Source organism: Nicotiana sylvestris, chromosome 5, assembly GCF_000393655.2.
Source record: "Nicotiana sylvestris chromosome 5, ASM39365v2, whole genome shotgun sequence".
Classification (NCBI taxonomy): Eukaryota; Viridiplantae; Streptophyta; class Magnoliopsida; order Solanales; family Solanaceae; genus Nicotiana; species Nicotiana sylvestris.
This window is the reverse complement of record NC_091061.1, coordinates 101727084-101871262: the sequence shown is the minus strand read 5'-3', so window position 1 is coordinate 101871262 and position 144179 is coordinate 101727084. Positions and strand designations below refer to the sequence as shown.

Genomic DNA, 144179 nt, shown 5'->3' with positions numbered 1-144179 from the left:
ACCTCCGAGAATTCCTCAACGACCGGGCCAAAAATCAGTTATGGGAGAGAGAGGCGACCAACAAGTACGAAACAAATGAGCCACAACATGTCATCCATATGATCTTGGGAAGCATCGATGCTCCACAAGAACCCATGATCAGAAAAATAAAAATATCCATCACCAGAGAAAAGCGAACTCGAGGTTACATACCTGAGGATGCTCTCACATTCAGTGATGAGGACATCGAGACCTTGTCTCAGCCTCATAACGACCCACTGGTAATCTCTTTCCTTGTAAATATATTTCAAATTAAACATGTACTTGGGGATCAAGGTAGCTCGGCCAATCCTGACAAAGGATGGGATAAAACCATCTACGGGGAGAAGCATACATCAAAAGAAATGTTCGATGTGCATGATGTGGCACCGACACCAATACCTCCACCACCGAAAGAGCCAAAGGATAAGCAAACAATAAAATAACGATAACAAGTTGCATTCTCGGCTACGCCCGACTAAACAAAATGAAGGACCATACCGAGTCCTCATAACAAGCAGTTGAATCACATCGAGGCCCAAAGCATCGTCAGCACTACGGTATGGTCGTCTCCCCTTTTTTAGTTACATTTTATACTAACATGAATGCAGCTATCTGATTGAACCGCCGATCGAAGCAACTGAAGCACTTTTCAACTCGAAGGCCTTAGGTTCCAAAAGCGTACGTTGCACTCTTTTCCTTCGACCGGGTTTTTATCCCAAGAAAGGTTTTACCGGCAAGGTTCTTAACGAGGAAACATATATATTCTACCTAAGAAAAATTCAACAAGTATTCAAGGATTCCTATGCAATCAACCTCAAATACTGGGGGGGCATCCCCCCGGAAGGTCACTTACTCGGAGAAGCCAAGATGCGCTAAATGGAGTCTCGATAGGAAAATGATGTATCAGGCCAAACGGTCGAACGAACCGTGCCCTTATAAAAGAACCGAGCCCCTAACAACAAAAGCATGTATACTTGTACCAAGTAATCAAAGAATACTTTCCAAAGCATTTCGCGTTTCAAGAAAGCCCGATATTTTCACAAAATGACCTCAGAGCCAAAAAATGTCCCGAGCACTTGGGGACTGGCGTCAACAAATCGAAATAATACGACCCCTGGTCGGAGTTTCAAACTCATAAGCCCTCAATGAGGCAGCATCAAGATCACAAAACAGCTCCAAAGCCAAAATGTCCCAAACACTCGGGGACTGGCGTCGAAAACTCAAGGCCACATGACCTCCGGGTCGGAAACTCTGGAATCGTAAGCCCCCAATGAGGCAATACCAAGTTTACAAGTAATGGCTCCCGATCCAAGAAACTCTTGATGACTCGGGGACTGACGCCAATCACCACCCCCATCGACTTATCAAAACCCGAGGCCATAAGACCACACGTGGGCAACCTTGGTCTCGTAAGGACTATATAAGGCAACATCAAAATCTGTAAGACCTAAAGTAAGGCATGAACCATACTTGTACCAAGTAATCAAACTGTAAGACCTCAAAGGCATGTAAAATTTGTAAGACCTTACAAAAGGCATAATCCCGATCATAAAGTTAAGGCTATATATCGAACTTGTAAGACCCCTAAAAAGGTATACCCTCGATATAGATGCCGAAACTACTTCACTCGGTGACTAAAAGATTCCGGCAAAACACAATGACTACGGTCACAAGGCGGTACCAGCCAAACTAACGCGACTCGAGGGCGCCCGACCGTCGCTATAAAATCACAGGCCTTCAATTACTTCGAAAAGAACCGGTTAAACAGGCTACCCTTGACTTAGGCAAAAGAGCTTCGACCATGTCAGCTCCAAATTATAGGCTTTGAGATACTCAACCACTGAGCCAAACCTCCTAAGGTGCTCGATCATCGCCACATAATGGCTCACAATCGAGGTTTTTATTAAACCGTCGAAGATCCAGGAAAACACAACTTCAAAAGACCTTAACGAGGGAAAAATAAAGTCTACTAGAGGTTGTACCGACCCAATGCGTAAGAGCCACTATCGCCAGCCCATACTAGAGGTTGTACCGACCCAATGCGTAACAACCACTGTCGCCAGCCCATACTAGAGGTCGTACCGACCCAATGCATAAGAGACACTGTCGCCAGCCCATACTAGAGGTCGTACCGACCCAATGCGTAAGAGCCACTATCGCTAACCCATATAAAAGGTTGTACCGACCAAACGCTTAAGAACCTAAGGCCAGCTTTAAATTCGAAAACTTGAGGGTCAAATGAGCTCAAGTCGAACCCCGACTCGGATACTGAACCCAAAACAATTAACTAAAAATGCCTAAGAGCTCAAAATGCCGGCTTATACTAAAAAGTCGTACTGACTGATAGTAGCCTATATTATACGATGTATATGTTATTTATGCTCTAAGTTAACTATGCTTTATTGATGTTTTAAGTGCTAAAATAACAAAATTCTCTAATTGAGATTTTTATGCTTTACAGAACTACTCCGAGTTAGGAGGAGAATATAGAGTGTTTTGGGGTCAAATATGTAGATACAAGGCCAATTGAGAAGAGCCCGAATGAAAACGAGCAAGAAAAGGTGAAGAAAAACTGGACAACAGCCCACCGCGACCGCAGTGGGACCACAACTGGAACGCGGTGAACAAAGGCAGAAGATAGAATGTTTGCAAACAACCGCGGTCGTGCCGCGACCGCGGTAGATCTGGAGGAAGCTAAGAAGTTTTAGGACCAAAGTGTAAATCGTAGAAAACTTATCCTAACCCTATATAAACTCAACAAACTTGCCCAAGTCAAGGTTAAGCTTGTTTTTAGACTGAATTGGAGGCAAGAACAAGTGTGAGAAAATCAAGACACCATTAGAGTTTTTCAATCTTCTTCTTGTTATCATTATTTGCGAATTATGAATGATTTTATGGTTTTATCTTGCTTTAATATGAGTATCTAAACATTTAATCTAGGGTTGATGGAACCAATTGTTAGATGAAGTTTTGACTCAATTTTGTTATAATCGAGCCGGGTTTATTATATGATTGTTCAACTATATTTTGTATGGTGATTAATTGAATGGGCCCTTGATTAATCATGTCTAATTACCTTGTGTTGCTTGAGAAAGAATACTAGGTTAGATTGCCGTTGAACAACACCACTTTTGGGTAATTGAAGAGATTCATTACTTGAACTTAAAAGTGGGGTTAAAGATAACGAAACTTTGGTGGAATAATTCAGAGCTGCATAAATTATCAGCTAGAGTAGTTCGAGAGAATGCTCTAGTAAATTATCATAGTTGATCAAGAGATAATTGCGGTAACCCATAGCTCATAATCCTCATAGAGTATTACGGCGAGATTATAGCAAAAGAGTTAAGAAGTAAACTAGCAATTGGGGAAATCAATACCCTAGATCTTTTTACCATTGAATTATCTTTGATTTGGATATTGTAGTTTTAATATCATTTTGATTTAGTTAAACAAAACCCAATACTTGTTTACAAAAATCTTGCATCTGGAAATTGTGTGAGCTTGTAATAGCATCACCAAGAGTTGTAGTAGATAGGTTAGTTCCCTGAGGATTCGACTCCAAACTTGAAAACCGGATTATATTTGCAACGACCGCTTTATCTTTTATAAGGCATAGTTGGACGTGATCACCGACCAAACACGTAAGAGCCTATGGGCCAGCCCAACGAGCCACATGGCTGTACTATAAACCTAAGGGTTCTATCCGAAAACCAGTTCACCTGGCTAATAACTCACAAACATCAAAGCAAAGGAAAGTGTATGAAAAATGAAACTGCAAGGCTTCCTTTTATACATATATGAGAAAAAAATACAAGACCCCATTTACAGTGTCCCTTAAGAGCATTATGCACAAATTTAGAAAAGAAAGGCCTGATATGCATCCCCCTCGGGGACTATGGCCCGACGATCTCCTTCTCACTATCTTCGACATCGGACAGAAGGAACTTGGCATCATATTCATCCACCTTAGCCTGCTCTATCTCTTTCGAGAGATCGAAGCCCCTGGCATAGATCTCCTCGAGGGTTTCCCTCCGAGATTTACACCTAACATACTCGTTGAACCTACCCTCCCAGTTGAGGGCCCCTCTCAGCTCAACTCGAACATCGGTAGCATCTTGCAAATAGACGGCCACTTTTCTATCAGCCTTGGTTCTGATCCCTTCGGCTTCAGCCCGAGCATCTACATCCTCGGCCTTCACCTTAGAAGCTCGGACTCGAGCCCCGCAATCATGCTCGTTTGGACCAAACTGTTGGCACGAGCATTCCGAAATTGCACTTCAAGGGCGGAAGCCTTGGCCAAAACATCCTTCTTGGCCGCAACTTGGGCATCTGCCTGAGCTTTTAGCTCATTACACTCTCGTTTAACCCGGTCAACTTTACCCTAGAGTCGTTCCAGCTCCTCTATTTTATTCTTCAATTGGAATATCAGAATATTAATCTCTGAAGTAGAAGGGGGAGCATACATCGACACGAAATAAAGGTTACTAGTCTTTCGAGATAGCTTTCGTAGTTCCGACTTCGGTCCGCCTCGTACCACAGGTGGTTGAACTCATCTCCCCTCTTCTTACAAAGAAGCTTGAGGGGTTTCTCCCCATCCAAAGCTTTCTGCAACCTGGCTTCATGACTAAGCAGCTCGGACTTGAGCTTGTCAAAAGCCTGCAGAAGGCGAGCTCAATAAGAAGAGGGAGAGGGTTTGTGCCGACTACAAAAACTAACCATGGAATTAAGCTGCTGAACTTTGTCGAAAGTCGATCACAAATTTACTGGCTTGGCCTCATCGGTCTCAGTAAAATTGCCCCCGATGGGAGCGCGACCACCCCATGCCCCACTCGATTCGCTCGGACCTTGGCCTCGAAGTACCTTCAATGGGAATATGAGATGACGATGAGAAGGAAACTATTTTTCCAAAAATAGAGGATTCGAAGGCTGCAAGATCAACCGATATATCTCTTTTGACTCTCCGAGCAGGACTCGCGTCACTATAAACATCCTCGCCCTTCGGAGCTTCCTTATGTTTGTTATCAAACCTCGGTATCGAGGTCGGTAATCTTTCCTCCTCCTCAAGAGGACACGTTCTCATCTCGGAAAAACCTCTAACACCTGCGGCGATAAAGTTAGTACACTAAAAAGAAAGTATCTTTCTGAGGAAATAAGCCACTAAGCACCTGCCATGATTCTTTGCCTTCCATCTCTCCTTGGACAGGTCTCGCCATTTGCACTTATCATAAGTCAAACAAGTTGCCAGCTTACGAGACCATTCAGCCAGGTCAGGAACCTCGGCCGGCATCTAAGGAATTGTCGAATAAAATAAAATGAAAAACATCTTTACGGAGCCCGCCTCCACTATGGACAAAGCGATAAAAACACAAGTGTACCACTTACGTGTGAAATTCCATTTCTCAAGAAATGGCAGAAACTCTCCGGGGATAATATCGACTGTCCGTGCCAGAACAAATTGACTTATCCACCCTCGGTCCTCTTTCTCCTCATCGTTAACGGCAAGGGATAAGGTGGATCGACATCGTATAGTAATCAAGCCTCGGTGATACAAAGGCCGATATAGCCTAATGAGATGACTAAGGGTGAATTCGAGCCCGACCCTATCCACAAAATACCTTATCATCAGCACTATCTTCGAAAGGGATGGGTGAGCCAGCGCCAAGGTGACCTGATACCTTCTACAAAATTCAAGCACAACCCTGTCAAGAGGGCCCAACGTAAAGTGGTACGTATACACATTCAAAAACCCCTTGACATGGGCCGTAATGCTTTCCTCCGGGGAAAGTACCTGCAGCACCACCTCTCTCCCTCATCCGCAGTCTTTTTTGACTGCCTCGAAATGCTCCTCCCCTATTGAGGAAATAAATCTCAATGCATGTTCTCGATGGCCTAATCAGTTCCAAGCCTACACTACTATAAAGTGGTGAGAGCGGTCGATGCAGCTTTTACCCGAGAAGGTCGGGATCGAATCCACAGGGAGCTAAAATGTTTGGGATTTGGATTTCTATCTAAACTAGCAGTGCGTAGTGCTCTTAAGTATACTTCCAATCATATTTATTTGTTTATTACTTCTAATTTTATGCTAATGATATGCGAAATTATACTAAGTATGAATGCTTGCAAGTTTTTCTAAATGGTTAAAGAGGCACTAGGGAAGTGACTTTCTCCTAGGTGATACTTGACAGGTTCTAAAGCCTAAGGCAAAGTTGTTATGTTGGGGATTGCAATGTAGCCAATGCACGAAACTACTCACTCTATACCTCTCGGTAGCTTGAGTGACTTTGTCCTAATTGACTTTCTCAAGACCAATTGGGTGTCAAAATTGTGCAAGCAATATAGGCTCAAGTCGAGTATTACTATCTCTAGGTTTAACCCTTTAATTGGGGCTATCAATCTCTTGAATACACCCCAATTCCTTATTGGACTGATTTTCCTAGACTCAAGCTCTCTTTCTTAAGAAGAGCCCAAGTCAAAAAGGCACAAATTAGTGTTTGCAAACACTAATTCAACATGGAAAACACAAATCAGTCTAAATATCAACCACCCATAAACATTTAAGCCCTAAAACAAAAGACCCATCAAATACCCACACTAGGTTGAGCCACAACCCTAGCTAAAGGGTCTAGCTACTCATAATAATGGAAGAAATCAAATATTTAGATGAAGAGTAACCCACATAATATGATTACAAGCTAAGATTTGAAGATTCAATGATAAGCTAGCCACAAATTACTCAAAATACACTAAAACCGTCGTTCACGTGCTCTACTCAGATAAAGATACCCTAAAATGTGAAAAAGAAGTATTTATACAAGGCCGAATTTTCTGGATAAAAATACCCCTAACGGAGGTACCACGGATCGCGAAAAATGCACCGCGGCCGCGGTGAGGCTTTTTAGCTTCATTTCTAAGTCTCTGAATCCGGCCACCGCGGATTGCATAAAATGCACTACGGACCGCGATGGCTTCCAACTTCCAAACTCCCAGCTCTTTGAATCCCCTCTCCACGGACTGCATAAAATGGATTGCGGCCACGATGAGGCTACTGCGGCCACGAAGAATCTACCGCGGACCGCAGTGCTTGAGCTTCCAAAATTGCATCTCTCTAATCTTTTCCACCGCAGACCGCAACAAATGCATTGCGGTCGCGGTGGGGCTATTGTTGCTGCGGTGGATTTATTGTTGTAGAAGTGCTTTGACTTGTTCTTGGTACTTGAGCAAATTTCACTCTTTTTTGAGCTGGTTTTGACTTCCTCGTCACTTTTTGACCAAACACTACAAACAAGCACAACATGTAAGCTTTCGGGATTACTTGTATACATTTTTAGTCCAAAACTCAAGCAAAAAGGAATATAAAATAGACTAGAATCCCTAGTTATCATGTCCCAGAACATTGGGAGGTTTCTCCAGCGTAAAGTCTCTCCTCGAGACAAAGCCCCTCGAGGTTAGCTCACCGTACATCGGCGGTGTACCACCATCCGGGTGCGAAGCAGAGGCAGAACTCTTTTCTCCTTGATGGATGGATTTCAATGTAGAATCCATGACTACAGTAAGATAGAAAGAGGAAGATGAAAATTTGGGCGAAGGCTTTGAGTTGAAATGACAAGAGAACTAGCACAAAGAATAAAGGTTCTAAGAGAGGGATAACTATTCAGAGTAGCAGAATCCTCAGTTAAGAGATGAGCAAATGCATATATAGGGGCGAGCGGTGAGTGTCCACCTATCCTGAAGACTAATTAATTCCGACCATGTCAGCACCACCTTTTTGGGAGATGTGCCGGTATGACCACCCCGATCGCTTCACGACCGTATCGCATAAATAATGCTATCACACAATGCCCGGTAGATGTTGAGACCCCGAGGATTTCTACTATTAGAAGCATCAACCCCAAAGAAGCTATAACCCTAATCTCGAAATGGCGCCCGATTTGGAGGGTCTCAATTGTCCCAAATATGGACTCCGAAGAGCCTACATCAAAATTCAACAGGCTAACTCTACATAAGCAACGAAAATAAACTTGAGGAATTGAAGCAGAAGAATTCTCTTTCATCGCCAAAAATATATTTACAAGGGGCGCCTTTACAAGAATATTCCCCCAAAAAGTTCATACATAAAAAGAAAAAAGAGAAGGAAAGGCGACATAGGTCTACTCTTCATCGTTGTTTCTCTCTGAACCATTTTCGGGATCCTCGTCCAAAGTGACCAAGAGTGCCTATTCTTCCTCCAAATCTCGGGCCTCCTCGATTTCAGCTGAGAGATCAACACCTTTAACACTGGTTTCCTCTAGGGCTTGCCTCCTTGCCTTGGCATGTGCATAAGTGACAGTCCGAGCTAACTTTTGCTCAACCATCTCCGATATCTCTCGGGCTAGTTTATTCGCAGTGGCAACATCTTTCAGGTACGTAGCGACATTCTCTTCAACCTTGGACTTGGCCACGGATAGTGCAGTATCCTCTTCTCGGGCATTTCGGAGAAGATACTTGGCCGATGTCAACTCCGAGTCCATGACCTCATTTCGCCTCCTCAACTCGAGGATCTCTTGCTCATAGCAGCAACTTCATCCCAAAGTTGCCCCGCAAGAGCATCCTTCTGCCCGATCTGCAAAGGAAAAGATAAGTCGGTAAGCATCAAATTGTGAGGGTGACAAGTGAGTTTATGAACACAAAATTACCTGCTCGGCAAGGCCAGCCTTTTCTCGGAGCACTCTCTCCAAATTCGCCTGAAGCTCGCTTAATTCATCCCCTTTTCGGGCATAGGAAGCCTCTAACTCCTTCATCCCTAAGGTGAGACCTTCGATCTCCTTCCTATGCTCGTCTCATAGCTTAGAGATAGTGTGGTCATACATTTTCTTGGCCTACAACAAAGCAAAGGAGTCAGAAAAATAGGGAGAAATACTTAAAGCTCTAAAAATATGCACGTAAAGGTTATCACCTGCTGATAAAGCCTCTCCGCATCCTCGATAGCATCGGGAGCGTCGAGATCAATGCCTTCACCAACACTATCGAGGAAGTTGTCAAGCTCATATCCCCCTTCAAGAGGGCCCCCCACGTTGGTAACCTTTGGGTCCTGCGCATCCCTGAATTCCCTGGGCGGGAATTGAGGACCCAAATTAAGGCCACCAAGGGTGTCGATATCACCAAGGGGCAAATTCTGTCCTCGAAAAGCTCTGGGCCCGGATCCTTTGGAACCGCCAGCAGCGGTCTCCTCAACAGGAATTGCACCATGACCGACCAGGGCTCAGGGACCGTGTCTGCACCCTCCTTGAGGGTCTTCGTAGCACGGGATCGACCTGAATCAACCGTTCCCAATTCAGCAGCCTTTGGCCTAGACGTTTGCAGGACATCCTCGCCCGACCTTGTCCTTTTTACCAAACAATACTCATCATTATCGTCGTCTTCATCCCCGGTACTGGGAGTTGCTTCAGAAGTTAAAGCCGAGGTCCTGGCAGCGGATTGAGGTCTGCGCAGCTTAGGTTTCTTTGCCACAAAGGACTCAACGGCCGCCTCTTTCTTCCTCTTCTTGCCCTTATCAGGCTTCGGAGCCTCTTCCTCGCCATCGGAAGGCGGTATCATTAGCACTCATTCGCCAAGGCCTGCGCAAGCATAGTAATCAAAATTTATCAGTACGGGGGAAATGAGAAGAAATATCATAACATGATAGAGGCGGCAAGAAGGAGCTCACCATGATTCTTTTCCACCCACCGCGTTTTAGCCAACTCAGGCCAAGAACGCTCGGGATAGGAGAACGAGGCATTTAATCCCCTAATCCACCCCAAAAGGCCCGGAACAGATTCGGGATACCAAAGGGCAGCTGTGTGAGGGGGAAAGTTAGTTTTTTAGGAAGAAGGTAAGAAGACAATAAAGCATGCTCAAAAGCACTTACGTTTCATGTTCCACTCCTTCGGGAACGGCATCTATTCAGCCGGAATAATGTCCGAGGTCTTCACTCGGACAAATCGGCTCATCCTCCACCGATCTTTATGCTCATCGATACTCGAGAAAAAGGGTTTCGAAGATCAAGGGTAAAGCTTGATCAAGCCTCAAAAAAGATGGGGGTTGTACCGCCTGATCAAATGATCAAGGGTAAAAGTCGTATCCTTGACTTTGCTGGAAAAGTAGCGAAGCATGTAAACAATTCTCCAGAAAGAGGGGTAAATTTGGCCAAATGTCACCCGGTATTTACAGTAGAAGTCAAGAATGTTCGGGTCTATAGCCGGATAAGAAGGGTTCGAGGAGTCGATAGGGCCCAAGGTGAACAAGTATATGTATATATAAAGAAAATCGACCTTATGGTCCGTTATGCTCTCGTTAGGGCTAGGGATCTCAACCAGCATATTCTTCCCCCATTGGCAGTCAGCCTGCACTCTGTCTATATCCTTCACAATGCTAATGAACCGGGACACGTGTTTGCATCGACTCGGCGTAGATGAAGGTCTCTCGATGGAAAAATCCTTCATACTATCAAAGTCGGTGGTGTACATTGTTCGACGGTAGGAGCCACTTTGGGCTTACCCTTGGATTTATTCTTGGATATTCGAGACGAAGAGGCAGCTTCGTCTATCTGAGGCACCATCTTAGAGGTTCTGGCCATGGCAACTAAAAATTTTCTTTTCCTCGAGAAGGAGGGCAAGAAACAAAGAGCAAAGGAAAAAAGTGTGTAGGGGAAGATAGATTTGGCTCTGAAAGCTTGAAGAATCACTAAAGTGCGAGTCACTAAGCAATTGGGGTATTTATAGAAGCTGTATGGGCAGTAGAGCACCCAATAGCGGTTCGTAGGTTCTTCTATTGTCTTGCTGACAGTGACCCTTGCATGCCGTTGAATTACAACATTTAATGCCCTGACTGGCTGACGTCACGACGAGTGCAAAAGTTCAAAACCGTTTCCTATCATCTTATTCTAAGAAATGCGGGGACTATCTGTATATGGTAAAATCTGAGGGACCGATTTTATGATCATTTCGGGACTCCAAAGATGCACCTCTTAAAGCCCGAGGAAGGGCTCGAAGTACGATCTCGTAGAGTCTCTAAAATGCTTGGCTTAGAGATAATACGGGTTGACGGTGGTCATAGAAAAATATTGAGTTCCCTAGAAACTTGATGGGAGTTGGCAGGTTGGCATGCGCCCATACCGAGGCATTAAATAGCTGTATCAATCTCATATCTTTATAATAAATGCACTTGTACCATACTAGGATTCCCCTCATATATAAAGGGGATCCTTGTCATTTTGTAGACATCTGTTGCTCAATATTGAATACACAAGAACATTCTCTCTACTCTCTAACATATTCTCTTGATCTCACTACTTGCATTTATTACTTATATTCATCACGTTCCATTTATTGTTCTTCATTTATTGCTTATTATTGTCCATAAAGAGTCACTATTGATTCTATCATAACTATTAATCCACCCTCGATAGCTCCCATCCGAGCATCAGACTCGACCCCGATGTGATGACCCAAAAGGTCATCACTTATTTTAGAAATAAATTCTGCGTTTCAAGGCCTTAAAAAACCTCTTTCAGCATTACTTCGATTTGCATGCGTAGTCCGGGCGCGTAGCCGGAAAGCCAATATGTGAAAATATGTGAAAATGATGAATTTTGACTTTAAAATAAATTTAAGTTGACTTCGGTCAACACTTTGGGTAAACGGACCCGGACCCATGATTTGACGGTCCCGGAGGGTCCGTAGGAAAATATGGGACTTGAGCGTATGCCCGGAATCGAATTCTGAGGTCCCAAGCCCAAGAAATGATTTTTTTTAAAGAAAATTGTTTTCTGGAATATTTATGAGTTTTTGAAAATGAAATGTGTTTAAAATTTGATGGTATCGGGCCCGTATTCTGGTTTCAGAGTCCGGTACAAGTCTTATATGTAGATTAAGTCGAGTTTGTGAAATTTGGTAAGAAACGGACTTGAAATGACGTGAATCGGACCGTATTTGAGAAAATTGGAAAAATTGAAGTTCTTAAGTGATTTCATGATTTTGATGTTAAATTCATAGTTGTTGATGTTATTTTGGCAATTTGATCGCACGAGTAAGTCCATAGGGTGTTTTTGAGGTAGTGTACATGTTTAGTTTGGAGCCTCGAGGGCTTGGGTGAGTTTCAGATAGGCGTCGGAGTGTTTTTTGACTTAGAAAATATGGTTTTCTGTTGTTTGCTGGTGTCCAGTTCTTTTGTACTATGCGATCGCATAGTAAGCTTCGCGATCGCATAGTGTAATTTTAGGTGTAAGCACGTGATTTTTGCCAAATATGAGAATTACTCCCAAAAAATCCAAAAATAAAATGACTTTTCTTTGGTGTGCAATTTTGTGATATTTTGAATAATTATTTGTATTTGTCTGTGCGTGTTTATTTGCTAAATTAATAAAAAATACAAAAATATGTCGCATTTTGCATGTAGAATTTAATTCTACAATTGTTAGTAATTAAATTTGTTTTACAAAAATTAAAAATTACAAAAATAGGCATCGTTTGCATTTTTAGCATTTAATATCCAAATATACAATTTTATGCTTAATTATTACTTAATTGTGCGTTAATTGTTATTGGGAGTTAATTTGCGCTTTTATAACTTAATTTAGTTCTTAATAATAAGTTAAGTATTTTTATAATTTAGTTTTAGAGAAATAAAAGAAGAAAAGAGAGCAAAAATAAAGAAAGTCGGAATTGGGCCTCTTCTTCGATTTCAAGCCACAGGCCCAAAAAATGACCCAATCTTCCCAAACGACCCAGCCCATTTCGAACTGTGTCGACCCAGTCCAGTACCAACAACCCAACTCCCCCTCTTCATTTTCATTTTTTCATTTTTTACAAAACAAAAAACAAAACAAAAACAAAAACAAAGAAGAAGAAAACCCTAACACTAACTCACCCGCCCCCATCCCCTCTCTTCTTCTTCATCTTCCCCAAAGCTCCAAACCTTCCAACCATGGTTGCCCCTCTCTCATTCCCTTCATCCCCACGCCACGCACACACAACCATGTCGACAACACACACACACACAACCACGGCGACGTAACACATACACATCCGCAGCTTCACCAACATGAACGACCATCCATGTTCGATTCCTCCATTGTCACTTCTGCTGAATCGTCTGCTTCTTCTACTGCTGCTGCACGTCGAGCAGTTGGTTCGAAGCCACTCCGTCGCCACTGCCTCGTCGTCAACCAAGCAGACCACGTTGCTGCTTCTCCGTCGCAGCTGCTGCCCGCGTTCGCCACTGACGCAACCATTTTTGCTCCTTCACCTGTTGCTCGCAAACACTGCTGCCTCTTCGCCATGACCAGCACTGTTGATAACGTTTTTGTTACTGTGCTGCTGCCATGATAACGCCGCTGCTACTGCTTTAACTTTCTTTTGCTGCTGCTCGCGTTTCATGGCCAGCTACGAGCTGCTTCTACTTCTTCTTCGTCTTCGTCGTCATTTGTTCGAGCTTTGGTCGAGGCTCGGACAGATTTGTTTACAATCAAAGTTCGTCGTTGATTTATCTCCGGTTAGTTATTTTTTTTGAGTTTTATTTTTGTCCATATTTTTGTTTGATATTTTCCGGATCCAAAATCGTTAAAGAATTCAATTCTTGTTTTGTTCGTTGTTCATCGTTGAAATCATTTTTCAAGTTTGTACATGTTCATGTGCTTTGTTAAATTTATTTTCAGATTTCAAAATAGAAGTTTAATTAGTTGTTTTCATATTCATTTCATGTTTGTATTATTGTTTAAGTGAATATTTGTTAGTTTGATGTTTGTTAGATTCAAATTGAAATTCAATTAACTATTTCTTCAATTTGTTTCATGTGTTTATGTATTGTTAGAAATTGTTAATATTGTTAAGTTCAAGCTTAAGTTCATAATTGTTTATTCGTCGATCTTGTTATTTGTCTAAAAAGAATTTAGTTGTGTTAAAGGAAATATATTGATTTAATCGTTTTAATCCGTCATGTTTGTTGTGTTAAAATAGATTCATTCATGTTCATACTTTGTTTGGATGATCTTGAATCCGAATTTTGTATAGTTTGATTTCTTGTTTATCATTTATGATTATTTCTTGAATTTGTCTCATAATCTTGTTTAAGTTTAATATAGGAATTGTTTGTTGTAATGTTGTTAGAGTAGTTGATTTTAAGTTCAATATTATTGAATTTAGAAATCTAAATATACTTGTTTGTTGTTGTTGTTGAATCCGAAAATAGGATTGTTTGTTGCTAAAATATTGTTCAATCAAATTTTAGTTGTTCTTTGTTGTTCAATTTGTGTTCATGTGATTTGTTGTTGAAATGTTGAAGAAATCATGTTCATGTGATTTGTTGTTGAAATGTTGAAGAAATCATGTTCATGAAATTTGTTGTTTGAACATTGTTAGAAATTAATCATATTGTCTATATTTTGGTTAAGTTTGATTAATTGATGTGTTATAACTGATGGGTAGTTTGGTAATTTATAGTACTTTTGGGGGTAAAATAGTAATTTGCAATAGGGTCGGAGGGGTAGTTTAGGAATTGTACATTTTGTAATTGTTTATATGAAGCATGGGAGACAAAATGTAATGGGGTGGGTTGTGATATAGTTATTTAATATAAAGGGGGACAAGACAAAATTTACTGGAGGGAATCTTGTATTATTTTATGTTAGGCATGGGGTACAAAATATAATGGGGTGGTGTGATATGTTTATTTAATGTAATGGGGATGAGTGGGAAGATAATGGGTTGGGTAGAGAAAAAGTATTGATTCTAATTAATTGAAAGATTTATGGGATGGGTTATAAGAAGTCTTGAAGACAAACAAGAGAAAAACACACAGATAGAGAGAAAAAAACGGACAAAGAATAGAAGAGAGAAAAAAAAGGGCTGAACATTTAAGAGAGAAAAATTCCGAAAAATATTTAAGCTTTCAAAATAAAAATAAAAACTAAAAAATCTTCTGCTTTCTTTCTTTGTTTGAAATTAGTATCAATGGTTGTTGTTTCATGCAAAGCTTAAAGCTTTTGTTTTTGAGATTACTACTCCACCGGTCTGTTACTGGGTTGTTACTGTTGCTGGGCAGTTGTTGTTGTTGTACTGTTATTACTGCTGCTGATTCTCATCTTCATTTTCTTTTGCTTCCAATATCAGGTACATATCTGTAAATTCATGTCATGAAAAGCTTCAACATGACAAATTAATGAAGTTCGGGAATTATAATTCTGTTTTCCATTCGTGCAAGTTCATTAGTTTAAAATTTGGTTTTGTTTCAGTTGATTAATATAGTAGTACGTTTGACGTAATGAATATAAGATAATTGTTACATCTTAAAGTTCGTATAAGTGTTGTAATAATATCACCTATTTCGGAATTTTCATTAAGTGAAGTCATGATTGAATTATCAAGGTAGGGAACATAGCATAAAATGGGCCATTAATTACATCCCGTAATATTGTTAGCTAAATGTAAAGTAGAATGAAAGTATCAAGAAATTGCATTATTAGTATATTTTGTAAAAAATCTGATTTTGGTTTAGATTGATATAAGTTGTATGTTCATATATGGCATGATGATGAGTATATATATAATCATATGTAGAAGGTGAGTTGATATAGCTCGTTACGATGTTAGAATGTTATGAACGGTTCAGACGTACAACTATGTTGCATGTAATGCAATTTTATTAAACCGATTTGTATAATAATTTTTTTTATCAACTTGATGCATATCTACCATCGTAAACAAATTAACCAAACGATTACAACTTTGGATTAAAAACAAGTAATGTAGAAGGTGATTAGGTTTATAGATTATAACATTTTAAAAAATATAAAAAATAGTATTCGCCTCAAATAGAATAATGAAAATTCTTGGAAAATATCATTTCCTTTCTTACATCAATTCTTTCCCAATGTTTATACGTAATTCGCACGTTGTTTATTTGGGTAGGCAAATAATGTATTCACTACAAATGGTAGTATTAATCACGCGTTGTTTATTTTTTACTCTTTAAACTCAAATGGTTTTTTGAGGAATATAATTCCCACGCAAAAATATAATTTGCGGTCAACACTTAATGAATTGTGAATTCTTTTCAAGGAATTTAGAGGCATCTCAAATAGTGATTTCTCATGACTTTCACATAAAAATGTATGGATGTAATAAACAATTTGTGGAAAATTTATACTACCATCAAGAATATCTTGTGTGATTAGGGATACGTTCGCGTGACCTGATTATATTTCTAAAGGCAATTCGGATTATGCGTTCGCGCAACTTCGAGCAAACATTTAATAAAAAGGGGGTTCTTCGGAGAATATCAAATTAATTTCATATAACCCGAGATGTGCAGTTCACTATTTAATCATACAAGAGCGACAGACGTTCTTAATTTTATTTTAAGCACAATATCGAACTTAAGTCTATTTTATAATTAAAAAAAATTCGAAAAAAAAATAATTATTATATTATCAATATCATTGTGTATACGTACGCGTGACACGATTTTTTACGTTAAAAAATATATAATATATAAAACGGATACACGTATGCGTGATTCGATTCGAAGAAGGATCTTTAATTATAAACAATCTAAACAGAAGCGATAACAAAATCATGCAATAAAAAATGTAAAATCGAGATAATTAAGCCAAGAATAAAAACAGTTAAGCGACCGTGCTAGAACCACGGAATTCGGAAATGCCTAACACCTTCTTCCGGATTAACAGAATTCCTTACTCAGGATTTCTGGTTCGCAGAATAATAAACAGAGTCATATTTTCCTCGATTCAGGGATTAAAATTGTGACTTGGGACGCCTTAAAATTCCCAAGTGGCGACTCTGAAACAAACAAACAAATCCTGTTTCGACTGTCCTTTAATTGGAAAAAACTCCCTACGCACCCCCGCGGGGGTGGAAAAAGGAGGTGTGACATTAGGGGGGCCCTGCTGGGGAGTGAATATTAACCCAGAACCACTGGTTCAGGGTTCAAGAATTCGAGCTTAAAATAACTGTTATAGTTGGCTTTATTTATTATCTGATATATGCCTAATGTGCTAAATGATGCTTTTACCGCTTTAATATTATTTGAATTGTGTATATAAAACTGCTACGAAACCCTTCTTCTTTCTGAGTCTTCTAAATTTATGGTGTACACGTGCGCGTGGCCCACCTTTCTGTTAGAAGTCATACCAAATAAGACGAAGTTGGGACAAGTAACTAGGCCGGGCAGACTTTCGTGCTCCCGGTACGTTGCCCCCATTTCGGCTCAAGCTGTCCACTTGGGTAAGCCAGGGCTAGAACAATATGCCTCAGGTTTTTTTTCACTTAGAATAACTCAGCTTCATGCCGGATCCCTAGTAGGAACGTTTGTTTGCATCACGTGCATTTGACTTTGGAGGCTCAACACAGGGGTTGGGTCTGTCTAGGACAGGTGTACCAAAAATGAAAATGACCATCCTGATGCATCTTACTTGCTGCTACTTGCGCATTTATTTGATCTGGGTTTGTGTGTTGACTAACTTTTGAATATCAGGAATGATATTTTGAATTTGAAAAAAAAAATAGCGGTTAGGGAATTGATTGTTTATTTTTGAAAAAAAAACCAATGCCCAAATACTGTCAAAACTCTGCCGAAATTTTGAGAAAATGAAAAAAAAATGTTTATTAGTTTGTTTTAATAAAAGCAAAGAAAAATAGAAAAAAAAAAAGAAAAGTCGTTGTTCTGTCTTGTTTTTTTTTCAAAAAAAAATAGAAAAAATATATAGTTTGTCTTGCCATGAAAATGAAAATAAAAAAGAGTCTTATTTTTTAAAAATGTTTTTTTTTGTTATTTATTCGTTTATGAAAATGCAAAAAAAAAAAAAAAAAAAAAAAGTTTTTCATTATTTGTAACAAATATATATATATATATATATATATATATATATATATATATATATATATATATATATATATAAGTCCAAAAAGTTTTTCTTTATTTCCAAAATATATATGTATATCTTTATTAGTTGCAAAAAATATTTGTCTTGCCAAAAGTCTAGAAAAGTTTTTTTTAGACCCCCAATTTTCAAAACAAAAAATCCAAAAATATTTTCCATTATTGACTTCTTTAGAAAGTTTTTTTTAAAATTATTTTAAAAAAATAATAAAATAAAAAATCCGAGAATATTTTGATTCTTCTTTCAAAATTAAAAAGAAAATTCAAAATTCAAAAAAAAAAATTTAGAAGCATTTCTTTGATTAAAGGTAAAATTCCGAAAAATATTTTCTTTTTTCTATAGAATAAGAAAAAAAAAAACAAATGAAAATTCTGAAAAAATATCTTAGAAGTCTTTCTTTTAAAAAGAAAATAAAAAAAACTTCCTTTCTTCTTTTAAAGTAGTTCTTTCACAAATTCAAAAAAAAAACAAAAAAGAAGTTAGTTCATTTACTTATTCTTGATCTGCCCGAACTACGCGGGTTTGATTCTTACCGGATGTGAGATACGTAGGCAACCCTCATCGGGTCCAACCCCCTTTTTGCTAAAATAGCCAAAAATATAAATAAATAAATAAAACGTGTCAAAATTTTAATTTTGTCATAAATAAGTCGGGCAGTGTTCAGCTTCCCCTTTTGCTAAAATAGCCAAAAATCAATAAATAAATAAAAAACGTGTCAAAATTTTAATTTTGTCATAAATAAGTCGGGTGGTGTCCAACCCCCCCCCCCCCTTTGCTAAAAAATAGCAACAAAAAAAAATATATCAAATTTTAATTTTGTCATAAAGAAGTCGGGTGATGCTGTTTTATCAAGACATAGCCGAATGTTCCCGAAAGGGACGCCGGAAGGCTGACTTTGCATAAACATCCACCTTTGGGTCATTTTTTTTTAAAGATTTGGTCCAGTTGACCCACACAGCCTTAAAAATCTTCGTCCCCGAGGCGTTGAAAGGTCGTGTTTGCAATGTTGAGTTTTCTATTTTTGAAAAATGATAAAAAGAGTCATAAATAAGTTAGGTGGTGTTGTTTTGTCAAAAATAGCCGAATGTTCCCGAAAGGGACACCGGAAGGCTGACTTCGCATAAACAGCCACTTTTTAGGTCATGTATAGGATTTTGGTCCAGTCGACCCACACGGCCTTAAAAATCTTCGTCCCCGAAGCGCTGAAGGGCCATGTTTGCAACACCCGGTTTTTATTGTAATTTTTTTAAAAAAAAAAACAAAAAACAAAGAGTCAACGGTCAGGTGAATACCGTTTAGATTTTTGGTCAAAATAAGTCGAGCCAACTTCGGCCGCGTCTTAAACCGTTCTTGCCGAAATAGCCTCAGAGTATCTTTCAGTTGTCGAAAGGCTATTTTCGTAAAAGAACGGACAAGTGTGTAAAGTGTCATAAAATAATCCTCTCCGGCCTCAAAATTTGGAAGGGGTCACATTTGCAAAAATAACCGTTTGGTTGCATTTGTCAAACGGAGAAAGGAAGCTGGCCGTTTGTTTTGGAGTTTGTAAAACTTTTGATTATAATATGTGGGTCGTTTGATTTTCAAGTTTGTAGGTCATTTTTAAACCTTTGAAACCCAATATGAAAATTGAAAAAAAAATGATTAGTATTGCTTATCTTTTATTGGTCCGAACTACGCAAGGTCTGATTCATGCGGGGTCATGATACGTAGGCAATCTCCATAAGATTCGACCACCACTGAAAAAGAAAAAAAAGGGAAGAAAGAAAAATAAAGGAAAGCGCAAGTGCATCGCATCTCTGATAGAACGGTTTAACTGCTTAGGTGCATTGCATCTCTAATATATGATTATCTGTCAAATGCCCTGACACTAACGTGATGGCTTCCCTTTGCTGTGTTCATATATAGAAAAGTGGTTGGTTGTGGTAACTCCTCCCTGCAAAGCAAATGACACAGAACCTCAGAACAGGGTGGGTCGGTACTGATGACCGACAACAATTGGTCGAACAGAACAACGGGTTGGTAGAAGAAGTGAAAATGCTGAGACAACATGTGGCAGACATGTATCAGGCATGGATAACTGGGAAAGCACCACCCCCACCACCGCCAAGCTTTTCAAACTCTGGCATTACCCATCCCCCATACTCTCCATCCCAACCCACTTATGACAGCTTTCCTAGCTACCCGAGTAGCTCCATCACTCGTCCACGCTACTCCCCTCCCCAATGCTACTTCTCTCCACGAGATTCCCAAAGACGGGCTTCACTTTCCAAATACCCAGCTCCACAGAAGGCCTATCCACCCTCACAAGCCTACCGGAAGCCCCCTGGATCAGGTTTCCGGCCCAATCAAGCATTTAGGAACGAAAGGTTGCTGAAACGAGGAAAGGCTCTCACCCCTATCGGAGTATCTTATGCAAGTCTGTTTGAAAGGCTAAAGCATGCTGGCTTGATTGAGCCGCTCCCCGCATATACTCCAGATCCACATGCAAGAAACTTTGATCCGGCAGCGCGATGCGCGTACCACTCCAATGTCATAGGGCACAACATTGAGAGTTGTCGTAATTTGAAAAAGGAAGTAGAGAAAATGATCCAAGAAGGGCGGATTGTGATCGATAACAGTGACATGGAGCACTCGAACCCTATCGAGAACTTGTTGACGGAGGTTGATGATGTGGAAGTTGATAATGGTCTTGGCAATACTAATGCAAAACTTAGTGGCTAAAATGCCAATTTTGATAAAATGGGAGGACGCTCCGTTCCTTGGTTAGCAAGAGAGAAGCTGGTGGTGTCTTATTTTGTTGTCATTTCTGTTGTCCGGATTATTCTTAGGGTTGTAATCCGAATATTGTCTTGTGTCAAACCTTCTTATCTTTCCAGTTTGTCATATCAATTTGTTTAAGTTTTGTCAAGGCTGTGTTAGGATTTTATTCTGGTTGTTTTGTTTGTTTTATTATTCAAACCATTTCTCCGGTAGTCTAATACAAAAGCCGGTCTTTTATTGTTTCCAGTCATCTTTTTGTTTAGTACTTTTATCATTTTTATTCAACGCCGATTCTAGTGACATGACATGTGCACACAGTTTGGGCCTAGTCTTTAAAGTTAATCATAAAACCCCGGAAAGGAAATCAGAGCATTTAAAGGAAATAAGAACGGTTTGAGATTATTTGAAGCCCGAGTCATGTGGAACTGGGGCAAGTAAAACATAAAGAAAACCATTAAATGCAAGATTCGCCAAATTGGCATGAGGGTCGTTCATGAGAGTGAGAGTGTCGCCCAGTAGTGCTTTAGAAATGACAAATGAAAAAGCAAGTGTTTAACATAATTGTCAAGTCCAACACCATCGGAAGAGACTATAAATCTATGATCAATTGTGTTGTTTGCACTTGGCATATTTTGAAGACTGGAATGACGAAAGCATTTTGTTCTGCTACCTAAACACTTTATCATTCGTTAGCCCTTTTAAGCCTTATTTATTTTCTTTCATACCCCTCGTTCGGAATCAATAGCAACGACTAGGAAATACGAGCTGGAAGGTAAAGAAAAAAAAATAAAAATAAAAACGAAAAAAGGAAAAGAAAAGAAAAATGATAACAAAAAACAAAAGAAAGTCAGAAGAAAACAGAGGAATTGGGAACTACGTTTGACCTGATTCCTCAAAGAGGATACGTAGGCGCTTCACGGCTCGGTCATAGGGTGCATAGTGCGCATAATGTGCGTAATATGCATAGTGTAACAAAAAATTTAAAAAATATATATAATAAATAAATAATCCCCAAGCAAGAAACTGGGGCAAGGGTTGCGCTTGTTATAAACAAATATGATTTCGAAGGTTGTAATTTTGAACCCCAAATTGATTTGTTTTTGAGCCTTTAATACCCTTTCTTTCTAAGCCTATCCAAAAAACCCACATTACGGTCCAAAGAAAGACCTTCTGATCAGTCTGCAAAAGATGCCAAGTCAGACAAATGAGAGTCTTACCGGCGAACATAACATTCTGTTCCACAGCAGAAAGGACTCTAATCTCCAGCAGAGAGAGTCATACCGGCAACACTCCAAATCCCCAGCTGGAAAGTGATACAAATGAGAGAGTCTTATCGGTGAAAATCTTTACGGACACCATAAGGCGACGCAAGCTGAGACGAAAAACCAAAATGAGAGAGGCTTGATAGTGAAAACCCTTCGGGCACTACAAGTCGAATAAGATTGACAATCAGATGGGGAATCGTCAAGGGAAGATCTTGAAAGACGATTGACGACAGAGGATAGGCCACATATGCATGTCATGACCATTAGAGTCGGTGTTTGCGTTTGATAGGTTTTTATTTATAGTTTCTTTTGTTAAAAAGTCATCATTTTCCTTTGTCTTTTATTTTGTTCCTTTTCATCTTTCTCCTTTCATAGAAAATTCTCCAGTAGAGTCTGTTTGGTCAGAACCAGTGGGAAATGACTTCAAAATAGGCCATCAGCTTTCCAAGATAAGATCTGACTAGAACATACAAATGGTATAGTTAGCAAGGAACAATCGCAAGGCCAGTGTCAAGAAAGATATCTCCAGCAAAAGGAGATTGAGAAAAGGATTGACGAGTGTCAAGAGAGATATCCTTGCCGAAATCAAAGGTTATCAAAACCTCAAGGCCAAGGCCCGTGGACAAATAAGGAGAGCAATAAGCATGATTTGGGAAACTCATGCAAGATTAAAGGGTCGGGGAAATGCCAGTTTCCGAGCTATGTCACAAAAGAGGAGGGATATCCCCAGCAGAAAGGGATTATCCCCAGCAAATAAAATCATCCCCAACAAGTTTTGGAACGCAGAGCAAGGAAGGAGAAAGGGAAAGCCATCCCCGGTAGGAGTATCACAACCAACCACCGCATTTTAAACTAACAAATTTTGTTTAATTTGAAACAGGTAAAGGAAATGGCATTGATGACAGAAATGCATGCCATAAGGGAGACTGTCAAACTGGGGCAGAAAATTTTCCTTTCATTTAGAAAATTTTCTGGGAAGTTAGGTACCCATTCGAGGAAGAATAAAGATAACACCAGTCTCAAGGGAAGTGATCTTTGAACCAGTGTTGCCCCAATATAATAAGTTTCAATGGAGGAAGTTGTTCCCCAACAGACATAACAAAGGGATGACACTTGTGCTCAGAAAAACAAAAGCCATTATCATCCCCAGCAGCTTCCAGAAGAATGAAGCATCGATTTGAAGGGATAAAATTCCCCAGCAGCATTATCCTCAACAATCTTATCCCAAGAAGATAACACTTTTATCCCCAGCAGTGTTGAGAGAGAAAAAAAATTGAATTTGAAGGAGGGGAAGAAAGGAGACTCCCACAGTGGTATTATCCCCAGCAAGCAAGAACAAAGCAGAGCGAAGGAAAAAGAAAAGAAAAGAAGAAATCAGGCGTCCACCTGGAGAATGAGGATGAAAAATTGAAGAAAAAGTCAGGCGTCCACCTGGAGAATGAGGATGAAGAATTAAAGAAAGGAATGGCGATGTATTGGTTGAAGTCAGGAGCCCGCTTGAAGAGAGGAATGACGATTATTTTCAAAGTTGTTGTTGAAGTCAGGAGCCCGCCTGAAGAGAGGAAAGGCGTTTTTAAAAATTGTTGAAATCTTGCCAACCTAAAGAAAGGAATGGCAATGTATTTGTTGAAGTCAGGAGCCCGCCTGAAGAGAGGAATAGCGATTATTTTCAAAGTTGTTGTTGAAGTCAAGAGCCCGCCTGAAGAGAGGAATGGCGATTATTTTCAAAGTTTTTGTTGAAGTCAGGAGCCCGCCTGAAGAGAGGAAAGGCGTTTTTAAAAGTTGTTGAAATCTTGCCAACCTAAAGAAAGGAATGGTGATGTATTGGTTGAAGTCAGGAGCCCTCCTGAAGAGAGGAATGGCGATTATTTTCAAAGTTGTTGTTGAAGTCAGGAGCCCGCCTGAAGAGAGGAAAGGCGTTTTTAAAAGTTGTTGAAATCTTGCCAACCTAAAGAAAGGAATGGCGATGTATGGTTTGAAGTCAGGAGCCCGTCTGAAGAAAGGAATGGCGATTATTTTCAAAGTTGTTGTTGAAGTCAGGAGCCCGCCTGAAGAGAGGAAAGGCGTTTTTAAAAGTCGTTGAAATCTCGCCAACCTAAAGAAAGGAATGGCGATGTATTGGTTGAAGTCAGGAGCCCGCCTGAAGAGAGGAATGGCGATTATTTTCAAAGTTGTTGTTGAAGTCAGGAGCCCTCCTGAAGAGAGGAATGACGATTATTTTCAAAGTTGTTGTTGAAGTCAGGAGCCCGCCTGAAGAGAGGAAAGCGATGTATTGGTTGAAGTCAGGAGCCCGCCTGAAGAGAGGAATGGCGATTATTTTCAAAGTTGTTGTTGAAGTCAGGAGCCCGCCTGAAGAGAGGAATGGCGATTATTTTCAAAGTTGTTGTTGAAGTCAGGAGCCCGCCTGAAGAGAGGAAAGGCGTTTTTAAAAGTTGTTGAAATCTTGCCAACCTAAAGAAAGGAATGGCGATGTATTGGTTGAAGTCAGGAGCCCGCCTGAAGAGAGGAATGACGATTATTTTCAAAGTTGTTGTTGAAGTCAGGAGCCCGCCTGAAGAGAGGAAAGGCGTTTTTAAAAGTTGTTGAAATCTTGCCAACCTAAAGAAAGGAATGGCGATGTATTGGTTGAAGTCAGGAGCCCGCCTGAAGAGAGGAATGGCGATTATTTTCAAAGTTGTTGTTGAAGTCAGGAGCCCGCCTGAAGAGAGGAATGGCGATTATTTTCAAAGTTGTTGTTGAAGTCAGGAGCCCGCCTGAAGAGAGGAAAGGCGTTTTAAAAAGTTGTTGAAATCTTGCCAACCTAAAGAAAGGAATGGCGATGTATGGTTTGAAGTCAGGAGCCCGCCTGAAGAGAGGAATGGCGATTATTTTCAAAGTTGTTATTGAAGTCAGGAGCCCGCCTGAAGAGAGGAAAGGCGTTTTTAAAAGTCGTTGAAATCTCGCCAACCTAAATAAAGGAATGGCAAAGTTGTTGAAATCTTGCCAACCTAAAGAAAGGAATGGCGATGTATTGGTTGAAGTCAGGAGCCCGCCTGAAGAGAGGAATGGCGATTATTTTCAAAGTTGTTGTTGAAGTTAGGAGCCCGCCTGAAGAGAGGAAAGACGTTTTTAAAAGTTGTTGAAATCTTGCCAACCTAAAGAAAGAAATGGCGATGTATTGGTTGAAGTCAGGAGCCCGCCTGAAGAGAGGAATGGCGATTATTTTCAAAGTTGTTGTTGAAGTCAGGAGCCCGCCTGAAGAGAGGAAAGGCGTTTTTAAAAGTCGTTGAAATCTCGCCAACCTAAAGAAAGGAATGGCGATGTATTTGTTGAAGTCAGGAGCCCGCCTGAAGAGAGGAATGGCGATTTATTTTCAAAGTTGCTGTTGAAGTCAGGAGCCCGCCTGAAGAGAGGAATGGCGATTATTTTCAAAGTTGTTGTCAGGAGCCCGCCTGAAGAGAGGAAAGGCATTTTTAAAAGTTGTTGAAATCTTGCCAACCTAAAGAAAGGAATGGCGATGTATTGGTTGAAGTCAGGAGCCCGCCTGAAGAGAGGAATGGCGATTATTTTCAAAGTTGTTGTTGAAGTCAGGAGCCCGCCTGAAGAGAGGAAAGGCGTTTTTAAAAGTTGTTGAAATCTTGCCAACCTAAAGAAAGGAATGGTGATGTATTGGTTGAAGTCAGGAGCCCGCCTGAAGAGAGGAATGGCGATTTAGTGGTTGAAGTCAGGAGCCCGCCTGAAGAGAGGAATGACGTTTATTTCTAAATTTGTTATTGATGTTGGGAGCCCGCCCAGATAACAGAGGCATACATTTCTGTCTTTACATTTTAGTTGTTGATGTTGGGAGCCCGCCCATATAACAGAGGCATACATTTCAGTCTTTACATTTCAGTTGTTGATGTTGGGAGCCCGCCCAGATAACAGAGGCATACATTTCAGTCTTTACATTTCAGTTGTTGAAGTTGGGAGCCCGCCCATAGAACAGAGGCATACATTCAGTCTTTACATTTCAAGCATTGAAGTTGGGAGCCCGCCCAGATAACAGAGGCATACATTTCAGTCTTTATATTTCAAGCGTTGAAGTTGGGAGCCCGCCCAGATAACAGAGGCATACATTTCAAGTCTTTAATTTTCAAATATTGAAGTTGGGAGCCCGCCCATAGAACAGAGGCATACATTTCAAGATCGAGTCAGAGGACAATAAAACAGAGGGTTACAATAGGAATCCCCAGCAGGAAACAATAAAATTCCCCGGCACCGGGAAACAGAAGGTTGCAACAAGAGGTCACAATACAAACTCAAGTACATGTGTCAAATGAAGAAAAGCACCGGAAGAAATGCAAGCAGACAAGGAAGCAAGGTAACAAAAACAAATTGTACTCTAGCCTAGCTTCTTGTTTTCTTTTAGGCACAGTGTAACAAGGAGATCGGTAAGCAGTGGTAATAGCATGCAACAACAGTAACATTGCAGTTCCACGGTAGTCCCAGCTACCAAAACTTCCCGAACTACATTGACCTGATTCCTGTTTAGCCCAGGATATTTAGGAAACCTTTGAAGCAAAGGTTCGGTTAAATCTTTTTCAAAAAATGCTTCACACGGAGTACTCGGATGGGCAAAAATCGCTCGCTTTATCTTTGCACGAAAACCCTTCGTGTCTTCGGGCAAAGAGGGGCAGCTGTAAGCACGTGATTTTTGCCCAATATGAGAATTACTCCCAAAAAATTCAAAAATAAAATGATTTTTCTTTGGTGTGCAATTTTGTGATATTTTGAATAATTATTTGTATTTGTCTGTGCGTGTTTATTTGCTAAATTAATAAAAAAATACAAAAATATGTCGCATTTTGCATGTAGGATTTAATTCTACAATTGTTAGTAATTAAATTTGTTTTACAAAAATTAAAAATTACAAAAATAGGCATCGTTTGCATTTTTAGCATTTAATATCCAAATATACAATTTTATGCTTAATTATTACTTAATTGTGCGTTAATTGTTATTGGGAGTTAATTTGCGCTTTTATAACTTAATTTAGTTCTTAATAATAAGTTAAGTATTTTTATAATTTAGTTTTAGAGAAATAAAAGAAGAAAAGAGAACAAAAATAAAGAAAGTCGGAATTGGGCCTCTTCTTCGATTTCAAGCCACATGCCCAAAAAATGACCCAATCTTCCCAAACGACCCAGCCTATTTCGAACTGGGTCGACCCAGTCCAGTACCAACAACCCAACTCCCCTTCTTCATTTTCATTTTTTCATTTTTTACAAAACAAAAAACAAAACAAAAACAAAAACAAAGAAGAAGAAAACCCTAACACTAACTCACCCGCCTCCATCCCCTCTCTTCTTCTTCATCTTCCCCAAAGCTCCAAACCTTCCAACCATGGCTGCCCCTCTCTCATTCCCTTCATCCCCACGCCACGCACACACAACCATGTTGACAACACACACACACACAACCACGGTGACGTAACACACACACATCCGCGGCTTCACCAACATGAACGACCATCCATGTTCGATTCCTCCATTGTCACTTCTGTTGAATCGTCTGCTTCTTCTACTGCTGCTGCACGTCGAGCAGTTGGTTCGAAGCCACTCTGTCGCCACTGCCTCATCGTCAACCAAGCAGACCACGCTGCTGCTTCTCCGTCGCAGCTGCTGCCCGCGTCCGCCATTGACGCAACCATTTTTGCTCCTTCACCTGCTGCTCGCAAACACTGCTGCCTCTTCGCCATGACCAGCACTGCTGCTCACGTTTTTGTTACTGTGTTGCTGCCATGATAACGCCGCTGCTACTGCTTCAACTTTCTTCTGCTGCTGCTCGCGTTTCATGGCCAGCTACGGGCTGCTTCGTAGTCGTCTTCGACGTCAAGTTATCTTGGTGCGAGATTCGTTCTCGGACAGATTTGTTTACAATCAAAGTTCGTCGTTGATTCATCTCCGGTTAGTTGTTTTTGAGTTTTATTTTTGTCCATATTTTTGTTTGATATTTTCCGGATCCAAAATCGTTAAAGAATTCAATTCTTGTTTTGTTCGTTGTTCATCGTTGAAATCATTTTTCTAGTTTGTTCATGTTCATGTGCTTTGTTAAATTAATTTTCAGATTTCAAAATAGAAGTTTAATTAGTTGTTTTCATATTCATTTCATGTTTGTATTATTGTTTAAGTGAATATTTGTTAGTTTGATGTTTGTTAGATTCAAATTGAAATTTAATTAACTATTTCTTCAATTTGTTTCATGTGTTTATGTATTGTTAGAAATTGTTAATATTGTTAAGTTCAAGCTTAAGTTCATAATTGTTTATTCGTCGATCTTGTTATTTGTCTAAAAAGAATTTAGTTGTGTTAAAGGAAATATATTGATTTAATCGTTTTAATCCGTCATGTTTGTTGTGTTAAAATAGATTCATTCATGTTCATACTTTGTTTGGATGATCTTGAATCCGAATTTTGTATAGTTTGATTTCTTGTTTATCATTTATGATTATTTCTTGAATTTGTCTCATAATCTTGTTTAAGTTTAATATAGGAATTGTTTGTTGTAATGTTGTTAGAGTAGTTGATTTTAAGTTCAATATTATTGAATTTAGAAATCTAAATATACTTGTTTGTTGTTGTTGTTGAATCCGAAAATAGGATTGTTTGTTGCTAAAATATTGTTCAATCAAATTTTAGTTGTTCTTTGTTGTTCAATTTGTGTTCATGTGATTTGTTGTTGAAATGTTGAAGAAATCATGTTCATGTGATTTGTTGTTGAAATGTTGAAGAAATCATGTTCATGAAATTTGTTGTTTGAACATTGTTAGAAATTAATCATATTGTCTATATTTTGGTTAAGTTTGATTAATTGATGTGTTATAGCTGATGGGTAGTTTGGTAATTTATAGTACTTTCGGGGGTAAAATAGTAATTTGCAATAGGGTCGGAGGGGTAGTTTAGGAATTGTACATTTTGTAATTGTTTATATGAAGCATGGGGGACAAAATGAAATGGGGTGGGTTGTGATATGGTTATTTAATATAAAGGGGGGACAAGACAAAATTTAGTGGGGGGAATCTTGCATTATTTTATGTTAGGCATGGGGGACAAAATATAATGGGGTGGTGTGATATGTTTATTTAATGTAATGGGGATGAGTGGGAAGATAATGGGTTGGGTAGAGAAAAAGTATTGATTTTAATTAATTGAAAGATTTATGGGATGAGTTATAAGAAGTCTTGAAGACAAACAAGAGAAAAACACACAGATAGAGAGAAAAAAACGGACAAAGAATAGAAGAGAGAAAAAAAAGGGCTGAACATTTAAGAGAGAAAAATTCCGAAAAATATTTAAGCTTTCAAAATAAAAATAAAAACTAAAAAATCTTTTGCTTTCTTTCTTTGTTTGAAATTAGTATCAATGGTCGTTGTTTCATTCAAAGCTTAAAGCTTTTGTTTTTGAGATTACTACTCCACCGGTCTGTTACTGGGTTGTTACTGTTGCTGGGCAGTTGTTGCTGTTGTACTGTTATTACTGCTGCTGATTCTCATCTTCATTTTCTTTTGCTTCCAATATCAGGTACATATCTGTAAATTCATGTCATGAAAAGCTTCAACATGACAAATTAATGAAGTTCGGGAATTATAATTCTGTTTTCCATTCGTGCAAGTTCATTAGTTAAAATATGGTTTTGTTTCAGTTGATTAATATAGTAGTACGTTTGACGTAATGAATATAAGATAATTGTTAAATCTTAAAGTTCGTATAAGTGTTGTAATAATATCACCTATTTCGGAATTTTCATTAAGTGAAGTCATGATTGAATTATCAAGGTAGGGAACATGGCATAAAATGGGCCATTAATTACATCCCGTAATATTGTTAGCTAAATGTAAAGTAGAATGGAAGTATCAAGAAATTACATTATTAGTATATCTTGTAAAAAATCTGATTTTGGTTTAGATTGATATAAGTTGTATGTTCATATATGGCATGATGATGAGTATATATATAATCATATGTGGAAGGTGAGTTGATATAGCTCGTTACGATGTTAGAATGTTATGAACGGTTCAGACGTACAACTATGTTGCATGTAATGCAATTTTATTGAATCGATTTGTATAATAATTTTTTTATCAACTTGATGCATATCTACCATCGTAAACAAATTAACCAAACGATTACAACTTTGGATTAAAAACAAGTAATGTAGAAGGTGATTAGGTTTATAGATTATAACATTTTAAAAAATATAAAAAATAGTATTCGCCTCAAATAGAATAATGAAAATTCTTGGAAAATATCATTTCCTTTCTTACATCAATTCTTTCCCAATGTTTATACGTAATTCGCACGTTGTTTATTTGGGTAGGCAAATAATGTATTCACTACAAATGGTTGTATTAATCACGAGTTGTTTATTTTTTACTCTTTAAACTCGAATGGTTTTTTGAGGAATATAATTCCCACGCAAAAATATAATTTGCGGTCAACACTTAATGAATTGTGAATTCTTTTCAAGGAATTTAGAGGCATCTCAAATAGTGATTTCTCATGACTTTCACATAAAAATGTATGGATGTAATAAACAATTTGTGGAAAATTTATACTACCATCAAGAATATCTTGTGTGATTAGGGATACGTTCGCGTGACCTGATTATATTTCTAAAGGCAATTCGGATTATGCGTTCGCGCAACTTCGAGCAAACATTTAATAAAAAGGGGGTTCTTCGGAGAATATCAAATTAATTTCATATAACCCGAGATGTGCAGTTCACTATTTAATCATACAAGAGCGACAGACGTTCTTAATTTTATTTTAAGCACAATTTCGAACTTAAGTCTATTTTTATAATAAAAAAAAATTTCGAAAATAAATAAATAAATTATATTATCAATATCATTGTGTATACGTACGCGTAACACGATTTTTCACGTTAAAAAATATATAATATATAAAACGGATACACGTATGCGTGATTCGATTCGAAGAAGGATCTTTAATTATAAACAATCTAAACAGAAGCGATAACAAAATCATGCAATAAAAAAATGTAAAATCGAGATAATTAAGCCAAGAATAAAAACAGTTAAGCGACCGTGCTAGAACCGCGGAATTCGGAAATGCCTAACACCTTCTTCCGGATTAACAGAATTCCTTACTCAGGATTTCTGGTTCGCAGAATAATAAACAGAGTCATATTTTACTCGATTCAAGGATTAAAATTGGTGACTTGGGACGCCTTAAAATTCCCAAGTGGCGACTCTGAAACAAACAAACAAATCCTGTTTCGACTGTCCTTTAATTGGAAAAAACTCCCTACGCACCCCCGCGGGGGCGGAAAAAGGAGGTGTGACATTAGGGGGGCCCTATTTTGTGCTATGTGATCGCATAGCTACTTCGGCGATCGTGTAGAGTAAATTCCGGGGGGGTCACCAGTTGTTCTATGCGATTGCATTGCTTCTCCCGCTATTGCAATGGGTTAAACCAAGCATGGGAAGGGAACCATTTTTCCTCTATGCGATCGCACTCCCTAGTCCGCGATCGCAGTGCCCAATCCCCCTTACCCTATGCGATCACATACCCTTGTTCGCGATCGCAGAGACCAATTTTGCCCAGTCATTTAAACAGTAACAGAACACATACGGGATTTAACCCAAAACTCATAACTTCTTCTTCCAAACTTCAAATTGGGCGATTTTTGAAAGGGAACTTCACCACAAATTCATAGGTATGTAATCTTAGACTCATTTTATTCATTTTTCATTAACATCCATTAGATTTTTAGGCCTAAATAATGTTATTAAGGGTAGAAAATTAGGGATTTGGGGTAGAGTTATGGCTTTTTGTATAAATGGAATTTAGACCTCGTTTTGGAGTCGGATTTCGAAACTAATTACATATTCGGGCTCATGGGTGAATAGGTGATCGGATTTTGGTTCGAACCTTGTGTTTTGACCAAGTGGGCCCGGGGTCGATTTTTGGCTTTTTGGGAAGAATGATAGGAAATCTATAATTAAGCATTGGAATTGAATTGTTTAGCATTTATTGATGTTACTAAGTCGATTATGTCTAGATACAATTGATTTGAAGCCAAATTCAAAAAGGAAAAGCGGTGTTTGAGGCTTGAGTTGGCCGTGGAAGTTCGAGGTAAGTGTTTGGTCTAACCTTAACTTGAGGGATTAGGAGTTGTGTCCTATTTGCTACGTGTTACTTATTGAGTAAGACGTATAGGCATGGTGATGAGTATCTATACGTTGGTGTCAAGCATGACCGTGAGTCTTAAATTGAAATTGTTGTGATCTTAACAAATACTACGAATCCTAAGTTGTTGAATTCTCTATGTTGAACAAGGATTATGATTATTCTAGTGGAAATTACTTATAATTGAGTATTGGTGCTAGTTGAGGAAGTTAGATGTTGGAACAAGTTTGGTTATAACTGATTTTCCCTTGTCGGGACGTAGTTACTTATAATGTCGATTCCCTTGCCAAGATAGTGTTATTTCTTTATTGATCCCTTGCCGGGACTCTCTTTGTGGTTGATGTTGAACTGTATATGTGGATCAGGTTGCACGCCGCAATAATATTATATTTGGATCGGCTTGCACGTCGCAACAATATTATATTTGGATCGGGTTGCATGCCGCAACAATACTATGTTTGGATCGGGTTGCACACCGCAACAATAATATGATTGAATTGGGTTGCACGCCGTAATAGTGATAAATGATATGGATCGGGTTGCACGCCGCAACAGTGTTTTCTTATGATTTGGATCGGGTTTTGCGTCGCAACAATAGATAATAAAAGTGCTTATTGGTTGGTTACGAGTTCCTTATTATTTTGCTGTGAATTCTAAATTGTTCTTTATGTTTTCTCTTAAATTACTGTTGGTAAATGATATTCCCATGCAGCATGTCCCCCTCCCACCTATACATAGTTATTTCTATTTTATTTTCCGTTGTATATTATATAACTGCACATGTTTATTTGGTAGTTTGGTCCTAGCCTCATCACTACTTCGCCGGGGTTAGGCCAGACACTTACCAGCACATGGAGTCGGTTGTGTTGATACTACACTCTGCACTGTGTGCAGATCGCGGAGCGGCAGTTTTTGGACCATAGCTTTGGGTGGCTGCCTTCAGTCCAGTCAGAGATCCTGAGGTAGTCCTGCAGGCGTCCGCAGGCCCCGACGTTCTCTTCTATCTTTATATTCTATTTTCATTTACTTCAGAGACAGATTGTATCTTTCTTTCTAGATAATTATTTGTAGTATTCGTAGACGGTCCGTGATATTGTGACACCAGTTCCGGGTAGAGATGTACTTGGTATTGTCGTACTTGTTTTTGGCTAAGTTATCAGATTATGTCTTCCGCATGTATTAAATTATTGTCAATATTTCACTGTTGATCGCATGTTGATTTAAACTGTTAAAAAAGGGCTAAGTAAAAGAGTTAGGGAATCTATAATACTCGGCTTGCCTAGCTTTCACGAGTAGGCGTCATCACGACTCCCGAGGGTGGAAAATCCGGGTCGTGACACCCGAGGCCCCGAATAAGCAAGCTCGAGGCCCCGATTATTAACCATTCGGTTTGATTATCACCTTGCTCTCAAGCTCTTATCTCGTTTCTAAGTCTTTCACATAACATCAATTGCCTAACAATTAACATAAAAATAGATCATGTATTTTTAGAACCACAAATCAAATTTAATTGAAATTATCATTTTCAAGGTGAACAATAATATTATGAATATATTTAGACAAAAAAAAAATTCTTCATGACCACAAAGAAGAAAAAAAGATAGAATTTACTACATCAAAAACATTATTTATTGAAAAAATGGTTAAGGTAGAATCAAATAGTTTGTTATATACATATAGATTTTGAATAAAAATACACAATCATATTATTTGAAAAATTTGTACTTTAAGGTAAATTTTTTTCATGCTTCTTTCGCAGTGCATTTACCAAAATAAAAAAAAATAAAAAAACAGAAGAAAGTGGGATGAACCAAAGTAAAAAATTTAATAGCTCAAAATGCCAATATAAAGTCACACAGCCTTTGTACTCTTCAATCATATAATATTATGTGTGAAAAATATAAACTCATTCCAATAGATATTATTAGGTATAATTTCTCTAATTTTTCAGCATAACCATACTCTTTAATTAAACATCATATTTTAAAATTCTTATGATAAGGCATTTAACGTAATACATCAAATTCGAATACCTAATTTTAGAGTAGATGAAGAGATTATAATGACAATCTTCTATAAATTAATTTATTTACATCAAGTATATTCTGCTAATTAATCTAAGAAACAGATAACCGCATAACTTCGGTAAGTTGGAGGCAAATCCAAAAATCACAAGGAATTGAATTCTCTGGCTCTCGGCTTTCTGCCAATACTCTCCATCTTCATGCTAAAGTAAAACCTTACGAGAAGAAAATTAGATATTAATCAAGCATTTAATCGAACCTTACTTCAATTAAGACTTTTTTATAACCATCATGGGTTTGATAAGTTTGAATTGTCCTCAAACTCAATATTTCTCTTATAGGCTTGCAATATTTAATCTTGCCTTTTCAAATTATTTTCTTAGAGAAGCGTAAAGGTTATAGAAGAGTTGAAATATTATTGTGAGTAACATGAATATACATCAACACCTTGTGCTTCTCTCTTGAGGTTTATTTAGCCCATATAAAAAAGTTATAAATATGACGTAATTTCTTCTTTTATCAAGTTAACTAAATTGAATCGACATACATTATTTTAGGAACTTATACTATATTATAATTTATATTTAATAGCTAAAATATATTATTTAATAATATTTGTGTAATTTTTAAGATTGTGTACTCACCGATATTAGGGTACATGCGCAACGCCGATACCCTAGGACTAGTTACTATAAAACTCCAAGGACATCTATGTGGCAGGATTTTGTCTTTCATTGAGCTAGCTAAGTAGAATTTCTATTTAATAATTGCATTGTTACCTTATTTTTTCCTCTCATGCCCTTCTAAATTAGTATTAAATACTTATATTTTATCCTTTATTCTATCTTTTATATAATAATTTATTGTACCTTATTTTTTTATTTATAAGATATAAATTTAATTTTTATATTGCTGTGTGATATTATAAAATAACAGCAACTGAAACAATCTATTGAAATAAAATACTTAATACAGTATAACATAATGATACAACAATACAATATACAGTATAAAACAATTCTTTTTTCCTTTCTTTCCGACACTAAGAGCCTGTTTGGCCAAGCTTCTGGAGGTCAAAAGTACCTTTTTCCCCTAAAAAAGTACTTCTTAAAAAAATTAAGTTGTTTGACCAAGACAGAAAAGTACTTTTGGCCAGCAGTAGAAGCAGTTTTTCTGCTTTTGGGAAGAAGCAATAAATTCTAGCTTCTTCTAAAAAGCAGAAGCAAAAAAAAAAAAAAATTATTCAAGACAAAACTATCCTCACTATATATTTATATTTTCCAATTATCCCTTATTGATTTAAGTATTTATTTCATTTTTGGTTTTGGTTTTTACCATTCTTTTAAACTTAAAGATATCACATACATGAATCATATTGTCACTTTTCAAATATTTATTGATTTTCTTGTTTTTGATTTTTTCTTTGTATAATGTCTTGTACTTTCCAAATCATCATCTTCTTTTTTCACACTAAAGCAAATTATCTACATCCTTCTTTGGATTATCAATTCTCTTCTTACAAGTATTCATTTATAATTTCTTCTCTTATAGGTTATTAATTCCCGAATCTTTAAAACAATTATCAAATCTAATTTGTGAAAATTACCTACAAATAGGTTATAAATTAATAAATGTATCGCATAATCAATATCAATATATTAATAAAAGAAGAAGAAAAAACCTCCACATTAAGCCAAGTGACAGCCTCACAGCAGACCACTTGACAATTTAGGACAAAGTTAGTTAGTTATGTTAGGTAATAATTATTATTTTTTGAATTTAAATTTTAATAGATAAATAAATAAATAATGCATCATGTGTTGTTAATAATTAGCTACTCTTTTTGAATTTGAATTTAAACATACTTCACTATTTTTTTTTTTACGAAAACAATAATTTTTTATATATTTAAAATTATTTCTATGTTACGCTCAATTCCATCTTTTAAGTTTGACACTCAGAATCATCTTGTTTCAGCTACCATAACTATACAAAATTTCATCCGGTGACATTTTTCTACCGATAAGAAATTCAACTATTATCCTAATGAAGACACTACTGCATATGTTGTGGAAGGAGATGAGTCTTCTGGTATTTCTTTAGAAATACAAGGCAAGTCTTCTACTAATATGGAGGCATTGTGTGATAGAATTAGAGAAGAAATTGTTGAGAAATATTATAATGTGTGAGTGACTATGCTTATTATTTCATGGTTATCAATAGTAATTAGTGGAATAGACTTCTAATTCATACTAAATGATGTATTTTGATTACATAAATCATCATGTAAACAATAAGTAATTATCTGGATAATATTACATGCTTTGTGAGTAACTATATATGTTATATTGATTTGAATTTTTAATATGTATGTTTACATTATATTTTAATTAAATAAACTAAAAAATAATAAAAGTCTTTTACGTTAGATATTTAAGTTTATTTTTCTCTTTAAAATAATTATAATACATTGGTATTATCCTTTTTGGTAATTTGACACTTAAAGTACTTTTTAGAAAGATTAGCCAAACACAATTTATTTCTTACATGTTGCAAAAAGCACTTTTAAATGAATTAGCCAAACACAAACTTTTTTTTTTTTCCAAAAATACTTTTGGATAAACCACTTCTAAAAAAGTACTTTTTAAAATAAGTAGTTTTCAAAAAAGTAGTTTTCAAAATAGCTTGTTTGGCCAAGTTTTTATTTTTTTGGCCAAAAGCACTTTTGACCAAAAATTAAGGTGTTTGGCTAATATCCCATTTGGCCAAGCTGCAAAAATCAGCTTATTTTGAGAAGTATTTTTTTCAAAAGTGCTTTTCTCAAAAGTACTTTTGGTGAGAAGCAGTTTGTGTTTGGCTAATTAGTTTGAAAAGCACTTCTGAGCAGCAATTAGTGTTTGGCCAAGTTTTAAAAAACTGCTTTTAAGTGTATTTTTCTCAAAAATGCTTATCAAAAAAATGCTTTTGGAGAGAATCTACTTTTTTCTGATTCTCCAAAACTGCTTCTGCTTCTCCTCAAAAGCATTTTTTTCCTTCCAAAAGCTTGGCCAAACACTTCAATTTTTGGCCAAAAAGAAGCTTGGTCAAACAGGCTATAAGCTTTTGGAAGGAAAAAAAAGTGCTTTTGAGGAGAAACAGAAGCAGTTTTGGTTAAGCAGAAAAAAGTAGATTTTCTCTGAAAGTATTTTTCTAAGAAGTACTTTTGAGAAAAATACACTTGAAAATAGTTTTTTAAAGCTTGGCCAAATACGCGTAGAAATGTTTTTCAACTTAATTAGGGAAACGCCGCTTCTCACCGATAAAACCACTTCTAAAAATAAACTTGACCAAACAAGGAATAAGTAGCTCCCCTCTGAACAAACTGTAAAGCTGTAGGGTTTAGGGTTTAGTCTTAAGCTTCCGCTCTAGTTGAATTGCTGCAACAATGGAAGACGAAGAAAATAAGGGAGCAGGAACAACAATGCCTCTGTCTCAGTTCGACAATAAACTCTCCCAGGAGGCTAAACTCAAACACTTTCTTCGCAACTTAACCTCTACAGACTTGCAGCTATGTTCCGATGCTTCAAAGGAGTTCCTCAAGCTTCTCAAATCCGATTCTGGACCCGAATTTCTCAGCCTGTACATTCAGAATTCATCCAAGTGTATCGAACTCGAACAAGCTTGGGAGCTCCGAAAAGGCAAAACTGGACTTTACTATGTTTTCAATTTAATTTCTGGAATTCTCAATCATTCTTACGGGAAAAACAGAGCTGAAAAAGACCCGAAAGTTGCTTTAGTTGTCAATGCGTTGGATAAGTTTGCTAAATCGATAGTGGAAAAGAGAATGAATGATTTGTATAGGGAATTGAACAGTAAAGAAGCAAAGCGCCAACGCGCTGCCCTTTTTCTGTTGGCTTCTATAGTTAGGCGTAGTTCATGGATGGCGTGGGAAGTGGCCAAGTGTTTTGACTTTAAAATCCCTGTATTTGGGAAACTAGCTGAATGGAAAGTTAAGAAAATTGAAGCGAATAAGAAGAAGCACCATTCGACGAGGAAGGCTTTTGTTGGTTTTGCTATATCTTTTTTGGAGGTAGGGAATGCCAGGTTGTTGAGAGGTGTGTTGCAGCAGAAGGATATGTATTCTGGTGTGCTTCGCGGGTTGGGTAATGATGATGAGGATACTGTGGTTTATGTTTTGTCCACTTTGCGCAATAAGGTTCTTGTTCCTGATTCACTGGTGCCCACCGGGCTTAGAAGTGTGCTTTTCGGCAGTGTAACTTTGGAGCAGCTCGCTAGCATTTCAGGACGAGAGGGTGGAGGATTGGCTGCAGAGTTAGCTCATGAACTATTATATATGGTGTGTACTGATCCTTCTAATGGATTGATGCCAGATTTGAAGAGGGTGCCTAGTCCATTGAGAGGAAACCCGAAAAGACTATTGGGCCTTATGAAGAAGTTAAAAGCTGCAGAGGTTGAGAACCACAGAAACCTGCTTTTGGCAATTGTTAAGGGGAAGTCGTCTTTTGGTTCAACTTATTTGGATGAGTTCCCTTACAATCTTGAAGACCCTTCGTCTCGTAACTGGTTAGAAAATATTGCTTATTAGAGTTTATTTTTGAATATCAGTATTGTTGTCTCTCCATTGTGACTCAATTACTTGCAGGTTTGCTTCAGTTTCTTTGGCAGCAAATGTGCTCTCCTCTGTTGGTGACGGACTTGTCTTTGGATTTATTGGATCTCAAACCCAGGAGCCGCCAACTCTTAACAGCCCAGAGGTGCAAAATATCACGAAGTGCATTGGATCACGATCCTTCTCTCGGCTGGTGATTAATAAAGGGTTACTTCATTCTGATCCTCTAGCAAAACATGGAACTTTGAAGCTCGTGTTGGAGGTTCTGAAATTGTTGGAGTTACTAATTGGTGCATTAAACAGTGTATCCTCTTCCCAAGGTCAAATGATCCACAAATGGGAATCCCTCAAGCAAGATATCTGGAATGCAGTTCGAATTTTTCTCCCCGATCCTCAAGTTCTGTTCTCATTACTCTCTTCACTGAATGAATTTTACAGAGGTCTGGAGCAATGCTCAAAAAGACCCGCAGATTCTGAAATAGGAGATAAGATGAACAGTAGGAAGAAGCTGAAAATTGATGTTGCAAATGAAGATACAGACATTCTTGTTGGTGGGGTTAGTTACTCCCCTGATGCTGCTCTGGCCCTTGACGGTGAAGGAATCATAAATGAAGAAGACATGGATAATTCTAAAGATGAAGCTTATTTTTTAAAGCTTATAACAGAACTCTGGGGTTTGCATTCTTCTGCTTTGCCAGACTCTACTGTAAAAGAGGCAGAAGTGCTATTCTATTCCAAGTTGCTTAATGCTTTAACGGTATATTATGTGAGTTTCAAACTCTTGAATCCTTGTTGTGCTGGATTTTTGTGAAACAAACAGTGTTTGTGAAATTATAGAGGAAGCATTTGTTTGCATTTAGAGAAGTTAAAAACTTTTGCATGTAATAACTGATAAAAAAAATTGCATCTGAAAGCATGTTATCTGCAGTATCCCGTCCGTTTGACTCTGTATTAACTCTTGCTGCATTTGTGTTAAGTTAGTTCCCACATAAGCCACTCCAGTTGTTCCTCTATGTATTGATACTCCTTTAAAATATTCCATTTTCTTGGTGGATCAATCAGTGATTTGGAGCATGTGGTTTGAATTTAACGTTGTCAGTCTTATAAACTTTTAGCTTTACCTTATGTTCGTAGGTAGAACTTCAGATGCCCATGTTTTCAAGCCTATATATGGATGAAACTTTTTCCTGGATTTTTCTTTTATTCTTCTTATATGTTCTCTGAAACTGGAAATTCTCTGCTATTTAATATGATATATATCTAGTATTCTGATTTACTAATGTAAATCTGTTCACGCGAACTTAGTAGTTCCTAATTCGAATAGGAAAAAATAAATGGAGAAATCCTGATATGTATTGCTTACATTTTGGATGCTATTTTTCTTTCTTGCAGAAAACAATGCCTACTATGTTGGAAGGATTATTTGATTTCTTCAAAATTCTGCCGAACAACCCGCTAGCATTACCAACTATGTTGCAACAAGCTCTGTTATCTCTGCTCCAAGAACATGTTGGTTGGTCCTCTAAATGCGAAATTGCCTCAAGAGTTCACCCACAAATGTACAAGCATTTGCTTCCATTTCTGGAGTTGTCAATGTATTCACAAAACAGAGACATTAAAGATCAAGCATACAGTCTAGCGAAGGCATCGATGTATAGTACTGGTGCATTTGACCAAAACCCAAAGGAAATTTGTTCATGGTTCTTCTTTATTCCTGGGTATAGAAAAGACGACATGCTTGGAGGAGCAGTAGGGTGTGATATCTACAAAAAATTGTCCTCACCTATTCTTCTTTTCCTACGTGATGCTGTAATTGAGACTGGCAATAAGTTATTCTATTATTTGAATCTCTTAAGGTCTTCTTTGAGTAGCATACCAGGCGCTAAAGGTAGTTGAAATTTCATACAATGTTCTTGGTCTTCTTTTTCTTTTCCTCAAAAAAGATGGGTTTTAACTTTTACCTTTTCTTTTTTGTAGTGATTATATTTTCCATGTGACTTGACAAATATTGGATATGTCGTATTATTTTTTTTCCTTTTGTTCTCTGATTTTTTGTGGAGTGGGGTGGGGGCTGTGACCGTTATTCTACTTGTTCACTGGATAAAGCACTCATCATTTTACTCATTCTTGATCTACTATTTCAGTTTTTAGTGGATTCATAGTGCATCATGACCGTGCTTCAATTGGAACTTTGACTTTTCCGCCGACATTTAATTGGTCTATCTTATTTCTGATAAATGAAATAGTTAACCAAATGGCTTGCAAAATCTTTTAAAACCTGCCAAAGTACCACAAACTCGAAAGGAAGAACTTAACAGTATGCTGAAAAGACTACTTGCGGTATTCTGACAGTTATGTGACACTTCTTGCAGATGCATCTCCTGATTTCAGCGCTTTCACTATTTGCATCTTGGATAAGTGCCTAACATTGGTAACTGCTGAATCTGGTGCTTTTTCTGCATCCGAGAAGTCAATGGTTTCATTATACATGTGCAATACCTTAAAGTATCTCCTGGAGACTCAGGTAATATCTGTCCTTACATTTATGTATTTTTTTTTTTTTGCAATTTGAATTGATCGTACTAGGTGCTTTCCGCTCTTGACAGTGTCTATCTTTCCTGAACTTTGTTAGGTGGATCCATTACTTTTATCTTCAATAATTGATTTGAAGCTCTCTGAGAGACTTGAAGCTGCTTATGAGTTGGATGATTCTCAATGTCTCTATGAGTGGAGGCCATTCAAGAGTTTACTACATTTGTCTCGGAGAATTTTGCAGAAAACTTGCAGAATATCTTCCAACTGCAACGAAGTTGTGTATACTGACAGTTCTTTTACCCGTACAGTTGGTGAAGTCCAAAGATTGCTGAAGAGTGAGTCGGATGGTAGTCTGCTTGGAGTAACCATTGGGTTTTGCTTTTCATTGGCATGCACAAGACCAGCTGAGATAATACAGAATTTCCCTTTAATCATGTCTGTCTCAAATAAATTGCTTGGGGTCCCTCTCTCATTGTTGATGCAACTATGTTTCTCAGAACCTAGTCTCCTTAATGATGCTTCTAAGAGATGGCGAGAAATCTTCTTCACGGGTCTGGATAGGGCCGTAACTGGATTAAGTGGTGGGAGAACAATGGACTGCAGTGTCATCAGTTCAATGGATAACAAGTCTAACACATTTTCTGTATTTTTGGACCGTGCACCTTTTTATATTCTCTTCCCAGCAATTCTGGATATTGATGGATTGGATTTGTCTAATCAATCAGGATTGCAAAACTTGCTTATGGCAAAGCTTTATGAGGAGACATCTGATCATCTTCTTTCCATTTTCCGCTATTTACTCTTTTGGTTGAATCAAGCTCAATTATCATATAGAAATGAGCATTTCGAGGGGTTTGAAAAGCTTTCTGAAGCTTGCTTCCTTCTCCTAAGCCGCATGTTGAAAGAATTGGTGGTTGAAAAATTTAATTCTTGCAGTTTAGACACCTTTACTCCTTTCACAATTCACTTTGTTAAAGAGTTGGTTGTAACTATCCTTGATCACCCTGCTGTGGCAGCAGTGCTGGAGTGCCCATCCCCTGTTAAAAGTGATTTTGCATGTGGAATAATTATGGACAGTGTAAACCAGTTTGTTGAATCAGCTAAACTGGAAGTCAGCAAGATGGATCATCATGTGCATAATTTGTTAAAAGCAACTTCTGAGCTCTGGTTGTCTTTCTGCCATGGCCAAGGCTCCTCATCTGAAGTTTATCATGCTAATAAACATGTTATAAGTTCATTCAAGAATGTGGTAAATAAACTGGTTATGACATTTAAGCAGAAGATGAATGAATGCATGAAGTCGAAGAACGTAATACCTTTAGTTCCTACATTATGTGCTCTACACAATTTGATTCATTTCATATCTCCCTTTGAGATGCTTGAACTGGTCCATTGGATGCTATCTGCAATTGACCATGAGGATCGTTCTGTTTGGTTGACTTCAGTGCTCTGTGTTGGATTACACATTGCTGGTTCTGCATTTAGTCATCTGGCAGCAAACATGCAGCAGACACATGAAAAAATGCCTTTTTGTTTGTTTTGGGGAATTCAACAGGAACAATTTGATGTCATCCTCTATGAGAAAATCTTTTCGCAAGTATACGAAATTGCCACTCGTTTTGAACTTGATGTTGCTGATATGTGTCTGCTCAAAGCTGTAAAAGTTGTGAAAACACATAAAGCTATCCAGAAGCCAAGCCATCCTTTTCTTAAGATTACATGTCGAGCTGTGGCTAACACTCATGTCAATATCCTTTCTCATTGCATGCTCAAAATAACCCAAAGAAAAGCTGAAATCTTGTTTCTTGTTGCTGATATAAGCCCCCTGCATCTATCAGTATTTGGAAAGTTATTTTCAGACATGATGAATAAGTACGTGGCAGTCAAGTCTTGTGCAGTACAGCAAATTTGTGGTTTTTCTGATGAGGAGTTGTTGATGCTTCTTCCCACTGTCATCCTGTACTTGAATTCAATTCCTTCTAAGTTTGGGGGCCAACTTTGCATGCTTCATGAGAATATAGTTTCTTTTTATTGGGGAATACTCAAGCAAGCTTTCTCTATCTGGAAGAGCTACGTTTCCAGGGAGATATTTCAGGTAGAATGTTGTGAAAATCTATCAATGGAAGATTCTCTGAATCTTATCTCAGGTAGTCTTCTTACAAATACTGTTCTTGTAGTTCAACTTTTCTTTGAATTGCGAGGTGATTTGGTGAACGTGAAAAAGCGCTTGAGTATATTCAATTCTGTCTGCTCAAGTGAATATAGTGATCTTCTGGGGTTTGATCTCACTCAAGATGGTGCTTATTCAGTTGAGGAGTCCTTGAATGTTGTCAACAGGACTGTTGCAAAAATACGTTTGTGTAGGGCACTTTTATTCTCCGAGAAGAGGAAGTTTCCATCTGTGCTGAAGAGAGACACAGAATTGATTCCTTCAGAAGATTGCTCCATTTTAGACTTAGCAAGAATCCGGCTTCTGAACTTGTTGGTTCAAACGTGGCAGCTTATTGTCAAGAGATGTTCTGTGAACGTTGTTGACTTCTCGCAAATTGAAATTGGAAGCTGTTCCTTGTTTAGATATCTGGAAGTATATATTCTGAGAAATTTAATGGAAATAACAATGGAGATGCATGATTGTCTTCTGAATTTGGCTTCTCTTCCATTTATAGAGCAACTTGCTAAGTCATCTCTTTTGCATAGGTTTTACGATCCTATGACACTGCGGATGCTCCGAGCTATTATCTCATCGGTATCTGAGGGGAAGTTCTCTTGCATTTCAATTATTCAACTGTTGCTTGCACATTCGCAATTTGCAGCTACAATCCAGTCTTCTCACATCTCAGCTGGTCATTCTCACTTTGGGTTGATATTTACTCCTTTGCCGAGCATCATGAGATCGTATGTTCCATGTATTGATCAAGATGCCCTTGATCTAAAAGATAATTTTAAACTATCTGAAGAATGTGCCCGGCAGTTGGAACTTGTTAAGTTGCTTAAGTTGCTTTTCCAGATCAGGGCTCAGCAAAGTGATATTGATAATGTAAAAGACATTGGAATAAATTTGAGGGAATTGGTCTTTTTACTATTATCTTCTTATGGTGCGAGTATGAGTGCGGTTGACTTGGAGATATACAGCTTAATGGATGAAATCAAGTCGACTAATGACTTGGATGAAGGAAGTATGGCTAAATTGGATTTCCTATGGGGTAGTGCTCTGCTGAAAGTCAGAAAAGAAAATAAACTGGTGCAGACTATCTCTCATAATTTGAGCGAAGCTGAAGCAGTTGATGACTGCCGCAGAATCCACTTCAGAGAAAACATTCCTATTGACCCCAAAGTTTGTGCAACTACTGTGCTTTATTTCCCATATGATAGAACAGTTGGTGCGGGGATTCTCAGAAAACCTGAAACGGATAATCCTGACGTTAGATATGCGGTACTCCTATTATAGATAGTTTTGTTTTTTCATAATCTTTGATTTTTCTTTCAATTTTCAGAGAGCAAGGAATAATGGATATTTTCTGTAGTTTCTCCCAGATCTGTCTAATTCTAAACTTCGGAAATATCTGCAGGTGCATTACACAGATGTTGAGAAAATCTGCGTGTATGATCCCATTTTTATCTTGCGCTTCTCAGTTCATTGTCTTTCTATGGGTTTTATTGAGCCCTTGGAGTTTGCTAGCTTAGGCTTGCTTGCGATTAGTGCTGTCAGTATATCTTCACCTGATGATGACATGAGGAAATTAGGTTACGAGGTTCTTGGAAGATTCAAGAGTGCACTGGAGGTACCTTCTTTTTTATCACTAAATATTTTTTTTTTGATAGCAAAAAGTAGTCAGGCACTAAGCTAGCGCTGAACTACACAAGTTGAGAGGACCTCCTGTACAAAAAAGAAAAAGGAGTGTCTCCCTGTACGAAATTACTCCTCTAATGAGCTAATAAAGTCAGTCATTCCCATTTCATCATATATCATGTAGATTACATGAAACTTCCAGTAGCCGTAAACACCTATGCTTCAAGGTCTGAATTGACCTGTTCTTTCCATCAAAACACCATTCAATCCTCTCTTTCCAAAACAACCAACAAACACACGCAGGAATAGTAATCCACTTGTCTTACTAGGACAGCAGCATCTCCAGCACAGTAGGTTTTTTAACGATTGTGGAAAAATCACATTCTCTCCGGAAATGCTAAAAATAGCTCCCACATTTGTCTCGGTGGCCGACAATGTAAGAACGGGTGATTGCAGCATAACAAAAATAACATCTGCTACACAGAGGCAGACCCCTTCTCTGTAGATTACTTTGGGTGAGATTAGCTTCGTATGCAGCAACCCGCGTAAAACATGCTACTTTGTATGGTGCACTTGTCTTCTATATCATCATCCATGGCTATTGAGTAGGACTACCACACACATTACTTAACCATTTATAGCATGAACCTACAGATAACGTCCCATTGCCTTGTCTTCTCCACCTAAGTGAACCAGTAGTCTCTGAATTTATCTGGAATTGTTCTAGCCTTTGTATTAGCTGAGCAAGCCTGTTCACCTCCCCGTCAAAACATGGCCTTCTAAAATTAAGGTTCCAAGCATTTTCACTTACTTAACCATTTATAGCATGAACCTACAGATAACGTCCCATTGCCTTGTCTTCTCCACCTAAGTGAACCAGTAGTCTCTGAATTTATCTGGAATTGTTCTAGCCTTTGTATTAGCTGAGCAAGCCTGTTCACCTCCCCGTCAAAACATGGCCTTCTAAAATTAAGGTTCCAAGCATTTTCACTTCGGCTCTGGCCAATTGTGGCTTCTGTATCCATCACCAAATTATCTAAATCTAGAAATTCAATTTTGAGGGGAGTATGGTCCAGCCAAGAATCATGCCAGAATTTTTTGCTTCTTCCATTCCCCGCTCTAAGCACAATGTTTGTTTCAAAGGGTGGCAAGAGGTTGTGTATATGCCTCCATACCCCATCGCCATGTGGGGAGCTCACAAAATTAGTTCTCCAGATCATGTTCTTCCCATATTTGCAAGCTATCACCTCTTTCCACAGCCCCATCTCTTCTCTGTCGAACCTCCATAACCACTTCATTAGCAAACTGTTATTATGGTTCTTTAAGTTCCTGATGCCCAATCCTCCTTCAATACCTCCATTTCTCTTATCCAAGGTCACTCTGTCCCATTTAATAAGATGAACAGATCTTCTATTTTGTTGCCTTCCCATAGAAAATTTCTTCTCAATCTATCCATGGATAGCTCGACCTTCCTTGGAATAGGAAATGGCGACATTAAGTAGGTGGGCAGTGAATCCAGGACGCTATTGATCAATGTGACTCTCCCTCCCAAAGAAAGATACAGTCTTTTCCAACATGCTAGTGTTTTCTCAAACCTTTCAATGGTGCTTTGTCAAGTATTGGTGGCTTTAAACTGTCCCCAAAGGCATATCGAGGTAAGTGGTGGGTAGCCTTCCACCTCGGCACCCCAAATTCTCTGCTAGCCATTGCACATTTTGAACAATGTTGAGAGGGAAAGCGTACTCTTTCCCAGATTAATCCTTAACCCGGCAGCTGCTTCAAAAATTAGTAAAATTACCCTTAAGTATCTTAACTGGCATCCATGGGCATGCACTGGAGTTACCTATTGTTGTCATCATGGTCTGTTGTTAGTGCTCTTAATATTTTGTGGATAGTGATGGTAAGTTTTCTTATTGAAAGATGGAGCTACATTTATCTGTAAAGTGTTTTAAGGTGGGAGGAATTCTTTTTATTGAATTCAACCTCGATGGATTATTTCAAACTTCAGACGTTGTTATGAGAATTATTGCAAGTTGAAGTATGATTTCAGATTTCAAAGTCAAATTGTCACAATAATGCTTTAGTTTGTGTGGCTAATGGCATTAACAATACATAGATTTTCAGTATAGATGTTGAAAATGTTTGTTTAATTTTTTTGATAAGGTAAATTGTATTAGTCAAAAGGGAGAGAACTCCCGTATACAGGAATTATACCAAAAAGTAGAAAATTTACATCAGAACATGATTCTCTACAAAAGACGCCCAATCTTCTATACAAGTAGGGGCTATATGAGTGCACCAAAAAGCGATCAAAGATAAAAGACTATTTTTAAGATGTGAAAAAGGAGACTCAATCCCATCAAAAGCTCTCCTATTTCCTTAGACTCAATCCCATCAGAAGCTCTCCTATTTCTTTCCCCCCAAACTATCCACATGAGAGCTAACGGGGCGAACTTCCACGCCTTTTGCTTTCTTCTTCTGCGGAAACCGGCCCAGCTATATAACATTTCCTTTACAGTGCTTGGCATCACCCATTGAACACCAAAAAGATTCAGGATTGCCCTCCACAAAGCCGAAGACACAGGGCAATGCACAAAAAATGATCAACTTCTTCCCTTGAGCTTTTACACATGTAGCACCAACTAACAAGTGTAATTCCTCTCTTTCGCAGATTTTCAGCAGTCAAAATAACTCCCCTCGCCGCTGGCCATGCAAAAAAGCACACCTTCGTGGGTGCCTTAGGAATCCAGATCGAGGAGTATGGAAAAATGGCCTCCTCTCTCACCAACATACTCTGGTAAAAGGACTTTATGGGGAACAAACCATCGCCACGCAAACCCCATCTCCAAGAATCACAAAATGGCTGGGGCCTGTCTTGCCCATATAGCATTGTCAACAAATCTTAGAGCTCCGCAATCTCCCAAACTTGCATGTTCCTTCTAAATGAGAGGTCCCATACAACCCCCCCTCCCCTTCACGCTCCTTACGAATCTGTTGGACCATCAATTCCTTCTGGTTTGGAACTCTGAAGACGTGGAGGAAGGAGACCCTCAGAGTATTCTCTCCACACCACCTATGATTTTTTTTTTTGTTTTGAAAAGGTAACATTTGTATATAAATAATAAGACTACACAGAAGCTGTGGAGTCATTCATAATTACAAGGTGAAGCGTAGGAGAAGCTCTCCTAATCCTTTTTCTTCTCATAAGGATTCTAATACATTAAAAATAGATTCATGGTTTTCTAAGTATTCTCCTTTACACCAAAAGTAAAAAAGAACTAAACAATTCATCTTCATCTTTTGGACATTGCTGGATCTATCTTCAAAGGATCTTCGGTTTCTTTCTTTCCAAATTGTCCACTAGATGCAAGCAGGGATAATCTTCCATCTCTCTCTATGACCGAGAAGGTTGCCTTCTATGTTCCAGCAAGCTAGGACTTCAAGAATTCTTCTTGGCATAACCCACAAGAATCCCCTCAAGTTGATGAACATCCTCCATATGTGTGAAGTAACCCTACAGTGCAAAAAAAGATGACTGATTGTCTCTGCCTCCTCTCCGCATAAGTAGCATCTAGAACGAAGTTGGTATCCTCTCTTGACCAAGTTATCCTGGGTTAGGACTTCCTCCTTTGTCAACAGCCATGTAAAACAGACCACTTTATAAGGAATTTTAACCTTCCAAATCAGTTTCCATGGCCAACAACCAACCTTATTATTTGAAATATTGAATTCCCTATATGCTGTTTTGACTGAGAACTTTCCTTTGCTATTCCCTTGACATGTAACACCATCTTTAGCATTGGAGGTCCCTTTGAATTGTTCCAAGATCTTGTAGAACTCTGATGTCACGACCCAAACTGAAGGGCCATGACTAGCACCCGACCACACTTGCCGAGCACCAACGTACATTTCATCTAACCTTCATTATTATCTTTTAAGGCTAAAGAGATCAATATAAATGGTAGACCTAGATCATGGACAACCAACAATAAAATATGACGGCATGAACATACATAGCAGGGGATGACCAGACAATCAAGAAACTACATATAAGGTATGAGCTACCACGCTACTATGAAAGACTATACAACAAAAACTAGCCGACAAGGCATACCAAACTATACATGAGCCGACACTTGTCTATGAGCCTCTAAAAGAACATAAGTGTTGCAACATAGCCGGAACAGGGCCCCGACATACCCATAATGTCTATAACAAAAATTGCATACCAAGACCAAGGCAAGTCCGGAGAAGGGATCTCGCCAATCACCGCTGAACTGGATAGTCTACTGTGGTGGGGGAGCTGCACCTGTCTGTCTATCAGGACCTGCAGCACGACATGCAACGTCCACAAATAAAAGGACGTCAGTACGAATAAAGTACTGAGTATGTAAGGCAAGGAACCATAAATACGATCAGTAATGTAAGCAAGGATAAAGAATATACCACCTGTAACATCTTAGTACCTCTGAGGGCTACTTACATGAAATGCATGATACATATGTATAAATACATAAACCTTTAAAGCATTCGCCTCTGTGGGCATCATCATCATCATATCGTACCCGGCCATAATAGGCTCGGTAGAATCGTACCCGGCCACGTGGAGCTCGGTAAAACCCAACTGATCAGTGGTTGCACAATAGGTGCCGTACCCGGCCAACTATAGCGTGGCTCGGTAGAGTAAAATAGATACATATATATAATGCATGCTCGACTCATGGAATCACATTCTAAACCTTTCGGAGTGACGTAAGGTCGGTATCCTCTGTACACGTTATTAGGACTAACTCTTCACTATGAACCTTATAAGAATCAGGAAGTACCAACAACATTGATAACATAAGAATAAGAGAAGCAACATTAACATCAATCGTTCCATAAGAGGGAAAACAATGTAAGTACTGCTAGCTTCTAAGAGTAGAGTATCTTGGAAGATCGTTCATTACATTATGTACAATCGGAGTCGTGCAAAAGAAGGAAAGGGATAGCCTCACATACCTTGTATATACTGCCCCAATCTCAAGCTATGCAATTGTCAAAACTCCTTAGTCTACAATAAGAGAAACGATACTATCGTTATCATTTAAGCGTCATAACTATTATGTATCGACCACAACCTATTTTACAATGAAACGGACAACACCTCCCCTATATATATGACCTCACACCATTCAAAATAGTCACCAAACAGCCCAAACAACATCAATAATAAACATATTGAGCCTCCCAATATAGTTCACACACAGCCTAATCACTCCATACATACGACGACCACCATAGTCGTGTCAAACAATCTGGAAATGTTACGAATAACTATCAGCCCATAACCCTACATATATATGGTGTTTCCCCACACCCTTCCTCCTCCAAAACTCCACAAGATAGTAGTAAAATACGCAGCCCAACAACAACGCAAAACAGTCCACAAAACAATAACATTACTACCAAACCTTTCGATATATATCTCACAAGTTCTAGCTTCAATGGCTTAGCCGCAACTTGGATAATCTTAAATACATATAGAGTAAGAGGTTCCTTACCTTTATACAGAAAGAACAACTCCAATTTGACCTTAAATTTCCATGAAATATCCCTCCAATGCTGCCACACAACAAAAAAAACGAAACTAGCGATCAATTAGTGTTTTTCGGCACTAGAATCACTTTAGAAGGCTTGAAATCACCTAGGATTGATATTAAGAACATGAGGGAGTATTTACAGAACATAAACCCTTTAAAACAACCTCCCACACGGGCTGGAACGACACAAAAATGAGCAACAACAAGAAGAACAAGAGACTTACTAGCGCCACGGAATTCCCGACACTTGATTTGTGTTGTTTGCCCTTTTTTGGGTCTTGAATCTTGAGAGAACCTTGAGAGGATGTTCCTAGGGTTCTAAGGTCTGAAAATAGTGAAAAGAAATGACTTAAAACGGGTTGTAGTCATCCTATATAGGTCCAAATATCTTAAACCGACTTAGTGGGCAGAGGTGCTTGGCGCAGTCTCGCGAAAACGCGAATATCTCTCTACTCCGAGATCGTATCGATGAACGGTTTAATGCGTTGGAAACTAGACTCATAGATCTTTAATTTGGTGGGTAGATCACCCCGTAATTCCTTGTAAATTATGAGAAAAGATTAGAAACATTTGACCTAATGTTTAAGTAAAATTATGAACCTAAGTTGCGACAACTTTTGTCGACTTTTGTTTCATAACTCGTTTGACTTCAAGACTTATGATACGGATATTATATGATTAAAATACCTTAATAAATGACCTCTTGAGTGTATTAAGCACCGCTAGATTACCTGAAAATACGAGTTACAACATCCTTGATTCGTTTAACTTCTAATACTGGTTAATCACCCTTATACACTCTTGTATCACTTAAGACCAATAGGATTGACTTCTTATCATCTCAAAGATAATTCCTTCTTGGATTTATGTTAACTAATATATGGCATGAACTAACACATGTGGATATGGGTTGTAACACCCTCCCCCCTTAGGAACATTCGTCCTCGAATGTAAGGGTTTATGGGGAGTTTAAATCATCGTGGATTCCAATGGAAATTTCCGATCAATTTTCCCCTATAAAATGGTCACTAGCAAAACTTGCAAGTAATTAAGCCCAACATATGGTTTCACAAGTCTACACAAAGCATTATGCGTATTTACATTATCTACATATCATCATTTTGTATTAAGGAGGAGTATTCTCAAATTATTGCTTACCTCATAGAGCCGTTTCTTCTTCCAATGTATCCTGTCTTCCACCAGCATCCTTGTTATCTTCATTCTGGAATAAGTAAGGGTATTTTGACTTCATCTCCTTTTCTGCTTCCCATGTCATTTCTTCCATATTTTTGTTCCTCCACAATACTTTGACGGAAGCTACATCTTTTGTTCTCAGCTTGCGGACTTGCCGATCTAATATCGCCACTGGCACTTCTTCATATGATAGGTCCTCTGTAACTTGTACATCTTTGATAGGGACGACTCGAGAAGGGTCTCCAATACATTTTCTCAACATAGATACATGGAATACCGGGTGGACAAATTCCAATTCGGATGGCAATTCTAACTCATAAGCAACCTGTCCAATCCGTCGAAGAATTTTATACGGCCCGATATACCTTGGACTCAGCTTACCTTTCTTCCCAAAACGCATAATACCCTTCATTGGTGAGATCCTCAGGAAAACCCAATCACCAACCTCAAACTCTAGATCACGACGTCGGACATCAGAATAAGATTTTTGCCTGCTTTGTGCCGTCCTCAATCGCTCCTGTATCACTTTCACCTTCTCAATAGCTTGGTGAATCAAATCTGGCCCATATAATTCTGTTTCACCGACTTCGAACCATCCAACTGGTGATCTACATCTCCTCCCGTATAGTGCCTCGTATGGGGCCATTTTAATACTGGAATGATAGCTATTGTTATAGGCGAATTCTATGAGTGGAAGATGATCATCCCAATTCCCCTTAAAATCTAGAACACATGCTCGTAGCATATCTTCCAGTGTCTGAATGGTACGTTCAGCCTGTCCGTCAGTCTGCGGATGAAATGCAGTGCTGAGATTTACTTGTGTGCCTAAACCCTTCTGGAAAGACCTCCAAAAGTTAGCCGTAAATTGAGCTCCTCGGTCTGATATAATAGATATGGGCACACCATGAAGCCTAACAATCTCCTTGATATACAACTTTGCATAATCTTCAGCCGCGTAAGTTGTCTTCACTGGCAGAAAATGGGCACATTTTGTAAGTCGATCAATTATCACCCAGATGGAGTCAAACTTATGATAAGAGCGAGGTAATCCAATAATGAAGTCCATATTAATCACCTCCCACTTCCAGGTCGGAATCTCTATATTTTGAAGCAATCCACCGGGTTTCTGATGTTCTATCTTTACTTGTTGACAATTGGGACACTGGGCTACAAATTCAGCAATAGACTTCTTCATATTATCCCACCAATACTGCTCCTTGACATCATGATACATCTTTGTCGAGCCGGGATGGATGGAATATCGGGATTGATGAATCTCATTCATAATCTTCTCTCGCAACCCTGCCACATTAGGCACACACAATCGGCTCTGGTATCTCAGTGCCCCATCTTTTCCGATCCTAAAAGCCATACTTTTACACTGTTGAATGCTTTCTCTTAATCGTACTAAGATAGGATCTTCATATTGTCGTGCTTTTACCTCGGCTACCAAAGATGATTCTGATGTATTCTGTACAGTAACACCTCCGTCATCAGAGTCTAACAATCTGATTCTCATATTGGCTAGCTGATGAAGCTCTTTAATCAACCCCCATCTACCTGCCTCAATATGTACTAAGCTTCCCATTGATTTACGGCTGAGAGCGTCTGCCACAACATTGGCTTTACCGGGATGATACAATATCTCGACGTCGTAGTCTTTCAATAATTCAAGCCACCTACGCTGCCTCAAATTCAACTCTTTCTGCTTGAAGATGTATTGTAAACTCTTGTGATCTGTGTAGATGTCAACATGGACGCCGTATAAGTAGTGCCGCCATATCTTCAAAGCATATATTACTGCAGCCAATTCCAAATCATGGGTTGGATAATTCTTTTCATGCTTCTTCAATTGTCTTGATGCATAAGCAATCACATTCCCATGCTGCATCAATACGCACCCCAAACCTATACCTGAGGCATCACAATATACCACATAACCTTCTGTTCCTTCAGGAAGAGTGAGCACTGGTGCAGATGTCAATCGATTCTTCAACTCCTGAAAACTACGTTCACAAGTGTCAGACCACTGGAATTTGGTAGCTTTTTGTGTTAACTTAGTCAATGGTGATGATATAGAGGAAAATCCTTCTACAAACCGCCTATAATATCCTGCTAGCCCTAGGAAGCTGCGGACTTCTGATGGTGTTGTAGGTCTCGGCCAATTCTTTACTGCATCGATCTTCTGAGTGTCGACACTAATACCCTCATCAGATATCACATGGCCAAGGAATGCTACTGAGTTCAGCCAGAATTCACATTTGGAGAGCTTAGCATATAACTTACGATCCTGAAGCGTCTGTAATACTATCCGCAAGTGGCCCGCATGTTCCACCTCCGAACGAGAATACACTAGAATGTCATCAATGAATACAATCACGAACACATCAAGATAGGGCCTGAATATAGTATTCATGAGATCCATAAAAGCTGCTGGGGCATTTGTTAGCCCGAACGACATCACCAAGAACTCAAAGTGCCCATATCTTGTCCGGAAGGCCGTCTTTGGAATATCCTTCTCCCTAACCCTCACCTGATGATACCCTGAACGTAAATCAATCTTAGAGAAATACTTGGCACCCTGGAGTTGGTCAAACAGGTCATCAATTCTTGGAAGTGGATACTTGTTCTTTATAGTAGACTTATTCAACTGTCGATAGTCGATACACATCCGTAACGACCCGTCTTTCTTCCGCACGAATAGGACTGGTGCACCCCAAGGTGAAGTGCTAGGCCTAATAAAGCCCTTATCCAGCAAGTCCTTCAACTGCACCTTCAACTCTCGCAACTCTGCCGGGGCCATTCTGTATGGAGGAATAGAGATCGGTTGAGTGTCAGGCAACACATCAATGCTAAACTCAATCTCCCTTTCAGGAGGAAGGCCCGGGAGTTCATCTGGGAAAACATCTGGGAATTCGTTAACCACAGGGATTGATTGTAAAGTAGGCGGTTTCGCCTCCGCATCCCTAACGCGAACGAGATGATAAATGTAACCTTTTGAGATCATTTTCCTTGCCTTAAGATAGGAAATAAACCTACCTTTCGGTGTAGCAATGTTCCCTTTCCATTCAATGACGGGTTCACCCGGAAATTGGAACCTAACCATCTTCGTACGACAGTCAACATTTGCATAGCATGAGGCCAACCAGTCCATTCCCATTATCACATCAAAATCAACCATTTCTAACTCAAATAAATTTGCCGAGGTTTGACGACTACAAATCATCACAGTGCAACCTCTATATACCCTTCTAGCAATCACAGAATCTCCTATCGGAGTAGATACCGCGAGGGGTTTACTTATCAATTCAGGTTCAATGCCAAACTTATTAGCCACAAAGGGTGTAACATATGATAATGTAGATCCCGGATCAATCAGCGCATATACATCATAAGAAAATACAGATATAATACCTGTAACAACATCTGGAGACGACTCGAGATCCTGTCGACCTACTAGAGCATAGGTTCGATTTTGAGCACCACTCGAACTCGGCACTGCACCTCTACCCCTACCACGACCTGTCGACTGCTGAAAACCCCGTGCTGGAGGTCGAACTGATGAGGAAGAACCAGACACAGATCCAGTCGGCTGAGCCATACCATCACCTCCTCTATTAGGACAATCCCGCATCATATGGCCAGGCTGCCCGCACGAATAGCATGCATCAGAACCTCGACGACACAGTCCAAAGTGGGCCTTGCCGCACTGATCACAATGTGGTGTTGGGGGTCTCATCTGACTAGTATCCCTGTGATGTTGCGAGCCAGATGCCCGCGAACTCTGACCTGGACCAGAATAGGATCGATCATATCGAGGCCTCTGAAACTGTGGAGGAGCACTAGCTACAGGTGGCGCCGAACTCCTCGAAAACTGTGGCCTGATGCGGCCTCTGAAGTCATCAGAATACCCTGCAAATCTCGCCCTCTTATGCTGGCCTCTATCCTGCTCCCTAACTGCCCTCTGCTGGCGCTTACGATCCTCTAGGGTCTGGGCATAAGCTTGAATACGGGAAATATCCATGCCCTCCACCAAGGAGGCTGTCGTACACTCATTTATTAGATGTGGTCCCAACCCATTCACGAACATATGCACCCTATCACTCATCTCGGCCACCATATGGGGAGCATACCTTGCCAAAGAATCAAACTGCATACTGTACTCTCGCACACTCATATTACCTTGTCTAAGGTTCAAGAACTTATCAGCTCTAGCTCGTCGTATCTCAACTGGCAAGTAGTGACGAAGAAAGGCCTCAGAAAATTCCTTCCACACAGCTGGAGGAGGGTTCGGACCCCTGGATCTCTCCCAACTATCATACCAGAGAACTGCTAAATCCCGTAGCCGATAAGAAGCCAACTCTACTGACTCTGTATCACTAACATGCATAACCCGAAGTGTACGATGAACCTGGTCAATAAAAGTTTGTGGGTCCTCCTTGGGGTCTGATCCGGTAAACACTGGAGGGTCTAAATTAATAAAATCACGAACTCTTGTACTAACTGGTTTCTCAGCAGCACCTGTATTCTGCCTCTGAGCCTGAGCAGCTACCAAGCTAGTCAATAACTGCAAAGCACTCTGCATATCCTGGTCTGGAGTGCCAGACGGAGGAACTGGAGGCGCTGGGTGCCTTCTAATATCCTCTGGAGGAGATGGAGTAGATGAGGTATGAGAGGGCATCTCACTTTGAGCCTCACTTTGTCCTGCTCTGACTTGGGGCACCTGACTGGTACCCTCTCCCGCTGCTGTATCAAGCCGTCTACTAATCGTTTGCTTCCTAGTCGAAGGCATCACTGAAAAAAACAAGGTGAATATTAGAGACAAACACTTACGACTCAACTCTACGCACGATCTAGATTCAGGAAGAAGGTAACAACCCTAGATGTCATGTAGCCTCCTGATTATAAATGTGGCGCGCTACACATCCATAATCAAGACTCTACTAGACACGGCTCATAGACAACCCCTAGGACAGACTTGCTCTGATACCAAGTTTGTCACGACCCAAACTGAAGGGCCATGACTAGCACCCGACCACACTTGCCGAGCACCAACGTACATTTCATCTAACCTTCATTATTATCTTTTAAGGCTGACGAGATCAATATAAATGGTAGACCTAGATCATGGACAACCAGCAATAAAATATGACGACATGAACATACATAGCAGGGGATGACCAGACAATCAAGAAACTACATATAAGGTATGAGCTACCACGCTACTATGAAAGACTATACAACAAAAACTAGCCGACAAGGCATACCAAACTATACATGAGCCGACACTTGTCTATGAGCCTCTAAAAGAACATAAGTGTTGCAACATAGCCGGAACAGGGCCCCGACATACCCATAATGTCTATAACAAAAATTGCATACCAAGACCAAGGCAAGTCCGGAGAAGGGATCTCGCCAATCACCGCTGAACTGGACAGTCTACTGTGGTGGGGGAGCTGCACCTGTCTGTCTATCAGGACCTGCAGCACGACATGCAGCGTCCACAAATAAAAGGACGTCAGTACGAATAAAGTACTGAGTATGTAAGGCAAGGAACCATAAATACGATCAGTAATGTAAGCAAGGATAAAGAATATACCACCTGTAACATCTTAGTACCTCTGAGGGCTACTTACATGAAATGCATGATACATATGTATAAATACATAAACCTTTAAAGCATTCGCCTCTGTGGGCATCATCATCATCATATCGTACCCGGCCATAATAGGCTCGGTAGAATCGTACCCGGCCACGTGGAGCTCGGTAAAACCCAACTGATCAGTGGTTGCACAATAGGTGCCGTACCCGGCCAACTATAGCGTGGCTCGGTAGAGTAAAATAGATACATATATATAATGCATGCTCGACTCATGGAATCACATTCTAAACCTTTCGGAGTGACGTAAGGTCGGTATCCTCTGTACACGTTATTAGGACTAACTCTTCACTATGAACCTTATAAGAATCAGGAAGTACCAACAACATTGATAACATAAGAATAAGAGAAGCAACATTAACATCAATCGTTCCATAAGAGGGAAAACAATGTAAGTACTGCTAGCTTCTAAGAGTAGAGTATCTTGGAAGATCGTTCATTACATTATGTACAATCGGAGTCGTGCAAAAGAAGGAAAGGGATAGCCTCACATACCTTGTATATACTGCCCCAATCTCAAGCTATGCAATTGTCAAAACTCCTTAGTCTACAATAAGAGAAACGATACTATCGTTATCATTTAAGCGTCATAACTATTATGTATCGACCACAACCTATTTTACGATGAAACGGACAACACCTCCCCTATATATATGACCTCACACCATTCAAAATAGTCACCAAACAGCCCAAACAACATCAATAATAAACATATTGAGCCTCCCAATATAGTTCACACACAGCCTAATCACTCCATACATACGACGACCACCATAGTCGTGTCAAACAATCTGGAAATGTTACGAATAACTATCAGCCCATAACCCTACATATATATGGTGTTTCCCCACACCCTTCCTCCTCCAAAACTCCACAAGATAGTAGTAAAATACGCAGCCCAACAACAACGCAAAACAGTCCACAAAACAATAACATTACTACCAAACCTTTCGATATATATCTCACAAGTTCTAGCTTCAATGGCTTAGCCGCAACTTGGATAATCTTAAATACATATAGAGTAAGAGGTTCCTTACCTTTATACAGAAAGAACAACTCCAATTTGACCTTAAATTTCCATGAAATATCCCTCCAATGCTGCCACACAACAAAAAAACGAAACTAGCGATCAATTAGTGTTTTTCGGCACTAGAATCACTTTAGAAGGCTTGAAATCACCTAGGATTGATATTAAGAACATGAGGGAGTATTTACAGAACATAAACCCTTTAAAACAACCTCCCACACGGGCTGGAACGACACAAAAATGAGCAACAACAAGAAGAACAAGAGACTTACTAGCGCCACGGAATTCCCGACACTTGATTTGTGTTGTTTGCCCTTTTTTGGGTCTTGAATCTTGAGAGAACCTTGAGAGGATGTTCCTAGGGTTCTAAGGTCTGAAAATAGTGAAAAGAAATGACTTAAAACGGGTTGTAGTCATCCTATATAGGTCCAAATATCTTAAACCGACTTAGTGGGCCCCATAGAGAGGTGCTTGGCGCAGTCTCGCGAAAACGCGAATATCTCTCTACTCCGAGATCGTATCGATGAACGGTTTAATGCGTTGGAAACTAGACTCATAGATCTTTAATTTGGTGGGTAGATCACCCCGTAATTCCTTGTAAATTATGAGAAAAGATTAGAAACATTTGACCTAATGTTTAAGTAAAATTATGAACCTAAGTTGCGACAACTTTTGTCGACTTTTGTTTCATAACTCGTTTGACTTCAAGACTTATGATACGGATATTATATGATTAAAATACCTTAATAAATGACCTCTTGAGTGTATTAAGCACCGCTAGATTACCTGAAAATACGAGTTACAACATCCTTGATTCGTTTAACTTCTAATACTGGTTAATCACCCTTATACACTCTTGTATCACTTAAGACCAATAAGATTGACTTCTTATCATCTCAAAGATAATTCCTTCTTGGATTTATGTTAACTAATATATGGCATGAACTAACACATGTGGATATGGGTTGTAACACCCTCCCCCCTTAGGAACATTCGTCCTCGAATGTAAGGGTTTATGGGGAGTTTAAATCATCGTGGATTCCAATGGAAATTTCCGATCAATTTTCCCCTATAAAATGGTCACTAGCAAAACTTGCAAGTAATTAAGCCCAACATATGGTTTCACAAGTCTACACAAAGCATTATGCGTATTTACATTATCTACATATCATCATTTTGTATTAAGGAGGAGTATTCTCAAATTATTGCTTACCTCATAGAGCCGTTTCTTCTTCCAATGTATCCTGTCTTCCACCAGCATCCTTGTTATCTTCATTCTGGAATAAGTAAGGGTATTTTGACTTCATCTCCTTTTCTGCTTCCCATGTCATTTCTTCCATATTTTTGTTCCTCCACAATACTTTGACGGAAGCTACATCTTTTGTTCTCAGCTTGCGGACTTGCCGATCTAATATCGCCACTGGCACTTCTTCATATGATAGGTCCTCTGTAACTTGTACATCTTTGATAGGGACGACTCGAGAAGGGTCTCCAATACATTTTCTCAACATAGATACATGGAATACCGGGTGGACAAATTCCAATTCGGATGGCAATTCTAACTCATAAGCAACCTGTCCAATCCGTCGAAGAATTTTATACGGCCCGATATACCTTGGACTCAGCTTACCTTTCTTCCCAAAACGCATAATACCCTTCATTGGTGAGATCCTCAGGAAAACCCAATCACCAACCTCAAACTCTAGATCACGACGTCGGACATCAGAATAAGATTTTTGCCTGCTTTGTGCCGTCCTCAATCGCTCCTGTATCACTTTCACCTTCTCAATAGCTTGGTGAATCAAATCTGGCCCATATAATTCTGTTTCACCGACTTCGAACCATCCAACTGGTGATCTACATCTCCTCCCGTATAGTGCCTCGTATGGGGCCATTTTAATACTGGAATGATAGCTATTGTTATAGGCGAATTCTATGAGTGGAAGATGATCATCCCAATTCCCCTTAAAATCTAGAACACATGCTCGTAGCATATCTTCCAGTGTCTGAATGGTACGTTCAGCCTGTCCGTCAGTCTGCGGATGAAATGCAGTGCTGAGATTTACTTGTGTGCCTAAACCCTTCTGGAAAGACCTCCAAAAGTTAGCCGTAAATTGAGCTCCTCGGTCTGATATAATAGATATGGGCACACCATGAAGCCTAACAATCTCCTTGATATACAACTTTGCATAATCTTCAGCCGCGTAAGTTGTCTTCACTGGCAGAAAATGGGCACATTTTGTAAGTCGATCAATTATCACCCAGATGGAGTCAAACTTATGATAAGAGCGAGGTAATCCAATAATGAAGTCCATATTAATCACCTCCCACTTCCAGGTCGGAATCTCTATATTTTGAAGCAATCCACCGGGTTTCTGATGTTCTATCTTTACTTGTTGACAATTGGGACACTGGGCTACAAATTCAGCAATAGACTTCTTCATATTATCCCACCAATACTGCTCCTTGACATCATGATACATCTTTGTCGAGCCGGGATGGATGGAATATCGGGATTGATGAATCTCATTCATAATCTTCTCTCGCAACCCTGCCACATTAGGCACACACAATCGGCTCTGGTATCTCAGTGCCCCATCTTTTCCGATCCTAAAAGCCATACTTTTACACTGTTGAATGCTTTCTCTTAATCGTACTAAGATAGGATCTTCATATTGTCGTGCTTTTACCTCGGCTACCAAAGATGATTCTGATGTATTCTGTACAGTAACACCTCCGTCATCAGAGTCTAACAATCTGATTCTCATATTGGCTAGCTGATGAAGCTCTTTAATCAACCCCCATCTACCTGCCTCAATATGTACTAAGCTTCCCATTGATTTACGGCTGAGAGCGTCTGCCACAACATTGGCTTTACCGGGATGATACAATATCTCGACGTCGTAGTCTTTCAATAATTCAAGCCACCTACGCTGCCTCAAATTCAACTCTTTCTGCTTGAAGATGTATTGTAAACTCTTGTGATCTGTGTAGATGTCAACATGGACGCCGTATAAGTAGTGCCGCCATATCTTCAAAGCATATATTACTGCAGCCAATTCCAAATCATGGGTTGGATAATTCTTTTCATGCTTCTTCAATTGTCTTGATGCATAAGCAATCACATTCCCATGCTGCATCAATACGCACCCCAAACCTATACCTGAGGCATCACAATATACCACATAACCTTCTGTTCCTTCAGGAAGAGTGAGCACTGGTGCAGATGTCAATCGATTCTTCAACTCCTGAAAACTACGTTCACAAGTGTCAGACCACTGGAATTTGGTAGCTTTTTGTGTTAACTTAGTCAATGGTGATGATATAGAGGAAAATCCTTCTACAAACCGCCTATAATATCCTGCTAGCCCTAGGAAGCTGCGGACTTCTGATGGTGTTGTAGGTCTCGGCCAATTCTTTACTGCATCGATCTTCTGAGTGTCGACACTAATACCCTCATCAGATATCACATGGCCAAGGAATGCTACTGAGTTCAGCCAGAATTCACATTTGGAGAGCTTAGCATATAACTTACGATCCTGAAGCGTCTGTAATACTATCCGCAAGTGGCCCGCATGTTCCACCTCCGAACGAGAATACACTAGAATGTCATCAATGAATACAATCACGAACACATCAAGATAGGGCCTGAATATAGTATTCATGAGATCCATAAAAGCTGCTGGGGCATTTGTTAGCCCGAACGACATCACCAAGAACTCAAAGTGCCCATATCTTGTCCGGAAGGCCGTCTTTGGAATATCCTTCTCCCTAACCCTCACCTGATGATACCCTGAACGTAAATCAATCTTAGAGAAATACTTGGCACCCTGGAGTTGGTCAAACAGGTCATCAATTCTTGGAAGTGGATACTTGTTCTTTATAGTAGACTTATTCAACTGTCGATAGTCGATACACATCCGTAACGACCCGTCTTTCTTCCGCACGAATAGGACTGGTGCACCCCAAGGTGAAGTGCTAGGCCTAATAAAGCCCTTATCCAGCAAGTCCTTCAACTGCACCTTCAACTCTCGCAACTCTGCCGGGGCCATTCTGTATGGAGGAATAGAGATCGGTTGAGTGTCAGGCAACACATCAATGCTAAACTCAATCTCCCTTTCAGGAGGAAGGCCCGGGAGTTCATCTGGGAAAACATCTGGGAATTCGTTAACCACAGGGATTGATTGTAAAGTAGGCGGTTTCGCCTCCGCATCCCTAACGCGAACGAGATGATAAATGTAACCTTTTGAGATCATTTTCCTTGCCTTAAGATAGGAAATAAACCTACCTTTCGGTGTAGCAATGTTCCCTTTCCATTCAATGACGGGTTCACCCGGAAATTGGAACCTAACCATCTTCGTACGACAGTCAACATTTGCATAGCATGAGGCCAACCAGTCCATTCCCATTATCACATCAAAATCAACCATTTCTAACTCAAATAAATTTGCCGAGGTTTGACGACTACAAATCATCACAGTGCAACCTCTATATACCCTTCTAGCAATCACAGAATCTCCTATCGGAGTAGATACCGCGAGGGGTTTACTTATCAATTCAGGTTCAATGCCAAACTTATTAGCCACAAAGGGTGTAACATATGATAATGTAGATCCCGGATCAATCAGCGCATATACATCATAAGAAAATACAGATATAATACCTGTAACAACATCTGGAGACGACTCGAGATCCTGTCGACCTACTAGAGCATAGGTTCGATTTTGAGCACCACTCGAACTCGGCACTGCACCTCTACCCCTACCACGACCTGTCGACTGCTGAAAACCCCGTGCTGGAGGTCGAACTGATGAGGAAGAACCAGACACAGATCCAGTCGGCTGAGCCATACCATCACCTCCTCTATTAGGACAATCCCGCATCATATGGCCAGGCTGCCCGCACGAATAGCATGCATCAGAACCTCGACGACACAGTCCAAAGTGGGCCTTGCCGCACTGATCACAATGTGGTGTTGGGGGTCTCATCTGACTAGTATCCCTGTGATGTTGCGAGCCAGATGCCCGCGAACTCTGACCTGGACCAGAATAGGATCGATCATATCGAGGCCTCTGAAACTGTGGAGGAGCACTAGCTACAGGTGGCGCCGAACTCCTCGAAAACTGTGGCCTGATGCGGCCTCTGAAGTCATCAGAATACCCTGCAAATCTCGCCCTCTTATGCTGGCCTCTATCCTGCTCCCTAACTGCCCTCTGCTGGCGCTTACGATCCTCTAGGGTCTGGGCATAAGCTTGAATACGGGAAATATCCATGCCCTCCACCAAGGAGGCTGTCGTACACTCATTTATTAGATGTGGTCCCAACCCATTCACGAACATATGCACCCTATCACTCATCTCGGCCACCATATGGGGAGCATACCTTGCCAAAGAATCAAACTGCATACTGTACTCTCGCACACTCATATTACCTTGTCTAAGGTTCAAGAACTTATCAGCTCTAGCTCGTCGTATCTCAACTGGCAAGTAGTGACGAAGAAAGGCCTCAGAAAATTCCTTCCACACAGCTGGAGGAGGGTTCGGACCCCTGGATCTCTCCCAACTATCATACCAGAGAACTGCTAAATCCCGTAGCCGATAAGAAGCCAACTCTACTGACTCTGTATCACTAACATGCATAACCCGAAGTGTACGATGAACCTGGTCAATAAAAGTTTGTGGGTCCTCCTTGGGGTCTGATCCGGTAAACACTGGAGGGTCTAAATTAATAAAATCACGAACTCTTGTACTAACTGGTTTCTCAGCAGCACCTGTATTCTGCCTCTGAGCCTGAGCAGCTACCAAGCTAGTCAATAACTGCAAAGCACTCTGCATATCCTGGTCTGGAGTGCCAGACGGAGGAACTGGAGGCGCTGGGTGCCTTCTAATATCCTCTGGAGGAGATGGAGTAGATGAGGTATGAGAGGGCATCTCACTTTGAGCCTCACTTTGTCCTGCTCTGACTTGGGGCACCTGACTGGTACCCTCTCCCGCTGCTGTATCAAGCCGTCTACTAATCGTTTGCTTCCTAGTCGAAGGCATCACTGAAAAAAACAAGGTGAATATTAGAGACAAACACTTACGACTCAACTCTACGCACGATCTAGATTCAGGAAGAAGGTAACAACCCTAGATGTCATGTAGCCTCCTGATTATAAATGTGGCGCGCTACATCCATAATCAAGACTCTACTAGACACGGCTCATAGACAACCCCTAGGACAGACTTGCTCTGATACCAAGTTTGTCACGACCCAAACTGAAGGGCCATGACTAGCACCCGACCACACTTGCCGAGCACCAACGTACATTTCATCTAACCTTCATTATTATCTTTTAAGGCTGACGAGATCAATATAAATGGTAGACCTAGATCATGGACAACCAGCAATAAAATATGACGACATGAACATACATAGCAGGGGATGACCAGACAATCAAGAAACTACATATAAGGTATGAGCTACCACGCTACTATGAAAGACTATACAACAAAAACTAGCCGACAAGGCATACCAAACTATACATGAGCCGACACTTGTCTATGAGCCTCTAAAAGAACATAAGTGTTGCAACATAGCCGGAACAGGGCCCCGACATACCCATAATGTCTATAACAAAAATTGCATACCAAGACCAAGGCAAGTCCGGAGAAGGGATCTCGCCAATCACCGCTGAACTGGACAGTCTACTGTGGTGGGGGAGCTGCACCTGTCTGTCTATCAGGACCTGCAGCACGACATGCAGCGTCCACAAATAAAAGGACGTCAGTACGAATAAAGTACTGAGTATGTAAGGCAAGGAACCATAAATACGATCAGTAATGTAAGCAAGGATAAAGAATATACCACCTGTAACATCTTAGTACCTCTGAGGGCTACTTACATGAAATGCATGATACATATGTATAAATACATAAACCTTTAAAGCATTCGCCTCTGTGGGCATCATCATCATCATATCGTACCCGGCCATAATAGGCTCGGTAGAATCGTACCCGGCCACGTGGAGCTCGGTAAAACCCAACTGATCAGTGGTTGCACAATAGGTGCCGTACCCGGCCAACTATAGCGTGGCTCGGTAGAGTAAAATAGATACATATATATAATGCATGCTCGACTCATGGAATCACATTCTAAACCTTTCGGAGTGACGTAAGGTCGGTATCCTCTGTACACGTTATTAGGACTAACTCTTCACTATGAACCTTATAAGAATCAGGAAGTACCAACAACATTGATAACATAAGAATAAGAGAAGCAACATTAACATCAATCGTTCCATAAGAGGGAAAACAATGTAAGTACTGCTAGCTTCTAAGAGTAGAGTATCTTGGAAGATCGTTCATTACATTATGTACAATCGGAGTCGTGCAAAAGAAGGAAAGGGATAGCCTCACATACCTTGTATATACTGCCCCAATCTCAAGCTATGCAATTGTCAAAACTCCTTAGTCTACAATAAGAGAAACGATACTATCGTTATCATTTAAGCGTCATAACTATTATGTATCGACCACAACCTATTTTACGATGAAACGGACAACACCTCCCCTATATATATGACCTCACACCATTCAAAATAGTCACCAAACAGCCCAAACAACATCAATAATAAACATATTGAGCCTCCCAATATAGTTCACACACAGCCTAATCACTCCATACATACGACGACCACCATAGTCGTGTCAAACAATCTGGAAATGTTACGAATAACTATCAGCCCATAACCCTACATATATATGGTGTTTCCCCACACCCTTCCTCCTCCAAAACTCCACAAGATAGTAGTAAAATACGCAGCCCAACAACAACGCAAAACAGTCCACAAAACAATAACATTACTACCAAACCTTTCGATATATATCTCACAAGTTCTAGCTTCAATGGCTTAGCCGCAACTTGGATAATCTTAAATACATATAGAGTAAGAGGTTCCTTACCTTTATACAGAAAGAACAACTCCAATTTGACCTTAAATTTCCATGAAATATCCCTCCAATGCTGCCACACAACAAAAAAACGAAACTAGCGATCAATTAGTGTTTTTCGGCACTAGAATCACTTTAGAAGGCTTGAAATCACCTAGGATTGATATTAAGAACATGAGGGAGTATTTACAGAACATAAACCCTTTAAAACAACCTCCCACACGGGCTGGAACGACACAAAAATGAGCAACAACAAGAAGAACAAGAGACTTACTAGCGCCACGGAATTCCCGACACTTGATTTGTGTTGTTTGCCCTTTTTTGGGTCTTGAATCTTGAGAGAACCTTGAGAGGATGTTCCTAGGGTTCTAAGGTCTGAAAATAGTGAAAAGAAATGACTTAAAACGGGTTGTAGTCATCCTATATAGGTCCAAATATCTTAAACCGACTTAGTGGGCAGAGGTGCTTGGCGCAGTCTCGCGAAAACGCGAATATCTCTCTACTCCGAGATCGTATCGATGAACGGTTTAATGCGTTGGAAACTAGACTCATAGATCTTTAATTTGGTGGGTAGATCACCCCGTAATTCCTTGTAAATTATGAGAAAAGATTAGAAACATTTGACCTAATGTTTAAGTAAAATTATGAACCTAAGTTGCGACAACTTTTGTCGACTTTTGTTTCATAACTCGTTTGACTTCAAGACTTATGATACGGATATTATATGATTAAAATACCTTAATAAATGACCTCTTGAGTGTATTAAGCACCGCTAGATTACCTGAAAATACGAGTTACAACATCCTTGATTCGTTTAACTTCTAATACTGGTTAATCACCCTTATACACTCTTGTATCACTTAAGACCAATAGGATTGACTTCTTATAATCTCAAAGATAATTCCTTCTTGGATTTATGTTAACTAATATATGGCATGAACTAACACATGTGGATATGGGTTGTAACACCCTCCCCCCCTTAGGAACATTCGTCCTCGAATGTAAGGGTTTATGGGGAGTTTAAATCATCGTGGATTCCAATGGAAATTTCCGATCAATTTTCCCCTATAAAATGGTCACTAGCAAAACTTGCAAGTAATTAAGCCCAACATATGGTTTCACAAGTCTACACAAAGCATTATGCGTATTTACATTATCTACATATCATCATTTTGTATTAAGGAGGAGTATTCTCAAATTATTGCTTACCTCATAGAGCCGTTTCTTCTTCCAATGTATCCTGTCTTCCACCAGCATCCTTGTTATCTTCATTCTGGAATAAGTAAGGGTATTTTGACTTCATCTCCTTTTCTGCTTCCCATGTCATTTCTTCCATATTTTTGTTCCTCCACAATACTTTGACGGAAGCTACATCTTTTGTTCTCAGCTTGCGGACTTGCCGATCTAATATCGCCACTGGCACTTCTTCATATGATAGGTCCTCTGTAACTTGTACATCTTTGATAGGGACGACTCGAGAAGGGTCTCCAATACATTTTCTCAACATAGATACATGGAATACCGGGTGGACAAATTCCAATTCGGATGGCAATTCTAACTCATAAGCAACCTGTCCAATCCGTCGAAGAATTTTATACGGCCCGATATACCTTGGACTCAGCTTACCTTTCTTCCCAAAACGCATAATACCCTTCATTGGTGAGATCCTCAGGAAAACCCAATCACCAACCTCAAACTCTAGATCACGACGTCGGACATCAGAATAAGATTTTTGCCTGCTTTGTGCCGTCCTCAATCGCTCCTGTATCACTTTCACCTTCTCAATAGCTTGGTGAATCAAATCTGGCCCATATAATTCTGTTTCACCGACTTCGAACCATCCAACTGGTGATCTACATCTCCTCCCGTATAGTGCCTCGTATGGGGCCATTTTAATACTGGAATGATAGCTATTGTTATAGGCGAATTCTATGAGTGGAAGATGATCATCCCAATTCCCCTTAAAATCTAGAACACATGCTCGTAGCATATCTTCCAGTGTCTGAATGGTACGTTCAGCCTGTCCGTCAGTCTGCGGATGAAATGCAGTGCTGAGATTTACTTGTGTGCCTAAACCCTTCTGGAAAGACCTCCAAAAGTTAGCCGTAAATTGAGCTCCTCGGTCTGATATAATAGATATGGGCACACCATGAAGCCTAACAATCTCCTTGATATACAACTTTGCATAATCTTCAGCCGCGTAAGTTGTCTTCACTGGCAGAAAATGGGCACATTTTGTAAGTCGATCAATTATCACCCAGATGGAGTCAAACTTATGATAAGAGCGAGGTAATCCAATAATGAAGTCCATATTAATCACCTCCCACTTCCAGGTCGGAATCTCTATATTTTGAAGCAATCCACCGGGTTTCTGATGTTCTATCTTTACTTGTTGACAATTGGGACACTGGGCTACAAATTCAGCAATAGACTTCTTCATATTATCCCACCAATACTGCTCCTTGACATCATGATACATCTTTGTCGAGCCGGGATGGATGGAATATCGGGATTGATGAATCTCATTCATAATCTTCTCTCGCAACCCTGCCACATTAGGCACACACAATCGGCTCTGGTATCTCAGTGCCCCATCTTTTCCGATCCTAAAAGCCATACTTTTACACTGTTGAATGCTTTCTCTTAATCGTACTAAGATAGGATCTTCATATTGTCGTGCTTTTACCTCGGCTACCAAAGATGATTCTGATGTATTCTGTACAGTAACACCTCCGTCATCAGAGTCTAACAATCTGATTCTCATATTGGCTAGCTGATGAAGCTCTTTAATCAACCCCCATCTACCTGCCTCAATATGTACTAAGCTTCCCATTGATTTACGGCTGAGAGCGTCTGCCACAACATTGGCTTTACCGGGATGATACAATATCTCGACGTCGTAGTCTTTCAATAATTCAAGCCACCTACGCTGCCTCAAATTCAACTCTTTCTGCTTGAAGATGTATTGTAAACTCTTGTGATCTGTGTAGATGTCAACATGGACGCCGTATAAGTAGTGCCGCCATATCTTCAAAGCATATATTACTGCAGCCAATTCCAAATCATGGGTTGGATAATTCTTTTCATGCTTCTTCAATTGTCTTGATGCATAAGCAATCACATTCCCATGCTGCATCAATACGCACCCCAAACCTATACCTGAGGCATCACAATATACCACATAACCTTCTGTTCCTTCAGGAAGAGTGAGCACTGGTGCAGATGTCAATCGATTCTTCAACTCCTGAAAACTACGTTCACAAGTGTCAGACCACTGGAATTTGGTAGCTTTTTGTGTTAACTTAGTCAATGGTGATGATATAGAGGAAAATCCTTCTACAAACCGCCTATAATATCCTGCTAGCCCTAGGAAGCTGCGGACTTCTGATGGTGTTGTAGGTCTCGGCCAATTCTTTACTGCATCGATCTTCTGAGTGTCGACACTAATACCCTCATCAGATATCACATGGCCAAGGAATGCTACTGAGTTCAGCCAGAATTCACATTTGGAGAGCTTAGCATATAACTTACGATCCTGAAGCGTCTGTAATACTATCCGCAAGTGGCCCGCATGTTCCACCTCCGAACGAGAATACACTAGAATGTCATCAATGAATACAATCACGAACACATCAAGATAGGGCCTGAATATAGTATTCATGAGATCCATAAAAGCTGCTGGGGCATTTGTTAGCCCGAACGACATCACCAAGAACTCAAAGTGCCCATATCTTGTCCGGAAGGCCGTCTTTGGAATATCCTTCTCCCTAACCCTCACCTGATGATACCCTGAACGTAAATCAATCTTAGAGAAATACTTGGCACCCTGGAGTTGGTCAAACAGGTCATCAATTCTTGGAAGTGGATACTTGTTCTTTATAGTAGACTTATTCAACTGTCGATAGTCGATACACATCCGTAACGACCCGTCTTTCTTCCGCACGAATAGGACTGGTGCACCCCAAGGTGAAGTGCTAGGCCTAATAAAGCCCTTATCCAGCAAGTCCTTCAACTGCACCTTCAACTCTCGCAACTCTGCCGGGGCCATTCTGTATGGAGGAATAGAGATCGGTTGAGTGTCAGGCAACACATCAATGCTAAACTCAATCTCCCTTTCAGGAGGAAGGCCCGGGAGTTCATCTGGGAAAACATCTGGGAATTCGTTAACCACAGGGATTGATTGTAAAGTAGGCGGTTTCGCCTCCGCATCCCTAACGCGAACGAGATGATAAATGTAACCTTTTGAGATCATTTTCCTTGCCTTAAGATAGGAAATAAACCTACCTTTCGGTGTAGCAATGTTCCCTTTCCATTCAATGACGGGTTCACCCGGAAATTGGAACCTAACCATCTTCGTACGACAGTCAACATTTGCATAGCATGAGGCCAACCAGTCCATTCCCATTATCACATCAAAATCAACCATTTCTAACTCAAATAAATTTGCCGAGGTTTGACGACTACAAATCATCACAGTGCAACCTCTATATACCCTTCTAGCAATCACAGAATCTCCTATCGGAGTAGATACCGCGAGGGGTTTACTTATCAATTCAGGTTCAATGCCAAACTTATTAGCCACAAAGGGTGTAACATATGATAATGTAGATCCCGGATCAATCAGCGCATATACATCATAAGAAAATACAGATATAATACCTGTAACAACATCTGGAGACGACTCGAGATCCTGTCGACCTACTAGAGCATAGGTTCGATTTTGAGCACCACTCGAACTCGGCACTGCACCTCTACCCCTACCACGACCTGTCGACTGCTGAAAACCCCGTGCTGGAGGTCGAACTGATGAGGAAGAACCAGACACAGATCCAGTCGGCTGAGCCATACCATCACCTCCTCTATTAGGACAATCCCGCATCATATGGCCAGGCTGCCCGCACGAATAGCATGCATCAGAACCTCGACGACACAGTCCAAAGTGGGCCTTGCCGCACTGATCACAATGTGGTGTTGGGGGTCTCATCTGACTAGTATCCCTGTGATGTTGCGAGCCAGATGCCCGCGAACTCTGACCTGGACCAGAATAGGATCGATCATATCGAGGCCTCTGAAACTGTGGAGGAGCACTAGCTACAGGTGGCGCCGAACTCCTCGAAAACTGTGGCCTGATGCGGCCTCTGAAGTCATCAGAATACCCTGCAAATCTCGCCCTCTTATGCTGGCCTCTATCCTGCTCCCTAACTGCCCTCTGCTGGCGCTTACGATCCTCTAGGGTCTGGGCATAAGCTTGAATACGGGAAATATCCATGCCCTCCACCAAGGAGGCTGTCGTACACTCATTTATTAGATGTGGTCCCAACCCATTCACGAACATATGCACCCTATCACTCATCTCGGCCACCATATGGGGAGCATACCTTGCCAAAGAATCAAACTGCATACTGTACTCTCGCACACTCATATTACCTTGTCTAAGGTTCAAGAACTTATCAGCTCTAGCTCGTCGTATCTCAACTGGCAAGTAGTGACGAAGAAAGGCCTCAGAAAATTCCTTCCACACAGCTGGAGGAGGGTTCGGACCCCTGGATCTCTCCCAACTATCATACCAGAGAACTGCTAAATCCCGTAGCCGATAAGAAGCCAACTCTACTGACTCTGTATCACTAACATGCATAACCCGAAGTGTACGATGAACCTGGTCAATAAAAGTTTGTGGGTCCTCCTTGGGGTCTGATCCGGTAAACACTGGAGGGTCTAAATTAATAAAATCACGAACTCTTGTACTAACTGGTTTCTCAGCAGCACCTGTATTCTGCCTCTGAGCCTGAGCAGCTACCAAGCTAGTCAATAACTGCAAAGCACTCTGCATATCCTGGTCTGGAGTGCCAGACGGAGGAACTGGAGGCGCTGGGTGCCTTCTAATATCCTCTGGAGGAGATGGAGTAGATGAGGTATGAGAGGGCATCTCACTTTGAGCCTCACTTTGTCCTGCTCTGACTTGGGGCACCTGACTGGTACCCTCTCCCGCTGCTGTATCAAGCCGTCTACTAATCGTTTGCTTCCTAGTCGAAGGCATCACTGAAAAAAAACAAGGTGAATATTAGAGACAAACACTTACGACTCAACTCTACGCACGATCTAGATTCAGGAAGAAGGTAACAACCCTAGATGTCATGTAGCCTCCTGATTATAAATGTGGCGCGCTACACCCATAATCAAGACTCTACTAGACACGGCTCATAGACAACCCCTAGGACAGACTTGCTCTGATACCAAGTTTGTCACGACCCAAACTGAAGGGCCATGACTAGCACCCGACCACACTTGCCGAGCACCAACGTACATTTCATCTAACCTTCATTATTATCTTTTAAGGCTGACGAGATCAATATAAATGGTAGACCTAGATCATGGACAACCAGCAATAAAATATGACGACATGAACATACATAGCAGGGGATGACCAGACAATCAAGAAACTACATATAAGGTATGAGCTACCACGCTACTATGAAAGACTATACAACAAAAACTAGCCGACAAGGCATACCAAACTATACATGAGCCGACACTTGTCTATGAGCCTCTAAAAGAACATAAGTGTTGCAACATAGCCGGAACAGGGCCCCGACATACCCATAATGTCTATAACAAAAATTGCATACCAAGACCAAGGCAAGTCCGGAGAAGGGATCTCGCCAATCACCGCTGAACTGGACAGTCTACTGTGGTGGGGGAGCTGCACCTGTCTGTCTATCAGGACCTGCAGCACGACATGCAGCGTCCACAAATAAAAGGACGTCAGTACGAATAAAGTACTGAGTATGTAAGGCAAGGAACCATAAATACGATCAGTAATGTAAGCAAGGATAAAGAATATACCACCTGTAACATCTTAGTACCTCTGAGGGCTACTTACATGAAATGCATGATACATATGTATAAATACATAAACCTTTAAAGCATTCGCCTCTGTGGGCATCATCATCATCATATCGTACCCGGCCATAATAGGCTCGGTAGAATCGTACCCGGCCACGTGGAGCTCGGTAAAACCCAACTGATCAGTGGTTGCACAATAGGTGCCGTACCCGGCCAACTATAGCGTGGCTCGGTAGAGTAAAATAGATACATATATATAATGCATGCTCGACTCATGGAATCACATTCTAAACCTTTCGGAGTGACGTAAGGTCGGTATCCTCTGTACACGTTATTAGGACTAACTCTTCACTATGAACCTTATAAGAATCAGGAAGTACCAACAACATTGATAACATAAGAATAAGAGAAGCAACATTAACATCAATCGTTCCATAAGAGGGAAAACAATGTAAGTACTGCTAGCTTCTAAGAGTAGAGTATCTTGGAAGATCGTTCATTACATTATGTACAATCGGAGTCGTGCAAAAGAAGGAAAGGGATAGCCTCACATACCTTGTATATACTGCCCCAATCTCAAGCTATGCAATTGTCAAAACTCCTTAGTCTACAATAAGAGAAACGATACTATCGTTATCATTTAAGCGTCATAACTATTATGTATCGACCACAACCTATTTTACGATGAAACGGACAACACCTCCCCTATATATATGACCTCACACCATTCAAAATAGTCACCAAACAGCCCAAACAACATCAATAATAAACATATTGAGCCTCCCAATATAGTTCACACACAGCCTAATCACTCCATACATACGACGACCACCATAGTCGTGTCAAACAATCTGGAAATGTTACGAATAACTATCAGCCCATAACCCTACATATATATGGTGTTTCCCCACACCCTTCCTCCTCCAAAACTCCACAAGATAGTAGTAAAATACGCAGCCCAACAACAACGCAAAACAGTCCACAAAACAATAACATTACTACCAAACCTTTCGATATATATCTCACAAGTTCTAGCTTCAATGGCTTAGCCGCAACTTGGATAATCTTAAATACATATAGAGTAAGAGGTTCCTTACCTTTATACAGAAAGAACAACTCCAATTTGACCTTAAATTTCCATGAAATATCCCTCCAATGCTGCCACACAACAAAAAAACGAAACTAGCGATCAATTAGTGTTTTTCGGCACTAGAATCACTTTAGAAGGCTTGAAATCACCTAGGATTGATATTAAGAACATGAGGGAGTATTTACAGAACATAAACCCTTTAAAACAACCTCCCACACGGGCTGGAACGACACAAAAATGAGCAACAACAAGAAGAACAAGAGACTTACTAGCGCCACGGAATTCCCGACACTTGATTTGTGTTGTTTGCCCTTTTTTGGGTCTTGAATCTTGAGAGAACCTTGAGAGGATGTTCCTAGGGTTCTAAGGTCTGAAAATAGTGAAAAGAAATGACTTAAAACGGGTTGTAGTCATCCTATATAGGTCCAAATATCTTAAACCGACTTAGTGGGCAGAGGTGCTTGGCGCAGTCTCGCGAAAACGCGAATATCTCTCTACTCCGAGATCGTATCGATGAACGGTTTAATGCGTTGGAAACTAGACTCATAGATCTTTAATTTGGTGGGTAGATCACCCCGTAATTCCTTGTAAATTATGAGAAAAGATTAGAAACATTTGACCTAATGTTTAAGTAAAATTATGAACCTAAGTTGCGACAACTTTTGTCGACTTTTGTTTCATAACTCGTTTGACTTCAAGACTTATGATACGGATATTATATGATTAAAATACCTTAATAAATGACCTCTTGAGTGTATTAAGCACCGCTAGATTACCTGAAAATACGAGTTACAACATCCTTGATTCGTTTAACTTCTAATACTGGTTAATCACCCTTATACACTCTTGTATCACTTAAGACCAATAGGATTGACTTCTTATAATCTCAAAGATAATTCCTTCTTGGATTTATGTTAACTAATATATGGCATGAACTAACACATGTGGATATGGGTTGTAACATCTGAAATCCAACCCTGGTTTGACTACACATCTCCTATTGTTGCTTCTTACTCTGGAAAAAGTTGTTTCAGTGAAGCCTGGCCTAGCCAATTATCCTCCCAGAAAGATACTTTCCTACCATTTCCAACTCTGAAGCTTGACTTGTTAATGAACTTAGGCCACAAGTTTCTAATAGACTTCCACAAACTGACCTCGTAGGGGCTTCTCACATGTTTGGTTGTCCATTTTCCTTCCATACCATACTTTTGTTCGACTACCTCTTTCCATAGGGGTTGTTCTTCTGAAGCAAATCTCCATAACCACTTCATCAATAAACTTTGATTCTGAATCTTCCAATTCTTAATTCCCAGCCCCCCTTCCTTCTTGTTACAAGTAAGGGAATTCCATCTGACCAAGTGAATTTTTTTCTTATCACTGTTTCCTTCCTATAAGAAATTTCTTCTCAAGGCATCTATTCTATTCACCACATTCACTGGGATTGGGAATAAAGACATCATATATATAGGCATAACATCAAGTACTGAGTTAAGCAAGATTAATCTTCCTCCCATAGAAAGGTATTGTTTCTTCCAATTGGCTAGCTTCTTCTCACATTTCTCTAAGACCCCATTCCATATCCGTTTTGACTTGCTTTTAGCCCCCAAAGGCATCCCCAAATATACTGTAGGTAACGACCTAATTTTTCCTCCAAGGATTTCGGCCAAATTTTGAAGCTCTGTCACCTCATTAACTGAATAAATAAAGCTTTTATTCCAGTTAATATGCAAACCAAATATTGCCTCAAACAAAATAAAAATGATCCTTAGCATTAGCAAATGTTCTTTATCAGCTTCACAGAATACTAGAATGTCATTTGCATATTGCAAATGAGAAATCTCCAATTGACTATCTGCCCTGGAGTTTACCCTGAATCCCCTTATCCAATTGTTTGTTTGACCCGTCTTCAACATATTATTCAAGCCTTCCATAGCAATGATGAATAAAAAAGGAGACAAGGGAGTCACCCTGCCTTAGGCCCCTTTGCGAAGGAAAGAAGCCAATTGGTGTCCCATTAATTAGAATTGAGAATCTTACTGTGCTGATGCAAAACTTAATCCAATGAACCCACCTACCACCAAAACCCAGCTTCCTCATGGCGTCAAGCAGAAAGTTCCAATTCAAATGATCATAAGCCTTTTCAATGTCCAATTTGCATAAGATGCCAGGCTTCTTGCTTAATATCCTTGCATCCACGCATTCATTGGCAATTAAAATGGTATCTATTATTTGCCTACCTTTAATGAAAGCCATCTGTTTAACATCCACCATCTTATTCACTACTTTCTTAAGTCTCTCTGTTAATAGCTTGGTGATTATTTTGTAGATGCTACCTATCAAGCTGATAGACCTGAACCCTTTCAGTTCCCTGGCTCCCACCTTCTTTGGAATCAATGCCACAAATATGGCATTGAAACTCTTTTCAAAAATACCCTGATCATAGAAGTTTTGAACTACAACTATTACTTCCTCGTTCACCACTTCCCAGCATTGAATGAAGAAGGCCATTGAGTATCCATCAGGTCCAGGGGCTTTAATCCCCTCCACATGCCTTCACACTATCCCAAATTTTTGGAATACCAAAAGGACTTTGGAGCAATTGATTGTCTTCTGGAGTAAGAATATGATAGTTCCTAAGATTACCTTGTGGTCTCCAAACCTCTTCTTCAGAATATAACTTTTGATAGAAAGTGACAATCTTTTTCTTGATATCACTAGGATTCTGTATCAACCCCCCCTGTACTACTAGCTGCTCAATATGATTATATCTCCTATGTGAATTGGTGGTTCGGTGGAAAATTTTTGTATTCTTATCCCCTTGCTTCAGCCACAAGGCTCTGGATCTTTGCCTCCAGGCCGCCTTCTCATGCTTTGCGATGTCCTCAAACTCCATAGCTAGGGCAGTTTTTGCATAAATTTCCTCTTCATTCAGAGGCCTCTGGTCATGAATCTCCTCCAATTGTGCAAGCTGGTTAAGGACATTTGTTTTCTGCAACTCCAGATTTCCTTGTAAAGTTCTGCTCCATTCTTTAAGTTTTCCCTTCAAGGTTTTGAGCTTGAAGGCCAAAATAAAGTCAGGACTTCCTTCACAACTAAAGGAATTCCACCAATGTCTAACTCTATCTGTGAATCCATCTGTTTGCAACCACCAATTTTCAAACTTAAAGTAAGATTTGATTGGATCCTAGTTGCCACATTGAAGCATCACTAGTGAGTGGTCTGAGGTTACTTTATGAAGTATTGATTGTTTGATATTTCTAAATCGTTCATTCCAGTCAATAGATACCAGAAATCTGTCCAATCTAGCAGCTATATTATGATTGTCACTTTTTCTCCATGTGTAGTTGCCTCCTGCTAACTGCATATCTACTAGTTCCATATCTTCAATAAAATCAGTGAAATCCTTCATCCCTCTTGTAATTCTGTTGCAGTTTTTCTTTTCTGATGGAAATCTCACAGTATCAAAATCTCCACAAACCACCCAAGGTCCATCAAATAAACCCCTGGCCCCTGCCAATTCCGACCACACTTCTTCCCTGTCTCTTCTGTCATTCGGTGCATACACACTAGATAAGTGCCAAATAAGTTCCTAAGATCTACCAGAAAACTTACATGTGATAGTGTGAGACCTAAGCTGCTAATTTCCCCATCCCATACTCTTTTGTCCCACAGAACGACTATACCCCCTCTAGTCCCACTAACTTTTAATTGTGCAAACTTTCCCCACCTATTGGCCCATAACTCTTTTACAATCTCCCTGATATCCCCTTTTAACTTGGATTCTTGAAAGCAGAAAACATCTGCTGTCCATTTGTTCATCATACTTCTTATCAGAACTCTCTTCCTTTGACGATTTAACCCCCTAACATTCCATGATACAATATTTACCTTCATTGATCACTTGTGACAATACATCCCCCCTTACTTCTAGTTCCATTACTCCTGAAATTACTCCCAATTTCCAGCCCCTTTAACTCTTTGAAACCCTTTCTTTTTGGAGTCTCCATCTCCTATAGTTCTGATTTCCCTTTGTTCTCTTGTCTTTTGTTGTCGATTTTTGAAAAGAGTTCCAAAGCTTCTCTTTCAGAGCCTTGAAAGTTGACACCAAATTCCTTGCTAAGTCTAATAATGTTCTGATGAGCCTAGATAGTTGCATCAAATTCTGGATCCTTCTCTTCCTCTAAACTTTGAAGGTTTAGAGGTACTGCTTCTTCAATTGCCCATCCAACAACTTTCTCCATTTGTTTTGCTTGCATGTGTGTGCTGTAGGTTTCCAGTAGTTCATCTTGTGTACCTCTATCTTCAAAAAGAGTCATAGCATTGAACTCTTCAATTGGATTCTGTTGATCGTACTCCTTTCCTTCTTCATGTTCTTTTCTGTGTTGTCTCCCTCTGAAGACTCTTTTACGCCTGATTTGATCGTATCTATTCCTCGATTATTTGCCTTTATCTCTTCACTAAAAGGATCGAGCCTAGGCCCTAATTTGGGTTCAGGATTATGGACCCTAAAAGAGATATCCTCCGATACATATTGGGCCAAAATATCTGGCCCAATGTCCTCTTAATAACCTGTTGTTCCCTATCCAGATTTGGAGTTAAGACTTGTGCCCCTTTCTCACGTGAGCTGTCACGTGTGGATTTTAAATTCGCATTACATGAAAGTTTTGAGCATCCCACGTGCCCTGTCATGTCAGAAATACATTGACCTCCTCTCTTGGTACTTTGAGTAGCCTCTTTTATTCGAAGGTCCGATTGCCTCCCTCCTCCGTCTTCTCCGATACTGGTACGTACTGGAGCTTCACACCAAATCTGGATCTCCGATATTAAACCTTCAAACTCCACCTTCACCGCTTTAGGAACTGAACTGCCATCACCTTTAACTTTTATTCTCGCCCATTTTAGGTGGTTTTTCAATTCTGTTTCTTCTTCAGTTTTGAATCCACCCACCGCAAAAATCTCCGACGTTTTTGAAAACATTATGGGATCACAGTTGAAGAGGAAGCCCTACAAGTTTGACCCACACATGATTTATCTTCTCTTCTCTTGGAATAGAGCACACCGTCGGAGACCACCATTGAAGGTTAATTTTATGCTTTTTCTACCTCGAGTCTCCTCTCAGAACGTGGTCAGCCACTAATTTAGAAGAAAATTCAAAAAGAAATCGATTGTAGCCAATCTCATAGATGTTGGTGCCGTGAGCCTGCTTCCAGTTGCTGCTAACCCAACAGCTAATTTCCGGTAAGGTAGGGAGATCTGAAATTTCTTCTGGCAAGCTACCCACCTGCTTAGGAGATCATTCTGCATAGTGTTGGAATCTCCAGGAATACTTATGATATCACTTTTCATATGGATCGTAGTTTCATTCATCTCTCTGGAGGACCACTTATATCTTGTGGTAGTATCCGAGTACAAAAGACCTTTCTCTGTGATTTTGGGTGCATTTATAACTGTTTGTCTGACTTTGTAATTAATGAATCTTTCAATCTTCAAGGCAATGTCCAACCATCCAATATTAAATGCTATCTCCGGGATAATAATGACAGATCTCCTTCTCCTTCTCCCTTGAACACTGATTATAGTTATGTAGCAACCATACGTATTATAATTTCTTGCATAGAAAAACTCAGAAAACTGATCATGAAATTTCCATCTTTTCACGTGGTTCCCTTTAATTTTCGATGCTTCCTTCAAGGTCTCGCAAAGCCACGCCATTGTCTTCCTGCTGAAAGTGGTTCTTCTGATAAGATTTCTACCGCACTCCGTCCATTCATACCATTCCTCAGCTCTGGACTCGCTTCTGATGATTTCATATGACTATAAACCCATTGCAAAATAAATGATATTAGCACCCATCTCTATTGGGATAGTTATCTTAAACTTATATTGGTAAGGAACTGGTTAAAATCCGGCCACAACACCGGATTTTCCCTTACAAAAGAGGATGGAACGAAAAGAAAGACTAAGAAACTTTAGTCTGGGGAAATGTGCCTTGGAGCATTTTGTATTTCATGAGGTCTAGTCACTTCCAGTTATGATTCCACAAGCTGATTCTCCTTCCATCTCCCACCCTGTAAGTGATGTTGCCACTGAAGGCTTCCCAATTCTTCACGATGCTCCTCCACATGCCACACCCGAAAGGTGTTGTGATTGCCTTGGTCCTCCAACCCGTTCCCGTGGAATCGTACTTTTCTGCTATGACCTCCTTCCATAGAGCATGCTCTTCTACCCCGAATCTCCACAGCCACTTCCCCAACAAAGCTCTGTTGAATACCCTAAGATCTTTTACTCCAAGGCCACCCCACTTCTTTGGGGAAGTGACTGTCTGCCAATTCACTAGATGAAACTTTCTGGTTCCATCCGCCGCATCCCAAAGAAAATTCCTTTGAAGCCGCTCCAGTTTTTCTGTGATGCTCACAGGAACTTGCAACAAGGACAAGTAATAGGTGAGCATACTCGATAAAGTGCTTTTAATAAGCACTTCCTTACTGTCTTTTGACAAGTACCGTTTCTGCCAGCCTGCTAATCTTTTTTCAACCCTTTCGATCACTGGATTCCAAACCGTAGTATCATTATGCGAAGCACCCAATGGGAGACCGAGGTAAGTAGTGGGAAGGGATCCCACCTTGTATCTGAGAACATAAGATAAAACATCAATGTTAGCAACCTCACCCACCAGGAAAATCTCACACTTGCCGAGGTTGATTTTGAGACCTAGATACTATCTGAAACCACTGCAGGACCTGCTTCAGGTAGGTCAACTGATCCATATCGGCATCATAGAAAACTAGGGTGTCATCCGCAAAGAGCAAATGAGAGACTCTTCGGGCACTGAGCACCCCCATCGGAGCTGAAAATCCTCTTAAGAAGCCTCCGCCAGCTGCACGATCCATCATTTTACTCAGAGCATCCATCACTAGAATGAATAGCATGAGGGATAGGGGGTGACCTTGCCTGAGACCCCTGGAGCTGCCAAAGAAACCACAAGGGCTACCATTAACCAGGACAGAGAATCTGATTGAGGAAATGCAGAACTTGATCCATTCCCTCCATCTTGCCCCAAACCCCATCCGAATCATAATGAAATCCAGGAACTCCCAATTGACATGGTCGAAAGCCTTCTCAAGGTCCAACTTGCATAGTAAGTCGGGTTCTCTAATTTTCCTTCAAGAGTCTACAAGCTCATTTGCCACCAAAGCAGCATCCAGGATCTGCCTACCTTCCACAAACGCATTCTGGGAGGACGAAACAGACACGTCAAGAACCTTCTTGAGTCTGTTGGAAAGCACTTTAGAAATAATCTTGTAAATGCTCCCCCCGAGAGTAATAGACCTGTAGTCTCTGATACAAGATGCACCTTCTTTCTTAGGAACAATAGTAATAAAAAAAGCATTGATACTTCTCTCGAAAACACCATTCACATGGAAGTACTCAATGGTTTCCATCAACTCCCCCTTGATGGCCTCCCAACAAAGCTGGAAGAAGGCCAAGGAGAAACCATCAAGCCCGGGCAGTGTTATTAAAAGCGTTCGCTTCTCGCTTTAAGCGCTGAAGCGACGCGAGGCGATGTTCTATCGCTTTTCTACTACAAAAGCAACTCACATAAAAAAAGCGCACGCTGTAACCGCTTAAGCGAGAAGCGCCACGATGGAAAAAGCACAAAAAAGCGTGCTTAAGCGACGTGAAGGCATCTGCTAGGTTTTTTTTTTAAAATTTTTTGGCAAATAAACCGTAAGTTGCCAAATAAACATACGCTCTTCTGCTGCTCCAACTCCAGCGACGACTGCTGCTCCAACGACTGCTTCTTCCCCAGTTCTCTGTAAGTTTCTTCTTCTCTCTTCTTCTCTTCTGCTTCTTCTCTTCTTCTTCTTCTGTTCAACTCCTTTTTCTCTTTTTCTTTCTATTTTTTTCACTTTCTATTGCTCTGTTCTAGACATCTAATTTATGCTCTGTTCTTCTGCCCTATTTTTCTCTTCTTCTTTCTATTTTTTTCACTTTTTATTGCGCTGTTTTTGTGCCCTAAAACTATGCTCTGTTTTCTGGTTTATTGCTCTGTTTTTGTGCCCTAAAACTATGCTCTGTTTTTCTGGTTTTATTGCTCTGTTTTTCTGTTTTCTGCTAGTGCTCACTGTTCTTAGCCATTTATCTATGCCTATTTTTTTATTTTTATTTATGTGTTAAATTGCGCTTAACATGAAAAAAGCACGCGCTTCGATTCGCGCTTTTCGCTTCGGTGAAGCGAGGCCTCGTCGCTTTTCTGCGCTTAACGCTTTCCAAAATACTGGGCCCGGGGGCCTTATCACTAACACCATTCACATGGAAGTACTCAATGTTTGTTTATCATGGACTCCTATCTCTTTTATCCATATTTAGAAATGAAGCATGTAAAATTGACTAACTTAGTTACCTTTCTTTTTGGTGAATCTGAATCTCTTGAGAACTCCATTATGTCTACTCTAAGATCTAACCCACTTGCTACCAACTTCGGCAACTTAAATTTATATCCCTCTTTCTTTATCACTTTTTCTTTCTCAGGGTCAGTTTGATCTATTTTTATAGCTGAATTAAATACAAACAATTCATTCATTGAATAGAATTTTTGTATCCACAAAGTAACGAAAGTACTATAAGTTGCAATAGACCAAAGGGTATATTAAATTATTTTAGTAAAACATTCTTTCCTTTACTTGGGAAGCGAAAATGACATCCATTTGGGATAGAAGGAGAAATTAAGAAATGGTAAAATTGGCCAAGGGGTAGGTGGAAGAGTGCCTCATAGGCCTCCAAATTTATAGTTGTACGTATTCAATACTTCTCTGTCTCTATTTATTTAACGTAGTCTCTGTTCAGGAGTGTTGAGAGTATCTTTTATCCAATAAGTTCAAGTGCTTTTCTAGCAGTTCAGATTCTATTTTTGTAGTCAGTTCTCTTTATTTTTTGACGAAGTTGATAAATTATTGATGTGATGAAAAACCTTCATACTCGATGTATAATGAAAAGAATCTTACATATAAACTCTTGCCAAAAAAAAAAAAAAAATTACATACAAACATGATTCTATCTGAAGAGGTATTGGGAACCATAGACTTTAACAATTACTAGCCTATGCATATTTCTGGTGCTTCTCAAACAAAGGCTATAAAGAGAGGCCAGTATTGTGAATTAAAAGTTTGGTAGGTGAGATGTTGTGGCCATGCCTGCAAGTATATACACAGACAGATTTGTAACGAAATAGTATCATCCAATGTTGTCTGATAAAAGATACCTATCTGTCTATATAAGAGAGATAAGAGTAATCTGTAACTATCAATTGCAAATCATAATAACCAGTCATCTTGGTTGGTTATATGCCAGGAAAAGGTGTTGATATCTCTCCAGAGCTGCATTATTGACTCTTCAATAGAAGTAACATGTCCTGATTTTATATGTTTTTACTGTTGGCTGCAGAAATGTCAGAAGAGGAAGGACGTGATGCGTCTTCGTCTCCTAATGTCATACTTGCAAAACGGTATTGAAAAGCCTTGGCAAAGGATTTCATCCATTACTGCCGTATTTGTTGCAGAGGCTTCTTTTGTACTTTTGGATCCTTCACATGACCATTATTCAGCAATAAGTGCATATCTGATGCGTTCTCCAAGTGCAAATATGAAGGTATATCTTCAGTATCGGAAATTTTTAAGTGCCGTTTGTCATAAAGATCAACTATCCAGTCATATCTGATCATCATCTGACTAATTTGTCTAACAGTGCTTTTCCTTTCTCTTCTTCCCTCTGATCTTTTAACAGGGTATACCGTTGTTCCAGAATTTTTTCTGGAGTAGCTCAACTAATTTCATAGCAGAGAGGCTGTGGATCCTACGTCTGTTGTACTCAGGATTGAATGCGAATGATGATACTCAAATATATATTAGAAATGCCATTTTTGAGACCCTTTTGAGCTTTTATGTTTCTCCTATTTCTAGTCATGAATCAAAGGAGTTGATTGTTCAGGTAATTGAAACCCCATCTTTTATTGTTGTTGTTGTTGTTTGTTTGTTTTTTTCTCTTCCTCCTTTAGGAGTCTATTTGTCTTGCTTAAGTTTCCAAGTTTTGTTGCCTTTTGTTGTTGGTGTGTTAGTGATTATTTAGTTACAACTGAAGAAGCTGTTTATTCAGGTAATATGTCATGTGTTTTCTTCTGGTTGGCAATGTTTTCTCGTCTTCCTTTATTTTTTGTCTCTTCCTTACTTTGCTGAGCTTTTCTGGTAAGGTAAGATTTTATTAAAGGTACCAAGAAAAGCAAACAATCCAGCTGGGTTACAAATAGAATTTCTACATATCAACTAATTCCAAATCACCTAAATCCATATCACCTAACTCCTCTAAAAAATTTAATATTGTTCCAGATTTTCCATAACACTTCTTTTACATCATATCAACTAATTCCAAATCACCTAAACCCATATCACCTAACTCCTCTAAAAAAATTAAATATTGTTCCAGATTTTCCATAACACTTCTTTTACACCAAAAATACAAACTTCGTAAACATCTATTTTTAATCCTGGAGATGTTCTGTCTTCTCTCTTCAATACAGGCACTATTCCTTTCTAGCCATATTGTCCATAGCACACATAAAGGAATTGTCCTCCACACAGACAACTTATCTTTTGCCATCTTCTGAAGTTGCCAAGTTTCCAGCAAGCTCTTAACATTAGGAGGCATTGCCCATCTGACACCATGCAAATTTAGAAAGAATTCCCAACATTGTCTTGCCACTCTACAATGAATAAATAGATGGTTGACAGTTTCAAGATCTTCTTCACGCATATAGCATCTGTTAATAAGAATTATTCCTCTTTTCTGCAAGTTCTCCTGAGTCATACAAATTTCCTTTGCTGCCACCCATCCAAAGCAAGCTACTTTTAGAGGTGCTTTTGATTTCCAGATCGCTTTCCGTGGCTAGTCAGGCTCATACATTCCTTGTTGTTTCTGTAACAAAGTGTAGCATCTGCTAACTGTGAATTTTCCATCTCTGTTTGCTGCCCATACTATTGAATCTCTCCTACTATCCTCCAATATGACATTGTCCAGCAACTGCATTATGTGTGCATATTCATCTATTTCCTCGTCATTAAGGCCCCTCCTGAAGATCAGCTGCCGCCCATTGATTGAGTAGAAATCTGCCATCTTTCCTTCTGCATCATCTGTGCATATTCATCTATTTCCCAGTCATTAAGGCCCCTCCTGAAGATCAGCTGCCACCCATTGATTGAGTAGAAATCTGCCATCTTTCCTTTTTATTTGTGGAGCAACTATATAAAACTGGAAGTCTTGATGTGAAGCTTTCATTACCCAACCATAGATCAGACCAGAATAAAATATTGTGGCCATTTCCAGTTTCAGTTTCACAAGCTGACTGTACTCATTCAAGAGATTACTAATGGTACTCCAAACTCCCCCCAAAGAAGAGGACTTTATTGCACATGGAGCCCGAAAATCTTTCCTCCCATATTTAGCTTCTACAGGTTGCTTCCATAACCTCTTGCTTCCATCATTATACCTTCATAGCCATTTGAACAATAGGCTTTGATTATGCAGCCTCAAATTTCTAACACCCAAACCCCCTCCTTTTTTCCTTCCATCACCTCCTGCCACTTAATCAAATGGAACTTCCTGCTGTTAGAGTTACCTTCCCACAGGTATTTACTTCTCATAGCATTCAACTTCTTTTCCACTGCTACTGGCATCTTGAAAAGAGACATCAGATAGGTTGGTATACCATCCAGCATACTGTTAACCAATGTAAGTCTCCCCCCAAAAGACAAGTATTGTCTCTTCCATGGTACTAGTTTACTTGCTTGCTTTGTTGAGCTTTCTGGTTGCCTTTTATTTTATGCTTCTAGGTTCTGATTACTATCTATTTTTTAATTGAAGCTAATTGCTTAGTTATTTTCAGTTTAGAAGCTCAAAAGTAATAATAACTCCGTTTGCGAGGGGCATCATGAAGGGATGGGAAAAGTTTAGTGAAAATATTACTTTTAGGATTGGGGATGGAAGCAGGGTTCATTTTTGGGAGCATAAATGGTGTGGTGAGAATATATTGAAGGAAGATTTTCCCAACATTTATGGAGTTTCGTGCCAAGAGAGCTGACAGTCCGACAGATTCACATGTTTAATGAGGGGGAAGTTCACTGGGATTTGAGATTTAGGAGGGACCTCCAAGATTGACTGTTGGGGGAATTTGAAACCTTGGTTGAACTTTTGTACAGGCAGAATACATCACAGACTATTCCTGATGTATGAAGATGAGATGGCAAGTGAGTAGAGATGATTGGTTCACTGTCAAGGCTTATTATGAGAGAGTACTGAGGAGGGAGGAGGTCACATTTCCAAGTCGCTCTATTTGAGTCCCTAAGGTGCATAGGAAGGTTTGCTTCTTTGTGTGGCTGGCATCGAGGGGCGTGATTTTGACAGCGAAAATCCGAGGAAGAGGAAGATCACCTATGTTGGCGTTTCATGTGCAAAGGTTCGGGGAAAGATGTTGATCATCTCCTTTTGCATTGTCGAGTGGCTTCATGACTGTGGGTTTTGGTCCTTAATTGGTTTGGAGTGCAAAGATGGGACGACATGAGTGGGAAGAAAAGTCCAAGGGCGTGGAAGTTTGATCCTTTAGCTATCATGTGGATGATATGGAAAGAGAGAAAGAAGAGAGCTTTTGAAGGGATTGAGTTAGGTTTTGTAGAGTTGCAAAATAGTCTTTTGTCTATAGTTTCTTTTTGGTGTACCCATGAGGTGTCTATTTGTATAGATGATTTGGCGTCTTTCGTTGAGAACAATATTTTGGTGTAGGTTCTCTTTTTTTTGCGGTATATTACTTGTACACGGGGTTCTCCCCTTCTATTAATAAAATTATTTACCATATCAACAAAAAACTCCTTTTGCTGTATTTTAAGCTTATTTAACTACTGTACAAGAGTGGGGCTCTTATAAATTTTTATGTGGCCGGGGAGAAACAAATCAAGGGACTAGTGAATTGTCGCCATCAACACCAGCTTCCCCCCCCCCCCCCTCTTTTTTTCCCCTTTCAAAATCACCTCTACCAAAAAAGATTGGATTCTGTGATGATTACCATTCTTACCATGCATATTACATTGATAACCTTAGTGCCATAATTGCTGCTACCAACACCTCCATATTCATTGCCAGACTCAATCATCAAAAGCAAGAAACAAACTGCTATAATAATTGCTGGTTTATTTTCTTATTAATTGGAGTCATTCAGAGTTTCTTAGAAGTTTAATCGCGCAAGAGTGTTGTACTGGTCTCTTTCCTCCAGTTGGAATTACTGTTTACAACTTAATTTCTTTCTTTTCTTCTCTTGCTTTATGTGTCTCTGCCCTATCGGGGTAGGGGTAAGGTCGGCGTACACACTACCCTCCCCAGACCCCACTTAGTGGGACTTTACTGGGTCGTTGTTGTTGTTATCTTGCTTTATGTTAATTGAGGTTGAGGTTATGTAGTTTTTTCCACTTGCATGCATTATGAACAAGCTCAATATCAGTTTGAAAATGAAGCATTTGTTGGCATGTTACCTCAGAAGTGTCATTTGGGGGCATAGATTCATCTGCTCATTTGGTTATCCTTGCATCCAGTAGATAAGAAGTGATAGTAAGCTTCTACAATGAAAGTACATTTATCCCTTGCTTTTTATACAATCTTGTAACTAGAACTGTTAACATTGTGTTCACATTTTACACCAATAAACTTATTAACTTAAAAAATCCTAGAAGTGCACGTATTGGCAAGTTTGTTCCTCTTTAAGTATATGAAGTTCTTGTTCCATATAGTTATAGTGTCATAAGAATGTGGGTCTTTAGTTTGTTGGTTTAATGCGGAACATAAATTTTAATTTCGTTTATAGGAGCTTGTTTTTTACCGTCTCCATCCAATAGATGTTTTTTCACTTGATCATGTTTCTCTTTCGGAAGAGTGGTGAGCCTCTCCTAAGCAAGAGCTGAATTCAGTCAGATGGTTTATGTTGCAGATAGTGAAGAAGTCTGTTGGAATACCCAAGATGGCCAGGTACTTAGTTGAACAATGTGGCTTGATCTCATGGTCATCCTGTGTCGTTTCATCTCTCTCTTGGAGTCCGTGCAGAAGTGATTCATTTGTTGAGTTGACTGTTATACTAGAGGTATTTGTTCCTTTTATTAAGTACTATAAAAATCTCTAGTTCTTCTTTCCCTTCTTTTTAATTATCTCGACTCTTTATGCCGTTAGATGCATGACGTTTCTGTATTATCTCTCGAGGATGGAGAAGGCTTTTTATATGGACTTGAGTGTGTGCCAGTAGCAGGACGTTTCTGTATTAAACTCATTCATGACCTATACGTTAGGATGCATGACAATGTATTCACAGTTGAAGAGTGTTGCTGGGATATAGTAGATCGATATTTGAGTTTGCACCTATATGCATATATATTCTAATATGGACTTTTAGGCAGTCAAAAGGATCAATATTTCTTTTTTCTCAAACAAATATATTAATCATGTTAGTATTTTATGTACATATTCATTTAGAGAAGTCTCCAATTCCTATAAATTCATTATTCCGTGTACCAGTCTGCTGAAATAGAGTAAGAGACATGGGTATTGACTTCTAAACCATTGGATGGTGATAAGTTAAGTTATGGATCAAGTGTCGACTGTAGCCACCAATACCAATCAAGAAATTTGGGTTTCCGAGGTTAAAAGTGTTTTTGTTGATTCCATTCAGATCGTCTGAACTGGGGTAACACAACAAGAAAAACTTGCATGCATCAACCTCGATGTCCTTGGGTATTTGCCAAGTTTTGTCAGATTTAGGTTCTAATCCTTGGGTATTTGCCAAGTTTTGTCAGATTTAGGTTCTAAGTAGTGTACCACATCATTTTCCACCATAGTCAGACAGTGTACATTATACTCTCAATTCATTTTCAGTATTGCTGCTCTCCTTCACCACCAATAAAGTGGAGATTGACTCAGCCCCTCCAAAGCATTAAATCTCGTGGTACTTTTCCCAGATTGAAGTCATTGCTGAGTCGCTGAACACTGTTTACCCTTTTGCATCTTGAACTGTTTTATGTCCCTGATAGCTTTTTGTGTACACTGCTATACTTTATTCGCTTATCACACGTTTATTGTTTAGGCACTCAATGAAGTAATTTTGTCGAGACATACTATTGAGTGGATGCAGAAATATGCCTTGGAGCAACTTGTGGAACTCTCTTGCAATCTATACAAGATGCTAGTTGAACGTGTTGAAATATTTAAAGGAAAGACTCAACTTGTTAAACTGATTCTACAAATAGTTACATCAGCATTTAAGATATCCCAAAAGAGGAAAGTTTATCAACCGCATTTCACCATCTCCATTGAGAGTTTACTTCAGTTATGTGAAGTTGTTGATGAATGCTGTGATGGAAGGCAAAGTCCTGTTGCACAGATTGGACTTGAAGCTGTACTTATGAGCACCCCTCCAGTAAATATTCTGCAAATGGTAAACCCCCTTTTCACTCCTTCTATAAGCTACGTGTTTGTTGATATCAAGCTTTGTATACATTCCTGCTTCTGCTGCAAGCTAAACATGGAATGTGCTTTGAAATTTGAAAAAAATGCAATTGTGCGAGACTGGATGCTTCGTGCTTTTGGTGTAGGAATATCATGATCAGTGTTGTGAAAAGCGTGAAGCGAGGAAAAGCGACAAGCCCCATTTCACGAGAAGCAAGAAGCGAAGCGCTCGCTTTTTTTAAGTGAAGCGGAATAAAAAAAAAAAATTTAAATAAATACTGCATAGACAACACATGTAATTGTAAGCAAATGTTCAATACTTCAATTAAAAAACTAAAGAGTAGCATCAATTAAAGCACAAAATGAGCATCCTATTCTTCTACAAGATTGTCAAATTCTTGTATTCCACTATCATTATTAAATTGGGCAGAAATTGGGGGCAGAAACTGGAAAAATTGGGCAAAATTTTTTTGAGAAAGAACCGAAGGTAAAAAAAAAATTCGCCAGCATTTTGGAAGTTTAGAATGAATAAGAAGAAGAAGACTGAAAATCAAAAGTAGAAGAAGCAGAACATACCTGTGCTGTTGAAGAAAGCAGAAGAACAAACCTTGGAACTTGAGATAATTTCAGAAATCTGAAGTTGATGAAGAAGAGAAGAAGAAATCGCTGCTCTTGTTGAAGAAAAACCTAGTCTCGCTGCTGTTTCTGAACTCCAGATAGTATTTACGGTTTACAATAGGGCTTGGGTTAATTTAAACAAAGAAGCGGTCGCTTCTCTCGCTTTTTACAGAGAAGCGGTCGCTTTTTCGTACCAGAGTCGCTTCACAGACCTAAAGCGCTTACCTGGACGCCTCGCTTCGCTTCTCGCTTAAAGCGAGCGCTTTTTTAATCGCTGATCATGATAGAAAACTTGTTATAGTATTTTGATCTTCTGTATTCTTTGGGGATGTAACTGGAACAGATACGCTGTAATCCGTTAGCATTTCATTTAACCCATTAAATTTGAGCATTTAACAAGCTGATCTACACACATCTGTTCTTTTTGGATTGGTAGGCACACATCAGATGGATTAAAGTAAGGTGCAAACACTTTGACTTGAAACTGGTGCTGACTCTCTTTTTTCAAAGATAAATGTTGGACTAATGAGTTCTGATAATAAGAGACGTCATAATCCATTTTTCTGTATCTTGTGATGAGTTAGGATTAAAGTTGTCCAAAGCAGTAAAATCTTGTGCTAGATGTAGGGTCCTGGAATTTTATACCCGCCTATAAACCAGATACACACTTAATTGTAAGTAATATTCTTACATTCCAATGCCTATGACAGTGAGTTTTAGCTCATGGCAACCAATGACATTTCGATTCCCTAGGTTTTCCACCAATATTTCTAATTGTTCAAAAAGTATCAGGAACACTTTAGAGCACAAACTTTTTAGCTCTCAGGCACACTCGCCGAGGAGCCTGAGTACAAGAATTTTTAGCTTTCCATGAACACCATTAGACAACCCCCGAGATTCCGACCACTCCACTGAATCTTTTCCGACGAAGCAGCCTCCACGCGCGGTCCTTTCCCCCACGCGCCGGGCGCGTGAGCCTCTTTCCGGCAGCTTTTCAAAATTTTTTTTTGGACAGCTTCCTTTACTGTTAATTCCGACCAGATTTGTACAATTTTTTCAGATTTCCGACGACTTTTATTTTTCCGGGAGCGGGAAACCTCTGTTTTGGCCCAAATTTCAGTTTCTTTTACCTCAACAGCTCAACTGTGATGACCATCAAATACTCCTTATAATTTCCATAACCTGAACAGTTGGGTTGTACAATATGGGAGACAACCGGATTTATTTCAACGCAAGATTCAAATCTTTTGACATCACCAGATGGAATTCCAACAAAGAGGTATGGTTCGAATGGGTGGAGAGAAGCCGCAACATGATGAGACGTTCATCCATGGGCAGAAAGGTAATGGAATGGATTTGTTTTGTACTTAAAGAAGCGTCGAAAGATCAAATGAATTTAGTGAAGCGATGGAAGTGCAAGGAACATATGACAGAACATTTCTGTACCAGGAAATTCAACGTTCACGGAAGATACATGAGCATTCTGTCACTGAAGGGAGAAGGGAGGTCTGTTATTATAATTCCAGAGTTAGCCTTGAATGCAGGTTGGAATGACATAGCAGCTAAGATAGAAAGATTCATACATCAGACCCCCAAAATGAATCCCACAGTCCCACCTAAAATCACGGTGGACAACTACCCTTATGTCAAAGCAATCAAGGAGAGTAAATGACAATCCAATACCCTTCGAGAGGCAAAGGTCAGCATAAACAATGGAGATATCTCTGTTGTGGAACCGACAGGTAGCGAGGATTCTGGTTTACTAAAAAGATGCATTGTCGGGTTTTTTGGGAAAGAAATCAATGAGAGACCCACTTTAGCAGACATAAGGCGATGGGCTAGTGCGTCATGGAACAAAGGATATGGAGTAAACATGTATGAAATGACAGGCAACATGTTTCTTTTTGAATTTCCAAATAGATTCATGGCGGAGCAGATTATGCAAGGAGAATGGAGTTGGAAAAAGTTCAAGCTTCATTTGGAATGGTGGAGTCATACTGCTGGATGCATTCCAAACTCACAAATCGAGGAAACATGCTGGATTAGAGCCATGGGGATTCCTTTACATCTATGGTCACAAAAGATCTTCAAAGAAATAGGAGATCTCTGTGGGGGATGGATAGCTACTGAAGAAGAAACTGATCTCAAAAATCATCTTAAGTGGGCAAGAATTAAAATTGTTGGTGATGGCAGAAAGACTCCCAATGAGGTTGGGATTGTAAGAGACGGTATCAAATTTTTCATCCCAATCTGGGCTGAAAGACAGATAAGATATGAGCTGAAGATGCAAGAAAACGAACAATGTTTTGAAATAGAGAGATATTTGAACAATCAAGTGGGGTGCACCATATTGCAAAACACTGATAAAGGAAAGGCAAATGTGCAACTTACACAAGGTTCGAGTTCGATGAATCAGAGCAGTAAAGTGACAAACAACGAGCTGAAATCCTATGACTCCGACTTGGCTGCACAAGTCATCTTTAATGATCTCTCGTGTGAGTTTTCTGATGATATTAGGCTGAAGCCTTGTATTGAGGAAATGGGAGGACCTTCTTACCTGGGGGCAATAGAGTCCACTCCCGGGGATCCAATCCCCAATGAAAACCTTGAAAGTATGACAAAGACAACATTCAACAGCTGCAGTCAGCCAGAAGGTGGAGCAAAGATAGCAAGACTGCAACAGAAGGCAGGGGAGCAGAGCATAAACACAATTACGGGGGAAGATCAAGTTGGATGTGTTTTGGAACAACTAAAGCACTTTAGCTCTATCCAAGATTGAGAAATCGAGGAAGTGAATCCTATAGCAGTTCAGCAACACAATCCTTTAATGGATAAAGACATGGATGCAACACTATGGGTCCATCAAAATATGATCAAATTGGGGAAAATGTTTGGAGTAGATTTTCAAGGCAATGAAGAAGAAGCATTGGAGTTGTTAATGCAAATTGACAGTTGCAGACAAGTTAGAAGAGTGGAGATAGAGTTGGAGGTGAAGAAACAAAGATTCAAAGGATCACTGGAATTAAAAGGTTTAACTTCGTTTGATGTCAAATTCAAGAGTGACGGGAAAAGGAGTAGAGGAAGAGATCTATCAATCATTTCAATATGAAGATTAAAGTAATTTCCTGGAATGTAAGGGGTTTAAACGACAAGAAGAAAAGGGAGATAATAAAAAGTCAAGTGCCGAACTGGAGGGCAGACATTATATGCATGCAAGAGACAAAAGTTGAGGGGGATATTAAGGAAATAGTCAGTCAAATCTGGGGTGGTAGATGGGTGAGGTATGAAAGTTTAGAAGCTAGCGGCACGAGAGGGGGGATTTTGTTATTATGGGATTGCAGAGTATGGAAAGGGGAGGTGTTACAGACTGGTGCATACACTTTGACTTGCAAGTTCGAGGCTCTTTTACAGAATTTTCAATGTCACATAACAGGAGTGTATGCCCCAAATTGTAGAATAGAAAGGAAAATAGTATGGAGAGAAATTGGTGCAGTGAGGGGATTGATGGAAGGTCCTTGGGCGGTTGGTGGCGATTTTAACGTTACAAGGTACCCTTCTGAAAAACGGGAATGTTCAAGGAGGTCCAAAGTGATGGTGGAATTCTCGGATTTTATAGAAGATATGGAGTTGATAGATCTACGACTTGAAGGAGGCTACTATACTTGGTTCAAAGGGGACAATCATACAGCCGCTTCAAGAATTGATAGATTTCTCATTTCAGAAGAATGAGATGAAAGCTTCAGAAACATCAAGCAAACTATCCAACAAAGATTGATTTCGGACCATTCACCTGTGGCTCTATACTGTGGTGCGTGGGAACAAGCTAAATCATACTTTAAGTTTGAAAATTGGTGGCTGAATGTGGAAGGTTTTGATGACAGAATTAGAGACTGGTGGACATCTTTTGAATTCTCAGGAAGACCAGATTACATTTTAGCTTGGAAGTTAAAAGCTCTCAAGGGCAAGCTAAAAGAATGGAGCAGAGTTTATGAAGGTAATTTGGGACTGCAAAAAACAAAATTGCTAAGTCAACTAGCAGGTTTTGAGACAACACAACAACTAAGAGCGCTGACAGAGGAGGAATCAGTGAGGAAAGTAGCTACTCTAATGGAGATTGAAGAACAACTCAAGAATGAAGAAATTGTATGGAGACAAATCAAGAGCTCTATAGCTCAAAGAAGGGGACAGAAATACAAAATTTTTCCATCGCACTGCAAATGCACACAAGAGAAACAACAACATTGATCAACTAATGATTCGACATGAAGTAGTCGAGGATCCAGACAGAATAGAGATTGAGATAACTGAATTCTACAAGGAGTTATACAAAGAGCCTGAAGAGTGGAGACCAACGGTCAATTTCGAAAATAGCTCAAGAATTTCTGAATCAGAAAGGGAGCTTTTACAGAGTAACTTTGAGGAACAAGAAGTTTTGACCTGTCTGAAGATGTGTGCAAGTGACAAGGCCCCAGGTCCGGATGGATACACAATGGGTATTTTCAGAAAGTGCTGGGACATTTTGAAGGAAGACATCATGGCGGCCTTCAACAACTTCCATTCTCAGAAGATGTTTGAGAAAAGCTTCAATGCAACATATATAGCCTTGATTCCAAAGAAGACAGGTGCGAAAGAATTGAGAGATTTCAGACCGATCAATCTGATAGGGAGCTTCTACAAATTGCTCTCAAAAGTCTTAACCGAAAGACTTAAGAGGGTGGTAGGGGAAATTGTCGATGCTCAACAAATGACTTTCATCAAAGGAAGACAAATAATAGATGCAGTGTTGATTGCCAACGAAGCTGTGGATTCAAGAATAAAAAAGAAGGAACCTGGAATCTTATGCAAATTAGATATTGAGAAGGCCTATGATCATGTAAATTGGAGCTTCATACTCAGAATGTTAGAAATAATGGGTTTTGGGCAGAAATGAAATAGATGGATGAAATTTTGCATATCTACCGTAAAATTCTCCATTCTCATAAATGGATCTCCTAAAGGTTTTTTCCATTCACGCAGAGGTCTGAGACAAGGTGATCCTTTATCTCCCTTTCTATTCATTATAGCCATGGAAGGATTGAACAACATGATCAAAACGGCTAAAGTCAGTGGATGGGTTAAAGGTTTTGAGGTAAACAGGAGTGGGACAAACAATCTAGAGATCACACATCTCCAATATGCTGATGATACTCTAGTCTTCTGTGATGCCGAAAAGGAACAACTTAGATTGCTAAGAATCATTTTGGTCTTATTTGAGGGAGTCTCAGGACTACACATCAACGGGAGAAAGAGCAATATTTTTCCCATTAATGAAGTTAACAACATGGAGCAACTGACACAGATATTGGGAGGAGAAGTTGAGTCCCTACCAACTGTTTACCTTGGGATGCCTCTTGGTGCAAGATCCAAATCAAAAGAAATCTGGAATTCAGTCATAGAAAAGTGTGAGAAGAAGCTGTCAAGATGGAATTCACAATACCTATCATTGGGGGGCAGACTAGTTCTAATAAACTCAGTATTAGACTCACTTCCTACTTATATGATGTCTTTGTTCCCAATTCCAGCAGACATTTTATAGAGATTGGACAAACTCCGAAGATCATACCTTTGGTAAGGATAAGGAGAAAAAGGTCTTTCATTTAGTTAAATGGAAGACACTCACAATGGATAAAAAACAAGGTGGTTTAGGAATAAGGAATTTGAAGAATCATAGCAAGGCTCTTAGAATGAAATGGTTATGGAAGTACTCTCAAGAACCCCAATCTTTATGGGGCAAAGTGATCAAAGCAAAGTATGGTGAGGAAAATAACTGGGTGTCAAAAAAAGTCAGAACATCATATGGAGTAAGTGTGTGGAAATCCATCAGAGAACTTTGGCCTATAATGAAGAATCACTCCTCCATAAGAGTGAACAACGGAAGGAACACATCATTCTGGAATGATAATTGGTTAGGAAACGGAAGCTTAAAGGAAAGATACACCAACATGTTTGGTTTAGCACAAAACCAGCATAAGACAGTAGCTGATATGAGGAGTCATCAAGGATGGGAAATCGCTCTAAGAAGACAGTTGAATGACTGGGAGATAACAAGATTAGCTGACCTTTACAAAGAGCTGGAAGCATTTAAAGGATTACAAGAAGGTTTTGATTCACTTTGGTGAAAGAGGCACAACAGAGGGGTATACCGGGTGAAGGACACATATAAGATTTTGAATCATAATAATCAACAGGTGGACCCATGGCCTTGGAAACATATATGGAAAACAAAGATTCCATACAAGGTAGCTTGCTTCACTTGGCTACTAGCAAAGGAGGCGGTATTAACCCAGGATAATCTCATAAAAAGGGGAATTTCTCTGTGCTCAAGATGTTTTCTGTGCGGGGAAAATGCTGAAACTGTCACACATTTGTTTCTATATTGCAAGATTACAGACCAACTATGGAAAATCTTTATTAGTCTTAGGGGTATTTCATGGTCAATGCCATACAAGCTTAAAGATGTCCTTTATAGCTGGGAAGAAGCTGGAGCTGAAGCAACTAGTAGAGATAGATGGAGGACTGTCCCGGCTTGTATCTGGTGGACAGTTTGGAGGGAAAGGAACGCTAGATGTTTTGAAGATAGAAGCAATCCAGTGCAGAAGATCAAACTCAATTGTATTCTTCTTTTTTGTTTTTGGTGCAAACAGATTTACATAGAAGATACGTTGACAATTATAGACATACTAGGATCTTGCTAGGTCTCGAATTAGAACATCTACTAATCCTCTCCATGTAAATTTGGTTTTCAGTACATAGGACTGATGTTTTTAATATATACAATAGTTACCAATTCAAAAAAAAAATATTCTTACATTCCTTCCAATTCGAATTTGATATTGTGTTTTTCTCTTTAAGCTGTATCAAATTTGATTTTCATTTCCTAAAATGGAATATCTTTCATCTTATCACAAATTAGCAGTTTGTATACGTTAGCCAACCACACAATAAACCAAAAGTAGCATATCGCGTCACTTTTAGACCCCCTTGTAATATAATTAACAATATTTTTTACTCTGATTTAATCAACTATTCCAAGTCAATATTTTTCTTCTGGAAATCCTATTAAGTTAAACCATGACATTCAATATTAATCGGAAAATAAATGATAATTGCAAGATTACAGTGAGAAAGCAGTCTTCCTTTGTTATCTTTATAAAAGACTAACTAAAGTGTTCCCAGCACTATGCCCTTTTTTCACGGTCTTTGGTCTCAATTATTCTTCTTGTTGTGGTCTTTTACCATTGCTGTTTGATGTCTTCTCCAAGGCATCTTTACTTACTATTGGTTGGTTGACCTCTTTCCTGTAGCATGATGATATGAATAAGCAATTTCACATCCATCAAGGATAGTTCTCTCCGACGAGTTAAACAGCATCTTTTGCTCTACTGATTGATCTTGTTTGTCTGCTGAAGCTAACTTGTATTATCTTTTCATTATTTGATGGATTTGGACATCATGGTGCCATCATATAGTTTTCCCACTATGCTCACACCAGGGCTAACCCTGCTTTTAGAACTGATTGGACGAGCCAGTTAAGCTAGTCAACTGGAATCAGACCCTTGCTCCTTTTAAAATTTATGGTTTTGTGAGTTAGGCATCTCTCTCTCGCTATGCAGACACTCCCTTGGAAACGAATGTAGCCGGAAATCATATGGATTCTGAAATATACCGTGAACGGAAATGACGTTCGCACATAGAAGAGTTATTTATATGTGCAAACAATTCCACGTATGGAACAAATTACCCTGTCTTCATATACCAAAAAGGCTTAAAATCCAGCTCTAGCAAAGGACAACAACTAACTTCAGGAGACATGCACCTAATGAAAAAAAGGAAAGAAAAGAAACATGCACCTAATGAAGCCACTGGATGAGGTCCATTTAGTACCTTGCTTGATGGATTCAGTTGTTCACATCCGGACTTACAATAATCCATTTGATCATAAGAAGGGTACGAACAAAAGCAATTTGTTATTCAGTTAAGATTAGCGTCATAGAAATGCGGATGTTAGGATTGATATGCATTCATACAGGATTAGAAGAAGATACAAGTAGCATGTATAGATGGCATCAATATTTCACTCATCAGCATGTGAAAAGAATTGACCCTGTTGTTGTCTTTGGATTCCACAATACAAGGTTAAACTATCTTTCACATTAGAGTTCCCATTGATGTTGGACTTGGCTTGATCACTTTTGGGCAAAGGGCAGTCCGGTGCACGAAGCATCCCCATTCACGCAGGGTTCGGGGAAGGGCCGTGCCCCAAGGGGTGTGATGTAGGAAGCCTACCCTGATGCAAGCATCAGTGACTGATTCCACGGCTTGAACCCGTGACCTATAGGTCACATGGAGACAACTTTACCGTTGCTCCAAGGCTCCCTTCTGGCTTGATCACTTTTGGGTCTCACAGAAATGCTGCTACTCATTGGTTGTGTTTAGCTGATTAATGTAGGTTTTGTTTGAGTATTCTGGTGATATAGATCCGTTCTAGAGTTACTTTTATTTGAAATATGGTTATTTTACACCAAAAATTGGGAGGGCAGTGAGTTCTGAAGTAAGTGTAGCAAGATATTCAGATCATGAGATCCTGACTTGAAATGCGTAAGCCTAAGCATCCTGATGAATTCATATGTTGTGCCCATCAATCTTTAGTACTGGTTTTCTGGAGATCACTAGCTTTGGTGTGTATGTATGGTTTTCTATATTCAAATCATTTGTAAGTTAATTCTGTTTTATATTTTTCCAGGACAAGGAAAAGGTTTCCAAGTTTGTTAGATGGGCTACTTTAATTGCTTTGCAGCCAAAGATTGAAAATATCCACGGGCTGGAAAATTTTGCTTGCATTGTGAGACTGCAAGCTGAGGAAGAAACAGATGATTCTCTGATATCAATGCTTGTTCGCTGGCTTGCTGCATCAGTGATTGTTGGAAAGCTTTCCCCTAGATTCAGTAATTCGGACTTGTGTCATTCCTTTGACAGATCTAAGCTCAATAATCTGCTTTCTCTGATGGAATGGAATGAGCAAAGATGTGAGGAAACCAACAGGGCATTTGCATGTGAAGGAACTTTGGCCTCATCCATCTTTTTTCTGCAACAGCTACAATGCACAAACTATATAGTACTTCCATCTGTTGTTTCTGCACTCTGTCTGCTGCTTTTATCTAGTCTTTCCTCAGCAGGTAGCCTCATAAGCTTATCAATACTGCTTTCTCCTTTGTTCACTTAGACAACTTCCTGTTTTTCACACTAATGGCCGACTTGTTTATTAAGTGTTTGCTGTTTGACAGAATCAGACATCTTAGCTGGCGATGCAGTACAGTGGGCAACCCTCTGCTCAAAGATTAATTGCCCTGCTGAAGCTAATCCTGCCTGGAGATGGTACATATACCGCTCTCTACTTTACTTTCTAGAACGAAAAAGGGCCAAAACCACCCCTAAACTATAGGCTTAGGGCCAAAAATACCATTCGCCCCCCCTCTTGAGCTAAAATTGCCCACAATGTTTTCTTTTTGGCTCAACTTTACCCTTATGACTAATGTGGCCCACTCTGAATTTAAACTATATTTATTTAATTATTACATAGCAACTTCTTATTGGCCCATATTAGAACACTGACCCCATTAAAAATCTCACCCATATGTAAAGATCCATGACGCATATCCGGTTTTAATGAAAAACCCCAGCATCTCTCTTCCTAAACACATACGTGCATCTTTTCTTTCTTTTCAGTTAAGGTTCTGCAAATTCCCTTCTCTCCTTTTTCTTGTGCAACTGATTCATTTGCTTCAATTTCAAAAAGGGGACAGTTGAAAACAGACCATTTCGGTTGAAATTTTGTAACTGGAATATGAAAGACTCAATCTTTAACGAAAATTGAAACCAGGAATGAAGATTGAGAAATGCGGATCGATCCGTTAGTGGCTATTGGAATTTGGACGGATAGTTGATTTGTTTCTTGATTGGTCAAGTATGTAGAGTTCAATCACATTAAGTTAGAAGATTGAAGTTATGTAAAAGGATGATAGCTGAGAATTGAGGATTGAGATTTGGCAAAAATTAAAACCAGGTTAAAAGAAGAAGAAGATGCACGTATGTATTTAGGAAGAGGAGATGTTGGGGTTTTTCATTAAAACCGGGTATGGGCCAGGGATCTTTACATATGGGTGGTTTTCTTAATAGGGTTAGTGTTTTATTGTGGGCCAACAAGAAGTTGCCATGTAATAATTAAATAAACATTTTTAAATTTGGAGTGCACCGTTAGTCATAAGGGTAAAGTTGAGCCGAAAAGATAATGTTGAGGGCAATTTTAGCTCAATAGGTGGACGGAGGGTATTTCCTAAGCCATACTTCAGGGGTAGTTTTGGCCCTTTTCTGCTTTCTAGAGATACACTTTCTTTCTGGGGAGAAAAATGAAAAGAAAAGAAACCAAAAATACTAACCCACCACCCCCATTGAGGAACAACAGTTGACTGGACATCTAGGGGTAAAGCACTGTTTGTTCCCTGGGTGCTGCGAATGCCAATGTGATGTACTTCTGCTAGCCATTTGAAGTTTCGTTCTTGTGCTTTGGGAGATGGCCTCTCATTGTTAAATCTCCTGCTGCTGCGTAGAAATATGTACACCTCAAGAATTCCTCTAGTGCTTGTGATGTCTATGTTACTCCATTCTCTTTCTAGACTATTACTGGCTAGTCCAAAGACTCTGAAGACTGTTAGTAGAGCAATATGCAGGAATTAACAAAGCAGAACCTTGTCTTATGTGAAACCTCTTTTTACGTCTTTATATTTCCACCATGCTGATGTTATAGAGTTGGGATTTATTGCCATAAACATTACACTCCACTAGTGTAAATTCTTTTCTTTCAGAGTATAGGTTTTCCAAATCATAAGTTCTCCTACCAGTTTTTACTGTCTGTGCCCATCACTGAGCTGTCTCTCTCTCTCTCCATTCCCCGTCGAGAATCTGCAGATGAATATGGGGTCACTGCATAAACAAACTAAGCAATAGCATGGAGTAGTTCAAAACAATTAAGGACAAGATGCTTAAATGATTTGATTTTAGCAAGATGATGGGGTTTTATTATGTCTGGATTTTATGAGAGAAGTTACTTCAATAAACTTATAGGCTGGTATTTTTTTGATTACGGACAAATTCCGGGGGGGCAGTGGCACACGATTAGAAACTCAGTATATAATCGGCCTACCCCTCTATCCTTTCCACTTAAATACCAACTTTTTGTCAGCAACATGTTTGAACCCGTGGCGTGCGCCTAACCCACATCACGCACCGTGCTCTTACCACTATACCAAAGCCCCGGGACAAGAAACTTCAAATAACCATGTAGTTCAACGAATTTATAGGCTGGTAGGTTTTTTAAAGAAGAATATATAGGCTGATATTTTCTTTTTCCCAATTTACCTTTTTCTGATAATTAACTGCTGCTTTGAGATACATATATGAAGTGCCATATTTGATGTTAATCTTTGTTGAACAGGTCATTTTACCAACCATGGAAAGATCATTCTTCTGAGCTCACTGATGCAGAAAAGTTGGAAGAAAATCAGGCTTGCGAAATGCTTCTTGTTGTAATTTCAAAGTTGCTAGAAAGAAATTCATTATACTCGCAGTTCTTTTCCTTCCAAGATTTAGAGAAGTTGTGCGTCTTTGACTGGGAGAGAAGTATCCTTAATTCTCAGTAATTCTTTTAGTATTATTTATTTGATTAATTTAATTCCATTATTTGGTTAAAATCCGTGGCATTTTTGCTGATTCATCACTCGTAGAGCTAATTTCTTATTTCCACCAAGCGTAATGAGAGAGCCTAGACCAGGTGTTAACGAACACAATGCAGTTGGCGTTTCTTTTCCTTTTGATCTTCATTCATACTTTTGTATATAATGTGTACTAGATATATTCAAGGTGTATTTCTTATTCTCCTTTATAAAAGTAAAATCACACTCAGTGCAACTTTTTCTCCTTTATAAAGTTTCTGCAAATTTTATTTTTGTGAGAACTTGTTTCGGATCTGTAGCATGGTCAAAGTTCAGAGCTTCAGATAAATTATTATGCGTTTCACTATTCAGAGCTTCTTATAAATTTATTATGTGTTTCAAGGTGAGCGAGTGTTCGTTAAATAGTGAGAGGAGAACTGAGTATAATATGGTATACTTTCCGTAGTTCCAGCAGATTCAGTTGCAACTTACCGTGAGCTTCCAAAGTAATGTCTGTTTTTTCATCTATTTACAGTTTACCCAAATTCTTGGTTTATTTCTTTATCACCTTAGTACAGTTTGTTAGGATGGTGATGTAACCAACGTCCACGTGATCTAGATTATGCTTACACTCTTTATATTCAGTTATAGTTCCCATTTTGCTGCATGTTTAATGAAATGAAATCTTTCTTTTTCTCTTACTTTTCCGTGTAATTTTCTTGTTTTATGCACTGTTCCAGAAGATGGAAGTAGCAGAAATGAGGATGTTGAGATGGATGTGCGGACATACTAGGCTGGATAGGATTAGGAATGAAGATATCCGGTGAAGGTGGGTGTGACTTCCATAGAAGACAAAATGCGGGAAGCTAGGCTTAGATGGCTCGGGCACGTGCGAAGGAGAAGCATGGATGCCCCGTAAGGATGTGTGAATGGCTGGCCTTGACGGGTATGAGTAGAGGTAGAGGGCGGCCTAAAAAGTATTGGGGAGAGGTGATCAGGCAGGACATGGTGCGACTTCAGATTTCCGAAGACATGGCCCTTGATAGGAAGCTGTGGAGGTCGAACATTAAGGTTGTAGGTTAGGAGGTAGGAGGTTAGTCTGATAGTGTTGTGTCTTAGGCTGCTAGTAGCTCCTGTTGTGTCCATATTACTTCATTATAGGGTTGCAGGTTAGGTTGTAGGAGGCTAGCTTGATAGTGTTTTGTCTTAGGACGCTAAAGGCTCTTGTTGTGTCCTTATTACTTCCATTGTGTCTGTAGTGCTGTGCCATTGTTATTGCTTATTGTTATTGCTTTTTCTTTCTGCTTTCTGGTTATCACGTTGTTGGTGTTATCTTTCTGACTTCCTTTATTATTGCTCCACTGTCCTTTACCATCATTGTGAGCCGAGGGTCTATCGGAAACAACTTCTCTACTCCTCCAAAGTAGGGGTAAGGTCTGCGTACACACTACTCTTCCCAGACTCCACTTGTGGGATTCAACTGGGTCGTTGTTGTATTCGTTGTTCTAGAGAAATCTTTAGTTTTCATGGCGATTCCAATCTGGGAATTATTGCAATTTGTATCAAACCTGATGTTTCTCGGCCGTGATTCCGCCGCGATGCATCAGTCACTATTACTATCATTCAAGTCTTAGCTACCACAGCTCTTCCTGAGGTCCATCAACATGGTTCACCAAGTCCACATGAAGTTCAATGATGGGCCTGTGAGAAGCAGATTTGAACAAATCCGAATTTTAACCCTGACACCCTATGGTGTTGAGAATTACAGTGGTGAGTTTTATCAGTATTCATACGGATTTGAGTTTAATGGTGTGATGTTGGATCCATATGCATAGTTTCCATTCAAATCCCTATGGCTTTGAGCGTATCTCAGCAACCATTAATGAGATCCTCTGGACAAAAGACGTGCCATAGCTGACAAGAAAAAAGCTTGGAGGAAGAAGCGCAAGTATGAACTTGGCCTCAAGTAACAAGACAGTCAAACAAGTTTGCGTGTATGGTGGCAAAATGAAGTGGAGGGCACTGAGCTTGGATTCTGGAGTACTTGAGAGCACAAGGTTGTTGCCACTGAGCTTGGAACGAAGCTGCAAATACCGCTGGAGTTTGGGCTTAAAAGTGCTAATCTTTCTGTTTTTGGACCTTTCTTGTCCATTAGATACTTCAAAATGCAATGTAATTACTTGCTGAAGCCATGATATGCTAAGTTTACTTGCTTGCCATAGGGATGAGAAGAGGATATTCACTTTACAGTCACCCTTGTGGGGTTAAAACTTCCTGTGGTATTCAATTTTCTTAGTGATATGTGGAGTTATGATCATGTGGAATTTTGTCTGACTGCTGAAGACATTCAAGAGTTTAATATGTGGATACATTGATGAAAACATCAAAAGCGTTTTTAATGTTCTATTAACACCTTCAGGGGCGCAAGACAATCTGGAGGACGGAGCAATTATTGTAAAAGAATCAAAGATTATGATGCAGATGATGTTGGTCTCTAGAGTTTGGACAATTTTATCATCTATTAGATGACCTCGAAGTTATCTTTGATCCTCAAATTCTCGGCTATGATTGTTAGTTGATGGCATTGCAGGAGTTGCACAATGGCAAGTTTAACCCCAATTTCAAGGATCATTATACAAAAGTGGCTTTTAAAGATATTAAAAAAGGCTTTGAGAATGAGTTTGTTTTATAAAGGAAGCTTGTCTATCCTTGGTCCTGTATTTCTTTGTTTCAGGACCAATTCCTATGTTTGTTATACAGTACCCTCTGCTACAGCTTTTAGACTCTCATGTCCAACTTACTCAGGAACATATTTCAAGAAAGTATACTCATGTGGTGGTATTGGTTCACTGCATGATAGGAGAGTTTTTTAAAACTAAACATCACATTATATGTGAAAATCCTACATAAATATAAGTGTTATATCCTTATTTTTCAAAATCAAATGCTTAAACCCCTTATATAGCGGAAGTCCTATAACAAGAGGAAGTTCATCTTACTAGGTAAATTTAAGAGAAATTTTCATAAAACACTATCTTTTAGTGGTAATTACCTATCTATAGATACTATTTGCTATATTACGGATTGTAGATACGTTTTCTGTTGTTATAAGATGTATTCATGAATACTGTAGCAAAAATAGGCGTGAATCAGGGAAGTCCAACTAATCAATTGTTGTATTCGAGTGTATTCGACTGTATTCATGGCGTGAAACATGGTATTACAGCTGGACAAATTATTGTATTCGACTGTATTCACGGCGTGAAACAGGGGATTACAATGTTTTTAAATGGAAAGTGAATCAATTAACATAATAGACTCCTAATATAACTTAACAAACTCAATTATATCATACAAATTTTGTATTTCCAGTTATAAAAAAGATTCTCAACCGAAAAATATCCAAAAAACATAGCAATCTTCAGAGAAATTATATAATACATCTGAATACATAAATTATATTAATTAAAATATATATATGAATACATTCATGGCATATAGCAAGACAGTGAATACAATGAAATACATAGAATACAACGGGATACATTGAAATACAGTGAAAAAAAAGACAGTGAATACCATGAAATATATGGAATACAGCGAGATACATTGAATTGCATTGAAAAAAAAGACAATGAATACAATGAAATATATGAGTGCTCATCAAATTGATACCCTTGTGGAACGACGAACTGCTACAGAGTCTATTATATATTCCTATGAGATAGAAAATGGAAAATAAAGTGAAAAATTGGAAGTCATTGGATTTGAAACAAGCTAATCTGAATATGATTCTTTTTGGTGCATTACCAATTGAAGCAAAAAGAGAAATTTGAACTGAATAAACTGGAGTTGCAGGTTTATGGAGCCGCTGATCTCAAGAGTTCCGATGATGGTTATTGAAGGAAACCATGAGATTGAGCCTCAAGTAGCAGGCCTCACATTCCAGTCGTACTTGACAAAATTTGTTGTTCCTTCAAGGGAATCTGGCTCTAATAGTAACTCATGTTTCAGGGAATGAGGGAAGAGAATGACATGTATTAAAGTAGAGAGAGAAAGAAAATAGTGTAACTGAATAGCGTATTTAGTGGCTTAGGGGTAGGATGTAACCAAAATTAAATATTTTACTATAAACATTAAAAGGTATCTATAGAATATAATTTTTTTAAATGGTATTTATTTAAAATAAATAAGGTGTTAATCTTTGCTATAGGAGGTAAAAATTCCTAAATTTAAACTATTTTAAGAGGAAGAATAAAAAAACTATATAGAATATGAGAAATAAGTATTAGATTCTTCACAATACAACTCATCTTACATGGTCTAAATGCAATGCTAATACTAGTAATTGATGTGTTTTATTAAGTAAGAAGGAAATCTCATAAGACCTGTCAAGCGTAATTTTAATTAGATTTTCACTTATTTGATTTAGTACACTTATTTACAGTTATACTTCATGGTTTTCAATCCAAACACTTAATTTGTGTGTGTGTTTTTTTGTTTTTGTTTTTTTTGGTTACAAGATACAGTTATCATTCAAACTAATATTTGTGCCGATTTCTAAGGTATAAGTAGTCTAACTGCACGAATTTGAAATAGAAGGAGTGTATTTGCAAATATTTTTAGTGCATATGCAATTGGATCATATTATAAGGTGTTTTGTGTAATTTATCATATTATTCTTGTGTAATGTAATATATATATATCTATACTATATTAAAAGTGGGAAGCCCAAACCTAAAAAGTTAAATTAATAAAATAACCTTTTAATAATATATATTTATATTAGACAATAATAAATAAATAAATACCAAAATGATACTGATTTTCTAACTAGTTGTGTTTATTCATTAATAATTATTTGTCCAAGAGGAAAGAACTACTTATAAAAAAAAAAAAATTAATCGATGCCTTGATTCGAAGGGGTGTCTTCCTTCAGATAAATAAAATAGAGTTTTCAACCACACGTCATGGTAACAATCTAAAATGAAAACGAATAGTTGAATCAATTATGAGGTAGATTTCCTTATACGTATCCTCTTTCTTTCATTTGCAGATAGGTATGTAATTGCTCTACTATTAAACTTTATGCAACTTACAACTCTCTTCTATAATTGATATATCATGTAAATTGAAGGTTACTACTGATTTTTAGCATCCAGAACTAGCAATCAACACTTTGATGTTATAATTGTATTTACTTTAAGAATTTAATTTATATCTGTTTAACCATGCTAAATGATTAATTTCTAGAGGTTTTCATTTGAAGTAAATAAAAGATACGAGAAAAATACTTCTTCTTAAAACACATTATGTGATTCTTCATTAACGTTGAAGAATATATTTATTCTTCCTTCTTAAATCTTATATTTCATTTCTAATTTTTTTTCTTGAGTTCTTATGTTAGAAGAAACTACTAAGGAATACAAATTTAGTTTCTTTAATACGCATTATATTCTGAGTATCAAATTTTCAAAGTCTAAGGAGGCAAAACTGCTGCTACATTCCTTCACATTATAATTAAAATTCTTTGCACAATTTTACTTTTAGATATTTTTTAATATTTTTACAATATGCAAGTGGTGACGGAAACGTGGATATTGTTTAACAATAGCATGTTGGTAATATTATCCACTAACCACTACTATTTAAATTCGGAAGAGGCATTGCAGCTTCGGGAAGAAATATTTGATCTATATTTATTTTCTGAAGTAAGATACTTTTATTGCCTTAATAAATAACTTTAAAGGTTTCTTGAAGAGTCACAAAATTATTTACTCCACTTTGAAGGGAGAGTATGAACAATTTTGATTTTGAATTGATAATATTTAAGTCTTTCAAAAAAAAATTAGTCTTTTTTTGGTAAATAAATTTAGAAAAATTAATTTATTAACAATTTATGCATAATTTTATGGGTTCTATTTTTTAGATAATATTTGGTTTAAGTGTAAAAAATCAATATTTGAAGTTAAAGTTGAAGTTGGAAAGAAGTTTGAAATTTTGTTTGACATAAATTTCACTTCAATAAGAAATTAAACTTTTGTGAGTGAAACATTACATCATATGAGATAATTGTAGACAATAAATTGCGTCGAGAAAATAAAATCAAGACCGAAAAATATTGCAGCAATCGTAGTATTTTATTTCAAATATTTGAGTGTTACAATCTCTATGGATCCTCTGATTCTTCTTTTCAATAGTAAATAAATTCAAGACCTTTGAGCTTGATCTTGAATCTATATTTGTTGCCACGAACGATGATCTTGTTCTTGAGCTTGATTGCTTGAACTTGATCTTGATTCGTTCTTCGTTCTTGAGCTTGAACTTGATTTCTTGAACTTGAACTTGAACTTGATTGCTTGAAGCTTGAAACTTGTAGAGAAATTTGCGGCGTTTGATCAACGAGCTCTCTCTTGCTTCTTGTTATAACTTCTGGTGTCTTTTCTGGGTTATGAAGACCCCTATTTATAGTTGTGAAGGGAGGGGTTGTGATAAGAACAAACTCTTTCCGACCAATCAAATTGAAGTATGACATGACCACATTTAATTGGCCAGAACATGTCACTTGCACACGTGGCGCGATTTCATTAGCCTTTTAATGTGACTTGGCATGCCTTGTCATTTTGACACATGACATGGTCCTATTAGCTCTTCTGCTTGACTTGGCGCACCACGTCATTTGACAAGTGGTACCAAACTGGGCCTTTAGGAAGATTACAACTTGGGCTTGATGAAGTGAGCTCATCACTTTAGCCAAATTAAATGGGCTAGCCCAATGGATTAAGACTTATTTATTTAACCCATATGTATTGGACTTATATAATTAATTCATTTATATATTAGCACATAATATTTATTTGGACTAATATATCTTGAATTTAAAATATAGTCCAAAATGAAGCGTGTTAAACTTTAAAAGAAAAGGATTGAAGTATTCATAAAGATATGAAATCTGGACCTTGAATCAATTTCGCATTTGACCGGTAGCCAGACCAGTCACTTGTAAAATGTAACGTACTTTCGAACAACATGTTCATCCTTCAAAACTTTCAATGGCAATTGATACTTGAATAAGGACAAAAGCATATTAATTTCAACATTGCCAAAGATTGTCAGATTATTGATTTTCTTCTCATTGTAATGATTAGTTTTGGCTTCATATGTTGCAATGTGCCCACATAGTATTCCTATTTGGAATACACTTGAATGGAAACTTATCTTACTTCAAGAAAAATTTACCGTCTCCAACTCTAACATGGCTACACAAAGATATTTATTATAGGTTTTGGTTTAGTCTCTTTATTTTCCAGCGAAATTCCCACTATAAGTTAGGATTCTCCTGCCGCCTTAACAAACCAAATCCTTTTAGAACTCCAATTATAGCGATTGGTCTGCTTCCCACATCGAACATTACTTTTCACAAGCACCCTTTAATTATCTATATAAGGATGTGTGCTCACCAATTTACGAACATCAATTAGCTGCACAGTGCCATTGTAGGTTTGCCTTCGGCAATTGGAAAATACTATAAGGTAATTTCTTCTTTTCTTCTTTTCTTGTGCTTTCTTCTTTGTTTTACTTTTGTTGTCTCTTTCTTTCCTTTTAGAAGTAATTTTGTCAAACTACAAAGTCCTTTATAAGTTCGAGACAAAGGCCTTAAAATTTTTGTGATGAAGATATTTAAAATTTGCAGGGAAGACAAATAAAATTTGCGGCAATGATCTATAAAAGTTCGTGCAAAGATCCTTAAAAGCTCGTGGTCAAGATCTTTAAAAGTTCAAATGTAAAGACCTTTAAAAGCTCGCAATGAAGACCTTTAAAAGTTCGCGACGAATACCTTTAAAATTTACGGGAAAGACCCATAAAAGTTCGCGCGAAGATCCTTAAAAGCTCTTGGTCAAGACCTCTAAAAGTTCACAGTGAAGACCTTTAAAATTTATAATGAAGACTCTTAAAAATTCATGGTAGAAATATTTAAAAGTCGGCGGTGGGGATCGTTTAAAGTTCGTCATGAGCACCGCTAAAAGTTCGAAATATACGCCTTTTAAAAGTTCGAAACGAAAACCTAAAAGAAAATCGGATGCCTTTAAAAGTTCGAGACGAACACCTTTAAAAGTTCGCAACGAAAACCGTTAAAAAATTCGGATACCTTTAAAAGTTCGAGACGAATACCTTTAAAAGTTCGAGACGAATACCTTTAAAAGTTCGCAACGAAAATCGGTTATAAAAAAGTCCGACACAGACATCCCTTTTTATTTACGTGAGACGATTTTTTTTCCTTTTTCTTTTACTTATCTATGCTCTCTTTCAAGATTGTGATTGTTACTCTTTCCTTTTGATTTAGGTACTAACTAATTTTTTTTTATACAGCTTGAACATGGTTTACTTCAGAGACTCAACATCCTCTTCCTCCACGTTGTCACACCTCCTTTTTGCGCGCTCGCCCCGAAGGGTAAAATGCGCGAGGGAGTTTTTCCAATTTAAGTGACAATATTCGAAATGAGATTTATTTATTTAATTCAGAGTCGTCACTTGGGAAAGGTTTGGCTTTTGGTGTTCCAAGTCACCGGTTTATCTTGAATCCCAAATCGAGGAAAATATTCGACTTTCCAAATGAAGTCTGCGAACCAGAAATTCTAAGTAAGGAATTCTGTTGACCCGAGGGAAGGTTGTTAGGTACCCTCGAATCCCGTGGTTCTAGCACGGTCGCTTAAATTGTTATATTGGCTAAATATCTGATTTAATACATGTTATTACTTATGTGCTTTATTAAGTTTAAGCCGCTTTTATTATTATTTTTTATAGAATTGCAACGTCGTGAAAATGCATCTCGAACCACGTCACAATCAATTGCACCCGTGGTTGTTAATACGTTCCGACTCCGTTGAGATTTGGATTTGGGTCACATAAATGCGCACCCGAATTTAAGAATGTAATTTAATTAAAATCGCGCCTAAAGAGTCTAACGCATTATTATCTTTGAGGAAGGCTGCGGAATTCGCTGAACGGCCCATCCCAAATTCTGATTATTTTTAGTATATACATTTATGAGGGCCCCGCAGTTTGTGCATTTTATTGGGCGAGGCTCGACTCATTTTATTTTTAAAAGGGCAAGCCTAAAAGCAACTATGATTTTTATTTTTTTGTTTTGTCTCTATCAAAAAAAAATCCTAATTTATTCACTAAGATTATCTAGAGCCATTATAATCGGGTTACATGAGATGCACCCCCGAAATTTAGAAATTAAGCATCACAACTACGTCACGTGAATCGTACCCGTAATCACAATGATTTATTAATTGCACCTAATCAACGAAACTTGATTAATAACATCTATCAATTCAAACAAATCTAGCTTTCATTTAGTGACTTGAGAAAATAATTCTAATCAAACACACATAAATCAAAACAGAAACAAAAGAAACAATAGTAAAACATTTAAACAGATCTAAATCAAAACTGAAACATTCATCTAATTCAAACAAGAAATTAGAGGAAATGAACCTTTGATATGAATATTCTATCAATAGACTGAGAAGACAACCTTCTTCATGAAATGGATACAGCTCAACAATCGTTACTCTAAAATGAAATAAAGCCAAGCAAAACCATACGGACTAGAAGGGGACTCAAACGGAAACCCGGACTAGCGACTTTGACCGGCGACGAAAATCCAAACGCATCTGTTCCGATTTCTTTTAGCCGATTTCAGCAGATCTTTTGGCTCATTTTTGGTGGTGTTAGGGGTGGATTTTATGGCTGTTTGCAACAGGTTTTTGCTGCTATTTTAGAGGTCGTTTTGACTGAAGAAACGAAGCTATTTTCAAGCTTGTTTTGAACTGATTTTGATGGCTGAAATACTGGAGCTTCAAGGCTGGTTTTGATGGTGAAAAGTTCGTTGTTTTCTGGTTTGAGAAGAAATAAAGAAGGAGATATGTTGGGGAGGGGGTGTTCTGCCCGTGTATATCCGCGGTATATCGAGTGTATATCGAAGGTATACCCTGTCCGCGTTTTTTGGGAGGGGGGGGTATTCTTTTGCCAGAAAAATGGGTAGTGGTTGGGTGGTTTGAAGAAGGTGAAGAGAGGAGAGGGGGCTGGTGTCTAAGGTCTTCTGCCCGTGTGTGTTTTTGTTTGGGTTTTAATGGAGAATATTGAAGACCATGTGTGGGTTGTGTGTAGTGTGCATGTGCTAGCATGTGTGAGTTGTGTGTTGTGTTCATGTGCTTGCATGTGTGAGTTGTGTGTTGTGTTCATGTGCTAGCATGTGTGAGTTATGTGTTGTGTTCATGTGCTAGCATGTGTGAGTTGTGTGTTGTGTTCATGTGCTAGCATGTGTGAGTTATGTGTTGTGTTCATGTGCTAGCATGTGTGAGTTATGTGTTGTCATGTGCGTCTCGGCTGAAAATATTTTGGGCTAGGTCCGAAAATTAGGCCTAAAATGAGTCGTTTGAACCCAAATATTATTCTTTCCTCGCAACCGAGAATAAAACACGACCTTATTTAATTAATCCTACATAAGCAGAATAATTATTAAAACAAACTGACAATTAAAACAAAAAAAAAATATATTTTTTGTATTTTTAAATTTATATAAAAATAAAAATAAAGTACTATTTTTGTATTTTTTCAAAATTTATGAGAAATAAATAAACTAAAATTTATATATCTTTTTTTGTAATTTTCATTTTTGTGACGAAAATAAAGTAAAAAGAGTCAAAATAAGCTGAAATAGCTACATTAAGGCTAAATTAAATATTTACGTGCTAAAAATGTGAAAGATTTGGGGAGGGACAAAAATCACATGTCAACAGCTGCCCCTCTTTGACTGGAAATGCGAAGAGTTTTCAGACAATTAATGACTAGACATGTTTTTGACCCGACCCTTATTTAAGGAGACCAAAAGAAAGAAGAAAGGAGAATGTGACCGAGCTCTGGTATCTGAGCTGCCTACATATCCTTGGCTATAAAGGAATCATGCCATGTGTAGTTCAGAAGTGAATGGGGCGATGGAGTGCCGAGGTTGAGAGCCGCGCGAGGTTCCGTCGAAGTTCCGGTCTGATGTCCTATTTATTACATAAAAATCAAAATTAAAAAGACTAACTAAGCCTATCAGCTACGAGTTAAAAGATTCCTATCTATAATTCTTTCGCAACTTGATCTTGAGTCTTGGCTGATTCTGCTTGTAGACTTCGATCTGAATCTTGATGCTCTCAAGTTGTAGGCACTTGTTTATTTCTGCGGCATTGAGTGAAGCGGGATTGGCAGAGCTTCGATCAGATTTTGAGCGATCCACACTTTGTTTGCTCCAGTATTTGGGCTCATCTTCTTTTTGTTCTTTTCTTCCTTTCTTTATTCTAGATTGAGACTCACTCCGTAGGTCATCTCGATCCCTGTGCCTCGAGGTCAAACCTGCTCAGACAACAAAACAAACAAATGAACGAAATTTTTCTGCCCCAGTTTCACTAGGAAAATTTCGTGAGTTAATTGCGATAAAAATCTACAGAATTGATGAGGGGATTGGACACCTCAAGTCTAAAAGGCGCAACTCAGGGATTGGAGCCCTAATGTCGCAAAAGGTAAAAATGTGCAACTCGGGGATTGGAGCCCTAATGCTGGCTAAAAGGAGAAACGCCCAGTTCAGGGATTGGAGCCCTAATGCTGGTTAACAGGAAAAACGCTCAGTTCAGGGATTGGAGCCATAATGCTGGCTAACACAAAAAAAAAAACAAAAAAAAATGCTCAGTTTACGGATTGGAGCCCTAATGCTGGCTAATAGGAAAAATGCTCAGTTCAGGGATTGGAGGCCTAATGCTGGCTAACAGGAAAAATGCTCAGTTCAGGGATTGGAGCCCTAATGCTCGCTAACAGGAAAAGTGCTCAGTTCAGGGATTGGAGCCCTAATGCTGGCTAACAGGAAAAATGCTCAGTTCAGGGATTGGGGCCCTAATGCTGGCTAACGGGAAAAATGCTCAGTTCAGGGATTGGAGCCCTAATGCTGGCTAACAGGAAAAATGCTCAGTTCAGGGATTGGAGCCTTAATGATGGCTAACAGGAAAAACGCTCAGTTTAGGGATTGGAGCCCTAATGCTGGCTAACAGAAAAAAAAAACGCTCAGTTTAGGGATTGGAGCCCTAATCCTGGCTAATAGGAAAAATGCTCAGTTCAGGGATTGGAGCCCTAATGCTGGCTAACAGGAAAAATGCTCAGTTCAGGGATTGGAGCCCTAATGCTGGCTAACAGGAAAAATGCTCAGTTCAGGGATTGGAGCCCTAATGCTGGCTAACAGGAAAAATGCTCAGTTCAGGGATTGGGGCCCTAATGCTGGCTAACGGGAAAAAACGCTCAGTTCAGGGATTGGAGCCCTAATGCTGGCTAACAGGAAAAATGCTCATTTCAGGGATTGGAGCCCTAATGCTGGTTAACAGGAAAAATGCTCAGTTCAGGGATTGGAGCCCTAATGCTGGCTAACAGAAAAATGCTCAGTTTAGGGATTGGAGCCCTAATGCTGGCTAAACGGAAAACGCTCAGTTCAGGGATTGGAGCCCTAATGCTGGCTAATAGGAAAAATGCTCAGTTCAGGGATTGGAGCCCTAATGCTGGCTAACAGGAAAAATGCTCAGTTCAGGGATTGGAGCCCTAATGCTGGCTAACAGGAAAAATGCTCAGTTCAAGGATTGGAGCCCTAATGCTGGCTAACAGGAAAAATGCTCAGTTCAGGGATTGGGGCCCTAATGCTGGCTAACGGGAAAAATGCTCAGTTAAGGGATTAGAGCCCTAATGCTAGCTAACAGGAAAAATGCTCAGTTCAGGGATTGGAGCCCTAATGCTGGCTAACAGGAAAAATGCTCAAAAATGCTCAGTTCAGGTATTGGAGCCCTAATGCTGGCTAACAGGAAAAATGCTCAGTTCAGGGATTGGAGCCTTAATGCTGGCTAACAGGAAAAATGCTCAGTTTAGGGATTGGAGCCCTAATGCTGGCTAACAGAAAAAAAACGCTCAGTTTAGGGATTGGAGTCCTAATGCTGGCTAATAGGAAAAATGCTCAGTTCAGGGATTGGAGCCCTAATGCTGGCTAACAGGAAAAATGCTCAGTTCAGGGATTGGAGCCCTAATGCTGGCTAACAGGAAAAATGCTCAGTTCAGGAATTGGAGCCCTAATGCTGGCTAACAGGAAAAATGCTCAGTTCAGGGATTGGGGCCCTAATGCTGGCTAACGGGAAAAAATGCTCAGTTCAGGGATTGGGGCCCTAATGCTGGCTAACGGGAAAAAACGCTCAGTTCAGGGATTGGAGCCCTAATGCTGGCTAACAGGAAAAATGCTCAGTTCAGGGATTGGATCCCTAATGCTGGCTAACAGAAAAATGCTCAGTTCAGGGATTGGAGCCCTAATGCTGGCTAAACGGAAAACGCTCAGTTCAGGGATTGGAGCCCTAATGCTGGCTAAATGGAAAACGCTCAGTTCGGGGATTGGAGCCCTAATGTTGGCTAACAGAAAAATGCTCAGCTCAGGGATTGGAGTCCTAATGCTGGCTAAATGGAAAACGCTCAGTTCAGGGATTGGAGCCCTAATGCTGGCTAAATGGAAAAATGCTCAATTCAGGAATTGGAGCCCTAATGCTGGCTAAATGGAAAAATGCTCAGTTCAGGGATTGAAGCCCTAATGCTGGCTAACAGGAAAATTCTCAGTTCAGGGGATTGGAGCCCTAATGCTGGCTAACCGAAAAATGCTCAGTTCAGGGATTGGAGCCCTAATGCTGGCTAAATGGAAAACGCTCAATTCAGGGATTGGAGCCCTAATGCTGGCTAACAGAAAAATGCTCAGTTCAGGGATTGGAGCCCTAATGCTGGCTAAATGGAAAAATGCTCAGTTCAGGGATTGGAGCCCTAATGCTGGCTAAATGGAAAAATGCTCAGTTCAGGGATTGGAGCCCTAATGCTGGCTAACAGGAAAAATGCTCAGTTCAGGGATTGGAGCCCTAATGCTGGCTAACAGAAAAATGCTCAGTTCAGGGATTGGAGCCCTAATGCTTGCTAAACGGAAAATACTCAGTTCAGGGATTGGAGCCCTAATGCTGGCTAAAGGGAAAACGCTTAGTTCAGGGATTGAAGCCCTAATGCTGGCTAACAGAAAAATGCTCAGTTGAAGGATTGGAGCCCTAATGCTGGCTAAATGAAAAAATGCTCAGTTCAGGGATTGGAGCCCTAATGCTGGCTAACAGGAAAAATGTTGGGGATTCTTACTGACCCTCTTTTTTTGAGTTTTCTTCTTACTTATTTTTTTTGTTTAGTAAAATGCAGGAGAGAGTTTTGGGGAAACTTCCCTTTTGGGTAGATTCCTTATTGCAAAGTTGTTTCTTGCATTCACATATTTCCTTCCTTTCGGGCGGCACCTGCTCTGTGCATGGTTGTTTCGGATCACACATGTCTCAATCTCCAAACAAAGAACAATTGTCAGTTTGAAAATGGTGGTTGGTTCGGTGACCTTGTTTGTTCCAATTGCTTTGTTGCGTCCTTATTTCTGTTGAGAAAATTCTGCCATCGATTGGATTAAATGGCGAGAACCCTTTTAAACTGTTCGGACTTGCATTCCCAGATTTTGTGATGATTCCGGGTAAGGCTTTGGTTCTTCCATCCCCTTTTGCTTGGGGATTTTTAACGAGGTTGACTCAGTGGGGATTTTTATTCGGGGGAGACTCTGTGAGGATTTGTACAAGGCAGACTCGTTGGGGATTAGATGTGGCAGACTCTTTGGGGAATTTTTACGAGGGGAGACTCCGTGGGGATTTTCACAAGATAGACTTGTTGGGGGATTTTTACAAGGGAGACTCTGTGGGTTTTTTCTTTACAAGAGGAGACTCTGTGGGGATTGTTTTTTTTTTTTTTGATTAAAAGTTGTGTATGGGCGTGTGCGGCTTCACTTCGAAGGCAACCAACATCATGATCGATCGGGACTGGATAGAAGCACCACTGAAGCGGGGTATTTACTTCTTACTAAACGGAGCTCCGTGAAACCGGTCCTGCCACCTATCCTTTCCCGCATATATTTGGAACTTGGGGTTAAAATGAAAAAGGGATTCAAAGAAAGGTAAACAAAGAGCGGAGAAAACAAACTTAAAAGAGAAACGTCCCTTTCGGGACGAGAAAGACTTATCTGAGGCAAACATGCTGACTTTAAATTGACATGACATGCTTTTTGGACTAGAGGCCTGACCTTCGCGAACTTGCCTTTCCTTATGAACCATAACGGGTCTATGTTTCCAAACCGGTGGAACCTTGACAAGACTTCTGAGGTGGAAATCCTTTTTTTGGCTGATAGCGCCCTTTGCGGGTTTTCGCTAGTTGACCTCTCTCATTTATCTCCTTACCGTCGCTTGATAGCACTCTTTGCGAGTTTTTGCTAAACAAACTCTCTCATTTTTGATTTCTCTACTCCCGTTGCCTCAATGGTGCCCGTAAGTTTTCACCGATAAGACTCTCTCGTTTTATTTCTCTCAATTTGAATGTGCCGGCCTTCAAATCATGATGTCTCTCGGCTTCCCCTGCCTTTGGCGATTGATCCGAAGGATTTGTGCTTGATGAAGGGATGGTAGGTGCAACTACAACTTCTAAGCCATTTGGTGTGCCCTTCAATTTCAGGGTAAATTGGATTTTGTTTTTGGTGTGACTGAACCCCAGAAAGAGGCTGCCTACATATCCTTTCGGAATCAAGTCAAACGTAGTTCACGCTTATTTTGTTTGTTTTTTTCTTTTTTTTTTCCCGGAGCATCAGGGATTTTTTGATCCTCAAACCTAACTGCAGCGGCTAATCGCGTGGGACTTAACCTTTCCAACTTTATTTTTCCTTTGTAGGCCTTTCTTTTCTGTCTTCTTTCTTCCAACTTCAATTTTAGAGCATTTGGGGGTACCTTAGTTTCTTCAACTTCGTTGAGGCGATTAACCATGTGAAACTCAACCCTTTCAACTTCAATTGCCTTTATAGGCGCTTTAATTTGATTTTCTCCTTCCAAGAGTTTTGATTCCTGAGCATCGGCCGCCATGGCCAGTCGAGGTCAACTTGATGCACTTGCTGAGGCTGGGTGCCTTTTGCACATTAGCGTGTATCAAACAAAAGCCCTGTAAATCAGTCTTGCCATCCTTTCTTTGTCTTGGTTTTGGAACAGTGTTAGACCAAAAGGGATTCAAAGAGAAACAAATAATTGAATGGAGAACGAGTTTAGAACTAGAAGTGTCCCTTTCGGGGAAAGGAGAGAAGGACTTATCTGGAGTACATGCGGACTTCAATGAACATGACATGCCTTTTGGACTGGATGCCTAATCTGTGTAAACCGTCCGACTCTCAAAAATTCATCACCACTTTGCCTTGAATACCGAGGAACCATGCCAGGACTCTGTTGATGCCGATGGCTGTGAGGATCTTATTTTCGATCATGGGCGCCCTTTGTGGGTTTTTGCGAGCTGGCATTTTTCATTTCATTTCTTACCATCTCCTTATAGTATCCGTGTGGGCTTTCAACTAAAAAGACTCTCATTTTGATTTTCTCTACTTACCGTCGCCTTACGGTGCCCATGTAGGTTTTCACCAATAAGACTCTCTCATTTTATTCCTCTTATTTTGTTGTATCAGATCTAAATAACTCCATCCTCCCATTTTGAACCGCTTTGCCAATTGATCAGAAGGACTTGGACAAGGTTTGGGGTGAAAAGAATTTGGATTGAACTACAACTTTGGAACCTTTTGGGAGGGATCATTGCCGAACCATTATAACTTCTGCCCCAGTTTCACTTTTGGGGGACTTTGGATTTTTATTTTGGTGTGATTGAACCCCAAGGAGAGGTTGCCTACGTATCCTTTCGGAATCAAGTCAGACGTAGTTCAGGAAAATCATTTGTTTTTTTTTTTCGGATTTTTATTTTTCAATAATACTTTCAGGTTCCAAAGAGGGTAATCAAAGAAGAGTAACCAGCTCAAATGAGTTTGCAAAGGGTTGATAGTGTTTGGGTAGCAAGAATGAAAGCCTTCGTCATCTCAACCGGAAAAGATTTTATTATATAAAGGATCCAACATAGTACCTTTTGACTGCATTTGCATTGACAGTTATTTCAAGGACATTTCCTTCGCTGTTTCCAAAGTACAACGCACTATTTTTGGCAGTACTCTTGTTGTAATGTATGGACCTTTCCAATATCGGGAACCAATTTTCCTTCAGTTGTTCCAACTCTTTGTCTTGTTTCCTTAAGCTATTCTTCATTGCGACCCAATTCTTGATTATTTCGAGGTCTGACAGAGTTTTAAGATCCGGGCATGAAGTCTGCAAACATGTCATATTATTGAAATCTGCATTTAACAGAACTAAAAGAGAATGATAAAATTGACAAGATTTAAGAAAAGAGACATTCCGGGAAAATGAAATATCAATTTCATTTGATTTTTTGATTTTTTTTTTAATTTTTGAAGATAGAAGGGTTTACATAGGAAAGTAAGACAATAAAGTAAAACATCTGGATCACACCCTGAGACAATCCAGATGCAGAAAGGATAGCAAGACTGGCTACCGAGACTCCCGTCTGATAGGGAACTTTCAGGCTTGACAATCGTTTTTTTGGCTTTTCTTCTATCTCGGCAATGGCTGCAATAGCCTTCAGTGCCGGATCAAATTCCTCAGCTTCACAGATCATTCCATTTATTGGCCCATTTGTGAGAGTAGGCAGGGTAATGTTCATCATATTAGGAACCTTTTCGTCCCCTAGAACGATTCTTTCAGCTTCAATCAAGTCTTCAACTGCCATTTTGAGGGTCCAATGACTAGCAGTCCTTTGTACCATGTCCCACTGCTCCAGAGTGGTATTCACATCTAGTATCAGCTCGATGCGGGGAGGGGGGACTCGGTGTTTGGCCGATTTGGGGCCACTGGCTGCAGCAAACTTCGCCTGTCTAGCTTTTGGAACAAACCTGAGTATGATTCACCAATAGGGGTGAACTGATTCCTTTTGAAAGACTCTCTTGGATGAAGATTGTACCGAGGAACAAATGATTGGGGACTATATGGAGCTTGGTAAGGATGGGCATTTCTGGGAGGTGGAGCTCAGTTTTGTGTATAATATTGTGGCCGCGTGCAAGACTGCATGTTCATCACCACATACCAACAAAACCAATCACCTGAAAAGAACCTGGCTAATTCACTCACACACACAACCACGTTAGTTTTGAGGCATTTAACATATAGGAAATTGCACGATGGGATGCAATGCACCTAAACAGTTAAACGCTTTGACCATGTGTTTGAACGGGTTGCATGTTTCATCCCGACCTTAAACTAGCCCTCTTCACTATGTACCTCTTTTCTTTTATTCCTACCTCTCTTTAACCACTCTTGATCTTATTTTTGCCGCTCTTTTATTTTTTGCACTCTTTTTTTTCTTTTTTCACTCTTTTTCCTTTTTTCACTATTTTTCTTTTCTCTTTTTCACTATTTTTCTTTTCTCTTTTTCACTCAATTTTCTTTCTCCTTTTCTTTCAGTTTATTTTTTTACTCAATTTATTTTATAGCTATGATCGAATCTAATGGAGATTGCCTACGTATCATGACCCCGCATGAATCAGATCTTGCGTAGTTCGGGACTAACAAGTGCAAAAATAAAGAAACAAGTGTTCATTTTGCATTGTGCTCATCCTGCACATTTATTAAGGTGATTTAAGCAAAAATGATTTGATTCGAAAAATGATTTGACTATTTCTTAGAAAAGAGAGATCCGATTTTCGAACACGGCCTTTCAGCACTTCGGGGTTGAAGATTTTAAGGTTTTGAGGGTCAATCGATCCAGACTCTACAGGATGACCGAAAGTGGCCGTTTATGCAAAGTCAGCCTTCCGCCATCCTTTTCGGGAACATTTGGCTATTTTTTGACAAAAACAACATCACTTGATTTATTTATGACTTTTTTAGAATGGTGACCCGACATTGGGAACATGGCCTCAGAGAGCCTCGAGGACGAGGATCCTAAGGCCATTGGGCAATTTGGTCAAATTTTTTAAAAATTACCAAAAATGGCTGTTTATGCAAAGTCAACCTTCCAGCGTCCTTTTCGGGAACATTCGGCTATTCTTGACAAAACGGCATCACCTGACTCATAAATTAAAATTCTGACATTTTGGCTATTTCTGAAAAAGGGGAGTTGGACCCGATGAGGGTTGCCTACGTATCTCACACCCTGTGAGAATCAAACCGGCGTAGTTCGGGCGATCGTGAATAGAGTAAGTAAACTAACTATTTTGTTTTGGAAGAATTTTTTTTTAAAAAATGCTTTAAAAGAATAAAGGTTTTTTTTTTTTGGATTTTTGTTTCTTTTGGATTTTACGAAAAACAATGCTTTAAAAAGAAGAAAAGGATATATATTTTTTTTGGATTTTTGAACTTGACTCTATTTTTTATTTTGAAAGAAAGACATCTAAAAAAAATAAAAAAATTCCTTTTCTTTTGATTGGAACTTTAAGAATTTTAAAAGTAAAAAAAGAAAATATTTTTGTTTGAATTTTCATTTGTTCTCTCTTTTTCTAAATAAGAAAGAAAATATTTTCTTTGGATTTTGGCTGTCGTCTCTTAATTTTCGAAAGAGGCACTTTTAAGAAAATATTTTGGATTTTTGAGTTTTTTTTTAAATTTACAAAAGTACTTCTAAATAAAAATAAAAATATTTTTGGACTTTAATTTTTTAATTCTATGACATTTAGAAAGAAAGACTTTTAAAGAAGGAAAGTCTTTAAAAGAACGAATATATATATAATTGATTCTCCTTTTTTCTGATTTTTTTTTGATTTTTTGGAAAAATACTTCAAAATAAAGGAAACACGTATTTTGGATTTTGATTTTTATTTCTTTTTATTATTTTTTTCTTTTTTTTTCCGTATGAAATACTTTAGAAGGAAGTTCTACCCCCTTTTTTTTGAGTTTTAAAAACTTCTTCTTTTTTTGAGTTTTCTAAGGAAAGATTTCTAAAGAAGGAACTAATGAAAAATATTTTTTTGGATTTTTTTTGAAAATTAGGGTCGGAACCGATGAGGTTTGCCTACGTATCTCACATCCGGTGAGAATCAGACCCGCGTAGTTCGGTCCGATAGAAAAATTCTAACATTTTTTTTTGAAAAGGGAGAAACATTTTTGGATATATATATATTTTTTTTTTTGAAAAGATATGAAGACTAAAATATTTTGGACTATCAGTCTGAATTTATAAAAGAGCTATTACAAAAGAAACAATATTTTTTTTTGAATTTTGAATTTTCCCCCTTTTAAATAAATACTTTTTTTTTGATTTTGAAAGTGATTAAAAGGATTTTTGTTTTTGTTTTTTAAGAAGTCAAACTAAAAGACAATTTTATTTTTTCATTTTTTTTGACACTACTTGGACATTGGTTTTATTTTCCAAAATAAGTAATTACCTCCCTACGCTGTTTTTTTTAGAAACCGGTCAGCATGCAGAACTGAAGCAAATAAATGCGCAAAATAAATGGGATGCAGCAGGATGGTCTTTGCATTTCAGGTTGCCTGTCCTAGACGGACTCAACCCCTGTGTTGAGTCCCCTATGTCAAATGCAACATGATGCAAATAAAACGTTCCTACTAGGGATTCGACATGAGGTTTTGTTACACTAGGTTTATAACCTGGGTATATGTTCTAGACTGTGTACCCGAGCGGACAACTCGAGTCGAGGAGGGGGCAACTTACCGAGAACCAAAAGGCCATCCGGCTTCGTAACTTGTCCGAGCCTCTTTTATTTCAGGGTATGACACTAACAGAATAGGGAGTCTCGACCAGCGAGCTTCTCCCCAGAGGTAAGAAGAGAAGGGTTTCGGCACAGTTTATATACAGTTTAGATAATATCAAAGCGGTAAAAAGACAACATTTAGCACGTTATGCCAAAACATGTAATAAATATCAGATAATAAAGCCAAATATAACAATTATTCTAAGCTCGAATTCTTGAACCCTGAACCAGTGGTTCTGGGCTAAATCCCCAGCAGAGTCGCCAGAGCTGTCACACCTCCTTTTTGCGCGCCCGCCCCGAAGGGTAAAATGCGCGAGAGAGTTTTTCCAATTTAAGTGACAATATTCGAAATGAGATTATTTATTTAATTCAGAGTCGCCACTTGGGAAAGGTTTGGCTTTTGGTGTCCCAAGTCACCGGTTTATCTTGAATCCCAAATCGAGGAAAATATTCGACTTTCCAAATGAAGTCTGCGAACCAGAAATTCTAAGTAAGGAATTCTGTTGACCCGAGGGAAGGTGTTAGGCACCCTCGAATCCCGTGGTTCTAGCACGGTCGCTTAAATTGTTATAATGGCTAGATATCTGATTTAATACATGTTATTACTTATGTGCTTTCATTAAGTTTAAACCGCTTTTATTATTATCATTTTTATAGAATTGCAACGTCGTGAAAATGCATCTCGAACCACGTCACAATCAATTGCACCCGTGGTTGTTAATACGTTCCGACTCCGTTGAGATTTGGATTTGGGTCACATAAATGCGCACCCGAATTTAAGAATGTAATTTAATTAAAATCGCGCCTAAAGAGTCTAACGCGTTATTATCTTTGAGGAAGGCTGCGAAATTCGCTGAACAGCCCATCCCAAATTCTGAGTATTTTTAGTATATACATTTATGAGGGCCCCGCAGTTTGTGCATTTTATTGGGCGAGGCTCGACTCATTTTATTTTTAAAAGGGCAAGCCTAAAAGCAACTATGATTTTTATTTTTTTGTTTTGTCTCTATCAAAAAAAAATCCTAATTTATTCACTAAGATTATCTAGAGCCATTATAATCGGGTTACATGAGATGCACCCCCGAAATTTAGAAATTAAGCATCACAACTACGTCACGGGAACCGTACCCGTAATCACAATGATTTATTAATTGCACCTAATCAACGAAACTTGATTAATAACATCTACCAATTCAAACAAATCTAGCTTTCATTTAGTGACTTGAGAAAATAATTCTAATCAAACACACATAAATCAAAACAGAAACCAAAGAAACAATAGTAAAACATTTAAACAGATCTAAATCAAAACTGAAACATTCATCTAATGCAAACAAGAAATTAGAGGAAATGAACCTTTGATATGAATATTCTATCAATAGACTGAGAAGACAACCTTCTTCATGAAATGGATACAGCTCAACAATCGTTACTCCAAAACGAAATAAAGCCAAGCAAAACCATACGGACTAGAAGGGGACTCAAACAGAAACCCGGACTAGCGACTTTGACCGGCGACGAAAATCCAAACGCATCTGTTCTGATTTCTTTTAGCCGATTTCAGCAGATCTTTTGGCTCATTCTTGGTGGTGTTAGGGGTGGATTTTATGGCTGTTTGCAACAGGTTTTTGCTGCTATTTTAGAGGTCGTTTTGACTGAAGAAACGAAGCTATTTTCAAGCTTGTTTTGAACTGATTTTGATGGCTGAAATACTGGAGCTTCAAGGCTGGTTTTGATGGTGAAAAGTTCGTTGTTTTCTGGTTTGAGAAGAAATAAAGAAGGAGATATGTTGGGGAGGGGGTGTTCTGCCCGTGTATATCCGCGGTATATCGAGTGTATATCGAAGGTATACCCTGTCCGCGTTTTTTGGGAGGGGGGGTGTTCTTTTGCCAGAAAAATGGGTAGTGGTTGGGTGGTTTGAAGAAGGTGAAGAGAGGAGAGGGGGCTGGTGTCTAAGGTCTTCTGCCCGTGTGTGTTTTTGTTTGGGTTTTAATGGAGAATATTGAAGACCATGTGTGGGTTGTGTGTTGTGTGCATGTGCTAACATGTGTGAGTTGTGTGTTGTGTTCATGTGCTTGCATGTGTGAGTTGTGTGTTGTGTTCATGTGCTAGCATGTGTGAGTTATGTGTTGTGTTCATGTGCTAGCATGTGTGAGTTGTGTGTTGTGTTCATATGCTAGCATGTGTGAGTTATGTGTTGTGTTCATGTGCTAGCATGTGTGAGTTATGTGTTGTGTTCATGTGCTAGCATGTGTGAGTTATGTGTTGTCATGTGCGTCTCGGCTGAAAATATTTTGGGCTAGGTCCGAAAATTAGGCCTAAAATGAGTCGTTTGAATCCAAATATTATTCTTTCCTCGCAACCGAGAATAAAACACGACCTTATTTAATTAATCCTACGTAAGCAGAATAATTATTAAAACAAACTGACAATTAAAACAAATATATATATATATATATATATATATATATATATTTTTTGTATTTTTAAATTTATATAAAAATAAAAATAAAGTACTATTTTTGTATTTTTTCAAAATTTATGAGAAATAAATAAACTAAAATTTATATATCGTTTTTTGTAATTTTCATTTTTGTGACGAAAATAAAGTAAAAAGAGTCAAAATAAGCTGGAATAGCTACATTAAGGCTAAATTAAATATTTACGTGCTAAAAATGTGAAAGATTTGGGGAGGGACAAAAATCACATGTCAACACACGTCCAAGTATCTTGTAATTTCAGCGCACGAGGATATTAAAACGGAGACCAGATTACTAGTTGACACAACACTGACCGGCTTATATGTAGCTTCATGGCCATTTTTGCAAAATCCATTTCGTTTGGTAGATTGGACCTTTGAAAATACCAAACATAAATTTAAGACATGGACTCTTCGTTCCCATAATCACAGAGTTAAGAATGTGGCAAGTTCCCTCCCATGCTTAGGATGACGAATCCTCAAAGGAGAAGTATACTGGAGTGATTCCTTAACTTTTGGTGCCGAATTTCATTATATTCCCGGCTATTGGGAGTGGACTGAAGATATCCTTAGTAGGAACCATCGAGCATTAAGAGCCACCAATATTTATGATGCTGTCTATGCCTCATTTTTTACTTATGATCATTCTACAAGTATCATGCAAGCCTTTTGTGAGGCTTGGTGTCCTCATACAAACACATTGCTCACCTCAGTTGGAGAATTATCCATATCCCTTTGGGATTTGTGCACTATTGGGGGTATGCCTTTAATGGGGACTCCTTATGAGGAAGTTATCCAAATACTCGAGAACTTACAAGTGCTTACAACAAGGATAAAATATTCCTTCCACAATCCTGTCAGCAATTGTTTGATGTGTATCACCAACTCCGAGAGGGAAACGGTAAAAATCATAACGTCCCGATAAGAAGATGGATCGAGTTTTGGAGCAAAAAGGTTTTAAAGTATGAACAACCCCAACAAGAAAAGAAAAGAAGTCAGCTCGTCCCAAATCAACCCACAACCCTACTGGAGCCATAGGTAAAATGGTCAATTGGTCGGAAGTTGAAGATGCACTATTTGTTAAACTTGGCGTTGGAAGTGACAAGAAAGACGAAGTACACTTGGATGCTTTTTTATCATGCTGGTTATGTGTCTTTGTGCTCCCTACAAAAGAAGGTGACTTTATTCGGCCTGAGACTTTCAAGATTGCAGGCCTTCTAGAGTGTGGGCAAAGAATTAACCTCGCCGTTCTAGTCTTAGCTAGCATTTACAGGGGATTAAACACAATTTCAAATGGCTCATCACTCGATCCTTCTAGATTTTACTTCCCAATTCATTATGTGTATGGTTGGTTGGCCTGTTACTTCAAGACTCATTTTTCTCTAACAAATAGGCCGGCTACTCCTATGATGGGTCCATTAAAGAAGGGGAACAAGCGAAGACATCAACTTGGGGTGAACTTCATTCTTCAACAAATAGGCTGGCTACTCCAGGGGTTGATATGTACGACACTTGGGGTGCTTGTTGTCCTAAAGAGCTTGTTTTGCTCCTCGTAACTGGTCCGAAGCTTCCAAAGGGGGTGAGCTTCCTTTGTTTTTCTCTAACAAAGTTCTACTTGAATAACCACATTGGCCTTCTCATTCTTGCTTTTCATGCCATCATAAACTTTTATCTCCTTCACAATACGGTTCTTTAAGTAGAACTTTGCATCGACGAAGTGTGACTCTGCCTCGGTGAATGGCTCATCATTAGCAACTATCTTTTTCTCGACTTCACCCTTGTAGTATTTTAAACATTGATGGTAGGTAGATGGAACCACTTTATTCTCATATATCCAAGGTCTTCCAAGCAAGACATTGTATGAAGTCTTCGCGTCGATTACATGTAGCCATGCACTTGATTGCAGCCATGCCTGATCACGCCTATGGCTCTTTGCCCCCTTTGGTTGAATCCTTGGATCATCACATGACTTTCTGAGAGTTCGTTCATGGGAATACCAAGTTCTTTCACAGTGCGAATTGGCAAAATGTTCACTGAGGATCCTCCATCAACCAAAATTCGATTTACCTTTTCATCACTTATATAGCCAATCAGCTACAATGAGCAGTTATGAAGAGTGTCACCTAGTAGAAGATCGTTATTTGTGAACGTGACTTTTGCCTCACAAGCATTAACTTCTTGAGGAGTGGACTCGATGAGCTTTTCCAAAGATGGTGCCAACGGTAGGTCATCATCTCAACTTTTCAAAATTAGTTGGCACTATCTTTGAAAAAGCTCATCGAGTCCATTCTCAAGAAGTTAATGCTTGTGAGGAAAAAGTCACGTTCACAAATGACGATCTTCTGCTAGGTGAAACTCTTCAAAAACGCCCATTGTACCAGATTGGCTATATCAATGATGAAAAGGTAAATCAAATTTTGGTTGATGGAGGATCCTCAATGAACATTTTGCCAATTCACACTGTGAAATAACTTGGTATTCCTATGAACGAACTCTCAGAAAGTCGTGTGATGATCGAAGGATTCAACCAAAGGGGGCAAAGAGCCATAGGCGCGATCAGACATGGCTGTAATCAAGTGCATGACTGCATGTAATTGACGCGAAAACTTCATACAATATCTTGCTTGGAAGGCCTTGGATACATGAGAATAAAGTGGTTCTATCTACCTACCATCAATGTTTAAAATACTACGAGGGTGAAGTCGAGAAGAAGATAATTGCTGATGATGAGCCATTCATCGAGGCAGAGTCACACTTCGCCGATGCAAAGGTCTACTTGAAGAACCGCGTTGTGAAGGAGATAAAAGTTGATGATGGTATGAAAAGCAAGATGACGAGCCCATAACTAAAAGAGCTGAGGTGATTATTGGTAAAGCCAAAGCTGTTACAGAGGAGGTACACGCCAACGTGAATAAATCTCATAAAGGGGGTGTCGCGCCCCCTTTTTTTCCTTCCGCGGGGGAGAGAAGTCCGGGTTCCGACATTCACGGGGGGTAATAACTCATTTCCCTTTGGGAATTGGGTATTTGAAGAGTCGCCACCTAACGGATTATGGTGCGTTAGAGCACCTAGAGTAATTAACTCATGTAACTAGTTTGTATTACCAGAGATTAGGGTAAGAGCTCGAAATAACCTTGAGGGGAAGGTGTTAGGCACCCCTCGCGGTCGACAACGGTGGGTCCCGACCGAACTTATACTTATGAATTAGTCTAAATAAATAGTTTAAACACATAATTGCAAATAAGGCATAGCTTTGACATTGTATGACTCAAGTAAGGAGACAAAAGGAGAAAATAAGTTGCATATATAGAGAAAAGTAAAGTTTAAACATCAGGAATTGGGAAAAAGGGGTCTTAGGTTGGTTAGCCTACAGGATCACCCCACACAATGCCCGATAAACACTCCTCAATGAGGGTCTACACGTGACATTAACGTGTAGTCATCATATCCTTACTACCCAATTACCTCCCCCTTGGTCATAGCCTAAAGCGCTTTAGAAACCTTGAAAATGTCCTATGAGGGCACTACTCGTCCCTTCCTCGTGGCCCTAGAGGTATCTTAGGACCTCTACTTTTGGACAATTCTATTTCACCAACTTATCTTGTCTTTAAGCCTATATTTTTGCTATGTTTGAGTGACAAAATCACATGTTTAATGCCATTTACTTCTATATTACAAGTTCTATGTGATTTAGAGGTGATCTTGAGGAAACCAAGTGAAACAAGTCAAAAAGAAGCTAAAAAGAGGAAAATCTGGAAAAGGGCTTCAGTTGTCGCAAATGCGACATAATGGTGGGAATTGCGAAGCCAACAGTCATGGGAATTGCGAGAAAGGCATGGGAATTGTGAAGGAAGACCATTTAGGCAGTCTTTGCAAATGCGAAGAAGACTTCGCAAATGCGAAGTCAGCCCAAACAGTCAACCTTCGCAAATGCGAAGTGGAACAGTATAGGCATAGGTCGCAATTGCGAACTTATGTTCGCAAATGCGAAAATCGAGCATCAGACCTGGGCAATTCTGGAATTTCACATTTTTGGCCCCAAACCATTTAATACCTGACTTAGCTCATTTGTAAGGAATCTTTTGGCATATTTTCAGTTCTTAGGGCTTGAGAGAACAAGGTTGGAAGCTAGGGCTTTGCACACACATTTTGGTTTTGAAGATTTCAAGCTTGTGGTTAAGGATTTCTTACCCATTTATGTTTATTTCTTCATTTCCTTGCTTTGTATTGAATATTTAAGTGTGTAGTATTTATTTCCAACACTTGAATCTTGTTTATGGAAATATTCATAGTTAAAGTGTGGATTAAATACCTTATTGTGCTTATGTATTGAATGATTTTCATTTATTTATGAAGTGAGTAGTTTTTTCTTTAATTATTCTTGCTCTTTAATGTTTCCAAAGCCTAGGACTCACCCATTAACTCCGAATTAATTTTGGGAAAGATTATTTGGGGTTGGGAAAGATTAATTAATAAGAACTTGAGGTTTTAACCCTCATTTTATAGATTCTACCTAAGGATAGGATTGAACTACTTGTAGCCATATCTGGGTGTGCTTATCCTTTTAATTGAGTTAGGGATAATTCAATTAGGAAGTCATGTTAGTCTTCGGAAGAATCTAATTAAGAATACTTAAAGAGAACAAATTACAGGCTCACAGTCACCTACACAAATATAACAAGTAAATGCACGTCTTCAAACAACAGTTAGGTATTTAAGAAAAAATCCTAGAACATGATATCTAGGTGAGCAGGGATTATAGAATATTGGATTAGGACAAAGTGTCAAAAACCTATTTAGCTTGCCTACTGATTTAGACTCGTTAAATCTGAACAGTTTTAAATAACAAAGTACAGTTTTATAGCTGCAGAATTTAAATCACCCTAGAGGCTTCCCTAAATGCATGACAGTGACGTCCTAAAAGCATGATATCTACATTGATTAGGGATGCAATAAAACAGTGGACAATTTTTTAAACGAATAACTTGAGATCCTATAGACATATTTTCTAGCGGTATTAGTTTAAGGCAGTGTTTGAAAACTCATTTAGAGAAATGGACAGTTAATTAAACCAATTCAAACATGAATTAAACTGATTTGTTTAACTAAACTGATTTTAAGTTATATATGCATGATTTCTATTAGAGCTGATTTTAATCCCTATAGGCATGGTATCTGGTTATTAAAGCTGACTCTTGAACTTATAGGCATGATATCTAAGAAGACGAATGTGAATGCATGCTGTAACAAAAACTGAACTTCAATTACTTTATGCTCTATAGGTATGATATCTAATTATAAGGTTGATTTTAACCCTATAGGCATGGTTTCTATTATTAAGCCATTTAGATCATATAGGCATGGTTTCTAATATTGTGAAAGTATAGCAAACATAGCAAATGCGTTTGAATTAACACAACCCTATAGGCATGGTATCTACCCGATTTACCCAACATATATATATATAACTACCCACCCCAATGTTGTTTACAATAATTATTATAGACCAATGAATTAAAATACATAAATGGATAGAAGTTAATCTATAGGGAGCCTGCAGTAGGCCCAAATGACTTTCAAGCCTCCAATAGCCTCAAATGCCAAAGTTCCATAAATAGTCTCATGTCTAGGTATGTCAGAGTTCCCTAAGGACCTCAAGGATCCCGGGCAGTGCTCACACCTAGACCTTTTCTCAAATAACAACTGATTTAGGTGCAATGTGGAAAGACCAACTCTGACATGCCAGAGTTCACAGAGATCTACAGGATCTCAAGGCAGTACACATGTCAAATGGGCGAAACCTAATATTATAGGAGTAATGTGAGAGTGCATGATGACTTTGAAAGAGTTTGGTAAACAACAGAAAGAAGATTTTAATAATAGATAGAACTTTATGAAAATCAGGACATAGTTAGAGTAGAAATAGTTTAAAAAAAACATGAAGAACATTTTAAAAATAAAATAAAATAAGACAGCAAGTCACAAAACACACATACTTTATCCAAGGAAAAAGGGTAGGGGGAACACTTAGAATGCACCTTAGTGATGGCAAACAAATGCAAAGTTAAGTTGAGAACACATAGGTTTAAGACACAAATAGGATCTCTGATAACTAGGGATTATGGTTCATTTTACACTCCTTCTTACTTGACTTTTGATTAAAAATGTGTACAAAATAGTACCAAAGACTTACATGTTGTACTTATTTGCAGGGTTTGGTAAAAAAGGTGACAATTAGTCAAAACTAGCTCAAAAAGGAGTGAAACATGCACAAGTACCAAGAACAAGTCCAGGCACAGTGCAACAGGTCCACTGCGGTCGCATTCCATTTGGTGCGGTCTGCAGTGAGGAGATTCAAAGAGTGCATAATTCGGAAACTCAAGCATTGAGGCCGCAAAGCATTTTATGCAGACCACAATGGACTCATCGCGGCCGCACTCAATATTGTGCGTTCCGCAATGATGGAGTTCAAAGAGTTGGAGTTTGGAGATTTATTGCCAATGCGGTCCTCTTAGCGTGGACCGCAGAAGAAGCCACCACGGCCGCGATGCATTTTATACGGTCCACAGTGGCCAAGATCAGAGAGAGAGATTTAAAGCCAAAAGCCTCACCGTGGCCTCACTCAATTTTGTGCGGACCACACTACCCCCGCAGGGGTATTTTTGTTCAGAAAATTCGGCCTAGTATAAATGGTTTCTTTTCCTATTTTTAGGTCATCAGTTCTAATCTGATTTTGATCTGTGCTCGTGAACAGTAGTTCTTAACCATTTTGAGTAATTTTAGAGTAGTTTTATCATTGAATCTTGAAGTATTAGCTTGTAATTAAATCTTATGGGTTTTTCTTCATCTATTTCTCAGTTTTCTTCTATTATTATGAGTAGCTAGACCCATTAGCCAAGGTTATGGCTCAACCCTAGTGTGGGTATTTGATAGGTCTTGAGTTTTAAGGCTTGAATGTCTATGGGTGTTTGATATTTGGACTAATTTGTGTTTTCCATGTTGAATTAGTGGTTGCAAACACTAATTTGTGCCTATTTGACTTGGGTTCTTCTTGAGAAAGAGAATTTGAGTCTAGGAGAATTAGTCCAACAAGGAATTGGGGCATATTCAAGAGATTGATAGCCCTAATTAAAGGGTTAAACCTAGAGATAGTAATACCCGACTTGAACCTAAATTGTTTGCACAAATTATCATATCCAATTGGTCTTGAGAAAGTCAATTAGCGCAAAATCACTCAAATTACCAAGAGGTATAGAGTGATAAGTTTAGTGCATTGGTTATATCGTAATCCCCAACATGACAACCTTACCTTAGACTCGAGAACCCGTCAAGTATCCACCTAGGAGAAAGTCACTTCCCAGTGCCTCCTTAACTATTTAGACAACCTTTCAAGTATTTTACTCTTAACTTAATTTAGCATCTTATTAGAATTAATTTAGAAGTAATATCAAAACCAATGATGTTTGGAAGAGTAATTAAGAGCAATTACACATCTCTAGTTTATATAGGAACCCAATTTCCATTTCTAGCTCCCTGTGGAATTCGATCCCGATCTTATCGGGTAAAAGCTGCTTCGACCACTCTCGCTACTTTGTAGTGGTATAGGGTTGGCTCCGATCACTTTTTGGTGTCATTGCCGAAGAGCTAACAATTTTGGCTATCTATGTAAATAGTATTGTGTATTGTTCTTCTTTCCTTATGCGTTACTAATTTGTGTGTGTCACAACTTCAGGTACAAAATGGCAGCAAACAACACACCTCTTGGAGATCTTTCGCCGGGGGAGGAGGTAGATGACAATGTTGATGATGAGGTTCTTATTGTACCTCAAGGACAAAGGAGAGGCCGCCAGGCCAATGATAATATTCCAGACCCTCCCTCGCCACCTCCAAGAGTGGCTCCTCGAGTGCTTCCCAATCAAGGATATGCTAGTGCAATTGTCCCACCCCGGATCCGAGCGGACAATTTTCAAATTACAAATGTGATGCTGACATTGCTGGAGGAATGTGGGTATTTCACGGGCGCTGCCAATCAGAATGCTTACAAACATCTCAAGAGTTTCGTGGATACCTGTTGGGGGAGCAAGCAAACTAATGTGTCGAAGGATGCACTTCGGTTGAGACTATTCCCTTTATCACTTAGAGGGAAGGCATTTGATTGGCTTGAACAACTTCCCAACCATTCCATCAATACTTGGGATGAGTTGGCGGATAAATTCATTGCAAATTTTTTCTCGCTGGGGCACATGGCAGCATTGAGAGAAAATATCTTAGCTTTTAAGCAGGAGCCCACCGAACCATTACATGAGATTTGGGAGCGAAATAGAACCATGGTAAAGGAATGTCCCAATAATGATATGACTGAGGCAATGATCCAATAGACTTTCTATTGGGGCATTAACACAACAAATCAGTGCATAGTGAACCAACTTGCTAGGGGTAATTTCATGAAGCTGTCGTATGATGAGGCTTGTGACATTCTTGACGAGATGGCTGACACATCCTCAGCTTGGAAAAGTAGAGCCAATGTGCCCCAGGGTGACCCCACGGTCACTCACTTACACAAAGAGCTACATGATCATGGGCAGGATGTAGCAGAGCTGACAACAACAATGAACCAGCTAGCGAAGACACAATTACAACAGGATCAAAATCCGCGCCAAGTAAATGCTATGGAGGCTGTCAATATGCTAGTGAACAAAAAAAAACAAAGAGGTCAACAAAACCAAGGGAATTCAGATCAATATGACAATGATTGTGGTAGATTCCAAGATGATGGTTATGATGGGCAGAATGAAAAAGTGCAATATGTGAACAATTATCAAGGACAAAAGGGGCAATTCTTCCAACCAACAACAATGGAGACCCCAAGGCAATTTGGGCAATCAACAAGGGAATAGTAATTAGGGGAACAACAACCAAAATTCCAATTGGGGCAATCAGAACAATAATCAGAACAATCAGGGTAATTGGAATGACAACAATAACAACTGGGGTGGTAACAACAATTAGGGTGGTTGGAACAATGACAATCAAGGAAATCGGGGGCAAGGCTTTCAAAGGCCCCCAATGTATCAACAACCAAATAATCCACCCCCATTTTCATCCCAAGGTCCTAGTTCTTCCAACAACGAAATGAGGAGAATTGAAATGATGTTTGAATAGATGATGAAAAAGAATGCGGACTCTGATGCTCAGTTTTCATCTATTTCTCAGTTTTCATCTATTATTATGAGTAGCTAGACCCATTAGCCAAGGTTGTGGCTCAACCCTATTGTGGGTATTTGATAGGTCTTGAGTTTTAAGGCTTGAATGTCTATGGGTGTTTGATATTTGGACTAATTTGTGTTTTCCATGTTGAATTAGTGGTTGCAAATACTAATTTGTGCCTATTTAACTTGGGTTCTTCTTGAGAAAGAGAACTTGAGTCTAGGAGAATTAGTCCAACAAGGAATTGGGGCGTATTCAAGAGATTGATAGCCCCAATTAAAGGGTTAAACCTAGAGATAGTAATGCCTGACTTGAACCTAAATTGCTTGCACAAATTATCATACCTAATTGGTCTTGAGAAAGTCAATTAGGACAAAATCACTCAAATTATCGAGAGGTATAGAGTGAGAAGTTTAGTGCATTGGTTATATCGTAATCCCCAACATGACAACCTTGACTTAGACTTGAGAACCCGTCAAGTATCCACCTAGGAGAAAGTCACTTCCCTAGTGCCTCATTAACTATTTAGACAACCTTTCAAGTATTTTACTCTTAGCTTAATTTAGCATCTTATTAGCATTAAATTAGAAGTAATATCAAAATCAATGATGTTTGGAAGAGTAATTAAGAGCAATTACACATCTCTAGTTTAGATAGGAACCCAATTCCCATTTCTAGCTCCCTGTGGAATTCGATCCCGACCTTATCGGGGTAAAAGCTGCTTCGACCACTCTCGCTACTTTGTAGTGGTGTAGGATTGGCTCCGATCAATCTCATTAGTGAAATAGAACAAACTGGACTAGAAAAACACTTCATGAAACATTCAAGGTTTTTAGAAAATACTAATCATATACAGAACAAGCAGGATTTGGTCATGCTAGGTAAAATCATAAAAACACAATGCAGCTTGGGACATGCTGGTGAACCGATTATTTAAAGTGGGATTGATATGCCAAATAGTATAATAGCTATAAACTTTAATAGAATAAGCTTAAACATGCTTTGTGATACAGTGATCTAGGCATGCTGATTGCATATTAAGTAGAATAGCACATAGAACTGGAAATCACAAATTGATGAACTGCAGCAACAAAGGAAACACATAGTTTGGAATGTGAATTGAATCAGAACATACCAGTTAAGGAGAGTATACGGAATACAGAGTAGAGATGATGCTAGTAGCCAGCCTTGGCTTACAGCCGGCTGAACTAACAAGAATTGCAAGGAACAGAAGAGAGTAGAGAGCTTTTGAGAGTATAATAGTATAGATGAACTAGTGTTCGTTGTCCAGAACTTAAATAAGAGGGGGGTTTATATAGTAAGCAAAAGCTTAACAAATAAGGTAAGAGATCAATAAAGTAGCAAATCGGGGAAGTCACATGTAAATCAGCAAGTCTTTCCCTTAATCAAGGGACAATTAAATTAACGGTAAAAACATGCTAAGTATTTAAGGAAAAGAATCAAGTAAGGCCTGTTATAGAGTAGGTAATTAAGGGTAAATGAACAGGGGTTTCAATTAAGAAAATAAATCAGTAAGAATCAGCAAAATACAAACAAGGCAAGGGAAAATTTATTAAGGCAGGCAATTCAATCAAATCGAGTAAAGAGGTAAGAATCGAAAGTTTAAGGGAAAGTGTTCAAATTAAACCAGGAAATAAGGAATTCAGAATAAAACAGAGCAAGACATGAATAGTCAGAAATCGACACATTACTTTAACAAAACAAAGGTTAAATGATACTGATTCAATGAGAAAAGTATAGGTCTTGACCTGAATGGTCAGGATGAACATAAGCATATAGAATTAGTGAAAGGATTGAACTAAGAGATTCAGTGGAAGCATATTAAGAAAATCATGAGAAATCACAAGAACCCAAAGCAAGAACACAGTCAGATATACCAGTACTCAGAAACCAAACGAAGAACCCTAAAAATTAGGGCCTTCGGCACAAGCGAGTTAAGGTTGTAGTAGACTTACAAAATTAGTCAAAATATATGAGAAGCAGAACACAAAAAGTCATCAAACAATTTGTAAAAAGAAATTCCAGAAACCCTAGTTTAGAAAAAGATGAGAATCACTTAAAAAATCACTCGATTCTTGTAAAGAATCTCAAGGCTGTTGTAAAACTCACATGAAACAAACCCAAATCATCTTAGATCTATACAGATCTAAGAGGTTTAGAAAAGAAATTAGGGTTTCGAAGAGAACCATACAGAGGTGAAGAAACCTGCTTAGAAAACCATATATCGTAGTCAATATAGGACGATCTTACTCGGAATCACATTGGAATAGCCTGAAACAGGCGAGAGAGGAACCATAGATGCAAGCCAACTAGCCCCGGTCCCTTGAGGTCCCTGGATATGGCAAGAGTAACGTGAGGGAGGCCATTGGAGGCCTAGGAGGTGGTGAGAAGTAATCGGAGATGGCCATGGACGAAGGTCAGTGAGGTTTAATTAGGGTTAAGTTGAGAGATTTTGAGAGATGAGAGGAACAAATGACGACAGTGTTGGGTGGGAAATGAATTAGGTTAAGGGGGAGGGGTCGTTAGGTTAATTATGGTAAGAACGAATACAGGTCGTTGATCTCAGAGATCAACGACCAAGATTAGGGGGCCTGGGTCAGGTCTAATTGTATTTGGGCCTGGGTAGGTTTAGGTTTAAAAGTTGGGCTAGGTATTGGGTTAGAATTAAGGCTGAAATTGAAATAAAAATAGGCTAGGTTTTAAATAGCCACTTTTATTCTTATATAATTTATAAAAATAATAAATAATTTCTAAAAAATATTTTCATGTACTAAAATGATTTAAAATAGTTTTTTAACATTTTAAAATATAAAAAATCATTTTATGCATCAATAACGTAATTATGCGTTAGTAGGGCTATTATTGCAAAGATATGCAATTTAGCCTAAAAAATATAAATGCAATTATAAAAAATGCAGTAAAATATTTAAATAATATTTTGGCATAAATAAAGAATTTTAATGACTACATAACCACAAAAATAATTTGAAAGATAATTATTGAAATTTTATAAATAAAAAGGGTAGAAATAAATCAATTTGGAGGTTTAAAAATTATAGAAAAAATTATAAAAATACTTATGCATGCTTATAACTGCGTATGTGCTATTTTGAAAGTATATATATATATATATATATATATATATATATATATATATATATATGTCTATAAAAAATATATAGGGAAAATTTGGGTATCAACAGCTGCCCCTCTTTACCCGGGAAAGATGAAAGAGTTTTCGGGTAAAGAAATGATGGGCAATTTTGACCGGGCGGGATGTTTTGAAAGATAGAGGTTGGATTCCGATCTTCGAGTTGCCTACATATCCCTGGTCTTACAGGAATCAGGCCATGTGTAGTTCTGGATTCATCGACGGAATATACCGATGAAGTCATTGCAAGAACGGACACAGGATGTGGAAGCAGCTATGGTGAGTGGTTAACGTTTGAGATAGTTGAAGGAACTAGAGCGAGGTTGCTCCCGCTGGGATAGAGATTGCTTACTGGTTACCTACAGATAAAAAGGTGCTACGAACATGTATTTGTGCGAAAATTTAAACATGATGCAGATTCCCTTTTGGACCATGAAGGTTGTCTTTGGACGGTTAAAGATGATGTCCTTGGACCATGATGTTCTAGGCCATGAATTATTTAGTGAGGGATTCGCAGGCCATGAAATGATGTTCTCGGGCCATGAAAAATGGTGCCTCCGAACCATGACGCCTTTGAATAATGATATGCAAATTTGAGGGACCCTCAGGCCATGGCATGATGTCTTCCAGCTATGAGGATGATGCCTTTTAGACTATGACACCTTTGGATAGATTGGCGATATTTCAGCCCATGATATGCAATAACATGATGTTAACAAAACAAGGCTTAGTCTTGTGAAATGGAGGGCAGAGCTTAGCCCGATTGAAAGCGAGTATATAGTACTAGAAATAGAGCAATATTTGTGCATAGAGGGACAATGCTTAGTCCCATGCAGATGTGGAGGCAAGGATTAGCCTCATGCAAATAGGGAGGCAAGGATTAGCCTCATGCAGTTATGGAGACAGGGATTAGCCTCATGCAGATGGGGAGGCAAGGATTAGCCTCATGCAAATAGGGAGGCAAGTATTAGACTCATGCAAATATGGAGGCAAGGATTAGCCTCATACAGATATGGAGGCAGGGATTAGCCTCATGCATATATGGAGGCAGGGATTAGCCTCATGCGAGTGGGGAGGCAAGGATTAGCCTCATGCAAGTAGGTATGCAAGGATTAGCCTCATGCAGGTACGAAGGCATGGATTAGCCTCGTGCAGATATGGAGGCAGGGATTAACCTCAAGATTAGCCTCATACAAATACGGAGACAAGGATTGGCCTCATGCAAATGTGGAGGCAAGGATTAGCCTCATGTAGAGAGCAAGCAACAAATAAGAGTAGTATGTGTCTTAGCTGGAGAGATTTTCGGTGTCTGATGTCCTGATTGATAGCGAATTTTGTTATATGTATATATTTGCGGATGCTATCGCTACATCAGATGTGCCTACGTTCAAAGAAAACTTATAAGTTTTGTAAGGGGAGGTTGGTTCGTGCCTTCGTCTGCTGGCCTTGCTTTGCTCCATTTTGGAGGCCTTTTCGAATTTCCCTGGGTAACACTTGACTGTCACAGAAATAGAGTTTTCGAAAATATGCAACTATTGATAAAAATATAGTCATTTTAGAAACGTATTTATATATCAAGTGATTGTTTTGATGAACTAGTGACTGTAACACATTTCAGAGACATTGCAACTTTCTCATGTTAAAATTTTAAGGGTCTTCCTCAAAATTCTGCCCCAGTTTGATAGATGATTCTTCGGCTGTTTGTGGGTAATGAGCCTTGTTGAACCTTCTTTGAAATTTTGAGAATCCTTCTCAAAATTCTGCCCCAGTTTCTTAACTAATTTCTGACTGTCTGACATATGTTGGCGTTGGCTGGACTCGCTCCAGAATTTTGAGGGTCCTCCTCAAAATTCTGCCCCAGTTTCTGATCTTGAGGGAAATGAAAATTTTATTATGATATTACCGAACCCATAAGGCTTCCTACGTATCCCCTCTTAAACGGGAATCAGGTCAAGCGTAGTTCAATTACATCAGATGAGGAAATGTAAATAATCTAAGCATAGTATCTCTTGACTGTGTCTGAATTGATTGGTTTTGGCCCGATTTCTCCATCCATTTCTGCAAGTATGAGTGCTCCTCCTGTCAGCACCATATGAACCATGTACGGACCTTGCCAGTTAAGAGAGAATTTCCCTTTGGCTTCATCTTGATGTGGGAAGATCTTCTTCAGCACCAACTGACCTGGTGTAAATTGCCTTGATTTGACCCTTTTGTTGAAAGCTCTGGACATTCTGCTCTGATAAATTTGGCCGTGACATACTGCGTTCATCCTCTTTCCATTGATAAGCGCCAATTGTTCATACCGACTCCTTATCCACTCTGCATCGCTGAGTTCAGCTTTATGTATGACTCTTAAAGAAGAAATCTCTACTTCGGCTGGGATGACACCTCGGTACCATAAACCAATATGTAAGGAGTTGCCCCGGTTGATGTGCGAACCATAGTGTGGTATCCCAATAAAGCAAAAGGTAACTTCTTGTGCCATGGTTTGTGGTTCTCTAGCATCTTCCTTAGTATCTTCTTGATGTTTTTGTTAGCAGCTTCTACGGCTCCATTCATCTGAGGTCTGTAGGCTGTGGAATTCTTGTGCTTGATTTTGAAAGTTTCACACATGGCTTTCATCAGATCACTGTTAAGATTGGCGGCATTATCAGTAACAATGGACTCAGGAACTCCGAATCAGCAAACAATGCGATCTTTGACAAAATCTGCGATGAATTTCTTGGTCACAACTTTGTAAGATTCCGCCTCTACCCATTTTGTGATGTAATCAATGGCTACCAGAATAAACCTGTATCCGTTTGAAGTAGTGGGCTCAATCGAACCAATAACATCCATTCCCCAGGCGGCGAATGGCCAAGGTGAGCTTGTTGCATTGAGCTCGTTTGGCAGCACTTTTATCATATCGGCATGCACCTGGCATTGAAAGCATTTGCGGACATACTGGATTCAATCCGTATCCATGGTCATCCAAAAGTAACCGGCCTTGAGTATCTTCTTATCCAAGACGAAACCATTCATGTGCGGGCCACAGGTCCTAGCATGTACGTCCTCAAGCAGTTTAGAAGCTTCTTTTGCATCGACACATCTTAACAATCCCAAATTGGGAGTTCTTCTATACAGATTTCCTCCACTATGGAAGAAGTGATTGGATAATCTCTGGAGTGTGCGTTTCTGAGTGTGGTTTGCGTGCTCCAAATATTCTCCCTTTGACAAATACTCCTTGATATCATGGAACCAAGGCTTTCTATCTGTTTCTTCTTCGACATGAGAATAATATGCCGGCTGATTATGGATCCTCACCAGAATGGGATCAATATAATTCTTATCTTGATGTTGTATCATAGATGACCAGGTGGCCAATGCATCGGCGAACTCATTCTGAATTCTGGGCACATGTCGGAATTCTATCTTCGTGAACCTCTTTCTCAATTTCTACACATGGTGCAGATATGACAATATCTTGGAATTCTTGGTAGCACACTCTCCTTGTACCTGGTGCACAAGCAAATCTGAATCACCGATCACCAGTAGCTCCTGGATGTTCATGTCGATTGCCATGTTGAGCCCTAGTATGCAGGCTTCATACTCCGCCATGTTATTGGTGCAGGGAAATCTGAGTTTAGCAGATACCGGATAATGTTGACCCGTTTCTGATACCAAAACTGCTCCAATACCTACTCCTCTAAAATTTTCAGCTTCATCAAAGAACATCCTCCAACCGTTGTATGCTTCGGTAATGTCTTCTCCTATGAATGATACTTCTTCATTAGGAAAATACGTTTTTAAGGGTTCGTATTCTCCTCCCACCGGATTTTCAACAAGATGATCTGCCAATGCTTGTCCTTTGACTGCCTTTTAAGTTACATAGATGATGTCGAACTCACTCAACAGTATCTGCCACTTGGCTAACTTCCCAGTCGGCATGGGCTTATGGAATATGTACTTCAGAGGGTCCATCCTAGATATAAGGTATGTAGTATAGGCACAGAAGTAATGCCTCAATTTCTGAGCTGTCCAGGCCAAAGCACAGCAAGTGCGTTCCAGCAGAGAGTACCGTGCTTCATAAGGTGTGAACTTCTTACTCAAATAATATATGGCTTGCTCCTTTCTTCCTGTCTCGTTATGTTGTCCCAAAACACATCTTAAGGATCCATCCAATATGGATAGATAAAGTAGCAATGGTCGTCCTGGTTCTGGCGGGACCAGAACTGGTAGTGTGGATATGTACTCCTTGATTTTGTCGAAGGCCCTCTGATAATCCTCTGTCCATCTTGTTTCAGCATATTTCCTCAGCATTTTGAAGATTGATTCACATATGACTGTGGACTGTGCTATAAAATGACTGATGTAGTTGAGACATCCTAGGAAGCTTATTACGTCCTTTTTGCTCTTAGGTGGTGGTAACTCTTGAATAGCCTTGACTTTAGATGGATCTAGCTCGATCCCTCAATGACTGACGATGAATCCCAATAACTTTCCTGCGGGAACACCGAATGCACACTTTGCGGGGTTCAGTTTCAAGTTGTACCTCCTCAGCCTGTCGAAGAACTTTCTCAAGTCCGCTATGTGATCTGCGGCTCTCTTGGATTTGATAATTACATTATCCATGTACACCTCTATTTCCTTGTGTATCATATCATGGAAGATGGTTGTCATGGCTCTCATGTAAGTAGCCCCAACATTCTTCATACCAAATGGCATCATTTTGTAGCAATATACACCCCAAGGTGTAATGAAAGCTATTTTCTCTGCATCTTCTTCGTCCATCCAGATCTGGTGATAACCCGCGAAGCAATCTACAAAGGATTGGAGTTTATGCTTGGCGCAGTTATTGATCAAGATGTGTATATTTGGCAGTGGGAAGTCATCCTTGGGACTTGCTTTGTTTAAATCCCGATAGTTAACACATACTCTGACTTTCCCATCCTTCTTCGGAACCAACACGATGTTAGCTAACCAAGTTGGGTACTCAACTACCCTGAGAACTTTGGTTTTGATCTGCTTGGTAACTTCCTCCTTGATTTTCAGGCTCATATCTGGTTTGAACTTTTGGAGTTTCTGCTTGACTGGTGGACAATGGGATTAGTAGGCAACTTGTGAGCCACTATAGACGTGCTCAAGCCGGTCATTTCATCATATGACCATGCGAAAATGTCCTCATATTCCTTTAGAAAACGGATGTATTCTTCCTTCTCTGTTGGTGACAAGTGAATACTGATGCGAGTCTCCTTGACGGTCTCGACGTTCCCCAAATTTACTGCTTCGACTTCGTCCAGATTGGACTTAGGCTTATTCTCAAAGTTTTCAACCTTCCTAACAATTTCATCGGGTATTTCATCCTCTTTATCTGAATCGCTATTCTCATGTTGTGTTGCCTTATTACATGTCACACTTACCGGTTCATCAGGAAAAGTAATAATAACGCTGTAGAAAGAAAAAGTGTAGAAATAGTAATGAATAATAAAGAGCAAATGTATTTGATTAAAACTGAAAAATCATCCCGACAGGTATGGCTCAATGAATCGAGCATTTATTTTGAAACAAGTAAATCTTAAAATAAAATTACTGGAAATAGGCCTAGAATGGCTATAGAAGTAAAATCTGCCAAGCTACCCAGGGACTCGGTGGGCTCGGGATGGTGTGGTGGTCCAGTTACTGAGAACAACTCCCTTCTTTACAGTCTAAATAGTGAGACCTTATTCCTCCTCCTCCTCAATTATGGAACTGCAGTCCATGTCTTCATCCTCCAAGAACAGATTCTTCAACCCAGCTAATGCTTCCTCTTTTGTAGTTCCCCATATTATATCAGCTTGGTGAAACGCTTGATCTAGATGCGACACTGGTTGCTCGAGAGGGTAATATGGTCCGCGCCATGGAGGCGACCAATCATTATATTCTTGCTATGTGTACTGATATCCGAGCCCAAAGGTAGTACCATGACCCTTCAGCCATATCGGTTGAGTGATACCTTGGAGGTTCTTTCCCAGCCCTTTGCCGGGTTCGTATCCAGATCATGCCAATATGCTTTCTATTTTACTGCTTTACCATTTATTCTTCTCGACAACATTGACACGTTCAATGTGATGATAGGTTTCCCCTCCTAGCCTTCTTCTATGTCCAATAGCCGGGATGGCCTGACTAGTGTAAATGGGGTTACTCCCATCTCCGTGAATGATCACCTCCTGACGATTCCATTCGAACTTCACGGCTTGATGTAGTGTGGAAGGCACGGCCCCAACGGAATGAATCCA

General features: G+C 39.2%; 1 protein-coding gene and 1 long non-coding RNA gene across 6 annotated transcripts; both read left to right on the top strand.

The window, feature by feature from the left end:
- The first annotated feature begins 37475 nt into the window (after positions 1-37475).
- LOC104215098 (uncharacterized) lies at positions 37476-102597 on the top strand. 5 transcript variants are annotated; one of them, XR_011407635.1, is made up of 13 exons: positions 37476-38713; positions 38793-39525; positions 40152-40647; positions 41132-41283; positions 41392-44727; positions 44864-45076; positions 83855-84058; positions 84194-84397; positions 88434-88583; positions 89577-89927; positions 99339-99771; positions 99863-99970; positions 102087-102597. XR_011407635.1 is itself a non-coding variant. In XM_070174556.1 (13 exons), the coding sequence occupies exons 1-13, from the start codon at positions 37575-37577 to the stop codon at positions 102289-102291; spliced, it is 7659 nt and encodes a 2552-aa protein (XP_070030657.1). In that variant the 5' UTR covers positions 37476-37574; the 3' UTR covers positions 102292-102597. The 5 variants fall into 5 exon arrangements, 4 of the variants coding, with proteins under 4 accessions (XP_070030657.1, XP_070030656.1, XP_070030658.1 ...); XM_070174556.1 differs by having other exon boundaries at positions 89625-89927; positions 99880-99970; XM_070174555.1 differs by having other exon boundaries at positions 99880-99970.
- Positions 102598-109707: 7110 nt separating this feature from the next.
- On the top strand, positions 109708-111072 carry LOC138891102 (uncharacterized). Its single transcript, XR_011407412.1, has 2 exons — positions 109708-109835; positions 110674-111072. It is a non-coding gene; the product is annotated as an uncharacterized lncRNA (long non-coding RNA).
- The last annotated feature ends 33107 nt before the right edge of the window (positions 111073-144179 follow it).

Bases quoted from the DNA above. Each gene is read 5' to 3' on its own strand.
- LOC104215098 (XM_070174555.1), top strand. From the start codon at position 37,575: ATGGAAGACGAAGAAAATAAGGGAGCAGGAACAACAATGCCTCTGTCT. The intron at 44,728-44,863 runs GTACTCCTATTA...AAATATCTGCAG, and splicing joins ATCCTGACGTTAGATATGCG to GTGCATTACACAGATGTTGA. The intron at 45,077-83,854 runs GTACCTTCTTTT...TGTTGGCTGCAG, and splicing joins GATTCAAGAGTGCACTGGAG to AAATGTCAGAAGAGGAAGGA.